Genomic DNA, 144,179 nt, shown 5'->3' with positions numbered 1-144,179 from the left:
GCAGTCTTAGTACAGTTGGAGGGTTATTAGGTGATTGTGAAAGAAGATCCCTAAGTCATCTACTTGTGAAGGACAACAAGACTAGAAGAAGGGTAGGTGTATTGGGCCTAAGGACGTGCATACTTTTAAGGAGTAAAGTAGCAGTCAAGTGGGCTAGCCAACTAGCCCTAGTTCACTGTATTATATAGGATTGTGGCAGTGAAAAGAAGGGTGAACTCTATAACCCCAGACTTGTCATCTTGGAGCAATAATATGGAAAAAAATGGTAGGCCAAAGAGTTTTTCACAAACTGAGTTTTGAACAACTAATCGAAGACCCTAAATGTTGTAGACCTTGAAGGAAAAATGAGGTAGCTAGAGGGAAAATTTTGTTGAGTCGAATTCAGTAACCTAAAGGAGTTGAGTTCATTGATAGAGGCATATTGAGGAGTTATAGAATGGGAGGCAACATGAACTGGAAGATGTGTTTAGGACATGTGGACTGAAAGGGATGTGTGTGTCCACCATTAGCAAGTAGGTCAAGTGTTCTCTTGTTCAAGGTAGATTGGCTGTCAAAGTGTGATTATAAAGGGACATGATCAATGGTACATGAGCTATAGCCTGTTCTATTATAATTTGTAAGATAACAAAGAAGGGTTTGAAATTTTTTTTCATGTGCACTAGTTGATTCCCTGATGTGTGTATATTTTGTTGTGCAAAGTAGATGTGTTGTGGAACTTGAGTGTGTTTGCATCAAATATTCTAAGACCAAACCCAGATTCTCACGTGTTGTGGAAATTCAACATATTCCTTGTTCATCTAAGAACTACTTGTAACTCATCTTAGGCTTCCCATGTCCAATATTAACTCACCCCACTTAAAAGGTTACCAATACAAGGCTCATCACATCCAGCTTTGGCCATAAAACAACTAAGCAACACATTTTACATCCTGACATGCCATAACATGTGACATGTCTTAGAATGCCTTAGCACAATGTGGCATGTGTTAGCATCCCCTACATTTTGTGGCATACTTTGACACTCCCTAGCACACCCTATCACTTCCTGACATGCCTTGGTAGTTTAGCACACCTTATCACTAACTAGCATATAACCTTGTCACTCCCTCCTTAACACACCTAGAACTCATTGACACTCCCTGTCACACACTCTTATTCATTCATTTCCATGAATTTTGACCTAATGCTTCTTTGTGTTTCCTTGAAACTCCCTAACACCCCCGAACACGCATTAGCGCACCCTCGTGCCTGGCACATCTTGGCATGTCGCCCTAACACTCTAGAATTCCTTGGAACTACCTAGCATACCTTATCACTCTCTCCTTAGCACACTTAGAGCTTGTTGACACTCCTGGTCACAAACTCTTATTCATTCATTTCCATGCATTTTGACCTAGTTCTCCCTTGTGTTTCCCTAGCACTCCTTAACACTCCTTGGCACGTGTTGGTACACCCTAGCACCTAGGACATTTTGGCATGTCACCCTGATGTTTTCTTGCTTTCCAAGAAGTGGGCATTTAGATTGAGCTTACCATACATCCATTTTTGGCTTATGTTTTTGTATGGATGACTATCTTTGCTACTTATATATAACTACTTCTTAAATTTCTATGTAGCCTGCTACATCTAGATCAAATACAACCTGTGTTCTATACTTCCTATTCCTACACAAGTTAAGGGTTGCACAAATAACTCAAAACTTAAAAGTAAACTAGGTTTCATTAGGTTTCTTATAGAAAAGGAGCGGATGTTACAGAGGCTAATGTTGGAGTTTGGAGAACATTAGATGTAGGGCATGAGAAGAAAAACCAAGAACCCATTAGGAAAAAGTTTGATTAGAAAATATGATGTCAAAATGGTTACTTTTCTAAGCCTTCCTATTCCATAGTCCCATTTGATGATGTCTCTACTATAGGCATTAGATTTTATTTGGCTTACTATGTATGCTACATTAATATAGCCACTTCTTAAATTCCTCTGCAGCTTGACTACAACACCTAGAACAGAACCTTCTCTGTGACTCGTACTTTCCATTATTGCTAAAGTTCAGGGTTGTGTAAATAAATCTAAGTAAAAAAATGGCTTCATTAAGTTTCATATTGAAAGGAATAAATATTGTGGAGGCCGATGTTGGAGAATAGAGGATATAGATTGTGACGAGAAAATACCATGAATCCAGTATGAAGAATTTGATTAGGGATCATGATGTCATGAACTCTATTTTATAGGCCTAGTGGGTGATGGTGATTTCTGATTATGCCTTTTGTTTTCCAAACTTTATTCCCTTTCCACTGTCCCAACAACAAGCGCACATGCATACATATTCTTAGTTTATTATTGGTACGATATTTTTTTTCTTTAAGAGAATGGGTTTATTGTTATGCTCAATATGATCCAAGAAAAACACTGAATAGATTCTAAACACTTTGTGGGCTAAGGTTCATGAACAACAGAAATACATGATGTCTTATAATGGGAGAGGATACAAGGAAGGATCCTATTAAGGTGATCTCACTTCATGTCCATTGTTCTTTGTTATTTCTTTTTATACACGGAGAAATATTGATCATCATTTTAGATTTTTTATACAATCATTTTGGCTTTTATAAATCTATGACCATTGTGTAGGAATTTACAGGGTAAGTTCCTCAGACAGAACACCAAAGGACACCGCTCACAAACAGATCACAGATCAATACACCAGTACTTTTGACGTGGTTAAAACCCTCAAAGAGGGAAACAGTCCACGGCCTGAGCCAACGCGGCCACTTCAGGCAATTTATTAATAAAAGAATGAAAATTTACATAAGCTTCTCTCATGGACGATTAATGTACAAATGACCCTCCATGCTCTTTAAATAGAAATCTTGGACCAATCGGGTGTTAAGCCACGGATCAAGTGTCGGTAATACCGAGGAGAGAATGAACCGTCAGATCACTACATATCGTGACCGTAGGATTGTAAGTTACAAAATGTACATAGTAAAGAAACACACTTTACCTAACTCTATACTAGACCAAGTTATTCTTAACTATTTCCTATGTGTCAGAATATCCTAACATCCCCCCTTAAGAACAACTTGGGATAGGATTGAAGGATTTACAAATATGACACAATAGGAGAAGGAAGGAGGAACTAGAACCTATCCCCCCTTAGTGACAACTTCCTGAACTCCAACCATAAATTGAAGTTTAGTGAACTTCGCCTCTGTGAGAGCCTTTGTAAAGATGTCTGCAACTTGATCATCTGTTGAACAATATTGCACTTCAAGAACATGGTCGTGGATGAGCTTTCTAATGAAGTGCATGTGCAGTTTAATGTGTTTGTTGCGCTGATGTTGGACTGGATCTTTGCATAGTTGAATGGCACTTTTATTATCACACCAAAGTGTAGTCAGATGTTGCTGCTGAAAGCCGAACTCTGACAAGATCTGACAAAGCCACAAGGCTTCCTTATTAGCTTCTACGGCACCACGATACTCTGCTTCTGCTGAAGAAAGAGAAATGGCACCTTGTTTCTTGCAAGCCCATGTAATAGGTCCTGAACCAAGAGTGAACACATAACCTGCAGTAGACTTCCGATCATAAGGGTCACCAGCCCAATCGGAATCAGTGAAACCAACCAATAGAGGAGCTGCTTCGGCACTGTAATGAATCCCAAACTGAGTTGTACCTTGAACATAACGAAGTATTCTTTTAGCTGCTTTCCAATGACTTTCATGTGGGTTTTGCATAAATCGAGCAACAAGGCCAACAACAAAGGAAAGGTCAGGACGAGTATGGGTTAGATACAAAAGTTTTCCTACAAGTTGACAGTATAAGGTAGCATCAACTTCAGGAGAAGTAAAAGTGACTGAAAGTTTGACTCCAGACTGAAAGGGAGAAGGGGTTGGCTTACAGTCTTCCATGTGAAAATGGCGTAGAATATCACAGGCATACTTGGACTGGGAAAGGGAATTACCTTCCTTGGATTGTAAGACTTGAAGACCAAGAAAATAATGTAAGTGTCCTAAGTCTGTCATTTCAAAATTCCTTTTAAGGCTAGACTTCACATGGTTTATAAGGTTGGGATCACTACCAGTCAAGATAATATCATCAACATAAAGAACAAGAATGATAAGAGACTTGCCCACTTTCTTGGTGTAGACAGTATTGTCAGAATGACACCTAGAAAAGTCATTTTCTAAAAGAAAGTTATCCATTTTGGCATACCAAGCTCGAGGAGCTTGCTTGAGACCATAAAGGGATTTCTTAAGCTGACATACAAGGTTGGAGTCTGTTTGTATAAAGCCAATAGGTTGTTCCATATAGATTTCTTCATGCAAGTCCCCATGCAAGAAGGCAGATTTAACATCCATCTGATGGACTTCCCATTTGAAAGAGGCAGCAAGGGAAAGAACAAGGCGGATAGAGTTCATTTTGGCAACAGGGGAGAAGGTTTCAGTGTAGTCAATGCCTTCAACTTGTGAAAAACCCTTAGCAACAAGACGAGCTTTATGTTTATCAACTTTCCCATCTGGTCCATACTTGGTTCTGTAAACCCATTTGCATCTAACAAGTTTTCATCCCTTTGGTAGAGGAACAAGATCCCATGTATCATTTGCCAATAATGAATGATATTCTTCATTCATAGTTGCTTCCCAATCTAGATGGCCTGAAGCTTCTGCAAAGGTGTCAGGATCATAATTCACTGAAGCTTGAGCCAGTAAAGAAGAGGCTCTATCGAACTGAGAACGTGTACGTCGCTGATCTGTAGGATCACCGGCAAGATCACCTGCTGCATCCCGAGTAGCACAGACCCATTTTGGAAGCTGAGGAGCTGAAGGAGGATCCTGAGAAGGTGGGGGAGGATTGTCATCCTCACTTTCATCATCTGAAGAAGAAATATTTTCAAAAGTAGAAGAGATAGGGAGAGGTGGCACATCCGCCGAACTAGGCTCGTAGGCCGATATATTTTCAGCAAACTTTACATCTCTTCTAATGATAACATTTTTGGACTTAAGTGGAATAAGTCTATATCCTTTGACATCTTCAGAATATCCAACAAAAATACATTTTTCACTCTTAGGTTCTAAAGCTTTATGTTTCTCATCTGGAATATGGGCCCATGCTTCACTTCCAAAAACACGAAAGTGACTTACATCTAGTTTAATTGAGCTCCATGCTTCTTCTGGAGTGATATTCTTTAAAACCTTAGTAGCAATGCGATTTATTATGTAATTTGCACAGTTAATTGCTTCTGCCCAATAATTAAGACTAAGTCCTTTAGATTGAAGCATACAATTAGCCATTTCCTTTAAGGTGCGATTCTTCCTTTCAGCTACACCATTTTGTTGTGGAGTATATGGAACAGTATGTTGCATTTGAATTCCATTCTCAGTGCAAAAGTTGATGAATTTGTTGTTAACATTTTCTCCGCCATTATCAGATCTTAGCTTAAGAATTTGATGTCCAGATTGTTTTTCAACAAAGGCCTTAAAGGCCAAGAACATGTTAAATACTTCACTCTTGAGTTTTAAGAAGTATACCCAAGTGAGTCTAGAGAATTCATCAATGAAAGTTAAGAAATACTTGTAGCCAGAGAATGAAACAACTGGAAGTGGACCACATAAATCACTATGCACGAGCTGTAAAGGGGCTGAGGCGTGCCAAGAGGCACGTTTTTCAAAACTGTCCCGATGATGTTTTCCGAGTACACATCCGAAACAATCACCATCTCTGCAAGATACCATTGGAAGACCTGTCACCATATTTTCTTTACATAGATTCTGAAGAGAGCGATAGTTTAAGTGACCAAATCGCTCATGCCAAAGTTTGCTCACTTCATCGTTATGAGCAACAAATACTGAGGGAAGATTTGATGACCCAAAGTTGTGAAACTTATACAACCTTGTAGAATCATCAGCAATGCCAGTAGCTAAAATCTGTCAAGGATATCTTAGGTCCTTAATTACAACATCGTGAGGTGAAAATTCAACAATTTTACCTTCACCTGAATGAGTTATCTGATATACAGATAGAAGGTTGCAGGATAACGTTGGAACACATAATACATCATTAAACTGACCATTGTCTATATGTACAGTTCCAGTCCCTACAACACTAAGAGATCTATCATCACCAACATATATATTTTTGGTGTTACAATCATTTAAAGAAGAAAACATGGCTTTGTTTTTGGCCATGTGATAAGAAGCTCCAGGATCAATGAGCCACTCATGAGAATGAGAAGAAGAAGATACATTTAGTGCATAGCCAGACCGAGATGCTTGACAACCACATGCAGAAAGTGCCATTCCTGAAGATGAAGTTGAAGTTGAAGAGTGCTCCAAATGGATATTATGCTTCTTCATTGCTACTTCCAAGGGTTCCATCTTCTTAAAGCATTTGGATTCTAAGTGACCATCTTGATTACAAAAGTTGTAATGTCTATCAGTCTTCTTCCCTTTGTTTTTATTTGTCTTATCATTTTGTTGAAATGATTTTTCATTTTGAGGTTGAAATTGCTTAGGACCCTTGTTTGGTTTAGGACCATTCCTTTTAGGATACAACTTCTTAGGATTCTTTGGATTTGGTTGTTGTTGGGCGGCTAACGCTTTCTTAGAAGAGTTTCCAAGATTAAGAAGACCAAGGTGTAAGAGTTTTTCTTGTTCTCTTATTAAAGAATCACAAAAAGAATCAAAGGAAGGGGACTTGTAGTCTTGTCATTGAGAAATGAAGGCTTCTCTTGTAGAATGGAAGGTGGAAACAAACACAGAGTAGGCTGGTCCCAACTTAGTAAGAATGGAATAGATAAGGTTATTATCTTTTTTCTTAACCTTAACACCTTCCAAGAGAAGTCTAAGGGTCTTGAACTTGGACAAAAAATCTTCAATGCAAGAAAAAATATTGGGGTCCAATGTAAGCAACTCATTTTCAAGTTGATGGGCTCTAAGTTCATTTTTGATTCCAAAAACTTTAGTAGTCTGTTTCAATGCTTCATCAGGAGTATCAAGTTCTGCAATATGGAATCTAAGATTTGGAGAAATAGACATCCCTATCAACCCACGTGCTTGATCTTGCCTATTTTTCCATTTAGCTGCCTTATCTTCATCTTTCGGTTTGGTTTCTTAGCCTAAGGCTATTCTGTAGAGACCTTTACTTCTAAGTAAATCCACAATGTAGGACCACCATTGGAAGTAGTTGGTGCTGTCAAGAATAACTTGGCATGGAATTTCCCTTTTAACAGAAACTCAAGCTATAGATGTTGAAACTAAGTGTTCCAATGGAAAGATCTCGAAAAATTAGGCTGTTTAAAAAAAAAACGACTCTGAAAACGGCTTCCGGATGAAGAAGTTATGGCTTTTTGAAGAAAATTTGATGAAGATGCCGACGAAGTGCGGGTATGTGCGGAAATGAAAAATCTGCCCCCACAAAAGGGAGACTTGAACTCAAGACCTCTACTCTCATAAATTAGCTTTGGACCAAGTGAGCTATACAAAAAGTTTGAGAGAGAGAGAGAAGGGGGGGTGGGGGGGGGGGGGAGCTTTGGGTTGCGTGCTTGCTTTGAGAAAGCTCTTTTTCCCTACAAAACAAAAAACACAAAACCAAACACGAACATACAAAAAAAATGAACCTTGTGGCTTGAAGTTAGCTTTAGCCGGAAACTAAATATTTTCCTCAATGTTTCTGATTTTCCGAGATCACACTAAGGTGCAGCGGAAAAGAGCATACGCATGAGAAAAATCCTTCCTTTCTGTTTTTGATTTGCCCAGATCGCACAGAGTCACGGGGAAAAGAGCATACGCAGAAATGAAAGGTTCAGATCCGGTAATAAAAAACGCTAAATAAACCGAAATTAAAATAAACAGAGAGAAAATAATTGTAAACTACAAATAAACACTGTATACCTCCAGATCTTAAAAATGACGTAGCTAGGGCTACTGGAAACCTTTTTGCGTGAAACAAAAGGGGTTCCTCACTGGAACAGATGCTCCCAACACAATAGAGCATTCCTCTCGGCCCGAAAGTAGTTAGAAACAGTAGATCTCGGAAACGACAGTCGGATGCAGTTCTACCGGCTTCAGATTTGGATCACCAATGGACGCGGCCCTCAAATAGCTCTGATACCATGTAGGAATTTACAGGGCAAGTTCCTCAGACAGAACACCAAAGGACACCGCTTACAAACAGATCACAGATCAATACACCAGTACTTTTGACGTGGTTAAAACCCTCAAAGAGGGAAACAGTCCACAGCCTGAGCCAACGCGGCCACTTCAGGCAATTTATTAATAAAAGAATGAAAATTTACATAAGCTTCTCTCATGGACGGTTAACCTACAAATGACCCTCCATGCTCTTTAAATAGAAATCATGGACCAATCGGGTGTTAAGCCATAGATCAAGTGTCGGTAATACCGAGGAGAGAATGAACCGTCGGATCACTACATATCGTGACCGTCGGATTGTAAGTTACAAAATGTACATAGTAAAGAAACACACTTTACCTAACTCTATACTAGACCAAGTTATACTTAACTATTTCCTATGTGTCGGAATATCCTAACACATTGATTATAAAGTGGTTAAATGAAAGTATCAAATTGAGTTTTCTTGGACATTATATCAAAAGGAGCCTTATCTTAATGATTGTATATAGTTGATAAGTTTCTCTCTATGTATGTTGTCAACAATGGGGAAAATGAGTGTGTTATATATTGGATTCTACACATACACATGACCAATATGAAATTCTTTGTTTAGGTTGATGTGCCTTATATGGAAGCATTTTGGAAGTTTCTACCATCTAGTTCAAATTTCAAGTCTCACCTTATATGGGTAAGAAATATTATAATGGACATATCATTCACACTGGGTGGACAACAACTGCCTACTAAGTACATTTTCATTATTTATCATTTTAAAATTAGAATTGAGTCTATGTCAAGGAGGGTTATAAGGTTTTTTTTCCTGGTCAACAATGAATCACAAACTATTGGAAATAACTTTGATATTCCTGGTCCACATCCCCATCGTTTGAATGAAAATCATGTTTAAAATGGTAGCAACATAAGGGATGGTTTGTTTGTAAGAGTTCCATAAGGGAGTGAAGAGGTTGGGTTACAAAAACAGTAGGATTTTATTTGTGTAGGATTGTTGATATTTGGTTTCTTGTGCATGCCAGCATTTCACAAATTTTCTTCACCCCAAGCAATCTTCAAGGACTTCTAACATGGGTGTAGGATTTTTTTCTTAGATGTTTGAACCATCTGGGTACTATGGATTAATAGTTGTGGTTGTGTTTTTGGTTATGTTTACATTTTGTGTGGTAGTGAAATGCAGTTTGTGTCATAAAATTGTTCACTGGAACTCATCTCTTTATTTATTTTTATAATTAATTATTATTTGTAGGTTCTTAGTTGTCCAATCTAAAATACAGATACTTTTTTCTTATGCACTTCAGATCTCAAATTCATGTTTGACTATTGAAATTTCTTTAGTAATTGGTCAAGAAACATATTTTTTGACTATGATATATCGATAAGAAATCCTGATATTACTAATCATTATAAACCCTTACAAATTTTTATAATTGTTCCAAAAGCCTCATCCATAGATTCATTTGTCAAATTTTCTTACTAGTATGGATTCATGATACAAAGGTAGAAATGTGTTAACCTGGGGCAATTATGAGCCGCTGCAATAATTGTTGCATTTGTCATTTGCCTACAGAAATAAGAAACATAATTATGATTAGGATATCCTTGAGATATTGCAAGGATTCCTTTTTCTATGACACTAACTCGATCCTAGCCAAATGGATCCATTGGAAAAACCTGTAATTCTCTTAAGTTTTTACAACTTGATGACACAATTTCCAAGCCCTTGTCTCTAGCAATATCAAGAACCCAAATCCGTAATAGGTGATGACAATTAAAAGCAAGCTAGAACCACTCCATATTTCAGATATTGGCATAGATTGAACTAAAAAAATGTCAAGTTTGAGCACACATAATACAAGGCAGGAATATACATAGGTTTTACTTTCCACATCCCTAAAAAAGTTCTAAGTTCCTTATAGTTGTTAAAAGATTCTTCCAAATATATAAATTTCCGCCAATTGAACTCTTGAAAAAATGAACATGTACCCAACTCCATCAACTAAGGAGCTATTACAAGAAGTCACTTCAATTGTTCTAAATAAAGAGTTTTATTTAGTTTCAAACTCCTTAGAGAAGTGCATCTAGCCACAAGCCTCTCAAGGGCTTCAAAATTCACCTCACTTTTTAGACAAGTAAAATTCATTGAAAGTATAGAAACACAATTTTTTAGAGAATAGTTCAGCCAGTAATCACATTAATCATCCACCTCACTCTCATGTAGGTCCAACTTTTGCATGTTCCTGTAAGGGATTGCGATGATTGTCAGGCTATCACTATTTAAGCCTTCACAATTTGTGAGAGGGAGAGCATGGAAATTGAGGAAGGAATGCATTATGAGATCAAGGCTTTCATCCATGACAATCATGCTCTTAATCCTAAGCTCCCAAAGCCATGTATAGGCTCTACATGTGACCAGGAAAAAGGGGTGAATTTAAGCCCCCTAGTGGAGAGGAACGAGGTTGAAATTCAAGAAATGTGGATTCCCCTTGAAAGTTATGCTTGTTACCCTTGGTGGAGAGGAACGAGGTTGAAATTTGAGAAGTGTGGATTCCCCTTGAGAATTATGCTTGTTATCTTGTGGAAGTGCCTCACCAAGATCATCGACGAGATGAAATAATAGTTTCCATTGAAGACATTCTAGTAGCTCTAGGCCTTACATACCAGTAAAACCATGCACTTGTTCTTTATCGAATTCAAAAACAACACATACTCCAACACCTCATTTGGGAATGAAGATGACGAATCCCCTCTCTTCTTCATCATTCTGACCCCCTTCGCACTGTTGGCCTTCATTTATAGGTCTACAGTTCCATTCATATTCTTTACATCAATAGTCTCATCCCCATTGCCAAAAATTTTAACTATGAAATGACTGGGATTGCCATGTGTAGGTTTGTAATTAATAGGTGGATCTCCTGTAGCTATTGCAGATTTATTCTCCCCAAGCTTTGGAAGCAACCACTGAGGGGAGAGGGGAATGGAGTTTTCAGACCTATGTAGATATCATGTGTTGAGAGACTCCATGTGATGTAGTGTAATCACAAAAAGCTAAGGTTTGTTGTCGACCATGGTCTTCTGAAAGAGAGGTTCGCACAATAGTGGATGCTAAACCCATTGTCCATATAAGTGAGAAGCGAAATTTCCATATCTTTTACTTGAGATCTCATCATGGTTGAGGATGAGACAAAATGACTACCAAAAAATAATTGCTTTGATACCACTGATCCAGATCTTAGGGTTAAAATCTGAGAAACTTGAATGTGGAGAGAGAAGAAGAAAACACCCAAAGAAAGTCTACTGAAATAAAGAAAAATAGTTACAGTTACATTGTGGTAGATCCCTCTATCCTTTTACAAACTGAGACTTGTTATTTATAGCCTCATGAGTTACAATGCCATGGACAAATACAATGGGTGAATTCCACTTCCAATTTAGATCACCCCAAAAGTCATAATTTATATTTATTTATTTATTTTTAATTTAGAAAAAAAAAATAGGGCAAGGGGTTTCTAACAACCACCTCTAAAAGAGTGTTTTATCATGACTTTTCCTTTAGGGGGGGTGTTAAATAACTGCCCCAAAATAATTTTTTCATGGTGGTTTTTTGAAAACCCCCCTAAAATTCATGAGAATTTAAATTTTGGATGCGGTTTTTGAAAACCCCCCACAAAAAACTGCATGGATGGGTAGAAGTGAGAGGTTTGGGCATGGTTTACTAAAATCTATAATCCTAACATTAGAGAATGAGAAGGGTCCTTAGGACCTCATGGAATAATGGCTAGGGGGCATAAATGGAAGGCAATAAGAGAAATTGATAAGGGGAGCCCCCAACAGTTGTCATAAGGGGATTAGGGGCCCTATTATCACAACCCATTAGCCCTTAACCCATAACCACTAAATTACCTATTCCCTTAACCCCTAAGCCATAATCCCTTAACCCCTACACTCATAATCCATTAACCCCTTGATCCCTTAAACCCTAAGCCACTAACCCCTTAATCCATAACCCCTAACTTAGAATCCCTTAACCACCCTTAAAATTTATGAAAATGTAACTTTTGTAGGCAGTTTTGGACAACCCCACCCCTCCAAAAAAGTAATTAGAATTAGACTTTTAGAGGTGGTTGTTAAATAACCACCTCCAATTGTTCAAGTCTCATGAAATTTTGGGGATGGGAATCTTTTGGTGTATTGAATGGGGCAAGGGGACATAAGGGTTGCATGGATGGGTAGAAGTGAGAGTTTTGAGCATGATTTACTGATATCTATAATCATAGCATTAGAGAATGAGAAGGATCCTTAGGACCTCATGCCATAGGGGCCAAGGGGGCTAGAGAAACTGATACGTGAATCCCTAATAGTTGTGATAAGGGGATTAGGGGCCCCTTTTTTTATGACCCATAATAACTAAATTCCCTATCCCCTTAAACCCAAATCCATAATCCCTTAATCCATAAACATAATTCATAAACCATTAACCCCTTGATCCCTTAAACCCTAAGTCACTGACCCCTTAACCCCTAACCCCTAACTTAGAATCCTTGAATCCCCTAAGCCTTAACATTTTATCCTCTTAAACCCTGACCCTTAACCCTTAACCCCTATCCCCTAAACCCCTAAACGCCTAACCCATTAACCTATTGACACATAAATCCCATAACCCTTAAACACTTAACCCTGACCCCTAAGCCCTTAGTGCTTAACCCTTAACCCTTGAAGCCCTTAACCACTAAGCCATTAACCTATAACCCATAATCTTCCTAGACCTCAAACCCCTGACACCTAAACCCCCTAAGCCCTAACCTTTTACCATTTACCCTTGACCCATGACTTCTAAACCCTTAAAGCCCTTAACTCTTAGAACCCCTAAGCCTTTCTAGAAAACCATAAGTGATCCAACACTAATCTTCTTAGACATATTAGGTTTTTGTCTGCTAACTCCTACAAATACAACCTCCAAACACTACTAGGGTCCAAGGAAAAGAGCCACAAGGTCCCCAAATCTGATCTAAATTTTATGGACAATCACATTTCCCCCAAATGTCCTCCACATATTTTCTTTCAAAGGGAAATAATATGGTCTTCTAATGTCCACAACTGCATCTAATTTCATTAGAATAAATTAAGGTTTCAACACTTGCAATTATTTTCAAAGTCTCAATGTTGGATACAGATTCAATTTTACAGTTTGAAATGAACTCCATCAATTCAATCAAAGTTATGAATGAACTCAATCCAAAATTAATAAGAATACTAAAACTCAACTTTAGAACTTGTCATCCCTCGTTCCTCTTGAAGAAGAGTTGTTAATATCATAATCAACAGTTGGGAGAGTAATTTCCCAAGTTGTTGCTCTCAATCACTGATCAATTGAATATCATTTCTCTTCCAACATATAAAAGTGTTAAGTGCATTTGCTAAATTCTTACATAGATTACTTCTACACTTAATCTTGTTTCCATAATTAAGATCAACCAAAATTGATTATGAGCACACAAAATAATATCCTTCTCTTAATTATTCTCCATTGGGCATGACAAAGATTGGTTCAATTTTTTTATGTAACCCTTTGCAACCTTCACTTGACCATTAAAATATGTTTTTTCCCTTCAACTCTGTATTTGAAGTTAGTAATTGTGGTTGACCTTGCCAATAAACAAATTCTTGTGAGATTCCACATAATAAGAAAATAATATTAAATAAGAAAATAAAAAAGCATAAAACTTACCTATGTTATTGAGTCACCAATTTGGTCAGGAATATGTTGTCCTGAATTCAATGGAGTTTGTTTTAGTGAATCCTAATTAGGGCTCAGGGAGCTCTGCTAAAAAATAAATAGTTTGCATGAATACCCTGAAATCAGAAGATGAAAGGTTAAGTTACAAAAACAATGTTTGATTAATTACACATCATGCAAAAATGCAATAATGTTCATATTGACACTGTGCTTTTAAAATCCCAATCTCCAAATATGGCATACATAAAAAAATAAATAGTTTACACATGTAATTTTTACATTTTTTATCAGTTTTGGATCAACTCGACCATTTTCTTTTCCCACCTCTGTGGCAACTTTCAATTCCATTAATTTTTCAATAGTTTGTTTCAATATTCCAAGTTCCTTGTCTTTTTCTCTCAATTTCTCTTTTGTATTATGCAATTTCTTCTTGTAAGCACACTCTTTTCTAAACAATTTAGTTGGAGTGACTCCAAATACAACCCCATGTACATGACCCCTCCTCTCAAGCCCAAAAACTATTACAATGGCATCCTCCTTTGTTGCATATGTAGGATACACTAAATCATTTTGTATTGATTCAATTTGCTTATAGCAATGTCAACATTTCAACAAATTCATGTAAGGAACATTATTAAAAAAAAAAATAAAAATAAAAAAATAAAAAATAGATACAAGAATAATTCATGCATTATGGATGGTTCCACCTCTAGATAATAATATTTTTTTTCTCTATCTAGAATTATGATGTGACCAAAATCATGAAAGATGTGTGTAGCTAAAAAATAGGATAATGAGGGAATTATCTATTTACCGTAACCTTCATGGTAATTTGAGGCCATATAGAGTAGTTTGGTAGGTTATTTGTTTTAGAAAGAGCCTATCCAAAGCATGGTTTGGAATGGAATAGTGAGGCTTAGTAGCTCCATATACATGTATGTATCTTCCATTCTTAATTATATATCTATTACCAATCAACTCCAAGTCAACCATAATTGTGGGGGAGAACCTGGGGCACTCCTTCTCAAAGACAAGTTATAAAGTGGGGAAATAAAGACATTAAAAATCATAGGATAGTAGTGAGTATGGTTCAAATTCTAAATATTTTGGCAAAACACATTGATTGCAAGATACATTCTAGATCCAACCCAAAGGACATGTTAGGTAATGTGTTAAAGAACATACTTAACAATTTGATAGGTAGGAGGACATAAATAATTTAAAACATTAACCAAGGAAATGCTTCTGTAACTTACCTATGCATGGATCAAATTGTTGGAGATGATCTCCAGCTAATTGAAGATTGGTTTGCATTCATAAATACATAGAACACAAGGATCCAATTCTTGTAGAAATGGGTTATGTATTCCTCTCTATATGTTGTGCTCATTAGGACTATGGAATATTCTTAAACTACCAACTTGAAACTCTAATTGGAGTAAAACACTTACCTAAATTCCTTGAATGAATTTGGTGGTATCCCATCACTTCACTAGTGTTCTAGGGATCATTGGTTTCTATATAATCTTAGGCTTTCATTAGTAGCTCATGGTGTCAATCCATTTAGAGAGCTCAAATCAACTTACTTAGTGCAAACTACTTTTGTTATTAACAATAACATTCCTCCATGGATCTCAATAAAGAGGGAGCACATAATATTGGCAATGATTGTTCTAGGTATATGTTTAGAATACCTTGAAAGGCCTTGTTCATGAGCAAGTTAGTCAAAGATAAACATTGTAAACTTTTACAATATTGAACAATTGCTACAAACCCTTCAAGTAGAGGTTACTTATCACATGATCTAATTTTTTGGGATCAATAATACACAAGAATAAACAAGTGACAAGAGAGTAATTTAGTTTATTGTAATAGTAACCAAAGTTACATTTGTCATTTGACAAAGAAGTTAGTACATAAGTGAGCCTAGGCCAACCCCTTAAAAATAGCCATAAGGCCTTCCTCTTTTGCAACTCCTTGACCATAAGGGTCTAATTGAAAAACACATAGTTCCTTTAAATATTTTTAGGTTGAGGTAACCACTTCAAGCCCTTGAACTTGAAGATAATCAATTATTTACGATTTTTTACAATAACAAGTCCATTATACACACTCCTCATCTTAGAGTTGCACAGAGAGGGAGAATACTTGATTGGTGCCAACATTGTAAATGAACAACCTTTCCTACTCATTGGTTGGACCCTCCATCACTAATTGAAGGAGTATATGTTCCCTGAATCAAAGATGATATCTTAACATGAGTTATCTACACTTGAACATACTTGCCATGGATCTCATGGAAAAATATGTAGAGACTCTTTGAATATTAGGAAACATTTTTTCATACTCTACTTAATCTGTAGGTGGTAGTGCTTCGTTTTTTTCCATTTATTGGGAAATATCACCCAAAAAGTCAACTGTTGAAGAATCAATCCTATGCTAAATCACTCCTACCTTCTCATTTTTAAGATCTTTGTGAGCTTTCACCTATGACCCTTAAAGTCAGTGCCCTTTAGCACCTCGAATGGTGGAATAGAAGGTAAACACCATTCCCTTTCACCTTTGTCGAGACCTCTATATGCACCTACAATCTTTAAAACCTCCTTTGACTTAACACGAAATTTTGTTCCTTTTTCACTTCCTTTACATACCCTCCCTTTAGGGGAATCCTCATAGGAAGAGCTTGTGGTTGAAATATTACAACAACAAAATGGGTCACACAATCTCTTTATAGGGTTTCAAGGGAGGGGCAATGGAAAATAACCATCTTATCCCCTATATCCCTTAATACCTTCTCAACAAATAAATGAAATGACAAGTTGATAACTAGACCTAAAGATAGATCTCAAAGTTCAAGGAAAACCCAAATAGAAAGAATCACACCATTGATTACGCATTGATATTGAGTTTTGGTAAAATAAAGGACCTAATTTCAAGATCATGACCTTGTTTTTAGCATTCTCAAATGGAAGGTTTAAAACCCACATTAAAAAGGGGAGATTTGCACCTTAGCCTTTGCAACCTTTGTCCAAGACAAATTTATCTAATGAACTAGCTTGGATATGTTAGGTCTTGATTTCTAGAGTACCCAATCAATGTTTTTGAGGCCAACTCCATAGCTCCAACTAAAATTTAGTCCTATTGAAGAGGAAACTTGAAAAATCCCACTATTTGGAGACATTTTTCCTTCCTTTTAATTGATTTACAACAAACCTCAGTGCCTCTGCTTTCTTATCTTTCTCTTCCAATTTCCAAAAAAAATCATTAATCATATATCATAAACACTTTATATAAGTAAACATTGCAATCATTAACTTATATAACTTATAGAGTATCTTTACCCCTAAACCCATGCAAGAACCCATTGCACTCTAATATGGTTCTAATTGTCTCCTCAAAACACACCTTGCAAACTCTTACAACTCTGGGCTTCTTTTTCGAATTAGTGTAATTGGGGGAGGGGGAGCCGGTCAAATATTATTGTTATTTTTATTTCAAGATGGTGCCAAAGGTATAGGGTTGAATTTTGGTGCCTTCATTTGAAATCAACCATTACCTTCTGATTCTGCATGTGCACAATGTCTGACTATGAGGTAGGGTTTTTCTTCATTTCTTTCATTTTCTTCAGTTTTTCTGTTAGGTGAGGTCGTTGATTTCATGGGACCTCCTTTAGAGCATCCTTTCAACAACAAAAACAGAAAACCCCTCCACCTCGACAACAAGATAGGACTCCTAGCCTACAGAACTCTCTTTCCCTTGCATCATATGAAGCTTGTGGATCAACATACCTAAGAGGTCCTAGTGAGATCCAGAACTGTATGTGGGTCCTTCATTTCTCCACTTGGGTGTTCATTTCTGACCTCCAAAGAGGTACCCAAGTGAAGATCCACCTCCTCGTGCAAAATGCACCTTTGTAGAGGTTCAGTCAGTAATGAAATGGTTGTTGTTCTGTCCATCAACCTTGTGATAATTGTTCATTTTTCTGCTTGCATGTCCTTCAGGTTGTGTAGTAGCAGGAGGCGAAGGCTGAGCCACATTGGGAGCCACCACCACCTATGGGGCGGGCTCTATTTTATTAGTAGGATTTGTGGGTGGTGATGTTGGTTCTTTGTTTTGTCCCCGATTTTACCACTTATCACCTCCATTTTCCCATTTGTATCAAAGAAAGTACTCATTCACCTACCTTTCCATAACCATCAGTGTCCTAGACCCTGACATGAGGTAAATGCATTACATTAGTATCATTTTTATATTTTTGGTTAAGTTTGAGTAATTTTGAGTTATATTCCTAATGAGCTGACTAATCATTATGGGTTAAGTGTGAAGATTTGGAGCAGTATGGACAGGTCAACTAAAGATGAAGGGAATGCTTGTCAACAGTCTTGTTTTGTCATTTTTGTACTCAACAACTCAATCTATGATTTGTACTCAACACCATGGAGGCTTAGTAGACTCTTTCTACAACTTCGTACTTCTAGAGGCTCGAACACCACAACTGAAGATTTTGACTAAGCCTGAGCTCGATGTTTTCCACGATGAAGATTTTCTACATCCTCATTGAAATAGGTCCATGCTAATGTTGGGATTTGTTGGAATATGTTGTGCCAAGGAGAGCGAAATCGTTCAAGAAATCAGATCCCATGTCTAATTTAGTAAATTCACTAAGTTTTCCATGTATGGGTTTATTGTTGTTCTGAATGTGAATCATTGCCTATAAAGGCCAGTATTGTAATGAATTAGATTTAAGAAGGTTTTTATTGCAAACTATTAAGTTATCAAACTATTGTTCATACATTATTATTCGTAATTGAAGACTCTTTTATGGCTATGCTTTGAGTTCGAATCATTCTGAGTTATGGTCTATTGTGAGTTTTTGATTTGAATGTTTAAATATTTCTTTCTTGCAAGTTGTTTAAAGCTTACCTAGGAGTGGCAAGGCTGACCATCATCTGGGAACAAGCTTCAATATTAGTTTGTAGGTGTATCATTGTGTGATAATTTATTACATTTGTTTTCTATTCAGTTCTGGTGTGAGTTTGCCAAGGTTTCTTGTACAAATGTGTGATACATTCTATTTTTTGGATTGATCTTAATCGTTATAACCTTGCATTCATTGATAGACACCTCAATAAAGAATTATGAGTACGTATATCATTATGTGTCATATAGACTGTGTGTAAATCCTCCACACAGAGTTATGCTCTGTTCCTCACAAAACACTAAGTTTGTATTTTGATACAAAGCCATGCTCTGTTCTTTCATTTAAAAGCACATTCATTTATATTTGTGATCAGAACACCTATGATAGGTAAATCAATTGCGTTTTGAAATTACTTAACACGATCTCTGTGTGTTTAATTTGATGTGTCTATCTCTTTAATGAAGTTCATGATAAATGGTATGAGGGTGAGTGTGGATTGCCTTGTGTATAACAGAGAGATTGATTTATGGTATGCGTTTGGATTGTGTTTTCAAACGAATCTAAGTTAGTCACAATAAGAATTGAATTTTCCATTTCCATCATTGAATTGTTTGATTTCTTTCAGGAATTACGATTCAGTTTTCACAGTTTGATTTATTGTAAAGAATTTCTTTAAGAGCATTGATTTGAGTGATTAAATTATCATAGGATAATTTAAATACATTCTCTCATAACAAATTAAGATTGATTTCCATTTTCATTATAGTAGAAAAAAGGTTGATTTCAAGCATTTAACTATGTGATTTATATTTCTAGTGTGATTTGATATTTTATATTGCTTTGAGCCTTTTGAAGACAATCAATTCTAGAATAGACTAGATTTCCATTTTAAATGTAGTAGCCTAAGATTTGATAGCAACAAACCTAGATAATTTTGTCAAAGATTTCATTTCTATAGAGTTGGTTTTTGTAGTTATTTAAAGTGAAGTTTGGAAGGTGTTTCATTTCCAAGTAAAGGCAGTTTGATCTGAATGGATTGAAGATAGCAGATTAGGATTTGATTTTAGAATTATAGCCTCATCATATTTCGTTACAAATAAAATAGGTGATTGATTTCTTTAATAAATAGAAGTTTGAATCTTCGGTTAAGATTTGTAGTTGAGGTGAATTTAATTTAGCCTTCGGTTTCAGTAAGATTGTCTTTCGATTCCAGAGAATTAGAATAAAGAGCATAATGGATTGAGTTAAGTAGAATGATTTCAGATTGCTTATGTTTTCTAAGAATGAGATGAGTTCTTAATTAGTATTGTTTCTTTTCCATCATTCTGTACTTAACGATCAAAGGAAAATCACATACTCTAAATTTAATCTTGAACCAAAGATGTAGTACAACTCATGCTTACGAGTCCTGGTTGACAATTAATATTAAGAGATTTAATCACTAATTAAAACTCCCAACATTTTAGCGCCATTGTCTGGGAGTTGTATTTTGGTTAAGGTAAGATTATTATTACAGAGTTTCAAGGTATTGCAGGCAGTCAGAGGGAGGAGAAAGTACGGTAACACGTGAGTGAAGAGCCATGCATACACTATAGTGGGGTTACTCTAAAGTCTAATCATATTTTCTTATCTTTGAGCTTTTATTTCCTTTTCTTTATGCGTAGAAGTAGAAGTAGACCTGGGGATAGTCAAGGAAGATTTATTGCTAGTTCAAAATTTCCTACAATTTTTGGTCCAAAAAACACACCAATCACTAATCCTATTAATCGGTATGTAGGAATAAAGCAAGAAGAAGGAGGTGTTGACAACAAAGTGGCTTTGGAGAGGGAGATCCTGAATCAAGACGAGGAAACAGTTGAACATATTATTTTTGGAAGTATAGAAGAAATTGTATTAGAATATCTAGAATCAACTAATATCAAGGACCATCCTTCAGTACCTCTTGTTGACCAAGTAATCATAAACAAACCTCTTCAAGAACCTGTAGTAGACATGGCCAACTAGGGAGGAGAGAACAGAAACAATAAGGAACATATGGGAGAAGGAGAAGGTCAATGTCGTAACATATTAGGATGGAACAATGAGGAACGTCAGGGGGAAGGAGAGGGCCCACATCAAAACCTATTTGGAGGAAACCATGAAGGACTGAAGGAAGGACTAGAAGAAGAAGATGAAGAAGAAACCACTTTTGGGTTTCCTATTCTAAATGTAACAAGGAATATCACTATGGAAAACATACCAATGGCATCTCTTCCACTCTTCTACGATAAGTCCTCCGAAGACCCAAATGCCTTCTTATTTGAATTTGACATTATATGTAGGAGTTATAATTATTATGAGGATGCACATAAGCTCAATATATTCCCAACCACCTTGAAAAATGCAACCCTTAGATGGTTTATGAGCCTAGGTGAACATACCATCTACTTCTAGGATGATATGAAGTCCGTCTTGCTCAACAAATACCAAGACTTCTACAAAAGCAGGGATGTGAACGATATTATTAGGATGCAACAATTAGAAGACGAGAACCTAGAAGAATATCTTGAACGTTTCTTTTATAACTTCCATAAATCCCTAGAGGAACATCTAGATGAGAAGACTGTTAGAAGTATCTTTTTAAAGGGGTTGAGGGATGAATGTATCAAGATCCTAAATCTTTTAAGTGGTGGGGATATTTATAAAAATCCTTTTGCTGAAGTGGTTGAACTATGTTGCACTTACTCACAAAGTTAGGCTAAAGTAGGCAAAAAGCTTTGTGACAGTTCCATAGATTATGTGTCAAGAAATCATAAATCTGTACCAAATGCTGTCACTAGGGTGGAATTAGGAAATTTATTGGAAAACTTCAAAACGGATATCCTAAACACTATTGATAACCAGCTTGACACAATAAAACTTAAAAAGAAACAAGAAGATGAGAGGGTTTCCATGGAAATCTTTTGTCCTAAATGCAAAAACAAGCATGTTGAGAGAGAGTGTCCCATTAATGTTATTGAGGTTTGTGGGATCTATGCTTTAGAACATGCAACCGAGAAGTGTCCATCTCTTCCCAGTTTAAAGGCTATCTACAAGGGTAATGCCGAAACAAATGATTCCTCACAAACAAGCAAGAAACCCTCTTGGAGAAGCCCAAATCAAAACATGTTTCAAGATCCTAGTTCTCAAGCCTATGGTCAGAACCAACCTTGGAATTTCTAGCCATCTTATCCTCCTTGGTTTAATCCTCAATCACAAAATACTCCTTGGAATCAGTATTGGAGGGGAAATCCTTATGGAAACACTTTCCAACCCCAAAATAAATCCTATCCTCCATACTCAAACATTCCTAGTACAACCTACAATCCGAACATTCAACCTTATCAGCAGGGGTATAACCCAAATCATTATCAACAACAGTCGCTGCCTCTTCCTCCTTTCCACCACATTTTACTTCCACCATCTAACCCATCATCTTCGCAGGCACCACCATCATTGAACCCGCGTCATCCTACTTTGTTGCCTGTGCAACCCATAGCTAATCCCAACCATAATAAACAACCTCAGCCTGTACAAAATATAGAAGCACAACCTTTTCCTACCTATATGATCACTGCTATCCCAATAAATGAGATTCAACTACGATCTGGGAAAACAATCAATAAGGGAAAATCCACTATCATTATTCAGGAAGAGGCCCCTCAAGGACAAACTAAAAATCACATTCAACAAGAAAGACAAAAACAAAAAGAAGAACCAAATGAACCTCCTTACCTGGAGAGATTACTTGTTAAGAAGGAAGAGATTCCAATCGAATATGTTTTAGAATCAGAATTAAGGATGCTTGTATTAAAATTCTGCTATTACAAGCCATTAGGGACATTCCTATATACACTAAAATCATTAAATATCACTATGTTAAGAAACTGGGAAGGAAATGACACAAGAATAAAAATGTAAAATTCATGAGCAAAATGTCCAGAATGATCTCAGATTTACCATTAAAATATAACGACCCAGGAAATCCCATAGTGACCATCGAAATCAATGGAGTACTTCTATCAAACACCCTTGTAAACTTAGGAGCGGAAATTAATGCTATGACTTTCGAAACCATGACAGATTTACAATTGAAAGGGATCAAACCTACACCTATTATTTTAGAATTGGCAGATAAATCCATTATTAAACCCATGGGAACTTCAAAAGACATAGTAGTCACCATTTCTTCCTGGCAATATCCCATCGATTTCATTGTCATTTCTCCTAAAAATCCAGGACATCCTATAGTCCTAGGACACCCTTGGCTAGCCACTGCAGATGTTGTGATAGGGTGACGAAGTGGAGAAATGGTCATTTCCAATGGGTTATATAATCAAACCTTGTCAATATTTCCTCCTGCTCAAATTGTTGCCAAAGTACCCTTATGGCTAGAGAGTCCTTATGGAGACAAGGATTGCATGTTTCCTTTATTATCATTAGAACAATCTAGAGGACTCCAAGAACAATCGAAAGATCATATTTTGCAACAATTTTTAGCTAATCGCTCTTATATTGAATATCCTATTTCTTTTATCGGTTATTAGCATGTTTTCAGTAATGAGTTTCAGGAAGCTTGTCATCTAGCCATATTTTCCTCATTCACAACAATAGAGGACATCGATGAGCTCACTACTGAACCAATTGAAATCAGTGAAGGAAAAGTTTTGTACATTGGCAATGAACTAAACGAAGGACAGGAGCAACAATTGTTGAGAATGGTTCAAGAGAAATCTGGAGCTTTTTCCTGGGACTATTTGGACATCAAGGGCATACACCCAGATACATGCATCCACCGCATCTACACCAATGAAGAGATGAGACCAATTCGGCAGCCACAAAGATGTATGAACCCAACCTTGAAAGAAATTGTAAAAGACAAGTTGCAGAAGTTATTGGTTGCAAATTTTTTTTATCCTATTTCAGACAGCAGATGGGTGTCACCTTTAGTGGTGGTTCCGAAGAAGAACGGTAAATGGCACATATGTGTTGATTACAGGGAGTTAAACAAAGCTACCCTACGATATTACTTTACGCTACCATTTATCGATCAGGTACTTGACACACTCTCTAGTAAGACGTATTTCTCTTTTCTAGGCGGGTACAATGGGTATAACAAAATTCAAATAGCCAAGGAAGACCAAGAGAAGGCCACTTTCACTTACCCTTGGGGTACCTATGCCTATCGAGTTCTCCCTTTTGGCCTTTGCAATGCCCCAACTACTTTTCAGCGATCTGTCCTAGCCATCTTTTCTAACTTGATCCATGATTGTGTAGAAGTCTATATGGAGACTTCACAGTATATGGAGATGATTTTTCCAAGCTCTAGCAAATCTAAAAAAAGTATTGATTCGATGTCAAGAAGCCAACCTAGCCCTTAGCAGTAGTAAATGAAAAATGATGCAAACTAAGGGGATAGTTTTGGGCCATCATGTTTCATTTGAAGGAATCAAAGTCAATCCAACCAAGATTGAGGTAATCTCACATATTTCAATTCCTAGTTCACAAAAAGAGGTAAGAAGTTTCCTAGGACATGTGGGTTACTATCATCGATTTATTGGAAATTTTACAAGAATTGCAACACCTTTATTTAAATTATTACCAAAATACGCTGAATTTGTTTGGAATAATGATTGTCAACATGCTTTTCAGGTTTTAAAAGATAGGTTGGCCACCACTCCAGTACTAAGGGGAAAAAATTGGTCCTTGCCATTCCACATTTGCACCGATGCTTCAGATACCACACTTGGAGTATTTTTAGGAAAAAGCGAAGATCACTCACCTTACACTATTTATCTTGTTAGCAAGAATATTTCCCCTGCTAAACTAAATTATACAGTTACTGAAAAGGAATTGTTAGCAGTTGTTCATGCCATTATCAAATTTAGACATTACATAACCGGTTATGAGACTTTTGTCCATACCAATCATTCTACCATTAGATTCTTGATGAAAAAACCTATCACTAATGGTAGGATCACTAGATGGCTGCTGCTTTTGCAAGAATTTAATATAACTATGATTGATAGGCCTGGGCGAGACAATTTGGCAGCTGACTTCTTGTCCCGAATGATTGTCACGTGGGGAATTATACCGAGTCCAATACCAGACGATTTTCCAAATGAAGAATTGTTTTTTTATATCTACCATTATTCCCTAGTTTGTAGATGTTTCCAACTACTTGGTGTCGGGGAAGTTTTCTCAGAATTTGTCTACCAGGGAGAACCATGACATCATACAGTGAAGTGCCAACTACTCTTGGATCGATGGAGACTTGTTCTACACTGGACCCGACTTAATCATGAGGAGATGTGTGTGAGAAGATGAGATATTTGATATGTTGAAGGCCTACCACAAGAGCCTTATGGGGGGGAATTTGCAGACAAAAGGACCACATACAAAGTCCTTCGTACCAGGTATTATTGGCCCTCACTTTTCAAAGATGCCAAAAAGTATGTATCTGGTTGTGACACTTGTTAGAGGATGGGGAGGCCGGTTCCTTCATATGAGATACCCCTTCAGACACAAGTATCAATCGAACCTTTTGAGAAATGGGCATTATATTTCATGGGACCTATATCCCCCATGTCAAAGAAGAAAAAGTATATTTTATTTTGCACCGACTATGTTACAAAGTGGGTGGAGGCTAAGGCTTTGTATGCTGCAACCGAGAAAGCGGTAGTGGAATTCCTTTTTGAGGACATCTTCACTATATTTGGAGTACCCCGGGAGATTGTTACTGACCAGGGCACACAGTTCACATCAAAATTGGTCAAGGCTCTCATTGAACAATACCGAATTAAACATCAAAAATCTACTCCTTACCACCCCCAAGACAATGGGCAGGTGGAGTCCACAAACAAAGTGTTAGAATCCATCTTAACCAAGACCATTTAGTTGCATCACAGAGATTGGGATGACAAATTGTTGGAAGCATTATGGGCTTACCGCATCACTTGGAGGAATGGGACAGGGCACAGCCCGTATGAGTTAATTTATGGTAAACAGGTGCTGCTACCTATTGAGTTCCAAGTGAAAACATTTCAGATTACCAGTCAACTTGGGATGAATCTTAATGAAGCCCAAGAACAAAGGTTAATGCAAAATGAGCTGGGAGAAATTAGACATTGTTAGAGCCTAGATTTACCTCAGGCTGAAAAGGCAAGGTTCTAGGTCCACATCAAACCACGCTTAGCCTCGTAGCTAGCCCTACGAGGACAGGAGAGGGCTCTCTCCGGGTCAATCTCAGCAAAAGATAATCAATGGGGCTGGAGATGACTGAAATACAAACTAATTTTAGGCTAGGTATGAAGTGCAAGGATTTGATTTGATTTTTGGGGGTTTTTTGTTGGAAAAAGGGAAAGGCAAATTTGGGTCCGGGGATGAGGCCTAGTTTTTGTAGAGTTCTGATTGGGGCAAGGAAGGCAATCGTTTTGATGCTTTGGATTGAATGAATGGATGGATCAGACTGGTGAGGGGCTAAGGAGGGCAAGAAGGTCTCAAGAGTCCTCCTCAAACAGATGAAAACATGTAAAATTAAACAAAATTTCAAGGCAGAGCACAGCGGTCCAATGAATTCTACCTCAATCACTCATTTATTTAATGTCAGAAGAAAAGAGAAGGGAAAATGATACACATAAACATCAGTGAACTTACAAATACATAGAGAAAAACACCACCAAAACATAGAGCCACATGGATCCCAACAAGTGATGCAAAACCCTGGTCTTTCCTTAACCAAAAATGCAAAAATCAAATGTACAATGGAGTGCCAAGCAATCCCTAGTGTCCAAGCCTGAAAATGACTGAGAAATTACATGATATAGACAAGCCTAACTCCTTCCCATGCCTCTAGGGGTCGAGCTCATCATTCTAGGAGCCGTTTCAACCATATCTAAACAAGGAACTGAAAAATAGGCAATGAAACAACTTGCCTCTATATGCTAGGAAACTGATTCATTCATTTAATTTTTACTTTTTAGTGAATGAATCCTCTAGAACAAGTAAAAATGTGCCAATATTACATCATGGTTATCAAATTACATCATGAAAGATCAAGAGTAACATCAAAAAGCAAAACTGGTCAAAACTGGGCGAATTTCTGGGTTGAACAGTGAAAAATAGGCAAAAATCCTCTATGCGTCGCGCCTGATTCTCTATGCGTCGTGCCACTTTGGAGCTGAATTTGAGGCCCTTAACGAAGTCCAAATTGAGACCAAGATAGCTTGTTGGAAAGCTCTACATATCTACTTTCCAACCCAAGTGGAATTTCTAAATTTGGATGTCATTTCCCCTCCAAAACTTCAATTTCCCAAGACTACTTCCTTTGTGTCAAAATAGGGGCAGTGAGGTCATTTTTTGAGTGTTTTTGGCCTCTTGAGGACTCAAAACCTGCCCAAATTTCTTGGCCATGCACCAACAACCATAATTTATCATGACAAATCTAGAAATGCAATTTTTTTTTGGATTTGGAGCCCTCTAGCAAAAGCGAGCGCCACGTGGCGCGACGCATAGGGAGACAAAACCTGTTTTTTAGTGCAAAAATTTTCAAAATGCCAAAAATTGCTCCAAATTTCTTGAAATTTGGGCTGGACCTTCTCTATCAAGTTTCATGTTGGGATAAAGAGGCTTCGGCCAATATCTGAAGACGATCATGCTCCTTTTGCCTCTTTTGCTTCCTTATTGCCTTCTTTAATTTTTCCTTTAGATTCCTTATTCGTGCCTTGCAAACCTTGTTCCGTGCCATGTAGTGGAAAGCCATGTGTCTGAGCAATGCTTTGTCCCTATTAGCCTTGTCCAGTAGTCCATCTAAGTGGATGTTGACTCTTTCCAGCCAAGACTCCCGATCATCATTAATCTCTTGCTCCAATGAAGTGAATTCAATCCTCCTCCTTTGGGCAGCTTGACGATTCTCCCTGATGTTTTATAATTCCATAATCACCTGCTGATATTCAAGCTGCTTATTCCATTGCTCCAAGTATTTTATATTCCACTTAGCCCTCTCCAAGTCAAGGGACAAGGCTTTGATCTCTGTCTGCTGCTCCTGGATGATATCTCTAAGGTTGGAACTTTGTGAGCCCATATCTGTATCGTCATCCTGAATGAGAATGAAGTCGGTCTCTCGTTCACCTGAAGGCCCCTCATCCTGCATTGGCCTCTTGCCTTTGTCCTGTACCTGTGGTGCTGATGTCGGAAACGAGGCCCCTTCCACACCAGGTGGAGATAACACTCGCTTAGTTGTCGCAAACAACTGCCTAGTACCCTTCTGATAAGTAATGAAAACCAATATAGTAGCAGTGTGTGGATCATGACCTTCATGCTGATGAGAAGGTTCACCTGTCCCATGCCCAACCTCTGAAGGCCCCTATGAAGCTCTGAAGAAGTCACGGGAGATGAAATCATCCCAAGTGATGCCCTGTAATCCAAGCTGATGAACCACCACAATCTTGATGAGAGCAAAATGATAAACATTGTTAAGTTGCTGCTGAGGGGTTTTGTGCTTCACAAGAGTGGTCATCCTCTCTATGTTCCAGCATATAAAATAAGGAATGTTCATCATCCGTACCCAGGTGAAATGCATGAGCAACCTGATGTGATAAGCATATAAATGAGAGAACCGTCCCTCACAGCTGAATTACTTCATGATTAATTTCATTAGTGGAGCATATTCATCTTTAAGATATCGGAATGGAAACACTCTTTTGAGCTGCCTCAAGAAACCAGGTTTAATATATGGCTCATAATGCTGCCGGTCAATATTCTGCCTCTTGTTCCATGGTTCTCCAATGTTTGGTATGCCGGTTGCTAGTGAGATAGATTCTGGTGTAAGTGTGAAGGTGACACCAGTGAAAGTAACCTGATCTCCATGTAAATGCAGTACAAACAAACGAGCCAACTCATGATGAAATTGAACATTAGCAACCTTCTCACAAAACTCATAACATGACTGATGTTGAAAACAGAAGATGGCCAGAGGGAAGGCCTGTAATTCGGTGAGGGTGATTGGTTCTTCTCTGATATGTTTGCCACCTCTATGAGGCCTCTGGGATGCATGTTCCTCCATGGGTGAGTCACTTTGAGTTTCCACTTCATAATCAGATGAATGCTCACATAATTGTTGATAGACAGAATGCCTTGGATAAAACTGAATGCTGATGTATGAAACTGCTTTGGACTACCTTTTGGTGATGTACTTGAGCTCTGGCACCAAGGGGAAAATAGTGAAACAAGGAACTGCAAAGGGAGGGGAAAACAGTGGGGGATTAGGGACTGTTGGGATAAAAGTAATTAGGGAAATATGGGAGAGTTTGGGAATTTATGTATAGGGTTAGGAGTTTTTGTATAGGGTTAAGGGGTTTGAGAATTTGGGAAAGGGAATTTGAGCTTATGGGGATAGGGAAATTTAGGAAATGATGAAAACAAGGGACCAATGGGATGAGGAAGTGAATTTTGGTGACAAAACAATGATTTTGAAACCCTAACAGCAAGTTTTCTTGAGGTAATTTAAGAGGTAGGGTTTGATGTTTTTGTTTAACCATTATCGTCCATAAACCACCATAGCCTAGCACAAAATTAGATAAATCATAGATATGGAGGCTCTACTTGGCAAATCTGTGCAAGTTAATGGCAATTTGGAACGATTCTCAATAGTTTCGGGCCTTTTGCTGTGTGCGCCGCGCAGCTCACCCAATGTACCGCACCTTTCCAGTGCGTCGCGCCCATGCAAATATGCACTGTGTGTTCGCTCCCAGTGCGCTGCGCTAGCCGATTTTCTTCGAATTTCGCTCAATTTATCACTTGTACACAAAAATTACTTTGAGTTGCCTCCTCATTATTCTTGGCATGCAAATGAACTTTCAAAACTTGGAGACATGCTTTATACATTGGCTTTTCAAATTAAATTTGCCAAAAACCCATTTTTATAATATTTTGCAAGTAACTCTTATTTCAACCTCTGTTTTGGACTTTTTCACTACTTTTTCACTTTGTAATGAGCGAAATGACCTGAGCTTGGCTTGCCTTTGCAGGTGTTGGAGCTTCTTAGGCTAAGGAAAGGAACCAAGGTGCAGGTGAATGAATTTACAATAAAGAGAACAAAATTTACATGATTTTGTACAAATAAAGCTAAATACTCTGTTTTTTCCTCAAAACAGAGTTTTGAGGAAAAACACATTTTCGGGTACTTATTAACAAAATTTATTGGCGATAGAACATCCTCATGGCCTGCTGGTGATTATCGGACACTTTGAAGCATTTATTGACAAAACCCTAATGAAACCCTCGACCTACTCGACACTAAAACCCTAAAGACAACTTTTGCAACTTTGATAAAAAGAAGATTGTATATGCTTTCTTTTTATGAACAGACATCAATCAGCAGGTGAATGACATGAGTGAAGTATGGGGACAAGACCCTTCCGTCAGAAAATCGATGCTCCTATTGGAATGCAAATGACTGGACTGAATGAGACACCTAAAAATGAAATGCAACAAAAGAGATTTTGATCGCTGACAGAGGGATGAAAAGACCGACTCTAACATTGGCTCCAATGGGGATGGTAGCTCCTGGGAGGTGCCAAGAACGACATATCTCTAGGAGCGATAGATAGTGCCTTCGTCCATTGGGCTATGGAGTCCATTATTTTGACAAATTAGCTCAAGACACTGGACTTATGTATTGACTAAAACTAGACTGAAACCGACTCAATTATGAAACCAAAATGTCTGAAAAAACTGACTCAATGCAAAAAGAAATGACTCATGACTGACTTAACTAAAACAAGAACTCACAAAACTTGTTTAATGGCAGCAGTCCATCAAGATTCAAGGGTTTCAAATCATGATGACAACCAACTGCCTGTTGATGGAATATGTACAATCATGTGTAGTGTGTCTTCCAATGTAACCAATCAAGCAGATGCCTCCTTGATTGATTCTCCTAATCAGATCTTCTGGTCAACAACAGATACTGGTAACTGGGCATCCAAAAACATAATTGACCATGATCTCCTTCATCACTGAATACTGCGATAATCACCTTCACTATTGACTGCAACAGATTTTCCATTGGATCCTGACAAACATGAAGATTTACCTCCTGATGAGGAAACAAGGTGTCTTTTTCTTTTGATTCTGATCTTCCTTCATAATGTACTTCAGTAAAAGTATGTTCCTGGTCCTCAAAAAATTTTGAACAAGTAGATGAGTAGATCTCCTCTTGGAAAAACATTTCAAAACATGAGGCATATGAAGAAGAATATGAAAGGCAGTCCTGAATGTTCTGATCTTCTGTAGTCTGACTATATTTTTGATCATCTTCATATGATATAATGCCCAGATTATCATGTTCCTCATTACATTCATCAATCATAAGAAAAGAAACTTCAGATGGTTCTTGATACTCAAACATGACATTTCTATCATCTACCAACGATTCATCCAAGGAAACTTTTTCACTTACTTGAACGAAGATCTCATCTTGTTTTTCATAAAGGAAATGAACTACCTCCTCATGAAGATCTAGTTCTGGTGAGATGAGAGCATTTAGGTCTGTAACTTTGTTTTCTTCATTTGACGCAGCCTCAACAATACAACTCTCTTTTATGAGATCTGGAACAACATGTTTATCCTCATCACAATTTATCTCTCGTTCTGATTTATCATCATCACTATCTGAGATTGGAACATCATTTTCCTACGTATCATCCTTTATTTCAACCAGATCTGAAATGAAACTTCTTCTTTCATCATTTTTAGCCATATGGAAATCTTCAACTTGTTGATCTTGATAAGTATCCTCTAAGATTTCTGTATGCTGCTGAAACGAATTTTCATACAATGCTTCCATGATTTCTTCGTCCATCAATTCATTATCTCCGTAAAAATTCTCAAGATCTTCAATGAAACTACTAACGTGTTCACAACAATTCTGCATAAATATTAAGGATGGACAAGATTCTTTATACCTTTCAAAGAATATTGTATGAAAATCTTTTAGACAATAAATGAAAGCAGGTGGAAAACTTTCATAACAAGATCGGGCTTCATCTTCCAGAGTAGCCATAAACATTTTCATCAAACAGTCTTCAAGAAAAACGATCTTTAATTTATGCACATGAATGTGAAATTTCACCAGATGAAGAGCAGCGTCATTACCTTCCACATTTCTGAACATAGGCAAATTCTCAAGCCAATCCACCTTGGGCATTTTATTCCGAAAACCTGGGATGTGATCTCGGCACATAGGAGCGTATCTTCTTGCAACCCGTTCCATCTTGAAAATCTTAAAGCTACTAATCTTCCTGCAGTGGAGTCACCATGAAGCATTAATCTCTGGATTTTTCAGTGAATGAAGTTTCAACCTATCGAATTCTAGACTCATCACCCAAAGTCTAGAACGATCTGATGTACTGGGGGTAATTCACAAGTCAAGTGTCACGTTCACAAGCTAGACCATAGATTGACTGAAGCATCGTTTATCTACTTGCGCTAATGCAAATCAAAAGCGTTTCGAAGGCTACCTGGCATAACTTCAGGCTTCGTCTGTAGCTTATAAAACAAATGACGTCAACAAGCAAACCATTTTTCCCCAGTATGGTCGCCACTATGTTAGAGCCTAGATTTGCCTCAAGCTGAAAAGGCAAGGTTCTAGGTCCACATCAAACCACGCTCAACCTCATAGCTAGCCCTACGAGGACAAGAGAGGGCTCTCTCCGGGTCAATCTCAGCAAAAGATAATCAATGGGGCTGGAGATGACTGAAATACAAACTAATTTTAGGCTAGGTATGAAGTGCAAGGATTTGATTGGATTTTTGGGGGTTTTTTGTTGGAAAAAGGGAAAGGCAAATTTGGGTCTGGGGATGAGGCCTAGTTTTTGCAGAGTTCTGATTGGGGTAAGGAAGGCAATTGTTTTGATGCTTTGGATTGAATGAATGGATGGATCAGACTGGTGAGGGACTAAGGAGGGCAAGAAGGTCTCAAGAGTCCTCCTCAAACAGATGAAAACATGTAAAATTAAACAAAATTTCAAGGCAGAGCACAACAGTCCAATGAATTCTACCTCAACCACTCATTTATTTAATGTTAGAAGAAAATAGAAGGGAAAATGATACACATAAACATCAGTGAACTTACAAATACATAGAGAAAAACACCATCAAAACATAGAGCCACATGGATCCCAACAAGTGCTGCAAAACCCTGGTCTTTCCTTAGCCAAAAATGCAAAAATCAAATGTACAATGGAGTGCCAAGCAATCCCTAGTGTCCAACCCTGAAAATGACTGAGAAATTACATGATATAGACAAGCCTAACTCCTTCCCATGCCTCTAGGGGTCGAGCTCATCATTCTAGGAGCTATTTCAACCATATCTAAACAAGGAACTGAAAAATAGGCAATGAAACAACTTGCCTCTATATGCTAGGAAACTTATTCATTCATTTAATTTTCACTTTTTAGTGAATGAATCATATAGAACAAGTAAAAATGTGCCAATATTACATCATGGTTATCAAATTACATCATGAAAGATCAAGAGTAATATCAAAAAGCAAAACTGGTCAAAACTGGGCAAATTTCTGGGCTGAACAGTGAAAAATAGGCAAAAATCCTCTATGCGTCGCGCTTGATTCTCTATGTGTTGCGCCACTTTGGAGCTGAATTTGAGGCCCTTCCCGAAGTCCAAATGAAGCCCAAGATAGCTTGTTGGAAAGCCCTACCTATCTACTTTCCAACCCAAGTGGAATTTCTGAATTTGGATGTCATTTTCCCCTCCAAAACTTCAATTTCCCAAGACTGCTTCCTGTGTGTCAAAATAGGGGCAGTGAGGTCATTTTTTGAGTGTTTTTGGCCTCTTGAGGACTCAAAACCTGCCCAAATTTCTTGGCCATGCACCAACAACCATAATTTATTATGAAAAATATAGAAATGCAAAAATTTTTTGGATTTGGAGCCCTCTAGCGAAAGCGAGCGTCACATGGCGCGACGAATAGGGAGACAAAACCTGTTTTTTAGTGCAAAAAATTTCAAAATGCCAAAAATTGCTCCAAATTTCTTGAAATTTGGGCTGGACCTTATCTATCAAGTTTCATGCTAGGCTAAAGAGGCTTTGGCCAATATCTGAAGACGATCATGCTTCTTTTGCCTCTTTTGCTTCCTTATTGCCTTCTTTAATTTTGCCTTTAGATTCCTTATTCGTGCCTTGCAAACCTTGTTCCATGCCATGTAGTGGAAAGCCATGTGTCTCAACAATGCTTTGTCCCTATCAACCTTGTCCAGTAGTCCCTCTAAGTGGATGTGGACTCTTTCGAGCCAAGACTCCCGATCATCATTATTCTCTTGCTCCAATGAAGTGAATTCAATCCTCCTCCTTTGGGCAGCTTGACGATTCTCCTTGACGTTTTGTAATTCCATAATCACCTGTTGATCTTCAAGCTTCTTATTCCTTTGCTCCAAGTATTTTATATTCCACTTAGCCCTCTCCAAGTCAAGGGACAAGGCTTTGATCTCTGTCTGCTGCTCCTGGATGATATCTCTAAGGTTGGCACTTTGTGAGCCCATATCTGTATCGTCATCCTGAATGAGAATGAAATCAGTCTCTCGTTCACCTGAAGGCCCCTCATCCTGCATTGGCCTCTTACCTTTGTCCTGTACCTGTGGTGCGGATGTCGGAAACGAGGCCCCTTCCACACCGGGTGGAGATAACACTCACTTAGCTGCCGCAAACAACTGCCTGGTACCCTTCTGATAAGTAATGAAAACCGATATAGTAGCAGTGTGTGGATCATGACCTTCATGCTGATGAGAAGGTTCACCTGTCCCATGCCCAACCTCTGAAGGCCCCTGTGAAGCTCTAAAGAAGTCACGGGAGATGAATTCATCCCAAGTGATGCCCTGTAATCCAAGCTGATGAACCACCACAATCTTGATGAGAGCAAAATGATAAACATTGTTAAGTTGCTGCTGAGGGGTTTTGCACGAGAGTGGTCATCCTCTCTATGTTCCGACATATCAAATAAGGAATGTTCATCATCCATACCCAGGTGAAATGCATGAGCAACATGATGTGATAAGCATATAAACGAGAGAACCGTCCCTCACAGCTGAAATACTTCATGATTAATTTCATTAGTGGAGCATATTCATCTTTAAGATATCAGAATGGAAACACTCTTTTGAGCTGCCTCAAGAAACCGAGTTTAATATATGGCTCATAATGCTGCCGGTCAGTCTTTTGCCTCTTGTTCCATGGTTCTCCAATGTTTGGTATGTCAGTTGCTAGTGAGATAGATTCTGGTGTAAGTGTGAAGGTGACACCAGCGAAAGTAACCTGATCTCCATGTAAGTGCAGTACAAACAGACGAGCCAACTCATGATGAAATTGAACATTAGCAACCTTCTCACAAAACTCATAACATGACTGATGTTGAAAACAGAAGATGGCCAGAGGGCAGGCCTGTAATTCAGTGAGGGTGATTGGTTCTTCTCTGATATGTCTGCCACCTCTATGAGGCCTCCAGGGTGCATGTTCCTCCATGGGTGAGTCACTTTGGGTTTCCACTTTATAATCAGATGAATGCTAAGATGCCATAACTGCTGATAGACAAAATGCCTTGGAGAAAACTGATTGCTGATGTATGAAACTGCTTTGGACTGCCTTTTGGTGATGTACTTGAGCTCTGGCACCAAGGGGAAAACAGTGAAACAAGGAACTGCAAAGGGAGGGGAAAACAGTGAGGGATTAGGGACTGTTGGGATAAAAGTAATTAGGGAAATATGGGAGAGTTTGGGAATTTATGTATAGGGTTAGGAGTTTTTGTATAGGGTTAAGGTTTGAGAATTTGGGAAAGGGAATTTGAGCTTAGGGGATAGGGAAATTTAGGAAATGATGAAAACAAGGGACCAATGGGATGAGGAAGTGAATTTTGGTGACAAAACAGTGATTTTGAAACCCTAACAACAAGTTTGCTTGAGGTAATTTAAGAGGTAGGGTTTGATGTTTTTGTTTAACCATTATCATCCATAAACCACCATAGCCTAGCACAAAATTAGATAAATCATAGATATGGAGGCTCTACCTGGCAAATCTGTGCAATTTAATGGCAATTTGGAACAATTCTTAACAGTTTCAGGCCTTTTGCTATGTGCGTCGCGCAACTCATCCAATGCGCCACGCCTTCCCAGTGCGTCGTGCTCGTGAAAAAATGCACTGTGTGTTCGCTCCCAGTGCGTCGTGCCTCCCCAGTGCACCGCGCCCTCTACCCAGTGCGCTGCGCCGACCAATTTTCTTCCAATTTCGCCCAATTTCTCACTTGTGCACAAAAATTACTTTGAGTTGCCTCCTCTTTGTTCTTGGCATGCAAATGAACTTTCAAAACTTGGAGACATGCTTTATACATTGGATTTTCAAATTAAATTTGCCAAAAACCCATTTTTATAATGTTTTGCAAATAACTCTTATTTCAACCTCTGTTTTGGACTTTTTCATTGCTATTTCACTTTGTAATGAGAGAAATGACCTGAGCTTGGCTTGTCTTTGCAGGTGTTGGAGCTTCTTAGGCTAAGGAAAGGAACCAGGGTGCAAGTGAAGGAATTTACAATGAAGAGAACAAAATTTACATGATTTTGTACAAACAAAGCTAAATACTCTGTTTTTTCCTCAAAATAGAATTTTGAGAAAAAACACATTTTTGGGTACTTATTAACAAAATTTATTGGTGATAGAACATCCTCATGGCCTGCTGGTGATTATCGGACACTCTGAAGCATTTATTGACAAAACCCTAATGAAACCCTAGACCTACTCGACACTAAAACCCTAAAGACAACTTTTGCAACTTTGATGAAAAGAAGATTGTATATGCTTCCTTTTTATGAATAGACATCAATCAGCAGGTGAATGACATGAGTGAATAATGGGGACAAGACCCTTCCGTCAGAAAATCGATGCTCCTAATGGAATGCAAATGACTGGACTGAATGAGACACCTAAAAATGAAATGCAACGAAAGAGATTTTGATCACTGACGGAGGGATGAAAAGACCGACTCTAACAGACATGATGCATTCCATCGAACTATGTTGGTGCAAGATCAAAGAGCTCATTGGCATGATAAGTTTATTAAGAAGAAGATTTTCCATTCAGGAGATTAGGCCTTGCTTTATGACAGTAAATCCAAACAATTTAAAGGAAAATTATCCACTAGGTGGTTAGGTCCCTATGAGGTGGATGAGGTTTTCGACAATGGTTCAGTTCACATTAAAACTATTGATGGTAGTAAGACCTCCTTTATAGTAAATGGCTACCGAATCAAGATTTTATCACCAACTGCTCTCCCGACAACAATTTTTGCAAGAGTTAAGAAGGGATCCAGAGATGGAGTTGGTCCATGAAAATGACCAACCTCTTGGTGGTTCATATGGTTGATTTATTATATATATATATATAGAATAATCAGTGGGCTGTCATATTTTATATATCTTTAGGTGTTTCTCCCCACATCCCATGTAGAATAAAGAATAAATCTTTATTGGGTAGGTTTATTCCTTTAACCAGACTTGACAGATTAATATGGAAAATGAGACTTTTGGAGTCTTCTTTGGACGTTTTTAGACTCTCAAAAATTGAAACTCTCGAGCAGTAACTGATCCAAGCTTGTAAAACGACATGGGACAGTGGTAGCCTAGGGATTCCTTAAGTACACATTTATTGTTTTCCAGCCTTAAGGAAATATCTACGGAAAAGAAGCCCCTTGGAGTTTTCTTTGGGTGGTTCAGACTCTCTAAATATGACAACCTCGAGCAGTGACTATTTTAGGCTCGTTAAAATAATAGAGTAGCAGTAGTTAGGGATATGTTGGGCATAGAATTATTCTTTCCAGGCTCAACAAAATACTTACGGAAAAGAAACCCCCCTAGAGCTTTCTTTCTAGTCATTTCAAGCTCTCTAAATAAGAAATGCCTCAGGCAGTCATCATCCCAATCCTGGTTAAAAATCCATGGGGTGATAAACAGGTTTTACTTATCTTCTAAAAAGAAATAATCAACACATTACATGGCATTGAGTAAAGAAATTTCCAAATTCTGCATTCCACACTCTGTATCTAGAAGTTTTCTGTACTATACTGTGTAAAAATTACAGTCTGCTATTATGGATGTATTCTAGGAACTCCGAACAACATTTTTTGGGAGCATGTTTGGTATTATGTTTCATTTGTATAAGGATTACTTCATAACCAATGTTAATTTCTACTATCAGCCAAGGATGGTCATCTCTAAAACTCAGTAATCTATATGGCACTATGCAAAGAGAGATTTACAAGTTTTGTACTCCACTTCTGTACTTAACTATGTAAAAATTAAAGTTTTGCCATCAAAATTATACTTCCAAAATAGTAGTTGCAGAGCACATTTGCAGCCTCAGTGCCATTCCTATCAACATTATTTTCTGTTCGGTACATTGCTGCTATTACAAAGTTGGGTGATATTCAAACAATTATTATCCTACATCATTATAAGTTGGCTCAGGTATATACTTAAAATTGCTTGAATTTGATCATGAGTAGTTGAAATGAATGCTATATGTTATGCACCTCTAACTGTCCCTACTATGATCATAATCCCATCTTCCTTCTCTACTGTCATCTTATATTCCTATAACTCTATAATCCTTTAATCCTATATTTCCTTCCTATATTCCTTTCCACCTTGCATAATTATATACTCCTTTGTCCTCTCCCCACTACCATCTCATAATATCTCTAAGAAATCATGATGGCTTGTGCAAACTTTCATTTGGCCTCAACACCATCACTCCACATCGTTTACATATGGATCATTACTATCATTGCACCTCAAATTCCCATGCTTCATTCAATTGTAATGATCGACTCCATGTTGTCAATCGGCCAAATTTTGAGGTGTTGGGAGTAGCTTAAATCAAGACTGTGACATTATTGATTAACAAAGGAGAAAATTTTGTTTTAATCTTGCAAGGGCGCATTCGTAACTGAATTGTGGTTCTAGTCGACATGGGGGATGACCGTCATGAGCCCACATTCTGCCAGTTTGTGTGCAGTCCCGAATATCAACAATGCAAAGGAGTTGTGGAGAAGCGAGGATGGATGACATTTTTACAAAAAAATCAGGGGTATAATGATAAGGTTGCTCTATCATTTGCCCAAAATTTTGATGGGGAGCACGTCAATATTAGGGATTTAAGTTTCAAAGTCACTGAAGAATCACTGAGCAAAGTTATAGGGTTTCCCTCAGAGGGTGAACCATTCTTCAAAGGTGGGCAGCTAAATATTCCAAATTGCACCATGTTCTTGAAGACAGAAATCACTCAGTTGGGAAAAAGGTGTATTGCGGAGATGTATAGTAGAGCAGTGGCACCCTCTGATCATGATGTTGTAGTTCTTCCTTACCTGTGAAGGAAGGTATGTTGTTGTCTTTCTTTACCATATTCGTTTGTTGACCTATTTCATTGAATATAACCAAATAAACATCCTGCATTTCCTAAGGTTGAGCTTACACAAGATGGCCAGACATGTATAGTCTGAAAGTAGAAAGCCCAAAACGACATTGTATCATCACAGTCTCATCAGGATTATAATAGTTTCTGAACTTCGAAGCTGAAAGAAATCGTGGGAGCATTTCTTAGTGGAGAACTTCCCTGGGGAAGAGACTCAAGTCAAAGGGCGACAACGATTGGTGGGTTGATCCCTGAGACAGAAGAATGCAACTCCCGTGCCTAACTCCCAGGTAACCCTTGCCTCTCCTACTAATTCTACAGCTCCCACCCATGGAACCCCTCAGGAAGCAGGCCCTTCTTCGAAATATGAGGAGGATGTTATTTCTTTGAAGAACCAAGTAGGCACGAAGAACAAAGGCAAAAGGAATAGGGCTAAGATAAACCGACCTGAGCCGAGCTCTATGGTAGAGGAAAAAATGGTGGAACCCCAGTCGAAGGCTACCAAAGCTCATGAATGCACCAAACCAAAACAAAAGTGCAGGAGAATTCTCTTTCCTACCCAGAAGCCCTCGATTCCTACAATGGAGACCTCTGCTCAAGGCCGTCATAGAACCCACAGTATGACTAGAACCAAACATTCCATATCTAAGGTTACAAGTTCTGAACATGTTGATATTCCATCATCTCCCGATTCCAATGCAAAAAAGTTAGAGTTGTCTTTTGAAAAAGTACCTATGCCCACGTTTGAAGCAGAAATCCCCGTGGATATTGCACATGCCCTGGAAACACTGTCCCCCGTTAGGCCTTCGTTAAGTAGAAGTCCTACTAAAGCAAGCTAGCACATTTCTTCACCAAAGGAAAGCATTAGTAAATCACCTGGGGGCAGTGCATCTTAGCAATCAACAACACCTGCAAAGGCTCCAACTTTTGCTGAGGAGGATAACCTGAAGATTTGACTGGTCAAGCTACAGAAGAAAATTGTTAAGCTCTGAGAACAAGCCAACAAATACAAGGTCTTGTTCCATTATGTAAGAGAAGTCAATAATCAGGTTAGAGACTCTAATCTTAGACTGTATGCCAATAATGATGATCTGAAAAGGAAAAATAGATAGTTATTGCGTTGGAAGACCTTAAGGTTTAGGCCCACTAAGAAGTTAAGTACACAAAGATTGGCTCTACAGTTTAAGAAGTGTTCTACTCCAGTTAAGCATGGGATAGAAGTTTTGGTCAAGACTGCTAGTCTTTGACCAAGGTTCTTTTTTATTTTGCAACCTCTTCTTTTTGGTAGACTGTAGCAGATGCATGAGGACATGCATCCAAATCAGCATGGGGGGATGTTGGTGCTTTGTTTTGTCCCCAATTTTACCACTTATCACCTCCATTTTTGCTCCTTTTTGTCAAAGAAAGTACTCGTTCACCTACCTTTCCATCACCATCACTGTCCTAGACCTTGACATGAGGTAAATGCATTACATTAGTATCATTTTTATATTTTAAGTTTGAGTAAGTTTGTTTTATATTCCTAATGAGCTGACTAATCATTATGGGTTAAGTGTGAAGATTTGGAGCAGTATGGACAGGTCAACTAAAGATGGAGGGAATTCTTGTCAACAATCTTGTTTTGTCATTTTTGTACTCAACAACTCAGTCTATCATATGTACTCAACACCATGGAGGCTTAGTAGACTCTTTCTACGACTTCGTACTTCTAGAGGCTCGAACACCACAGTTGAAGATTTTCACTGAGCCCGAGCTCGATGGTTTCCACAGTGAAGATTTTCTACATCCTCATCAAAATAGGTCCATGCTAATGTTGGGATTTGTTGGAATCTATTGTGCCAAGGAGAGCGAAATCATTCAAGCAATTAGATCTCAAGTCTAATTTAGTAAATTCGTTGAGTTTTCCATGTATGGGTTTATTTTTGTTATGAATTGGAATCATTTCCTATAAAGGCCAGTATTGTAATGAATTAGATTTAAGAAGGTTGTTATTGAAAACTATTGAGTTATCAAACTATTGTTCAAACATTATTATTCGTAATTGAAGACTTTGTTATGGCTATGCTTTGAGCTCGAATCATTCTGAGTTATGGTTTATTGTGAGTTTTTGATTTGAATGTTTTAAATCTTTCTTTCCTGCAAGTCATTTAAAGCTTACCCATGTGTGGAAGGGCCTACCATCATCTGGGAACAAGATTCACTGTTAGTTCGTAGGTGTATCATTGTGTGATAATTTATTACATTTGTTTTCTATTCAGTTCTGGTGTGAGTTCGTTATGTTTTCTTGTACAAATGTGTGAGAAATTCCATTAATTTTGGTTTGATCTTAATCGTTATAACATTGCATTCATTGATAGACACCTCGATTAGGAATTCTAAGTGCGTAGATCATTATGTGTCATATAGGCTGTGTGTAAATCCTCGACATAGAGTTATGCTCTATTCCTCATAAAACGTTGAGTTTGTATTTCGATATAGAGCCATGCGTCGTTCTTTCATTTAAAATCACATTCATTTATATTTTTTATCAGAACACCTATGATAGGTAAATCAATTTCGTTTTGAAATTACTTAACATGATCTCTGTGTGTTTAATTCGATGTGTCTATCTCTTTAATGAAGTTCATGATAAATGTTATGAGGGTGACTGTGGATTGCCCTGTGCATAACAAAGAGATTAATTTATGGTATGAGTTTGGATTGTGTTTTCAAACAAATCTAAGTTAGTCACAATAAGAATTTCATTTTCCATTTCCACCGTTGAGTTGTTTGATTTCTTTCAGGCATTATGATTCAGTTTTCACAGTTTGATTTATTGTAAAGCATTTCTTTAAGAGCATTGATTTGAGTGATTAGATTATCATAGGATAATTTAAATACGTTCTCGCATAACATATTAAGATTGATTTCCATTTACATTATTGTAGAATAAAGGTTGATTTCAAGCATTTAACTATGTGATTTATATTTCCAGTGCGATTCGATCTTTTACATTGCTTTGAGCTGTTTGAAAATGGTCAATTCTAGAATAGACTAGATTTCCATTTTAAATGTAGTAGCCTAAGATTTAATAGCAACAAACCTAGATAATTTTGTCAAAGATTTCATTTCTATAAAGTTGGTTTTTGTAGTTATTTAAAGTGAAGTTTGGAAGGTGTTTCATTTCTAGGTAAAGGCAGTTTGGTCTGAATGGATTGAAGATAGCAGATCAGGATTTGATTTTAGAATTATAGCCTTATCATATTTCGTTACAAATAAAATAGGTGCTTGATTTCTTTAATAAATAGAAGTTTGAATGCTCGCTTGAGATTTGTAGTTGAGGTGAATTTTATTTAACCTCCGGTTTCAGTAAGATTGTCATTTGATTCCAGAGAATTAGAATTAAGAGCAGAATGGATTGAGTTAAGTAGAATTCTTTCAGATTGCTTATGTTTTCGAAGAATGAGATGAATGCCTAATTAATATTGTTTCTTTTCCATCATTTTGTACTTAAATCACATACTCTAAATTTAATCTTGAACCAAAGATGCAGTACAACTCATGCTTACGAGTCCTGGTTGACAATTAATATTAAGAGATTTAATCACTAATTAAAACTCCCAATAGGTGGTGCATCCAAACAAAACAAATACCCTAGAGAATTCTTCCTCCCTCCACTGCTCACACCACACCCCATGAATGACTGAAAACCGTCTCACTGTTTGAGATCCAAGAAACAAAAAAATGGCATCTATGCAACTAAAATACAAATACGAAATGCCAAATATGAAACTTGAGGTTGAGTCCCTATTCCTTCTATTATAGACTCAAGAGATGTGAGCTGCGCAAAGGAAGATGGGAGGAAGTAGAAATAAGGAAATGGAGAGGTATAAAGAAACATTGGAAGAAAGTGAATGGCCATCAAAGACAATGGGACATAGAGTAGCCAATTTAGAACAGATCTTGCTTCGAGATGCAGCAGGGGGAGGGCTTGATGTAATTGCAGATAGAATGCATGAACAACTAGAGGAATTTCTAGAAGATCTGGAAGCAGAGCTTTGAGTGATCCTTTAAGTCCCAAGAGGTCTTCAACACACGAAAGAATTTTCCCTTTTGAAAAAGCTTGTGTAAGGCATGAGTGATCTTACACCTATGTCAATGTCCAGGGCACACAGTTCAGCTAGAAGTATTTGTTGCTATAAAAATAGGGATTCAAGCCTTTTTGCATCCAGATATCAGTGTCACTCAAACGGTCCTCATTGAGATATTTTCCTACAAATGATGTAGAAATATAACATGTCAGAGTCAACTTCCTATGGATGATTGTAGCTGTGAAATTTGTCGCACCAAGAATGGATTCTGTAGCCTTTGCATGTGCATTATTTGCAACAAATTTGACTTTGAAGTGAATACTCGTCGATGGGTGGGCTGTGATACTTGTTCCCACTAGATACACATAGATTGTGTAATCTGTGTTGGACAAATAAGCATAGGTACTACTGGTCTTTTAACCATTTTTTGGGGAGGAGATAAGAGTTTGCAAATCCTGTAGGTTTTCTACTTAGTTTTATTTCTTGTTTTTGTTAAGTTGGTTTTGGAGAAGAGAGTTAAGCTTAGTGTCTTGTAATCATTGACCTAGTGGATATGAAATATATCCAATTGGGACTGAAAATTATGGATTACGATTTTCTTAAATTCCATGGTATTCAGTATCAATCTTATTTGCCAAATTTACAATTTTAGAAATGGTGGAAAAACATTGAAAGTTGAAAAACATTGAAAATTGAAATGATGCTGAAAGATTATATATATTTGTTTTATAAAGTTTGATAAAATTTTCAGTTTCTATGTCAGATAATTTGAAGTTTATCATATTCTAGCTAGATGAGGATTTAAACAAATTCCAGTACTGCCAACGTGTTAATAAATTCTAATACTGTTAATATGCCTACAAAGTACAAAGATTGCTTGTCCCAAACAATCCATCCTATAGTCCCGGGTCCCAAATATGTCTAGAGAACCCCTGCGACATATGACCCAAAATTTGCATATCTACACCAACAGAGATAGAAGCACTGTAACTTGTTTCTCTTTCAAGTAACGTACTCTCTTGTGACCCATGAAAATGAATCATACTGCCACAGTAATGAGTCTTTTTCCCTAGAGAGAAAGTAAAGAGTACAGGATCCAGTTGTGGCTGCATGACTACAAAATCATTGCAGAATCTCTGTTTTAAGCAAACCTCCAGTTCCATAGGCAAAGCCATTGACATTCCAAGATGTATAAGGAACACATATACTGTAAGCACAGTTACTAGAGTACTAAAGTAAATTCCTACAGTGGTACAGTAGCATGATCTCATTTGGAAAAATTCAAAGTGATGTCCCAAGCTATAGATATACCAACTAAATGTTTGTTTACCATTTCCATTGGCTATCTTTGCCTCAAGGAGAGAAGTTTGATCAAGTCCTCCACCACAACCTCTACCAACTCGGATGTATTCATGACTAATTACATTTCCTTGGCCAACAAAAATATCATCACTCAAATTGGTCATCTTTGATGCTTTGCTTACACCTCCTCTTGTGACATAAGATAAGCGATCCAGATGCCCATGGTGAAATCGTACCTTAGGTGGGTTTGCTAGCAACTGCTACCAAATTGTGACATTACTAGCCTCTTGATTTGATATAATTCAAGCCAATTGTGCCTTGCTTCTCATAGAGGTGCATTCTCAGATGAGGAATTGTTGTGGGTTGCACCTCATGGTCTCCAAAATATTTCTGCTATAGATTTCTCATCTTAAAAGCTCCTTCAAGATAGCTGTTTTGATTCATGTCAATTATTTGCAGATCTTCACTATGAGTAAAAATAATAGCAGAGTTTTGATTTTCCAACTTCCCTTCACTAAGGATACCATGTCCCGAAAGTTTGATGTGATATATTTTCTGGTCTAGTTGATCCACAAACTTAACAAGGACTGAGTAATAAAACCACGGGGGCTTATCTTTCTCTCTATCTTTTTCTTCATCAACGTAAGCAATCCGTGGAGATGGGTATGTCAACATAAGGCCCAAGATGTTCTTCACCCGATCATTAGCAGATCTCTTATGTGTACCATACAATTTACATGATACAATATATGTGAATTTAAGGTCTTCCACTGTTTGCAATTGTGCCCATACTGATCTCTGATTATTTTTGTGCTCATCCTGAATAGACCTTTGTACCTTGTAGCCTTCAAAAATTTATTCATCCTTTACCATATCCAAAAATTACTGGAGTTCTATAGCTTCCTGGTAGTACATCAGACCTCTGACTGTCTTGCTCAGAACCTGCCCTTTATTAAATTCCCAGTGCAAAGGCTTTTGCACTTTATCTTTTTGTTCTAAGACATCACCCTCTGTCTCACAACTTGCTTGTCCTAGGAAGTCCTTCCATTCACCTGTGTAGATTCCTAGCAAATCGAAAATAATGGAGACACCATCTCCATTTTCCAGCAAAAGTTTCTTCAATGAGAAAATAACATTCCCCTTGTAGTATGGCACCAGAACACCTTTTAAGTCAGACAACCCAGGAAGGGGTTCCTTAATCCTTACTGTTCTGCTTCGAAGGGTGGTAGAATGTAATTGAATCCCATCCATAACAAAGTAAACCTTGATAAGTATAATGCTTTCTTTTCTCCTGTCAGCCATTTGATCTGGGGATGGTGCTAGTAGAACTTGAGAAGGGAGTGCAACGACTTTGCCCCAGCTAACTGTTAGACCATATTAATGAATAATGGCCCCTTGCATTTCATTCTTTGCTACCTCATATTCAACTCTGTACATAAAAGGGACAAACATATCATTATGTTTCCTCGTTGATCCTTCTTTTGTGCTTGGCCACATTGTTCTAGCACTGGCAATAGAACCAAACCGAAAATAGCTTATTGCTGAGATTAATCTCCCATCCAGCATGAATGGAAGGGGAGAGATTTTTAAACCTGGTATATCATTGTGCCACAATATTGACCCTTCTTCATCTGCAAGTTTGTAGGTCTTCGAATATAACCACGTTGAATCAGGAATATGGTCTGTAATCTGTTCCCCATTACACCCTACATGAAGGCACATTTTACCAGAATCTATTTCTAATCTTGATGAGGAGACAATGTCAAAGAAATTTTCATCGTGGTCCATCTCAGATACCAAAGTATGGAAAGACATAAATGGGGGCAGCCCACGGTATATTGGAACATGGTCAACTACCAAGGAATCTTTCTAATTATTAATAGTAAACACTACAATTTGTCCATTATAGAATTGTACCTCACTGGTGCATTTGGTGACATAGTTTTAAACGAGGGTTTCTGTGGATAAAATAGCTTATGGATAGTATAGTTACATCTTCCATTGTGATTCGTTACACAATGTTCTATTGTCTGCTTTGAATGATTTTCAAATTGATATAGTGTTTTAGTATCACAATTCAGATTAGTAAATGGAATGAGCTCAACGTTAAGGCTTAAATTCAATTGTGGATAATCCTCTTCATCATCCCTTTTTAAAACATGTTCAACCATGTCAGAATTAACATGTCAATTGGATCCCAAGGGAACATCCATCTCCAAACCCTTAGCTGTTATACATATTGTTTTTGAAAAGCATTTTCCCCTTGATTCTGTACTCAGAGCAAAGGCAGGAAATATACTAGATAGATCTCTCTAGCATTAGAGACAATCATGAGAAACTCTCCATTAGTTTCATTCGCACCATCTTTGGTTTCACCAAAGACTGATTTGTAAAGTTCCCATATAATGCTAACATCCCTATTTTTTCCTCGATCAAACACAATGGCTGTCCAACTCCTTTTCTACCTCCGTTCTATTGTATTCAATAGAATTTGTTCATTTGTAGATAAAAAGCCATGATCCATGATAAGCCGAGTTCTATCACCTCCCACAAAATCAGACATTAAAATTGTTTTGTTCTTTGTGCATTCTTCACTGCATGACTTAGGGGTACGTTCTATTACTCTGGAAGTAATACTAGTTGCCTTGTCTATCATACTCAAAATTCTATTGGATGCAAGTACCTTGATAACAATCAGTTCTCCATATGGCAAGTTATTAATCTCTGGTAGCCCAACTTGCTTGTTTTGAGAAATAACACTTTCATTAGGATAAAACCCATGCCTTGTTGCCTTAGGAAAGCTTTGATCATTCAAGTGGAAATCCCTTTGGGTGTATCTTCCTCCAGAATCACTATCCACTGTGTCCTTGCTCCCTTTAGATGTGCCTTTGAGAGCTTCAACTGCATCTGAATTCCCTACTAGTACGGAATCAGCTGCATTCAAGCCTGTCTCTTCAACTGAATGCATTAAATCTTCAGTTCTGCTAGGATCCTCAACTGCATTTTCCTCTTCAGGGTCTCGGGTTTGGGGTTTGCAATTTCTCTCTTCTTTCCTTGCTAATAGTCATGCTGCCATGAGTTTTGCCACTTCTAGGGTAGTTCTAGAATACCGCTCCATCAATTCATGTGTTTTCCTTTGCCGCCATCTCGCTGCTATTAGACCCTCCATATTTTCCATGATACCTTCGATTTCCTCCTCTGGTTCACTTTTCTTTAGGCCCGCAGCTGGCCAAGATGCTCTGATACCACTATAATGTTCCCAGCTGAAATTTTCCCAATTTGCACTTAAAATTTCTAAGTTTTTACCGAGTTTCAATGAGTCTTTTAGTGAACTATTTTGTCAACACTTAGTGAGTAAATTGATGTAGGTGCCCTTTTTAACTTGCAACCAATTTGCAGTTACATAAACATGAAACAGACTTCATTCCAGTGAATAGAACAATATGTAAGACTCAGAAAAATAAGACATACCACTATTATGACTGATATTAAGAAAATTGAAGGGTACACAACCACCATATTATTTTTCTATAAGGGAAAATATATGATGAGAACACAACAAACAACCTGGACGTCATTTCAAAGATCATTGCTGAGCGCTTGAAAAAAACTCTCAGCTCATTCATTTCTCCTCAGCAACACGCTTTTCTGAAGGATCGGCTCATTCTCGACGCAGTCGCACTTGCTCAAGAAGGTCTCTACGCCATTTCCTCCAAAAACTTGGATGCGGCAGCCCTCAAGATTGACCTTTCAAAGGCATTCGACTGTGTCAGTTGGAGTTTCATCCAAGTGCTTCTTGCTAAAATCGGACTCTCGCCGCGAGCCTGTAGTTGGATTATGGCTTGTGTCGAATCTGTACACTACTCTGTCATTATCAACGGTATTCCATCTACCTTTTTCCACGCGGAAAGAGGGCTTCGTCAGGGATGTCCACTATCCCCTCTCCTCTTTATATTGGTAATGAACTCTCTCAGTTCGCATATCAACCTTGCAGTCTCACAGGGGAGATGTAAGCCGGTTATGATTTGTAAGGACATCTCTCTCTCTCACAATTTTTTCGTTGATGACATTCTTATTTTTGCAATGCTATGTAAATCCTCCTGGGCATGCTTGTTCATAATCCTTCAGAAATTCAATGCCGCTACCGGCCTCTTCATCAACAATGACAAAACAAAGCTGTATCATAACAACTCCAATCTGACCAACGCTCTCTGGGTAGCGGCTCGCTTTGGCATCAATTTGGCGCTCCTCTCGGATGGTCTCCCATATCTTGGTTTCCGGCTCAAAGTCAAAAATAACAAATTCGCTGACTGGATATGGCTCATTGACAGGTTCTATAGCAAAATCTCCCGATGGGAACACAGGCTTTTATCCCTGGCTGGCCGATTCGTCCTAGTTCAAGCGGTTCTATCCCAATTAGCAGTATATTGGGGTCATCTTTTTGTACTCCCTGCCAAAGTTCACAAAATCATACAGTCAATCGCTGCTAATTTCCTCTGGGGAGGCCACTCCTATCAATCTAAATTTCACCTTGCAAGAATGGATCTTATCACCACTCCCAAAAAATATGGAGGCTGGGGCCTTATCAACATGCGGCGTTTTGGCAACGCGCTCATCGCAAAATCTATGTACAGGGCCTTCTTCGGGAACAGCCCATGGTCTGCTCTCATCAAACAAAAATATTTGAAGAATCGCAGCTTAGTTTTTTGGCTCAGAAGATCCACTCTTGGGATCTGCCATGGTTCTCCCATCTGGTGCTACTTCCGTAAGAATCAGCGTCTCCTCTTCAGCTTTCTCAAATGGACCTTTTCTTCTGGTTCCTCCGTCTTCATTGCACTCGATCCCACCCTTCACAATCTGGAATCTCATATCCCTCCGCCGCTTCTTACCTTCTTCCACTCCAGGGGCATCTTCACCTGGTCCATGCTCATTGACACATGGTCCTCTCTATCTCCCATCTGGAAATCGGATCATCAGCTTCAGTTACCCCTCCCCCTTCGCCCCCTTTGGTCCTCCGCCACCCAACATTTCTCTCGCCTCAACATCCTCCAACTGGGCACCCACGACTCCCTCATTTGCTCCACGGACTCCTCTACCCACCCCATTACCGTCAATCGACTCTACACCGCCCTCTCTCACAGGCCGCCTCCACCCTCCCTCTTTCCACTCAAGCTATGGAAATCCAAATGCCCTCTCAAATCAATTCTGTTCGGCTGGCTTCTTTTTCACGACAGGAATTTAGTATGGGATGTTCTTCAACATAGAGGGTGGCATGGTCCAAGCCAGTGCTGCCTTTGTCGTTCTCATTTGGAAACGAACATCCACGTGTTCTTCCAATGTTCTGTCTCCACTGCCATTTGGAGTGATCTATCATCGACCTATGGTTTTCCTGTCCTTTCTTTCCCCTCGGTCAAGGAGGCGTTCTCTTGGTGGTCTACACAGCGGCCCTTCTGGCACGCCATCTTCCTCCTCACGCTCTGGCATGTTTGGAAATGGCGATGTTGCTGTGTTTTTCAGGATCATCTTTCTCCTCCTGAGATCATCATATCCTCTATTACCGGCTCACTGCCTCCGGATTAGTTTTCATCTCTCTTCGGCCCCTCTCTACTGACGGCCTTCCTCTGCCGGATCGTCTTCCTCTTGCTTCCTTTATCAACGACTTCCGGCTCATGCTTTCATCTCAGTGAATATTGGTTTCTATGAATGTTAATCACAGTTCTCCATTTTGGTCGGCCGATGATCAAGGACATGTATGTGTATATCTGTATCTATGGTTTCTGAACACTTATTTCCCCATTTTGCTATTTTTCTCATTAGATCGACCATGAAGGAATTGATATGTGATCGATGGAACATTCCGATCCATACTACCATGTAATCATCTAAACAGCTTATATGACCTTAATATAACATATATAGATTTTTCTTCTGGAAAAAACAAACAACCTGGACTTATTTTTCATAATATATCAGTGAAATACCAGTCATACAAGAACACCGATCCAGCCTTAATACATTGATAGCATAGCTTCCCAAATGGCCACGTGCTCGGTGCTTCCATAAACAACTCGTCCCCACTTATCAACATCTATATAACCCCAAAAACTTAATGCCTAGGCTTCACTGAAACGCTGCCCATGATCTAATAATAATGTCCCTTCTACATGCACCTCTGGAACTCATTCTCTGAACCCGAAAATGCTGACACAATGCACAATACCCACCTAATCTTAAGGAGAAAATCCACGGTCAAGAAGGGTGGATTTACTCAACTGAAAACAAAGGAAGAACTTGGCCCATGAACATGCTAACAACCACAATAAACTCACTGATATTCAGTTTGTCTTCACACCCACGCACAAAGACAAAAGAGAGGCCAATGGAGGTTAACCTTGTCCAAAATGTGTGCTACAACCAACAATCAAGCACAACCCTTTCTCTTCAATATATTCAGTCAATGGAATGAGGAATGTTCAAGAAATAGTGCTCAGTTTATATGCCCAAACCCTTCTTCAAAAAAGAGGCAACACACACAATAGATAGAAGGGAAATTTGTTCCTTTGATGTAACTCACACAACAGGGGTATTAACAAGTATTTTGGTTCACTATTATGCATTAAATCATAGCCCCACACCAAAAAGAACACAGCCTCCACACTGGACTGATATCTCGCCCTTTCACTGAGTGAACTTGACCCCACAACAGTGGCTAGGCAATCAACAAACCATACAGAAAATCATGCCAATTAATAAGAGACCCGACCTCCTTATTGGCTAAATAAGACCTTTGCTATAGGCTATAATTTCGTCCTTCTTGAATTCGATGCTTGGGAACTAGAAACAATCTCCAGATCTGCCTCCCCAACCTTGAGCTCGACCCTTCTAGCAAGACAATGATACTCGGCCCTTTGATGGCAATTTTTTTTTTTTTTTATAATTTAATTTTAAGCCACAATATTCAGTTGCTAAGCCTACCATGCCATCTAAATTCTCTATTTTCTACATTTTGGCGTTGTCATGCTTATAAACCCATGTATCGAGTCTTACGCATCTTGGCCCAACTGAAAGAGTTATAAAAATATTGTTTAGAAATGTCAATTGAATCTATTACTTGCCTGTGTGGTTATAAGACAAGGCGGCTGAACCCTTATTTTGAAAAAATTTCACTTCATTGCCATATTTAGAATTTTTGAAGCTTGTTGTACTTTTACAGAGATAGATATATTTTCTTTTGTGTGACATCCTTCCCTAAATATTCATGCATGCCATTTGTGGATTTGTTATAAATGCTAAAGATTTTATGCAGCAGGCTCTTGGATACAATGTGTAGAGGATGAAAGACGGGTGAAGGATGTGTTTCATCACATGCCCCCGTATTCACCACGTTCCGCTACATTCCATGATTAAATTTGAAATTAGATGAATTTCAAGAAAGGACGAACAAATTCGCCCATTAAATTCGGTTGAATAGAACAAATCTCGTTTCATGTAGAAGTGGAACTAAATTTACTTTAGAATTTAAAAAAAATCGTGTATTACTCATAACTAAAGGAATACCCTATTCAACTTTATGGTTTACGGTATTACAAATTTTAAGTTTTTTCACACGGTATGGCTCACCAAAACATGTAGGGTCATCAAAGAGTGTCATCTTCTCTGGCCAACCGGGTTGACTTGCTCATTACGCTCTTGCGTATTGGGTGCCTCTGACCATGCCCATGCTCTACCGCGAATTTGCAGTACTGTATCTTTGCTGAGTATGTTAAATTAAATAAAAAAACTTCTATGATATATAAATTAACATAAAATACAAATACTTTTTTATTAAGGTTCTAAATTAATAGAAAGTACAATAGTACTTTTAGCTTTTAAGTTAGTTTAACTTTATATATATTAAACTTGAAGTTATATCCATTATAATTATAAAATTTTGGAATTTATTTTTATAATTATAAAAATTATATGAGGTAAAATTATTTATATATATATATATATTTTAAATATACATATTTGAATTAAATGGCGAATTTTATCAATGATATTGATTAGCCAATTTTTTTTCAAACTTTATTGTTATCGATTTTGAATATGAACACGAATTAGGTGACTTAGCTTGTCCCAGATTGAGATAGGAAATCCCTCATGAAGGGTTTTGATGGTGTTTGGAGGATATTTCATGGAAGTGAGGACTCCATGGGCAGAAAACTATATTGGAATTCTGAAGAATTATTGGAAAGTTTGAAGATTGGAGCTGCTGATGAGGCTGCAATTTGCAAAGTGTGATGCAACATTTATTTCAAGGTTTGGTTTCTCCAACACATGGCAATTTTTTTTGTTATATAAATTCTTTTGATGCACAATATTCAGTTGGTAAGCCTACTATGCCATCTAAATTCTCTTTTTTTTTTTCCTTACATTTTGGCTTTGTCATGCTTATAAACCCATGTAGCAAGTCTTATGCATCTTGTCCCAACCGAAGGAGTTATAATAATATTGTTTAGAAATGTCAATTGAATCTACTCCTTGCTTGTGTGATTATAAGACAAGGTGGGCTGAACCTTGTAGTAAAACACCACCTTTTGAACTGAAATGCTAAATAGAACCTTTATTTTGAAGAAATTGCGCTTCACTATGATATTTAGGTTTTTTGAAGCTTGTTGTACTTTTACGAGGATAGAGATATTTTATTTTGTGTGACATCCTTCCCTCCAAATATTCATGCATACCATTGTGGGTTTGTTATAAATGCTAAAGATTTTATGCAACAGGCTCTTGGATACAAAAATTCATATAATGTATCGGGGAATCAACGACCAACTCTCCTTCTTATTCACGGTTTCAGAGCAGACACCCTCTTGGGATGGGATACCCAAATTTGTGAGCTCGGGAAGCACTTTGATCTCCTCATCCCGAACCTCCTATTCTTCGGGAACTCCACCACCACCAGCTCTGAGCACACTGAGCTCTTTCAAGCAGAGTGCATGAAGAGTATGGTGGAATATCTTGGGGTGCAGAGTGTGATCATGGTGGGGCACAACTACGGTGGCTTCGTTTCCTTCTGGATGGCGCACAAATACCCTAATCTCATCCAACACCTAATTATCATCAGCTCAACAATTTGCATGACGTCGTCGACAAACAATATTCTTCTCAAAGAGTTGGGCTCCGACGACATTAAAGACGTTCTGATTCCCAACAATTCTGGAGACATGAGAAAAGGCATGAATATTACATTTTACAAGATGCCATGGCTTCCAACTTGTATATATGAGGACCTCCTTCAGGTATTGTTTGGTTGTTTCCTTTGGAACGAAATGTTAAGTTATTCTGTTTAATTTGTTAAGTTATTTTGTTTAATTTGAATTTGAATGCTTGGTAGACCATGGGAGGAAACAAAGAGAAGAGACTAGAGCTCTTGAATGCTATTATCATTGGTTCAAATAATTCGCACTTATTGCCCACAGTAAAGCAAGTTTGTTTCTTTACGATACATTGGATATAATGGTGTACAATTAGTATGTGCTCCATGATTGTAGATTTCAGAAATATTATGAAATCATATGAAAAATTTCTTTATGATACATTGGATTTAATGGTGTACAATTAGTATGTGCTCCATGATTGTAGATTTAAGAAATATTATGAAATTGGATGGACAAAATTTTAGGGACAGAGGTAGAAGGGAGGTTAATCGTTTGAATTAGTTGTTGTATTGGAATTCCAAAATTCCTACCCTTTCCAGATATCGTAAATGCTAGAATATCCCAATAAATACCAGTGAGGTTAAATAGTTAACCTCTATGTTGTCTGAACTAAGTCAATTGTTTAACCTAGGTGTTATATGTGGCATTTCAAAATTGTTATCCTTATCCAAATTGTAATGCTAGGAATATCCCAACAGACAACAATGAGGTTAAACAGTTAAGCTCACTGTAGTGTAATTATTTTAAAAATCTGCAATCAAAATAAATTTTCAGCATTCCAAAATATTAAATAAGAATACACTAATGTATCCATTTGTTTCAAATATTAAATAATGATACATTAATGTATCCATTTGTTTCAAATTATTGATGTTTGTAATTTGATGGAAACTCAAGGTTTTTTCATTTCCATGAAATCAAACAAGACGCTCTAATAGTTTTGGGAGAGAAGGATCGAACCTTGGATGCTCTTGGATGCTAATGGAAGACTTTGCAACAAAATTTTCTCAAGAGAATTTAACCTCTTTTTAGTTACATGGAGACAGAACAACACAATTACATCAAAGGTGTCTCTCTGCAAGCTTGGGATGGGCAAACATATTCGACTCCTTCAGTGTATCTTTGCACCTTTAGGGGAAATTGCTAGTCCTATTCTCTATAAATCTTTTTGTTATTCCCTTATATCTATTGTATAAAGGTACAGGGGGAATGCAGTGTATTTTTGTATTGTGTATTTTTTTTGAGGTTTTTGTCTTGACACCCCTTTGCTAGTTGAAGTGTTTGTGGGAGGACATAGTTATCATTGAGAGGTAGAGAGTGATTTGTTTGTATCCATGCAATTGCATCTTTGGATACTTGTGCTTGGTGTGGATTTGGAAGTGTTTGAATGCCCCTTGAATATTTTGTTGGTGTAACAAATATTAGCCAAACTTTGTGCTTACAATTTTAACATATGTTTAGTGGTTACATTTCAGGATCATTGTATTTTAACATCTTGAATTAATTAATAACGAGAAGCACTCCCAATTAGGATTCAAGCATGTAGCTCATTATTTATAATTGCATCATATGTACTCATTTCTTTTTCTTTTTAACACACAAATCAGTGTTTTAGAGGAAATTTTTATGTTGCCATAACAAATTTACATGATTTGCAAGGTGAAAAATCTATCTTTAGTGTAATTGCATATTTTAGCTTTGATAGTTATAGGTCATTTATACGCTATAAATGTCTTCAATGTTTTACTTCTAATTGAGTGTTCAACTAAACATATTGAATATTTGACACACAACTAATTTTTCCTCCACCCACTTTTCATAACTTCCATAACCATTAAGTAGGGATATGTAACTTTGATGCTATTGTGTTTGTTAGTTAAATATTTTCCAATAGTTTACAAAGTTTTATAATTTATTAAAAGCTGTAGAATTTACAATTTATAAAGTTTCAAGGTCTAATTCTTTAAAGGGTGCTAGATCAATGGAAGTGCACTTCCTTTACAAGAAGGATGTTGGTGGTTTGATTCCATCATGCCTTGATATTCATATGGAATGGCAACTATTAGCTTTTGGTGATAGAGGCTCTTTTGACCATCACCATGAGCTTATGGTGACATTTTTTTACCTTCACCAAAATATGAAATGGTGACGGTCAACGAATGCCACCATATATGCATCAATAGTGACGTTCAATTTTTAGTGACTGAGACTCTTTTAACCATCACCAATGAGTTTATGGTGACATTTTTTGACCCTCACTAAAATATGAAATGGAGACGGTCAACAAATGTCAACATATATATGCATTAATAGTGACGGCCATGGAAAATCCATCACAATAAATCATTTTTGTTCATATAAAATGGTGACGGTCACCATCCGTCATTATAATCATTATTCATGACGAATCTTGAATGTCACCACAACACCTATACTTTTGGTGACGCCATCTTTGGTGACGTTTAATTTTTTGGTGACAGAGGTTAATGTCTGGCACCATTTTTCATATGAAATGGTGACTGCCACTATCCGTCATTATAAATCAATATTGGTGACAGACATTGAATGTCACCAAAACACCTATATTTTTGGTGATGCCACCTTTGGTGACGTTCAATTTTTGGTGATGAAGGCTCGTTTAACCCTCACCAATGAGCTTATGGTGACATTTTTCGACCGTCACCAATGACTTTTTTTTCTTGTTCCTAATGGGGTATTCTTCATATGGAAATGACTCTTTTGACTTCTTGACCCTCAAAAAAATCCTAGAAGCACTCAATGGGTGCTTTACCTCTAAATAAAATACCTTGAGCATGAAACCCATGCTAAAAATACCAATAATCATTTTTCTTTCTTTTTACAATTTACAAGAATCAAAAGTACATTTCATATTTATGAAGACTGAACCTAGTTACACATTTCAACACTCCCTTTTTGTTATAGCTCTGATACCACTTGTTATAGATCTAACCCGGAAATATTATAGATCTGATATGAAAATATAAGATAATGCAAATAAACCCAGAAATAATATGAAATGACTCTTTATTGATCGAACCCTTAAGCTAGGGCAACACCATACATTCACTCCTTAAGGAAGGAGAACACTCCACAAGCCATATGCCTGTTCATACAATAATCCTTGACACTTTTCCTTGACATGGAGTCTCTAGCCTCTATATAGGCCTCATACATACAATACCATGGGTCATTACCATGGTTCCCTCATACCATCAACTAATACCATGGGCCCATTACATTATTACTAACTACTTGTGGTCCCTTACATGATATGGGTTAACTACCTTATTTATTACTATGGCCCATTCCATTATTACATTATTACCTTGGGTACCTCCCTTGGTACCCCATATTATCCCCCCTAGATATATAACATTCCACCCCCCTTAGCATGTTTCGTCCCCGAAACATGGGAAGAACACAAATAATAAGATCTACTCAAAAGAGTAGTCCATTGGTACCATGCACATGCATCTAGCCATCCAAGAGAGAGGTGAACCCTCGGTTTCGTTGGTGCCTCGCTCACTTGAGATGGAAGTTGACTGTGGTAGCTCTTCTGTGTTGATGTGTAGTAGGTGGATCTTCGCTCCTCTCTATCTGTCCTGCGGGGGTTGTTGTCCATGTGGCTAATTGGTTGCCATCTTGATGGTTGTCTTGCGGGGTGATGTGGGTGATGATATGTTGAAGTTTTAACCCAATGTGTCTTTTTCTTTAATTCACCTTGCTGTGGTGCCTGTTGTGGTGTCTTCTTTTCCAATATGACTTCAACCACTAAGCCCTCATCTGATGTACCTGTAACCTTTTCTGCTTCAGCCTCTGTTTGTGTTTGATTGTCGATCATCAAAGGCTCATCATCTGATATGTCAGTCCCTGGAACATCTTCTGCTTCAGCCTCCATGTACTCTACATGTTTATTAATGGAAATATCCTGTAATGTAATTTTCTTCTTTTTATACCAGAGCTTCAGGAATTTCTTCTGCACATTAATATTGATAGTACCCGCAGATTCCATCCAAGGATATTCCAAAACAACATCCATATTATCCATCTCTGAAGTATAAAAATCACCATGCAACACATACTTATCCATAGAAATCTTCAAATCCTTATACACTAGAACATCCTCATTATCCACTTGTGTGTTTTCAATGTGTTTTGCTGGAATTTGAAATTTTTTTGCCAAATTAACATTGATGAAATTATGCTTTCAACTAGGATTTATAAAAACAATGATCTTCTCTTTTTGAATCAATCCATGAACCTGCAATAAGGAGATACCAGCAGAAAATAACCCTTTAGGTTCATTGGTTTCCTTCTTTAAAATAACATCTTTGCTAGGTTGTGTGTCTGTCTGTGTGAGCTTATCCACAAGATTAGCTTTACGGTCAAAGTGGTCCATAAGATCTTTTGTGAATGTGTCCCAAGTCAAGGGCCTTCGATAGCAACGTTGATGCCATTGCCACCATTGCCGTCTTTCATTGTCCAAGTACAGTTTTCCCACACTCAACTGAGTCTCATCATCCATGATGTAATTCAATCTAAAATATTTCTCCATTTTTGCTAGCCATTTGGCTGGATGAGAGCCATAAAATTTATACAAGTCCCTGAAATTCTGCCCTAGGTCCGCCATCACAAAAAAATGGGCGAAAATTTGAAATGGTCACAATTCCATCAATATTGCTCAGAATTCGTATTGTGACCTGTTTTCGGAAATGGAACAACCATTCTGCATCTACCCATGTGATAGAAATCCTGATCCAGACAATGGAATTTCATATCTGCGCTGCTACTCTCTCGCCATCACCACAATTTTTGCAAAAAGAGCTGATTTTAAATCAGCGATATTTCCCTCATCCGGACTCCGATTCGACTGATTTTTTTTTTTTGAAATTGGGTATTTTTTCACAAAGAATTCAGATTTGCAATTAGATTTTGCAGATCTTGTTCTAGGACGTCCAGATCTGTGCCGCAAATTCGCTGCCCCGAAAAATTGTCTACAACACCACTGATTTTTAGATCAGTGATATCTCCTTCATCCAGATTCTGATTCAATCGATTTTTTTTTTGAAATCGGGTATTTTTTCACATAGAATCCAGATCTGTAATTAGATTTTGCAGATCTTGTACCAAAATGTACAGATATGATCTGTAAAATCGCCGCCCCTGAAATCCTGCAAAAAAAAGTAATAAAAATAAAAAATAACTAAAAAAAATAAAAAATAAAAAATCCTCCACTTTTTTTGCCCAAGAAAGTTCTCTGATACCACTTGTTATAGATCTAACCTGGAAATACTATAGATCTGATATGAAAATACAAGATAATGCAAATAAACCCAGAAATAATATGAAATGATTCTTTATTGATCAAACCCTTAAGGTAGGGCAACACCATACATTCACTCCTTAAGGAAGGAGAACACTCCACAAGCCATATGCCTGTTCATACAATAATCCTTGACAATATTCCTTGACATGGAGTCTCTAGCCTCTATATAGGCCTCATACATACAATACCATGGGTCATTACCATGGTTCCCTCATACCATCAAACTAATACCATGGACCCATTACCTTATTACTAACTACTTGTGTTCCCTTACATGATATGGGTTAACCACCTTATTTATTACTATGGCCCATCCCATTATTACATTATTACCTTGGGTACCTCCCTTGGTACCCCATATTATCCCCCCTAGATATATAACACTTTTAACTAGGGAGGTATTCATAAATGGTACATGGACATTATCAAACTAAAGGGATCTCATAAGAAGAGTTAGATTGGCAAGCCACCTCATAAGCTATCAGTTCAGCTTATCTCTTTGCATCATACCAACCAACATTGTCACATAGCAAAGCCTTGACTAATAGCTCTATCTCTCCACAAGATTAGAGCACAATGCTAGCAATACCAGTGACTGATAGGCACCATCATTTTTATGTCCCTATAATACTAGTGTATTCCCCTTATTATCATTGTTATTGTATCCCCTTATTGTTATTGTTGTGCCCATGTATCCCCCATGTTATTATTGTTGTGCCCCCATAGAAGCCCACTATTGTTATTTTGTCACTGCGACAAACACCCTCCAAATTTTGCCTACACTTGAATTTTGGAGCCTACTATCGATCTTGTGATCATTCGTTCTATAGTCACTTATTGGTCAATTGATGATTTTTGAGCTCCCTTCTTGGATTGGAAGTGCCGAAGTCACTTACTCACACATGCTCAATTCGTAACAAGGGCATGAGCACATTATTTTACAAAATCTTGAAAAAGCATAAAACATTCCATAAATACTATTACTGTGTGATGTCCAATCCATGTCGACAGTCAGTGTGCACTGACAATGATAATTTCTCACATTCTAGCTGCGTTTGTACTTCCATTCGGTGAGTTTTACAAATTGTTGCTTTCACACACCTTTGTTCTCGCGAGTGTAGTTTTCATGTTTTCGATTGTCACTTTCACTTGCTTTCACTTTAATTAGTGTCATTTTCATGTCATATTTTCTTTGGTATGTGTTACTTTCATTGTCATTCACATATCGCAAGATTCATTCACACTTTAGCAATTGTTGTCTTTTCACATGTTAGCTGTCACACAATGTATGCATGCTTATTATGGTGGTTTCAAGGGGTTATATTTGTGTGAATGAGTTGGTCTAACCATGTAAACATAAATCATACTCATTCCCAAAGTTTTAAGCATTGTCGCACAAGTGTCGTCACGGTCGTTGCAAAGTGTACCTTTAGTGTCGCACTTGTTGTAAAGTCATCACAAAGTTGTTGCATTGAGGGAAATATGTTGTTAACATGTTCCAGATGATCTATGTTGTTGTGTCATCAAAATGTTTCAAGTGTGTGATCACAATCAACTCATATCACTGTTCACAATAGTCTCTTCGGTCCCATACTTAGCCAAATTTTGGAAAATTCCCAACAACCTAGCCTCATCTAGCCCTCCTGAACTGCGCATTGTGTATTCTTAGCCTTCAAGAAGTGACCTTGTCTCTTGGCACTCTAAAATGTGCAGTATTTTCTTCCTAGAACTATGCATTTCACAACCTAAATTCTCAAGCCCAGCTCCTGAGTCCCAGAACTGCACAATCTTTCTCTCCAACCAAGCCAGCACTGTGCATTGCACAGTCTCAATCCTCAAGCCTTAGTATTGAGCTCCTAAACTAAAAAATTGTGAAATCATCTAGCCTCTTGTCCTTCCAATAATGTGCATTTCACTTATTCAGTGCTCAAGCCCAAGCCTTATCCTCCAAAACTATGCAATCATTCCCTCCATCCATGCTTGAATTGTGCATTACGCAGTCTCAGACCTCAAGCCAAATCCTCGAGCTCTTAAGTTACACAACTGTGCAATCACCAAATCTGTTTTGCCTCCTAGAACTACACAGTTGAATGAAACATTACACAACCCCTTATCCTATCTCACTAAGGTCCCAAACTGTGCAATATTTTCCCACCAACATGAACTGCACATTGTGCAGTCTCAAGGCTAAAGCTTCACCCATGACATCCTGAGCTATGCAATTGTGCAGGTACTAAGCCTCTTTCCCAGCCTATCATCCTATTTTGACTTAGTTAGTGGATCAATATACACCATCTTAGATTAGGGGTTTATCAGACTGATGTTGTCTTGTGATGAGTGGATTGCAAATGTGGATACTCTATCATGCTATGGCAAGATGATGAAGAGGGAGATGGAGAAGGAGGACATGCTAGAAGACACATATGGAGCTGAAGAGATAAGATTATCATTAGGTAAGAAGTGGAAGGAACAATAGACTATAACAGAAGATCAAGATCAAGATCACATGAAAGACTCCTCATCTTCAAGTCATAAGGAGGAGGAATACTAAGAACATGTACCATATTTTCAAGAAGGACAACTTAGCACTATCACATCATTATGTAGTCCATGTCATCAGTGTCATGTCATGTCCTGTTACAAGTCATCATATTCCACATCATTATTGTGGATTATGTAATTGCCTATTCAAAATGTATTGTAAAGTGGAAGTCCAAAGGACAAATTCAGAATATGAAGAGTTATGTAAAGTCAAAAAGTCATGGGAATTCAAACCGTCATGAGGGTAGTCAAAGAGTCACAAGGAAGGTGAAGCATCACCTCTTGGTTATATATACACCCTCATTGTAAGATCAAAGCACTTTCCACCTTGGTTCCTCCCGCAAGGCATTAGAGAGACAAACTAGTTCTTTTGAGGAGCAAGGAGTGGCTCCAATGCTCCACTACTGGAGCTAGTGATGTCCATTATATACACGTGTCTTAGGAATTTTACTTAATAATAGAAGCCTTCATGGGCGACACATTATTCATGGATGGATTATGAATATTTGTAAGACTATTCTATGGATGTTTGTATTTCATGTTTGCTTACATTTATGATAAAGTAGTTGGACTATTACGATTATTTTAGTACTTATATTATTGAGAATGTGATGTAATGGTTGTTATTTCTGCCCCATCCTTGTGGACTACTCCAAAAGATACTAGACAAATCTTTCTCATTCATTGGTTGTACTGACCATCACATATTTTGTGGACTATTTTGCTGGATATTAGAAATATCCTTATTGTTCACATGTGTTTCTACTTGGCTGGTACTATTACCTCTCACTTAGAGGCTCACTTTACTATTTTCCTCCGAAGAAAAACAATTTTTACACACTTACAACCGAACACTCGCTAGGCACACTTACTTGCTTTTCGAAGGTATGCACGTGTTCCTCTCTCTTGTTGACAGTAAGAGCCAAGGAAAATCTATAAGAATACATGACAAATGAGCCGATACTATGTATGGGGCTTCTATTCCAAACTATGTGAGTTCTAATTGGGACTTCACATTGGGGATACCCCTTGGTTGATAGATTTTCAACACCATCAACATGTTATTATTGTGCCCTTACATTATTATTGTTATGTAAGCTCTCATTATATTTTGACCCCTTATACTCCTATATATACCAAGGAGATATTATCATTTGTATCATCTAAGAAATTTTCATTTATATAATGTAAAGGAGGTTCACCCCTCGAAGAGGATACTTTTTAAGTCAATGATCTATCTATTTACGTGATGGTTGCATAACATTTGGTATCAAAGCTTTAGAATTCTAGGGTTTCACTTATTCAAACACGTCGTCTTGGAATTTTTGCTATAATTCTTTTTCTACGAGGCTTCAGAAGCTAAAATTAAAACCACTTTAAGACCAAATATTGGTGAACTTATTGTATGAATTTCAGATCTTGATTTTCTATATTTTTGGAAATATGATCCAAGGAAGTTAGGATTTTTGCAGGTTCTCAAACATGTGAACTAGGGAAAATCATCATAAATTTCTTTGTGAGTATCATATTTGAATTTCATAAAAAGTGATTGAAATCACACGGACTGTAGTTGTTTGTGTATTATTTTCAAGGCCGAAAGTTGAAATAGTGACACGTGGTACTCCATACAAGTTTGCTCTACTGAACTAGTCTATAATCAGGTCATCGTGGGAGATTGGGCATAAATTGTGGGGTTGGAAAGAAGACTCAGAGGATAATATAGGACAAAATTTTAGACCTTGGAGATCTGAAATTATAGGGATACAAAATCTTCAATATCGAGCTCCTAAAAAACAAGAAAAATGTGTGTATTTTTTCAAATTTTCCATAACTTTTGTTTCAAAAATTAGTTTGAAGTAATTCCAAGGGAATAATGAAGCATATATATCATTGTTTGATTCCAAAATTCCTCGAAACAAAAAAATGGATACACCTAGTAAGCAACCAAATATCTCTTCTATGGCGCATGAAGAAGATGACGAAACACAACATGATATATCAAAATTACAAGACCAAGTGTAACAATTTTTTCTCTCGCAAAAAGTAACCAAAAACGAATTGGAATCTAATATGGATGGTTTAGAGGAAAACATAAAAGGAAGCATGAAGGTTTTTAAAGTACACATGGATGTGCTGAATGTCAAGTTGGAAAGCTTGACAAAGTTGTTGCAAGAAAATCTTCTCAGTGGTAATAAGGTAATCCATGAAAATCACGATGAGGACAAAATGAATATGAATTATGATTTTAGAGACTCCAATATGGGGTTTAAGAACCACCACATTCCAAATATAGATATGAGGAAGTTTGATGACAAGGATATAGTAACATGAATACTACCGATGGAGCAATATTTTGATCTCCATGATGTGCAACATTCACAAAAGGTACGCATAACATCTTTATATTCAGAACCCAATCATTTTGTATGGTATCAATGGCTTTGTTCTCGTAAACCACTTGTCACTTGGTCAATTTTTAAGGGAACATGATAACACATTATTAGGATACAAAGAGAAACACATTATTTATTCAATTGATAAATCTCAAACAAAAGGGTTCAATGGAAGATCACATTGAGGACTTCCAAAAATTGAATATCAAGGTAACTGATATTCCAAAGGAGCATAGGATTTATGTCTTCATAGGGACTTTGAAGGATAATATCCAACATGAAGTTCGCCTTTGGGAACCTGATTCATTAGAGAAGGCATTCAAGGTGGAAACAAAAGTTGAAAGAAAAATTATGGCAACAAGGAAGTCTACCACTCACAACTATAAATATGGAAGTGTTGTTGCTCCTAGCCTTTCACAACCTACAAGGTTGACACCACAAAAATGAGGAAAAAAGAGAAAAAGGACTTTGTTAGAGTTGTGATAGAAAATACACTAAAGGTCATAAGTGTGTTGAGAAGAAATTATTCTACATAAAATGTGAAAAGGAGGAAGAAAAGGAACAAGAAACATCAAAATAGGAGGACATACATCAAGAACCAACCCCAGAGAAAGAAGAAATGAATCTGACCATATCTTGTAAGGCATTGGCAAGAATTACCACCCCTCAAAATCTCAAGATAGAGGATATATCAAGAAGAGAAAGGTAATAGTGCTTATTAATTCAAGTAGTACCCACGATTTTATTTATTGTAAGATAACCAAGGAATTGAATTGCTTCCTATATCCAACACCAAAGTGTCAAGTGGTGGTTGCAAATGGAGGAAATATAATTTTATCTAGAAAGTGCCATAATATCAAGATAACCATGGGGGAATATGTATTGAATAGTCCAATGCTTTCCATTCCAATGGGTGGTGATGATGTTGTACTAGGAGTCCAATGGTTGCAATCTTTGGGGATGATAACTTTTAATTTTCAAGAAAATTTCTTGAAAATTTTATGGGAAGGAAAGGAATTTGTATTAAGGGGTATCGTAGGGAAACCATGAAAGGCAATCAATTCTAATGGCATTACAAAGCTTCTGAAGAAATAATAACGGGGCATAATTGCATAGTTATGCTCACTAGAGGTTTAAACATCGAAATCATATATTTCTCCAGATCTCCAAAAAGTCTTGGAAAATCATTCCAAGGTATTTGAGACTCCTAAAGGCCTCCCACCTATTTGTGATCATGATCATGCTATTCATTTGATTCTAGGAAGTGTTCCTGCAAACATCAGACCTTACAAATATCCCTATGCCTAAAAGAGTGAAATTGAACATATGGTTGCAGAAATGCTAGATGTTGGTATAATTCAACCTACTCAAAATTCTTTCTCTACTCTAGTAGTATTGGTGCACAATAAGAATGGATCATGGTGTATGTGTCTGGATTATATGGAGCTCAACAAGCTCACTATTAAAGATAAATTTTTTATTCTTGTCATTGATGAATTATTGGATGAATTACATGGATCAATTTACTTCACCAAGTTGGATGTTCATTCAGGATATCATCAAATTAGAATTAAGATTGAAGACATTCCGAAAACAACATTCAAAACTCATAAGGATCATTATGAATTTTTGGTCATGCCTTTTGGCCTTACTAACCATCCACATTTCATGGTTTGATGAATTCCATTTTCAAACCCTTCCTTAGGAAAATTGTGTTAGATTTTTTTGATGATATACTAATCTACAACAAGTCTTGGAAGGGTCATGTCAACATGTTGACCAGGTGCTCAAACTATTGGAGGAGAAACAATTATATGCAAAAACATCCAAATGTTTCTTTGGAACATAGGAGGTGGAATATTTGGGTCGTATTATATCTCATGAGGTTGTTAAGGTAGACCCTAACAAAATTAAAGCCATTAAGGAATGGAAAATATCCACAACCATAAAGCATCTTCGAGGATTCCTCTAGTTGATAAGGTATTATCGCAAGTTTGTTAAGAATTACGGGATAATATCAACACCTCTAACAACATTATCAAATAAAGATGCATTTTCGTGGACTTCAAAAGCAACTAACACCTTTGAACATATTAAAGAAGCAATGTGCGAGAAATTGGTCTTAGCTATGCCAAACTTAAAAAAAAACCTTTATTGTGGAATGTGATGCCTCAGGAAATGGAATGGGTGTTGTTTTAATGCAAGAAGGAAGACCCATTACTTTTTAAAGTCGTCCAATCAAAGGAAAGTATTTACAAAAACTTATTTATAAAAGGAAACATTGGCAATACTACATGAACTAAAGCAATGGATACCTTACCTAATGGGAAGACACTTCAAGGTAAAAAAAGATTATGATAGTCTTAAATACTTTTTGGAACAAATATTATCTTCAAAAGAGCAGTAAAAATGGGTCACAAAGATGTTGGGTTATGACTTTGAAATCATCTACAAAAAAGGTAAGAAAAATGTTGTTGCAGATGCACTCTCAAGAAATGATGAGGATGTGGAAGCATTGCTTTGTGCCATTTCTATTACCCAACCTGATTGGATAACCAAAGAAAGGGAGGAATAGAAGAATGACGAAGAGGTGTGGACACTCATTCAAAAGTTGCACCAAGATCCTAGTACATCTGATGCATTTAGCTGGAAAATTTATTCATTATGGTACAAATATTTCTTATATCTTTGTAAGAATTCCTAACTCAAGCAAAAGATTATTTTGGAATTGCACACCTCCCCCTTAGGAGAACACTCAATATTTTAAAAAACTTACCATAGGGTCAAGAAGGAATTTTTTTTTATGACCTTAAATATGATATTTAGAAGTTTGTGGAAAAATTTCTGGTTTGCCAAAAAAATAAAGTTGAGACAATGAATACCACGAGTCTATTACAACCTTTAACCATTCCAAGTCATTGTTAGGAGCAGGTCTTAATGGATTTTATCACAGGTTTACCCATGTCTGAAGGAAAGAGTGTCATCATGGTGGTAGTTGATAGACTTACCAAGTATGCACACTTTTGTGCATTATCTCATCCTTTGAAATCTAGTACATTTGCTACTGCATTTATGGAAACAATTCAAAATCTACATGGAAACCCAAAGATTATTGTAAGTGATAGAGAAACCATTTTCATTGGAAAATTTTGGGTGAAATTATTTTCTTGTCTTCATACTCAATTAGCTCATAGCTCACCTTATCATCCTAAATATGATGGGAAAAATGAGATAGTGAACAAATATTTGGAAGGATATCTTCGTTGCTTTGTTTCTCATAAAAAAACACAAGGTTCAAGTGGTTACCTCTAGTTGAATGGTGGTATAACACTTCCTTCCACACTACAACATAAATGACCCCATTTATGGCACTTTATGGATATCATCCACCATCCATCACATCATATTTAAGAGAAAATTCTAAAGTTCAAGTAGTGGAAGATCACATTGAGCATCAACAACAAGTTCTCCAACTCTTAAATGATAACCTCACTCTGGTGCAAAATTGAATAAACCAACTGGATATTTAGCATTGCAGTGAAAGAAGTTTTGATGTAGGCGACTAGGTATTTTTACGGCTACAACCATACAAACAAATGTCCCTCAAGCAACCTAAAAAGGATGATAAATTATCACCCAAGTACTATGGTCCTTACAAGTTGTTGCAAAATATTGGTACTATGGTATACAAATTGGAGTTACCTGCATCTTTCTGAGTACACTTAGTTTTCCATGTTTCATGCTTAAAGAATGTTATCTGTGACAAGCTCCCTATTCAAACATTGTTGCCAAAACTTGAAGAAGAAGGAAAAATGTGATGTTCCCTTTTCTAGTCTTCCTTATGGCAAGGTCGGGATGGAATTTCATAGTTGGGGGTAAATAGGTCACAGGTGTAGATTAGCATCATTGATAGGCTTAGGAGGATTTTGGAGGCGTTTTTAGGAGTTTTATGGAGTCAAATGGCATTCGCTTGGTATATTCCATCATCCGCACAGTTTTCCTTTCATTTCGTTGCATTCTGACAACTTTAAAAAAATGGAGTTATTAATAGGTTTAACTCAATTAATTACGCTTAAGGTGGCATTTTTGGAGGAATATTTGACAAAAAACATTAGTGTAATAGCCTGTTGGAACCACAAAGAGAAGATATATAGGATGGGATAGTTAGAAGTGATTTTCAGTAGCTTGAGGAGGCATGGTGGCCCATTTACCATTTCCCACATTAAAAAGAATATTTTAATTAAGGGAAATGTGCTCATTGATTAAAATAATAATAAAATAGGAGCTTCTAGAGGTGTCCATCAGATCTATAAAAAGAGGAGGAGGAGGCCATTAGAGGACATGTTGGAGTTGATATTTCTTCTTGTATGAGAGGTTGAGAACCTGATTCTCTACTTCATTGGTAGCCCCAGGATGGAAACCCTCGGGTGATTTTGGTGAGAGTGGACAAAAAGCCACATCTCCTTGGTGGATTCAGCCAGAATTCACAGGTGCAATGATTGATTTTAGTTCAGTTTTTGGAGGGCCAACACAACATGGGAGCAGATTCTTGAGGCCAATTTCCCATCTCATCTAGTCTATTATATTAGCATGTAAACCCCAGTTATATTATAATAAATATGAGATTATTCTCTGCTTATCACGTTATGGAATTGCATGCATTCTATCTGTTATATTTTACATGGCAATATTATGTTAATTGAATGGTTATTTTATGAATAATTTTTGGATTTATGCAAAATTAGCAAAATGTCTCGTTTGGGATATTACGAAAAATCATATTTGATCCTGAAGCAGTCACTGAAACAAGAACCCAACAACTACGAAATCGATTAATTTCAAAGTATCTCATTAAGTGGAAGAACTTACCCACTAAAGATTCCACATGAGAGGACGATAATTTTATATAGAAGCATCCGAAACTACTCAAGTTTTGAGGACTACACTTTTTTGGGGCATGTTATATCCCTACAATACTAGTGTATTTTCCTTATTTTTATGGTTATTGTAGCCACTTATTGTTATTGTTGTGCCCATGTATCCCCCATGTTATTTTTGTACCCCCATATAAGCCCACTATTGTTATTATTGTAACCTTACATTATTATTGTTATGTAGACTTTGATTATATTGTGACCCCTTAAACTCTTATATATACCAAGGAGGTATTATCATTTGTATCATCCAAGAATTGTTCATTTATGTAATGTAAAGGAGGTTTCCCCCTCAAAGAGGATAATTTTTAAGTCATTGATCTATCTATTTGTGAGTTGGCTTCATAACAATCACCATTGCCTCTCAAGGCACATGCCCCACTTGAGTGTTCATAGAGTATGTCCTTTTAGGAAAATTCCTATCTTGGAATAACACATCCTCAAGGAATTTTCTCTTCGACTACTCTTATCTTGGATTCCTTATCTCATCCTCAAAGAGCATCGAAAACCAGATGCTTATTCAATCCTCCATTCTTTCTTCACAAAGTGAAGACAAGAATGATGTGTCTATCTCTCCCACTCAACTAGTGAGGACATATCAACCAAGCCAAGCTTGTATCTCAAATACACAAGCTTCTTATTAGGAAGAAATTTTGTCAAGATGTCAGCTACCTGCTTGTTGGTGGATATATATTGTAGTTGCAATACTCCATCTTGCACCAGCTTTCTTATGTAGTGATACTTGTTATTTATGTGCTTTGTCTTTCCATGGAACATTGGATCTTTAGAAAACCTTATACGAATGGTGTTGTCACAATGTATCACTAAATCTGTGACCATAGGGATTGTCATCATGTCAAACCTTTTTAGAATTTCAATCACATATTTTCCTTGACCTAGATATATCTCATCAAGTCCTTACCAAATTTCCATTTCCAAATAATAGTGCATTAAACCTAGATCCTTCATATAAAATTTATATGCCAATTGCTTCTTGCACTCTTGAATATGACCTTTTATGTCTACCATGAGAAGATCATCCAGATATAGAAGAATTATTATGGGCTTATCCTTCACAACCTTGATATAGAGATTCAAATTAGCAGAACGCTTTGAGAAGCCAAATCTTTGAAAGTATGTATCCATCCTTGCATACCACACCCTTGGTGCTTTCTTAAGGCCATAACGTGCCTTCTTCAATCTACAAATATAAGCCTCTTTATCTTTTACTTCAAATCCCAAGGGGTGTTCTATATAGACTTCTTCATCGATAGTACCATTCATGAATGTTTTCTTGAGATCCATTTAATGGATGTTCCATCCCATCGATGTTGCCAACGAGACCAACGAACATATAGTTGTATACCTTGCTATACATGCAAATGTCTCTTCATAATCAATGCCTTCTTATTGGGAGAAGACCCTAAACACAAATCTTGCCTTATATTTATAAATACTTCCATCTGCTACGTTTTTAATCTTGTAGATCCATTTGGAAGTTACCACATATTTTTCTTCACACCTTGGTACGGTCTCCAAAACTCCATTCTTCATTATTGATTGTTGTTCTTCATTCATGGAATATTTCCATTCTTGATGTTTGACAACTTCTTCAAAAGTGTATAGTTCTTCTTCAATTAATTTTTTCATATAGCCTACATACCTTGAATATCTTTTGGGCTTCTTACTTTGCCTGAACATGCCTTTGGAAATTCCATGTCCTTCCGCATCTAGAAGAGTAGACTTCAACCAATTGGGTCTATTTCTTCTTTCAACAATGATCACTTTTGTACAGGTTCACTGGGACCTTATTCTTCATGATTTGAATCCTCTTCCTCCCTAGTGCATTCTTCTTCAAATATTGGAATTTCTTCATCATTAGAGTCAATCAGGGGGTCCTTTGATTTATTGAATGTAATACTTTCATCAAAGATCACATCTCGACTCACTTCTATTCAGTGTCATTCCTTTATGTACATCCTATATGCCTTTGACGTGTTTCTATAGACAACAAATACCTTTATGCTTGTAGGATGCAACTTATTTAGTCTTATCTTTTGGAATGTGAATATAGACATGACAACCAAATATTCAAATATGATCTACACTCAGTTTCTTCCTTGTGAATGCTTCCTCATGAGTCATGTTGTCTAGTGATCTGTGAGGACTTCGATTTTGAATATACAAAACTGTTTTAGTTTCCTCACCCGACAAAAAATTAGGTAAGTCTTTATCGTGTAACATGGCTCTAACACTTCCCTTAATTGATCAATTCTTTCGTTCAACAAATCCATTTTGTTCAAGATTATATGGGACTATCAAATCCCTCTCAATCCCAGCCTCCTTACAGAAATCTATGATTTGCTTTTATGTATACTCTTCTCCATTTTCCGATCTTAGTACCTTTATCCTTCTTTCTATAAGGTTCTCTACATCAGCTTTGAATTATTGAAATTTGTCGATTACTTCATCCTTGGAATTCAAAAAATAGATCCAAGGTTTCCTTGAGTGGTCATTAATGAATGTTACATTATATATGACCTCTAAGATACTTTGTATACATAGGACCACAAAATTCACAACGAATGAGATCCATGACTTGAAATTGAAGTACGGCTTCCAAGTGGTATCTTAACATTTTTACTTAATTCAGAACCCTTGCATACTCCTTCATGATCCTCCTTGAGTTCAGGGATCTCATTAACCATTGAATTTATAGTTGGTAAGAATTTGTAGTGAAGGTGTCCAAACCTTTGATGCCAAATTTCAAATGGACTTACTTTAATATGAACTAATTCTTGAGAGAGAGGGGTCAAAAATTTGTAGAGTCTTCCTCCCCAAAACCCAATGATATTTTCATTTTTGATGTTAGAGATTTTATCCCAAACTAAAAACTTTCCATATATAAAAGAGACTCTATCTCCCTTATATTCTAAACATGAAATAGAAAGTAGATTATTTTACAAGCCTGAAACAAATAGGATGTTGTTGAGATGAATATTTCCTCCATTCTCTAGCTGCAGTGATGTTGATCCAATTCCTCTTACACGATATCTCTTCTTGTCACCAAGTTCAAAATAGTAGGAAAATTTTCCTCTTGATAAGTTATTTAGTTTCTTGTGCTCACCTATCATATGTCTTGATGCTCCACTGTTAATTACCAAAATATTCTCATCTTCAAATGTGCCTGTAAGTTCTGAGAATAGTCTTTCATTCTTTGTAGGAGTCCTGGTCATACTATTCTTGATGGATAATAGGGGATTCCACAATGCCTTGATAACTTGCTTCTACCATAAAACACTGCTTCAAATATTTCTTCAAGGATGTAGTGATCTTCATCATGCCCTTAGCCAACCTTAGCTTTGATACCATGTTGAGAAATCTATAGGGTTATAGTTAGGATGATTTCTCTTAAACTTGATAATTACTTGTGATGTATTTTTAATTTTTCTTATTTATTAGATTCTTCTCTTATTATTATGTTATTCTTATCATCAAACATCTACCAAAACAAGAATATCAGCAATACACAAGAACATAAGATATAAGCTGCAAGCCAGGGCCAAAACCTCTCCATTTGAGAAGAAAACCCACAAATCTCTTCTCTTCTTATAGATTCTTCAAATGACGAATTCTATGACCTCTAGACCAAGACCTATACCCTTCCAAGACTAAGTACGACCTTCTTGATGATGTGCTTCCTTTGTCCAAGTCAAACCCAGTCAAATCTCTTCCAACTGCACAACTTCAACCCACAACAACAAAATTTCAGCCTCTACTACAGGTTTGAAATTTTCAGCCCCTGCAAGAGTTGTTGCCTCCACACGTGTGAGAAAATATAGGGCTTCCAAGGATTCCTTTGAACTTCACTTGGGTTTATACTTCTTATATGGATTGAAGATGACCTAATAGACCTTCCTTTTTCCTTATTTCTGTAATTTCTCCAAGTTCAATCTTGCAGCAATAAAACCCTAGCCTCCTTCCTTTGCACTTGTGAAAAGAGAAAGAGAAATAACCCAATACTTTATCCTTATTGCTTCTTCCTTCTTTGCTAGCCTTCTTTTGCTTCTCCTTCTCTTAGATGATGAGAAGAGTGAGTTTCCATAGGAGGTCGAGTTCTGTCCTATATATAGGCTTCCAAGCAGGACGATGTACCATTTTTAGGCCGACTTCTTAGCTGTTAGTCTGACTTGGTCTTGGAGGGTATTTTGGCTCTTTTAAATATAGAAATAATTATTTTTTCATGTTACAATGTGCCAATGGGGTCTTCTTCATATGACAATCACTCTTTTGACTTCTTGGGCCTAGGACAAACCCTAGAAACTGTTATGAAACCAACTCACAAAAAGATAGAAATGAAAGATAAACACCTTAGAATTTAGCCTCTTCGAGGGGGCAACCTCCTTTACATTACACAAATGAACAATTCTTGGATGATACAAATGACAAGACCTCCTTTCTATATATAGGAGTCTAAGGGGTCATAATATAATTAGAGCCGACATAACAATAATAATGTAAGGGCACAATAATAACAATAGTGGGCTTCTATAGGGCACAATAATAACAATATGGGGACTACATGGGCACAACAATATGATAAGGGGGTTGTACTAATAACAATAAGGGGTTACACTAGTAGTATAGGGACCTAACATGCCCCTCTACTTCAAAAAGTGTTATCCTCAATGCTTGAGTAGTTCTTGACCTCTAAATAAAAGACCTTAAGCATGAAACCCATGTTAAAAATAACAATAACAATTTTTATTTGTTTTTACAATTTAAAAAAATCAAAAGTACAATTCATATTTATGAAGATGGAACCTAGTTACGTGTTTCAACACAAACATCACTGGAATCACTGCCTAAATATCAATGAAATCACTACCCAAACATCACTGGAATCACTCCAAAAATGTCACTGGAATCACTCCAAAAACATTGTTGTCATATGGGAACAAGTATCACTGCCATATAGGAACAAGTATCTCTGCCATATAGGAACACGTATCATAGCCATTCACCATTGTCAAGAGAAAAAATATCACTTCCAAGTATCATTTCTATTCATAAGTGTTGTTTTCATATGTCTCAGTTCATACATCAATGTCGTATATAGAAAATTAGGGCATGAAAACCTCTATCGTAGGGCTGCTCAAGTAGGCCTATCATACTTCTTAAATTACGTACAAAACAGGGCTTGAAGATCATGTAGACGATACCCTAGCAACAAAAGGTTAGGGCTACGAGGGCCACAACAAAATATGCCAAAGGGACCAAATATAGAATCTACTTGACTTCAGTGGAACAAAACTAGAAAAAGGTTGCATATAACCATGGTGAAAGACCATAGCTAGGACAAGGATAGGCCATGTATAATCACTAAGAAGGTTGCAAGTAGGGAAAGAAAAGACCACATATAATCATAAGAGTAGGGCCACAATTAATAGGAAAATAATAGGAAAAAAATGAACTCCTCAAAAAGCCGTAGATAGAAGCCTCAACAAGCCACAAATAGAACCCAAAATAGGCCATAGATAGATGCCACAAATGCTGCATTAAATTCCACATCATGTACACTTTAATTATGTTTATTTACATTACTATTATTTCTCTTGCTCTTTTTATGAGGCTAATAGGTACATTAGATGGATGTAAGGATCTAGTCCTTAATATCGAGATTGAGGAGGATTCAGGGTCATCCCATGATTAAAGTGGTGCTTGAAAATGGACAAGAGCTTAGACCTTGAAGGAAGGATTGTAGTCTCCCAGGTTAATTATTATGACTAAAGAGGCTTCCTTTCAGAGGGAGTATATTGTGATATTGAATGCAATAGTCTGATGAGATGCTGGGAGTAATATGTCTTTCATGCAAGGACAATTCTAGATGAAAAACATGTAGAAATGTCATATGCTTCCGCGATATTAAGTTCAACAATGATAAGAAATATGCTCTTAGAGGGAGAGGAGAGTGATAAGATCTTAACACATGTTTCCATAAGTACTACTATATGGTATATGTGAAGTTGGCTTCCTCCATGATGTAATTAACGAAGAATCATACTTGGGGCTACCTCAGGGCTTTGAGGTGTATGAGTAGGAGACTCATGATTACAGACTAAAGAAAGCCCCATATGCACTCAAGCAAGTCCCCTGGTCTTGGCATACATGGATTAATAAACATATGATGTGGACTCCAACCTATCTTCAAAGTTGAAGGTCTGTCTTTGATATTTGGTTTTATACACTAATAATTTATTTCTGATAGGATTAGATCATCTCATCATTAAGAACTAGAGGGAGTTGACCTTTGAGCCTAAGGTGATCCACTTCTTGAGATTAGAATTATAACAGAGAGATGATGAGGACTTCCTTGTCTAGGGAAGTATGTTGTCATAGACTTGGCATGATGGATTACATTGAAGCAATTGAGAGACTCCTCTTCAGATTCAGTTTTGGTGGATACCACGATGAAGAGGAAACCAGGTGGATCCTTGTTTTGGAGCATGTACCTAGAGCCAAAGTGATGCCAAGTGAACCAGGGTACTGTAATCAGGAAAAACACATTGATGTTGTTGAAATATGGCAACAAGAATATTCCAATTTAATTTTTACTTGAATTAAATTGTGAATTAAAATCAAATTTAGTCTTAACAGCTACTTGGAAATAATTAATTAATTTATTTTAAATTAATTAGTTGGAGAAATTCAAGTTAGAAGTCTTTCTGAAGTCATGCAAGAGTTATCCCTTAAATTAAGGAGATAAGATTGAGTTATATTTGAGTTGTAATTAGTTAACTCAGTTTACTGAGTTAATTCCAGTTAAATTAGTTCCAAACTGTTTGAGGAACTAATAGTGAGTTAACAGTCAGTTGATGCATTAATGCACTCAACTAATGCTACTCCAGTTAACTGAAGATTCCCTCATCAAAAACTCATGCATGTCTATTCTGAGAAAGACCCAGTTGAGATTAATGTTCAAGGACAATGTACTATCAGTTGCATGTATTTTCTCATGGAGAAAACTCATTCATGAAGTCAAGGATTTATCCTTGAGGACTGTGTAGTTTTGAAGGCATTGGTTTTCCACTTGGTAAAAGGCTAATCATCCACAAGGAACACCGCAAGGAAATAGGAGCTTGGAGGGCAAAGAGGAAGGCTGGAGAGAAGCCAAGATTGCCTGTGAGCATTTGTGAGGATTGTACTGAGAGTTGGCTAGATGTGAGAGCTAAGGCTTTGTATAATTCCTATGTATTTCCACCATGTATGATAATACAATAGTGTGGGGTTTATAGCCGAGGCTTTCCCCAAAGTATTTCATGTGTATTGTGCCATTGATTCTTCTTCTCTTGGTTATATTGTTCAACTCGATCTTTAAGCTTCTGCAAATTGATAGTAGAAGTAGGTTATAGTATTATGCTTTGGTTTATATTGCATTATCGGGTTAACCTATCACAGATTTTCTACATGGTATCGGAGCTATGAACAATATACTAAGAAGAGAATTCGAAGTTTGAAGTTCAGGGTTGCAGGTGAAAATCGAATTCATATCACACTTCAAGGTTGGCCAATGGCGTTCTATGGCTTGAGACTCGAGTATGCCTTGGAAGGTAGCTCGAATTACATAGCATGGAAAGACATAATGGAGGCTGTATTAGAAGACAATGGCTTGAAGGAATTCATTGATCAAGAAATCCCAAAGTCAGCTTCAACTAATGCACAAGAGTTGGCTAAGTGGAAGAAGTGCATGGCGAAGGCGAGACGGATCATCCTTGAGGGAGTTCGAGACCATATTGTCTCGAGTCTCCATGGGAAGGATACTCCATTTGCAATGTGGAATAAATTGAAGGACCTCTACCAGAACAGTAGCGACCAGAGGAAATTGGTGCTCAAGGATAAGCTTCGAAGAATCAAGATGGAGAAGGGCGATACTATTTCCACATATCTGAACAAGCTCACCACCTGCAGAGATGAGCTTGGCAGTGTGGGAATAACTACTACTGATGATGATATGGTGAGCCTCGCTCTCCTTGGCCTTCCAAAGAGTTGGAATAGCTACCAGGACTCTGTGAATGGAAGGGAGAAACTGTCAGATTGGGAACGACTGTGGTCAGATCTTATGCAAGAGGAGATTAGGAGGAGCACACGAGACAGTTCTTCATCCAAGAATTATGATGAAGAAGGGGAAGGATTCTCATTTCAAATCGAATTATTCTCATGGAGGGAAGAAGGGTGACATGTCTAAAGTAAGATGTTTTAGTTGTCACAAGATGGGACATTATGTGACTAATTTCCCATCGAAGAAGTCCAAGAAGGGATCCTCAGAAGGATCGAAAGGTGAGGCATTAGCCTCTCAGTTCAAAATGGACTTTACCCTCATCACATGCATGGTGTCATCAATGATGGGTTTTGTCTGGTATCTTGACAGTGGAGCCTCATTCCACATGACCGGTGATAAAAATTTATTTAGTGCCTTAGAGGAGAAAGACCTCAAGATGTGCATAGAGATGGGTGACAATGAAAGGTATAGTGTTTCAGGAGTGGGCACGATTGCTTTTAAGAGGGATCATGGAGCTCCTCTCACCTTGACAGATGTGATGTATGTGCCTGGACTGAAGAAGAACTTGGTATCAGTCATGATGTTGGAGGACAAAGGCTATGATGTTGTCTTAAGTAAAGGAAAGGCGTTCCTAAGACACATAGCCATGGGTCAGACCAAGAGGATAGGGATTCAGGTGAAGAATCTCTATAAACTAGAGGTAGATGATTGTGCAACATTGAGTACAAAAGCATAATTGGTGCAAAGCCAAGAAATTGGCAAGTTGTGGCACAGGCGGTTGGGCCATTTGCATCATGGGGCTTTGAAGATAATGCAGCAGATATCTACAAGACTTCCCAAAGGCAAACTTGAGCAAGTTGACACATGCAAAGGTTGTACCTTGGGAAAGTACACCAAGTATTCCTTTCATTATCGAGATAGTCGAGCAGAGGCTATCTTAGAGTTAGTTCATATTGATTTGTGTGGACCATTCTCGACAGCATCCACAACGAAGCAAAGTTAGTGTGTGATTTTCATTGATGACTATTCTCGTAAATGCTAGATTTATTTCATGCAAAAGAAGGACCAAACCTTCAAAAAGTTTTGTGAGTTCAAAGCTTTGGTCGAGAAAGAATCGGGGAAGAATATCAAGGCCTTAAGAAGTGACAACAGTGGACAATATGTCTCTCAAGAGTTTAAGGAATTCTATGCAGCGAAAGGAATTAAATGAGAGTTTTCGGAACCTCATAACCCACAGCAGAATGGAGTGGTTGAGAGGAAGAGCAGAACTATTGTAGGTGCAGCACAGGCAATGTTGCATGACCAAGACCTACCACTTCACTTATGGGCTAAGGCATGCAACACAGTGGTCTATTTGCAGAATAGAAGCCCGCATCGCATACTTGGGATGAAGACACCGGAGGAAGCTTTCTCCCATAAGAGACTAGATGTGGGTCACTTCAGGATCTTTGGCTCATTGGTATATTTCCATGTGACAAAGGATGCACGGAAGAAGCTTGAGTCGACAGCAAAGTTGGGGATATTTGTGGGGTACACCGATACACCTCACAACTATCGGGTGTACTTGCCTACCAGTCGAAGAGCAGTGGTTTACAAAGATCTCAAGTTTGATGAGCAAAAGGCCATGCAAGTTTCCCTTGAGAGGGAGCTCCAATTAAAGGTTGTGAAGGAACTGTTGGTTTCTTAGGAGGAGGAGCCTCAGACTGATGTGGAGCAGTTGCATGCAGAGGTTCTAGGAGTGGAGACATCCACTCAAGCAGAGTCTTCTAGAGATGGATGGAAGCGCACAAAAGAAGCTGACAGATTGTTGGAGGATGCGAGAGAGAATTTGGGAGCACCATATTCTCAGCGCAGACAGAGGAGGTCACCTGAGAGGTACACTAGATACATGGCCCTTGCTAGGGAATGTGTTGAGACTGAGCCATCTTCCTTTGAGGAAGCAATGCAACAACTGATTTGGGTTGATGCTATGGTGGAGGAGTATGACTCCATAGTTCATAACAATGTTTGGGACGTGGTTCCAAGACCGGAGAACAAGTCAGTTGTGAGTTCCCGTTGGCTTTACAATGAAAGCAAGCTGCTGATGGTAGTGTGGAGAAGCATAAGGCAAGATTTATTTCCCTTGGCTTTTCACAGGTCGAGAGGATCATGTTGTTGTAGTATATTTCAACAGAGGAGCAATATGCTGACATTTTGACAAAGGCATTGTCAAAGTGTAAATTCGAGTTCCATAGAGACAGGATTGGGGTGGCAGATAATCCCTTTATTGTTGAGCGGGAATGTTGAAATATGGCAACAAGAATATTCCAATTTAATTTGTCCTTGAATTAAATTGTAAATTAAAATCGAATTTAGTCTTAACAGTTACTTAGAAATAATTAATTAAGTTATTTTAAATTAATTAGTTGGAGAAATTCAAGTTAGAAGTCTTTCTAAAGTCATGCAAGAGCTATCCCTTAAATTAAGGAGATAAGATTGAGTTATACTTGAGTTGTAATTAGTTAACTCAATTTACTGAGTTAAGTCCAGTTAAATTAGTTCCAAACTATTTGAGGAACTAATAGTGAGTTAACAGTCAGTTGATGCATTAATGCACTCAACTAGTGCTACTCCAATTAACTGAAGATTCCCTCATCAGAAACTCGTGCATGTCTATTCTGAGAAAGGCCCAGTTGAGATTAATGTTCAAGGAAAGTGTACTATCAATTGCATGTGTTTTCTCATTGAGAAAACTCATGCATGCAATCAAGGATTTATCCTTGAGGATTGCACAATTTTGAAGGCATTTGTTTTCCACTTGGTAAAAGGCTAATCATCCGCAAGGAACAACGCAAGGAAATAGGAGCTTGGAGGGCAGAGAGGAAGGCTAGAGAGAAGCCAAGATTTCCTGTGAGCATCTGTGAGGATTGTACTGAGAGCTGGCTAGATGTGAGAGCTAAGGCTTTGTATAATTCCTATGTATTTCCACCATGTATGATAATACAATAGTGTGGGGTTTTTAGTTGAGGCTTTCCCTAAAGTATTTTCATGTGTATTGTGCCATTGATTCTTCTTCTCTTGGTTATATTGTTCAACTCGATCTTTAAGCTTCTGCAAATTGATAGTAGAAGTAGGTTATAGTATTATGCTTTGGTTTATATTGCATTATCGAGTTAACCTATCACAGATTTTCTACAGAGGTGTTGCTTCAGTATGGTCTTTCCATGATTCCCTGGATAAGCAAGTAGCAGAATTCCATTGCACTTCATCCAGTAGTGGTTGATTATATTGTGAGAAATGTGGCTTTAAAAGCTATCCAAATAATTTTCATGGTGCCACTAATGGAGTGATGAGAATCTAACACATAGGGAGTGATGAGGCTCTAGCATAGAGGGAGCAGTGAGGCTCCGACAATGGCTTGTTTTCGAATTGAAGTAGTGAGGCTTCAGTAGATGAGCAAGTTGCATACATTCTCACTAAGCCATTGAAGTTCATATCCTTCAGAGAGGTGCTTGGAGTGCAGAAGAATGTATCCCTCCCCAAGAAGGAACATTGCTAATTGAGAACATTGAGCATATTCCTTCCCCCATCTTTATGACTAGCCATGGGCTTGTTGAAGGGGGTTGTAGAGCTAGACTCCTGGGTGTGAGGGTACTCCTTGAAGCCATGGACCTGGTTGAGTACATGCCCCAATATGAATCCTACCCTCAAGTCAAATTCGTGTCTTTATTGACCAAGGTCCATGGTGAGGTGGTTAAGATTGTTGGGATTGCCTCCCATCTTGGCCACATGGGAGAGGAGACTCAGGTGTGTGTAATATTTACTTAATGGCAGATGCGCCTACCATGGACTTTGTTATGGTAAATTGATCTCTTGTAAGTATTGGATGTAGGTGTTCTACCACTTGATCGTTGATGATCAATTTGGGTGAGGGTCATTTAGTGGACATAGGGTGTGTGATATTTACCAAGGTCATTTATGACTGCCATATGGTGTGTGATCTCCCCTATTGTTGTGTGGATCATTCTACTTTTTTTATAGGTCAAGTCATGATTATTAAACTAAGATGAGATACACTTCATGAGGTCATGGAGCTTGATCAAAGACCAATAGGGTGCATGTGGTCTTTACCAAGGTCAAATGCAACTTCCATGGCCTTAGATTCTTCTTCTTCTATGAGACGAGATGAGATGGGATGAGCTTCCCTCATGTTGAGACATGTACATCCAAGATGAGACAGATGGTGAAGCCAGAAATTCCTCCCTAGCTGAGAGGGAGTGTTGAAATTTAGGGAAACTATGGGACGCATTTCCCCAAGAGAATCTAAATTACCCTAAGAATCCCATCTTGCCCCAAGGAAGAATTCAAATTGGTTAAAGGAAAAAATATTATTTTGGTATTATTTTGGCACTCTTCTCACCATTATTTAATGTGACATAAACCAATTTTGGGGAAGAGAATTTGAATTTGATTGAAGGAAATTATTATTATTATTATTATTACGCTCAAGTTGGCTACCCCAAAGGACGTGACTCTTCGCATGGAGAAGCAACTATAAATTGGAATTTGTCCTCCTCCATTTGGCACATTGAACACAGAATTTTGTGGCATCTTTGTGGCCTAATGTGGCCTCCTTATGTGGCATCTTCTACGGCTTAATATGGCCTAGTTTTTGTGACCTAATGTGTCTAAGTTTGGTGGCTATATATGTACTTGTGCAACCTCTCTGTGGTATTTTATACGACCCTAATGGTTGTATCTCTGCGATCTAATGGTGGAACTTATGTGTCCTACTTCTATTTATATGTGGCCTCTCTTCTATTGATTATATGCGACCTACTTTTGTTCTATTATGTCCTTTCTTTGAGGCATCTTATGTGGCCTACTTATGTTCTATTGCAACCTTTCTCTGTGGAATCTTGTGCGAACTACTTCTATTCTTATGAGACCTCTTTGAGGAAATATTCTCTAGCCTATATCACCTCATCTTTGTGACTTAATTGTGACATATGTCATGACCTAACTGCAGTAATATCTGCGGCCTTCTATGTCAGTATATGTAACCTTCTTTCCCTAATTATATGCAACCTCTCTTTGTGGATATGGGGTCTATTCTAGCGTGGTTAAATGCAGTTTCTTTGACATATTTTGGTGCAACCCTAATGGACCTAACCCTTTGTAGTTAGAGTGTTATTTGTGTGCCCTTCAAAGAAGCCTTTATGAGATCTGTTAAAAAAACATTGCAGACTACTTGAGCAACCTTTATGTACCCTAATCTTCCATGTTCAATAATGATTCATAATAGTGATTTTTGTGATGTATGGAAATAGTTCTTGAGATATATGGTAGTGAATCTTGAAAATAATGCATGGCAGTGACACTTGATCTTGTAATAGTTAAGAATGACAGTGATGAATGATAGTCATGCATGGATATGATATTTTCTCTTATAACAATGATGATGATACTGATGAAGGTCAAGATTGATGGCAATAATTACCTATGCTTATGACAATAACATATGGCAGTGATACCTTTGGTTATGATAGTATATATGAGTGTTGTAAGGCAATGATATTTATGCCGCAATCACTTGACAATGATATGACCATAACACATAACAATGATTCATGCTTCTATGACAATAACATGTAAGCTATTTAGATATATGTTATCTACAACAATATGGAGGCAGCCCTATCAGGGGTATTGTGGAAAATATTGTATAATCCAAGATTAACCTTACATGGCCTAATATGATTGATGTTGATTAAAGGAAGAAGAAGAATTGATTCTAGGTTTTTCCCTTGTTGGGTTTTTCCCTGGTATCTAACCTAAATACTAGTGTCTATTTTGTGTATGATTTCTTCTAATGTTACCTATTGTTCCATTGAAATGTTGATATTATTGTTCTCTCTATATAATTGCTTATGATGACATGGGGTGAATGTAATGTAAATTATTGAAAAAATTTTAAATGTGATTATCTATAACATAGAACAATGTAGCCCTAAAATTAACATGGTATCCTGCCCAAGCAGGGTGTGATCCCTAGGTGATTTTGATGACTTAGATGCCCCGTTATGGTTTCTTAAGCCACAGGCCAAGCCTGAAGTCAAACTCATACAACTTGACAAAAAAAAATCAATTTAAACAGATTTTGGATAAAAATTACCAAAAAATATACTCCTAAATAAAAAATTAATGTAATGTAAATTGTTGATTTTTTTTAAAATGTGATTATCTACTTTCGAGAATAATCTAACCCTAAAATTAACATTGTATGCTTCCCAGGCTAGGTGCGATCCCTATATGACTTTGACAGCTTAAATGCCCCTGGGGTGCAATTTCTCAAGCCACGGGTCACCTCAAGTCAAACTCAGACAACTTCACAAAAAAAAACATGCAGATTTCAATAGATTTTGAACAAAATTACCAAAAAATATACTCATAAATAAAAAATTTAAACATTTATACTATGCTTAAAAATATTATTTAATAATGTTTAGCTAAATAATTTTATTTCATGGAGTAATTAATTAATTTATTATCCCATTTATAATATAGCTTGAATAATAGACTTGATTACTAGTGTAATATAATAATGTGATTATCTTTGATAATAATCATTATAAAAATTATTCTATTCACATTCAATTTAAAATAGGTTTTTAATATAATGGTATATCAATCATTTTTTATATTCACATAATTAGAGTAGTCATATAAATTAAATGATTGGTAAACATTTATAAACATCAATCCATAATAAGCATAAAAAGGCACTTCATTACACATCTTATGATGTTAAAATTAAAAACTAGTTAAATTCTATATATATATATATATATATATTGTTGTTGTTAATTATAAAAAATAATAATATACAAGTTACACATATATGTAGTCAATTAAGTGTATTTGAGGTAGTTGGGAGAGTTTAATGATAACTTCCTCACTTAAATTTAAGTTTCATTGTGACATTATGCTCTATTGAGAACAACCTTTGTACAAATCATTAATACTTAATAGTAACGGATAAAGCTATACATCAATGAAAAAGACACATTCATTCTCATGAATTCCACTTTATAAAAAATTTAATTAAATAAAAGTATCAAAACTGATTTATGGTTACATTCACCTCTTTTTCCCAATTTGTTTTACATGTAATAAATATAAGAACAATGGTTTGAATTGAAGTTTCGCAGATCATTACGATCCAAATCCCCTGGATTGCAAACAATGTAACGCCACAAATAAAATTTACATCCATGAGAACTGATAAACAGTTATTCTCGGAGTAAAGTGTACTCACCATTATACTTAAATGAAACACAAAACTTAATATCAGGCCAAACGGAAGACTAATTAAATAGTGCCATATATGTTTACATACACAACTTTTTGAAAGCCTTTCCGGCGATTTTTTCCGGTGAAAATCCGGCAGTGATTTATCGGAATCCAAGTTTGATAGCTAATTTCTGCACAATGAAAGCGTCCCAGGGGTTTTCCAGGGTGCTGAATCCGAATATGCAGTTAAAAACCCATTTTAACTGCAAAAAATCATGATTTCATCTCAATTTCTTCCGCCGGATTCCGTCACCGGAATCTCAAAAAGTCGCATTATAGACAACTCCTTTTCCTAATCCAATGGCCACACCTGATTGGAAATCAAAATACAAGTTCGGAAATCAATAACAAAACACCTTCATCAAACTATAAATTATTATAAATCTCATAACATCTCAAAAATTTTTATATGCAAAGTAAGAAATGGAAATTTGAAGAGCTTATGATATCCAGTTTACCCATGACAAAATTTGAAGAGCTTATGGTATGCAGTTTACCGATGAGAGCTGACTGTACACTGTTGAGGATGATTTGCATGCTAACAAGATGGCCAATTTGGAAACATCCTCTTGTACCTTAGTGTTGTTTGTAAACAAATAACCTAAGGAATTACCTGGTTGAAACAAGAAATCCAAGTGGTATAGACAACTCCCAGTTGTTGATGTTCAAGCTGTAAGCTATTCAGACACCATATAATTTAAATGCAACCTCTTATTTTGTAATAGCTAACTGAACCATTATAATTTCCATTGACTTGAAAAATGGCGATCGTTTTATCTTTTCATTAAAACATGAAAAGTGATTACTTGTGTGAAAAACTATACAGGCCTGGAATGGAGTTATGTGGCCCCTCTCAAGAGATATCTGGTCTGGAATAGCAAATTGTGATTGGAATTAAACTCTGCAACCCTTGTCAAGCCAATTTCTGGCTTGACAGAGCATGGTGTGATTATTTCATTTTATATACCTATTTCATACTGAACACTGGTTGGATTCATATGTGGATTGCTACCTCGGTTGACAGTAATTTACATGGCTTTCGACTCCAACCAAAACGATGGGTATGCATACTACTGGTAGGAACTGTGAAGAAGGAAAAACACCAGCAAACAAAATGCAAATGTAACAATATTGTATGGCTGTTAAAAATACATTATTTTTTTTTTTTCCGAAGGTGGCAAAACCTATCAAACTCAGGTGTCAAACCAACAGTGAGGACAGCCATCTCTGGCTGCTATCCGCGAATGTTGGTGTGACTCATCACTGTTATCAAGGAAAACCACGCCACCTGTAATAACCCGCTGGTGGTCCGTAAGGGAGCAGGCTTTCACTCCTGCCAGATGCCTCTGGGTCTTGGGCCGTTAACCTGTTTCCTTACGTCCGAGGAAGACGAGCTCTTAGCCAAGCAGAAGCAGTTTTACGGCATACTCCAGGCCGAATGTTAAAAATACATTATTATTATTCATATATATTTTTATTATTTTTTTACACTAATATAATTATATTCAAAATTCAATAATTAAACTAAGTTGCCTGAAAAACTGACTATACAGCCTTCTTTCTAGACAAACTCCCATATAATTTTGTTTTTTAAATCCTAATTAAACAGTGTGAAATCCTAATTAAACAGAGTGTGAAATAAAGTTTTCTTAACGTCGTTTAGACAAACTTCTAGATTATTCTCCGATGTAACGAAAAAATCTCAGAACGAATCTTTTTTTTATAATGAAATCATGTTCTCATTATTGTTACTACCTAAATAGAATCTAACAATATTTCATGTTTCTATAATTTATTTGTTTATCTCATCATACTTCGATAAGAGATGATTGGCTCATACCAATGCATAATCTAACAATATTTCGTGTTCTTATAATTTATTTGTTTATCTCATCATACTTCGATAAGAGATAATTAGCTCGTACCAATGCATATATTGCATTATTTTATAATTTATTGGTTTATTTCATAATACTTTGATAAGAGATAATTTTCTCATACTAATGCATATATTGCTAATCTTTTTTTTTTTTTTTACATTTATCCAAAGTTTAATATTATCAATTGAAATTTATTAATTTTAAATAATTATTATTTTCATTTATGTAAGATATTATTGGTTCAAATATTTCCCATCTTCTTTTGTAATGATGGCAATAGAGGATTTTAATGTACTCCGTCATTAATTTAATTAACACAACACTGTACAACCCAACCTTCACTTTATACTTTGTAGTTTGTGGGGGCTAGAATCGCTATTCTTCGTGTAAGGTTTGATTCTGACACTTGATGACCCCATCAGTGTCTCAATCATGTGTAGGCCTGGAATTTGACAACTTATAGGATGTGTTTTGTTTTCTAGAATGCATTTGATAGATGGTGGAAATTTTTCCATGTCAAACCTGACGTGTCTTATGGATCGACAACCTATCATTTTGACATCCAGATTTAACCTGTCAAATCTATGGTACCTATATTAAGTTGGAAGTGTCAGCAACCACCAAAAAATGTAAGGCCAGGGATTTAAATAGACAGGACCAATGCGACAATGCAACTTGTGTGGGCATCTACATCTGATTGACCATTAATGAACTGAAAATACACACATGACGAATCTTAGGGTGATCAAATGGCTAAGTGTAGAAACTAATGGACTAACAAAGTTACATTCTACTTCCAAGATACTTGGATGTACAATTATGACACCTTAAATGTTTCCCTTCAGTGCAAAATTCTTTCTAACTATTCATGAACTGTGTGATCTTCATCTCCAAATATATATATATCAAGTGGGAGTTGATGTGAATCCAGGACTAACACGAGATGCATTGCCACCGGTAGCAATTACTCACCATAACCCCTACACCAAGGTGGGCCTTGTAGTGGAAGATGATATTTGGAATCAGAAATTGGTCCTCACAACAAACAATGAGCTCCTTTTGTGACATATTGTTGTTTCTCTTATGCTAGTGCTTTATTTGTCTGTGAAATGCGAGTTTTTAGGAGTACTGACCCACATTGACAACCTCTTAGAGGGCCCTTATAAAGCAGGTGTATCCACAACAAAATGAGTCTTTCTCAAAAAAGCATGCATGGATGTCTCATATTGATGCAACAAATACAGAGCCAACAATAGAGGTAGTTTATGGTCTAGGGGACTGGGGGATTTCAGTGATGCAGAATGTCAATAAATGCCTCTATGTAATTCGTAATGAGCAAGCAGGCCACACAATAGTCTATATCTCATGGGTATCGGAAGCACAAACCTATTTCTTAATACCTGTGGGATTATTAGTGGAAGAATGCCTTACCATTATTAAATTTTTAACTAGTAGGATTATATATGTAAAAAATGTGATGGGTTTGGACATGTTTTGTTTTGGAAAAGCATAGAGTGAAGTACTGGATAACAATATTGGATAGCCTTCCCTTGCCGCCATTGAGAAGAGGTTTTTAAAATTGGGAATGAACAAGAGATATGTTCTAATAAGTGACATGGTTGCAACTGAGATTTTAATAGGAAATTGAGGGTGTTGGTGTCTATTAGAGGTCATACTTTTCATTAGAGATTCGAATGAAATAAAAGATTCAAACGAGGGTAGACATTCTATGAAAGGAAGGAAGAGTGAAGGGAGCCATCAACTTTGAAGTGGGCATAAATTCAAAAACACACTTCTGCACATCCTTGAGCCCCTCTTGAACTACGCATTGCATAGTCTCGAACCTCTAGTTGTGACCTTGATGCTTGGCACTACATAATGCACAATTCTTTTCTCCCATGAGTGTTGTACTGCATAGTTTATGTGCCTAAACCTCAACCTTAACCTCCATAATTGTGCGGTCATGTCCTCCAACCCAACTTAAAATATGCACTTCACATCCTCAAGCCTCAATATCAACTCTCGAGTCCTTGAAATGCACAGTAGCCCAACCTAACTTTACTCCCAGAACTGCACACTTAGCTATCCTAGTGTCAATTCCATCAGCCTGTCCCACTAGCTCTGGAAACTGTGTAGTCTTGTCCTAAACCATATCCCTAACAAAGTGATACTGAACATCAACGTGCTTTGTCTTTGAATGATAAGTAGGTTCTTTGCCAAGAAAATTTCACTTTGGTTGTCATAGTATATCCTTATAGCTAACCCCATACTTGAACAAAATATCTACAACCAAACTGCTTCCTTGCTTTCATGAGTGGCTGCCACGTATTCAGCCTCTATAGTTGAAAGTTCCACTACAAATTGTCTCTTGCTCACCCAACTGACTACACATCCAAATAGGTTAAACACATACCCACTTGTAGATATTCTCAGATCTAGGTCTCCAGCCCAATCTACATCTACAAAGCCACGAATGTCTAAAACTTTGTCCAATCCTAGTCTTCCTTGGTAGCACAAACCATAATCACTATTGCCACACAAATACCTGAAAACCTGCTTCACTGTTGTCCAATGCTCCATCAATGGTTTTGACATAAACCTGCTCAATGCTCCCATTGCATGTGAAATTTCTGATATACTACAGACCATTGCATACATCAAGCTACCGACTGCACTTGCGTATGGAACACGGGCAATGTCCTCTTCCTCTTCTTATGTCTTGGGACACTGTTTAGTAGATAAATTTTCACCTACAAGAATAGGAACCTTCACCAGTTTACTATTTTGCATATTAAACCTCTACAGTATTGTCTCTACATACTTCCTTTGGTTTAACCATAGCTTCCTCTTTTCCTGATCTCGTTTATTTTCCATGCCCAAAATATAGTTTGTGGCACCAAGATCCTTCATTTCAAATTTGGAGAACAATTGGGTCTTCAAATCCTAGATAATTTCTTTGTCATTCCCAATCAATAACATACCATCCACATACAAGACCAGGTAAATAAAATGGTCACCAATTAATTTAAAATGCATATAATGATCCGTTGTGCTTCTAATGAGGGCCAAGTTCCCGTATATAGGTATCAAATTTTTGATACGACATCCTTGGTGACTATTATAACCCATACAAAGATTTTTTTTAACATGCATGTCAATTCTTTCTTTATCTTCACCACAAAGCCTTCAAGTTGCTTCACTAGATCTCTTCTTCCAAATCACCATGAAGAAATGTTGTCTTCACATCCATATTTTCTACCTCAAAATCAAAAGCAACAACAACAGATAAAAGTGATCTAATAGAAGCTATCTTGGAATTATGAGAAAAAATATCACCAAAATCAATTCTCGGCAATTGGGAATAACCTTTTGTTACCAACCGATCTTTGTATTTCTCCACCTTTCATTCTTCACTCATCTTCTTCTTAAACACCCATTTTCTTCCAATGGGTTTCCTTCCAGGTGATAACTCCACCAGATCCTAAGCCTCATTTTTGTCCAAAGATGCCTTTTCATAAATTAATGCCTCTTTCCAAAGTTTTCCATCCTCTGAATCTATTGCATCATTGACAGTTTTGGGATCATCATCAGTGATAAATAAAGAAAAAATTGAACAAAAAGCAGATGGACTATACCTTTCTGGCTTCCTTATTTCTCGAACCGAAATTCTCACAGTTAGAATCTGTGGCTCTTCATCTTCTGATTCTTATTCTGTTGTAGACTCTAATTCTTCCTCCTTTAGCTCAAACTCTATCTTCTCAGGTTCCTTTGGTAGGACTTCATGTTTAATAACATATTTCACCTCTTTAAACACCACATATCAGTTGTACACAACCTTCCTTGTTTCTAGGTTCTAAATCTTATAACCTTTTAAACCATCCTTATACCCAATAAACATGCACCTTTCAGATTTACTATCCAACTTGGTTCTTTTATCCTTTGGAACATGTACATATGAATCACAGCCAAATACCATTAGATTTGAAAGAGAGGGTTTCTTACAAGTCCATACCTCATGTGGAGTCTTTTCCTCCAATGCTAATGAAGGTGATCTATTAACTAGGTAACATGTAGTCTCCATCATCTCTACCCAGAATTCATGTCCTAACCCAACACCACTGAGCATGCTTCTTGCCTTTTCCATCGTCGTCCTATTCATTAATTTTGCAACTCCATTTTGTTGAGGTGTGTATGGATTAGTCTTTTGTCATGCTATACCACACTTCTTACATAAAATTTCAAATTCCTTCTTTCAAAACTCTCCACCATTATCTGTCCTCAACACCTTTATCTTTTTCTTTGTCTAGTTTTGTACTAGAGCCTTAAATTATTTAAACCTGTCAAAGACTACATATTTCTTCCTAAATAAATATATCCATGTATTCCTTGAGAATTCATTTATAAATTATACATAGTACACAGACTTACCCAGTGATGGAAACGACACAGGTCCAAACAAATCACTGTGCATAAGCTCTAATATCCCTTTCGCTGTCTTAGCACTAGAGGGGAAACTGACCCTATTCTTCTTCAAATATACATAATGTTCACATAAATCGAAAATCAGAGAGAAACTAGACATACCTTCTACCATACCATTACCATGAAGTATTCGAAGGCCCTTCTCTCTAATATGTCTAGGCCTTTGATTCCATAACATGGTCTTTTCACTAGAGACCACTAGATTTTCTACTCCACTTTCAGGAACCACAGAACTGTTGCACTCATCAATAAAAATATTATCCAAAATCTTGTACATAGTTCCAATCAGAACTCCCGTCATCAATACAAGTGATCTTCGAACCATATTGCATGTATCTTTCTCGAACACTATTTTTACACCTACATCATCCATCTTGCTTATAGAAATCAGATTTCTGGCATACGTAGGAATATGCAGAACACCTGAAAGTGTTCTAATCCTCCCACCTTGCAACTTTAGCTTGAATTTTCTACGTTTGATGATTCTAGCCTTGCTATCATCCCATAAGAAGACATCATCACCCCATCATATTTCTCATACTCATAGATCCACAACCTATGGCGAGTGAAGTGAAAGGATGCACCTGAGTCAATCAACCATGCCTCATGATCTACATGTGTACTTGAAGAAGAAGACACATACAAATCCCCACCTTCATCTGAGGTTGTTTTCACCTCTATAGAAGGAGAATCATCAAATCCCTTTCCTTTCTAACGAGCTTTAGATCTACAGTCCTTTTTGAACTTTCCTTCCTTATCGCATTCCCAATACACCTTTACAGGTTTTCTTAGAGATTTAGATCTCCCTCTAGATTTAGATCTTCGACTCAGGCACTTATTTTTGTTTCTATTCTAGGATCATCCTCGTACAGACAAGGCATCTCCATTCTGACCCTCCATATTTTTCCGTCTCATCTCCTCCGACAACAAGGATGAAACTATTTCATCAAAGTTCAAGGTAGTTATATTGCTACCTATTGCAACAATGAGACTATCCCATGAATCTGGTAGATAACACAACAAAATAATGCACTAATTTTCATCTAGAATTTTAATATCAACATATAACAATTGTCTTACCATAATATTAAAGGCATTTAGATGCTCTGTCATTGAGTCTCCATCCTTCATCCTTAGGTTAAACAACTTTTTCCATAGGAATTTTTTTTTCGCCAGAGACTTAGATTGGTACAAATTCCATAACTTGTCCCACAAAACCTTCACCGTAGCTTCCCATGAAACATTAAACAATACTGAATCTGAGATAAACAACCATATTGTTCTCTTTTCTTTCCGATCCAACTTCGCCTAGACTTCATCTGACATTGTCGTTGGTTTAATACTCTGATCTACCGTAATCCACTAATCTTTATCTAGTAGCAGATCCTTCATCTCAAGTTTCCACAACTCAAAACTCTGACCATTAAATTTATCGATATCTATCTTTCCACTGCTCGCCATATTCTTTCATAGCAAGAATCAATCTTGCAGATCTCCCACTGAACAGGGTCTACCACAGGCCCAAGCGAAACCCCTCAGCAACAAAGGCGTCCCCTTGAAGCCAAAACAACACTGATACCAAATATAGGTTTTAACCCTGTACATAAATGACCTACAGATGAATTATAAAAACTAAAAATAATAAGTGATGAGAATATAAAACAAATACAGAGAGATTTTCCCATGGATCCCAAAATCGAGGCTACTAGATTGATTTTTTATTATGTTCCTTTCAAAGCTACAATATGTGTGTGTGTGTGTGTGTGTTGAAGTATACATAAACCTCAATCCATTAACCTTGGATTAGAACATAACCGTATTTCCCTTGATCGGATCTACAAAATACCATGGGAAGAAAACCATCATGCCCAAAACCATGTGCAATGCACAAAACCATAGGTAGGTTCACCCATCTAATATAAGGTCCAAAAAAATTTCCCGAGGCACTGCCCCAGACCCCATGCAGGGGGGCCACTGCCGCCCTAAAACCCCCCCTAAAGGGGGAGTTGTGCCCCCCCTGTTACCACCCTGTTGTTCCTGACATAATGAACAGGGAAGGCTAACACCCCCCGCCGTTCAACTAATCATGGAAAGAATATAACACACAACCAACATTCTCCCACTTGTTATTTTATTTTCCACACAGGGGGTTAGAGGAGAGCTTAGTCATTTGTCTAGCCATGTAATGCCCATTGTTTCTCTACACCAAGAAAACTTCTTAGTACTCATAGACTTTTTCAATGCATCTGCAACATTCTTTAAAGTGTCCACCTTTACCAACAACACCTTTTTGTCCTCAACCATATTCCTCACAAAGTGATACTAATCAACAATGTAATTTGTCTTTGAATGATAAGAAGGGTTATTTGCAAAGAAAATTTCACTTTGGCTGGCACAACCTATCCTTATAGCTCGTTGTACTAACCCCATACTTGAACACAATCTCTGCAACCAAACTGCTTCCTTGCTTGCATGAGTGGTTTCCATGTATTTTTCCTCTGTATTTGAAAGTGCCAATACAAATTATCTCTTTCTCATTCAACTAACTGCTCCTTCAAATAGGTTAAATACATACCCACTTGTAGATCTTCTCCGATCCGAATCTCTAGCCCATTCTACATCAACAAAGCCACGGATGTCTAAAAATTTGTCCAATCCTGGTCTTCCTTGGTAGCACAAACCATAATCATTAATGCCATGCAAATACCTGAAAACCTGTTGCACTGTTGTCCAATGCTCCTTCCCTGGTTTTGACATAAACCTGCTCAATACTCCCATTGCATGAGAAATGTCTGAACTACTACAAACCATTATATACATCAGGCTACCGATTGCACTTGTGTATGGAACATGGTACCTGTCCTCTTCCTCTTCTTATGTCTTAGGAAACTATTCAACATGTAACTTTACACCTACAGGAATAGGAACCTTCACCGGTTTATTGTCTTACATATTAAACTTCTGCAGTATTGTCTCGACATACTTCCTCTGGTCTAACCAAAGCTTCCCCTGGTTTAATTTCCATGCCCAAAATATAGTTTGCAACACCAAGATCCTTCATGTCAAATCCGGAGGACAATTGGGTCTTCAAATCCTAGATAATGTCTTTATCATTTCCAATCAGCAACATAACATCCACATACAAGACCTGATAAATAACATGATCACCAAATTTAATTTAAAATACACACAGTGATCCTCTTTGCTTCTTGTGAAGCCAAGTCCCTGTATATATGTATCAAATTTCTGATACCACATTCTTGGTGATTGTTTTAACCCATACAGATACTTTTTTAACATGTATACTAGTTCCTTCTTTCCCTTCACCACAAAGCCTTAAGGTTGCTTCATGTAAATATCTTTTTCGAGAGACTCGTGAAGAAATGTTATCTTCACATCCATCTGTTCTACCTAAAAATCAAAAGAATGAGCAACAAATAAAAGTAATATAATAGAAGCTATCTTGGCAACAAGAGAAAAAATATAACCAAAATTAATTCCCGACAACTGGGAATAATATTTTGCTACCAACCGAGCTTTCTATTTCTTAACTTTGCCTTATGCATGCATCTTCTTCTTAAACACCCTTTTTCTTCTAATGGGTTTCCTTCTAGCCAACATCTCCACCAGATCCCAAGACTCATTTTTGTCTAAAGATGTCATTTTATCAACCATGGCCTATTTCTGTATTTTTCCATCCTCTGAATCTACTTCCTCCCTGGCAGTTCTAGGATCATCATCAATAATAGATAAAGAAAAATTTGAACAGAAAGCAGACGGACTATATCTTTCTGGCTGCCTTCTTTTTTGAACTAATCTTCTCACAGCTAGATTTTGTGGCTCTTCATCTTCTGATTCTTGTTCTGTTGTAGAGTCGGATTCTTCCTCCTTTAGATCAAACTCTCTCTTCTTAGGTTCCTTTGGTAGGACTTCATGTTTAATAACATATTTCACCTCTCTAAACACCACATCTCAGTTATACACAACCTTCCTTGTTCCTAGGTTCCAAAGCTTATAACCTTTTAAGATTTGGATGTGAAAGAGAGGGTTTCTTACCAATCCATACCTCATGTGGAGTCTTATCTTCCAACGATGATGAAGGTGATATATTAACCGGGTAACATGCAGTCTCCACTGCATCTACCCAAAATTCATATCCTAACCTGACACCATTGAGAATGCTTCTTTCCTTTTCTATCAACATCCTGTTCATTTTTTTTGCAACTTCGTTTTGCTGAGGTGTGTATGGAGCAGTATTCTACCATGCTATACCACACTTCTTAGAAATCTCTTTAAATTCCTTCTTGCAAAACTCTCCACCATTATCTTTCCTCCACACCTTTATATTTTTATCTGTCTGGTTATACACCAAAGCCTTAAATTGTTTAAACCTGTCAAAGACTTCATATTTCTTATTGAAGAAATATATCCATGTATTCCTTGAGAATTCATATATAAATGATACAAATTACCTAGTGATGCAACCAAAATAGGTCCAAACACATCACTGTGCATAAGATCTAATATCTGTTTCGCCCTCTTAGCACCATAGGGGAAACTCACTCGATTTTGTTGCCCATATACACAATATTGTTCATATAAATCGAAATCCAGAGAGAAACTAGACATACCATTACCATGAAGTATTCGAAGGCCCTTCTCTCTAATATGTCTAAGCCTTTGATGCCATAGCATGGTATTTTCACTAGTGACTAGTACATTTTATGCTCCATTTTCAGGAACCACAAAACTATTGCATTCATCAATAAAAATACTACCCAGAAGCTTGTACATAATTCCAATATAAAATCCCCACATCAATACAGGTGCCCCCCGAACCATCTTGTAGGTATTCTTCTCTAACACTATTTTTACACCTACATCATCCATATTGCTTATAGAAATTAGATTTCTAGCCAATGCAGGAATATGTAGAACACTCGAAAGCGTTCTAGTCCTCCCACCTTGCAACTTCAGCTTGACTTGTCCACGCCTGATAATTCTAGCCTTCCTATCATCCCCTAAAGACATTACCAACATCATATTTCTCATACTCGCAGAACCACTCCCTATAGAGAGTGAAGTGAAAGGATGCACCTGATTCAAACGACCATTCCTCATGATGTATATGTGTACTTTAAAAAGAAGCCAAGTACACATCCCCACATTCATCTGAGGTGGTTTTCATATCTGCATAAGGAGCATCATCATATCCCTTTCATTTCTCAGGAGCTTTAATCTATAATGCTTTTTGGAGTGCCCTTCCTTTCCGCATTTCTAGCACACCTTTACAGGTTTTCCTAGAGATTTAGATTTCCCTCTAGATTTAAATCTTCCACTCGAGGACTTATTTTTGTTTCTATTCTAGGACTGTCCTCATACAGATAGGGCATATCCATTCCGACCGTCAATATTTTCCGTCTCATCTCCTACGAAAGCAAGGATGAGACTATTTCATCAAACTTCAATGTAGTTGTATTGCTACCTATTGCAACAACCATATTGTCACATGAATCTGGTAGAGAACACAAAAAACAGATGCACTAATCTTCATCTGAAATTTTAATATCAACATATAACAACTAGGTTACCACATTATTAATTTATAATTTATGACCCTCATACAGGTTGGATTCCTAACGCCTTAACGACATGGTCTGTGTCTACAACAATCTCTGATTGTGGGTGAGGCAAATTCAAAAGACACTTGATGTGGAGACCATCTCATTGGATGAGATTAACACCACTACTACATAGAGGGTTGAGGCCAAGAAGCCTATCATGAAATCGACCCCTGATTGGCTAAAGAAGGAGGCAGCGGAGGAGGTAGCTATTGCAGGGGAGAAAGCATCACTTTGAATGAATTGGAAAAATTTTGTTTTTGTTTGACACGATCAACATCATTATCAAACAAGGAAAGATAATAAACATATGCATATGTCCTACGAGCTTCACTTATTTCTACCAAATCCATGGTTTTTTCACTAGCATTTATGCCAAAAGAACTAATGGTTTTGTCGCTAGCATTTATGCCAAAAGAACCAATGGTTTTGTCGCTAGCATTTACGCTAAAAGAAGCATGAAAGAATCAACTTTCCATTGTACATGTGATGGCATTTCATAAAATTAGGGTGAATTATGTGAAGAGGCCATATTTTCCATTGAAAGAGAATCCTCCTAACGATTTTGGTAGAAAATTGCATAATAATGTCATGTTGATATTTTTAACTTTGTAAACTTTTTTGAATACTCAATTTATTTATAATTCACTTAAAAAATTGAAAGAATTATTTAATACTCTTAAGTGGCTAGTTTTTACTCTATCAAATGATTAATGAGTTTATCATAAAAAGATAACCACATGTAATTAACAAGTGTTGTATTGCAGGTCATTTTAGTCCCTGTAACTCTGGAAAAAAATTATGTAATTAAGAAGTGTTGGCTGTAATTGTTGTTCCAAAAGTTGAAATTTTTGAATTATATACTGTATTAAGAAATATAAAATAGAAGAATGAGTTAACATTCATTGCAATGCTTTACTGGATTTTTTAATGAATTGCAAGGAGCTTCATATTTCATATTAAAATCAGTGTTCATTGCATTAACTCAACTTCTTATCTGTGGGCCACCTCTGGTGTGTCCATTGTCAGGGAAAAAGGAACTAAAAAGTAGGCTCAAATGTTAATACTTTAATCCCGAAAGAGTTGCTTTAATCAGAGTTTTTAAATAATTTTTTTATGCCAATCACCAATAGGCGGAGAGCACATTACTTGGGCATGTCTGCCTTTTAGCAGATTGCATAATAACGTGTATGTAGGCAAGTTAGAAAGTAAGAGAAAGCTTTCCCATATCGCCTTAGGAATGTAACAAAGAAGGATGCCTTTGCACAACAAACAACCCATTTTAAACATCATCATTAGTCGTTTCGGTAGTTTATTTGGCCAATGCTGATTTTGCAGTAGATGGGTAGGAGGATTCATACACACATATCATACTTGCCCTTTTTTAATAATAAGAATTTGCAAGGCATAATAGACAGCGGATTGATGGTTTCATTTTCGGCCGTCAAGGCACTCCCAAATTTGCCTAGATGATAAATTATTCATGCGAGGTTCCAATATAGACCAACCTAAGAAATTTCGTTGTCAAATTCCATATCTCTCATGAACGTATGCCAATAAGAATTTCCAATACGTGTGCTACAGTGTTAATACTTGTGCCATATTGTTAATACTTGCCCTTTTTCTCCTCAATCTTACTTATTTTCAAAACTAAAATCTGAAATTTTTCTTTTAATTTCAACACTTATTTATTTAAAATATTTCTCATATAAACAAATAAATATGTATAAAATTAGTTTTCAAAACATATTTATCTAGCGTCCCTAAGAATAGAAGCATGTGTAGATACAGTTATTTATTTGTATTTAGACAAGTACTACCCTTAAAATCCTATGCCATCTAAATAATGAATAAACTATGAAAATGTGTTGCACGTTATGCTAGCCAACTTGCACCTATTTTCTCTAATTTTTTGCCTGAGTGGCTCTGCATAAGCGAGCCAGGGCTTCAAAATGAAAGAGGGAGGTCCTAATATTCCTTAGTCCTTAGTTAATGAAAGAGGATCTCGTCGACACCTTATAAAAGAAAAGATCAGACGAGATTTTATTAAGGTAGGTCGTTAGCTAAGTTAATGAAAATGATTGAAGGGTGAAAAGGGGTTGTGAAAGAGAAGAGGGTATGTTCCAGTGACCCAGTCGATATAGGGGACTCAAATGGCCTCTTAATCATTTAATCTGTAGATAAAGTACAAACCATACATTTTCAAACCTAAGGCAAATCAGATAGAATTTCCACAAATTATATGGTATTTGAATCAAATCATTACATTTTCATATCTTTTGTTTGATAGGGAGGAACTTGGTAACTATGCTTTACACCCAATTGACACTTTTGTGCCATTAGGTTGAGGTTTTTTTATTTGATCTAGGACCAATCAGTCTTTGATAAATGCTAACATCTCAACATCCTTTCAGGCTAGCACTAAATCATATTCATGCTACCCTTGTTGCTTCTGGCCTAGTTTCCTTTGCCTTTCCTTGAATGAATATAATTCAACATATAAAAACAGGAGGGAAGGTGCCAAAGTAAATTTCATGTTGTACCAAATTCCTATGAAATTGGCAAAAATAAATAAATAAATACTAAATTGTTAACAACAAACTCATGACGAATGACAATAGTAACAAGGTTAAAACTAACAAAAAGCCAAAAACTAAAATTTGAAAAGAAATTAAAAAGTTATAAGGAAAGAGAAAAAAAAAAAAAAAACAAGTCTCTTTGTTTGCAATGACACAAAGGCAGAAAACCATGACCATGAAAGAAAAAAATTAAATCAGAAACTGATTGAATTTTTTTTGCTATAGTAACAAGGTTAAAACTAACAAAAAGCAAAAAACTAAAATTTGAAAAGAAATTAAAAAATTATAAGGAAAAAAAAAAAAAAATCTCTTTGTTTACAATGACACAAAAGCAGAAAACCATGACCATGGAAGAAAAAAATTAAATCAGAAACTGATTGAATTTTTTTTGTTTATTTTAAGAATTTAAAAAGGGAACGATTTCTCACCCAAACTTGGGGACCAACCTCTTGGTTTTGAACTCGTTTCCTACGTTCCTTAACTCAATCACCCACTAGTATTTTCCATTATCATTTTGATGCACCAAATCTATCATCTAATAGCCATAGATCAATTTGATTATTTTATGTGTGTTTACATAGAAGTTTTGGATAAACATGTTTTATTGCACATCACAAAGAAGAGTGGGGATTGGGATAATTAGCAAAGGCTAAGGATTATAACAAATCAGGCAAAGCCTATATAGCAAATTTGGTTACTCGATCATGAAAATAGGAGGGAATAATGAAAACTCTCATTAAACAATCGTACATCTTGATTAGAAATTACATAGACATCTTCGAAACCATGCCTTTAATAACCATATGGATGGTATTTAATTTACTCTACAATGGGTGATGTCGTGAAGAGGTAAGAAGAAATCAGTGTATATTTAACATATTTTGAAAAATGAGTGTGAAAAGAAATGAAATTTTGAAAATATTGTTTAATGGCATGTATTACTAATGTTGGAATATTCAACAACACTAAGAAGGTTAGGAATGAATCAATATTGGGCACTTTTTAATATTTTAATCATATCATGTAAAAATTAAATAGTTAACAACACCATTCAACAATGCACAACATCAAAAGGCAATTCACGAGATTTTTAGGTGGAAAACCTTCTGAGAGAAAAAAACATTGAACGATTTTAATATAAGTCATAAATATTACATCATCAGGAAGCTCCAACTTCCAATATTCTTCAAAAATGACTGGAAGGAGGTTCCAACTCCATGTTTTTATCAGCTCCAACTAAAAGTATGCGCCAACACCCTAATTTACCAACTCCAACCTGCTAGTTTTATAAGCTCCAACTGAAAGGAATCTCCAACACCCTAATTTACTAGCTCCAATGGGAAGGAAGCTCTAACCCCTTGGTTTAATCAACTCCAACAGAAAGGATGCTCCAACACTCTGATTTACCAACTTCAACTGGAAGGAGGCGCAAACCCCATGGTTTTATCAGCTCCAACTAAAAAGATGCTCCAACACTCTAATTTACCAACCTCAACTAGAAGGAGGCTCCAAACCCCTAGTTTTAACAACTCCAACTTAAAGAATGCTCCAACACCCTAATTTACCAACTCCAACTGGAATGAGGCTCCAATTCCCTTGTTTTATCATCTCCAACTAAAAGGGTGCTCCAACACCCTAATTTACCAACTCCAACCCCTTGGTTTTATTAGCTCTAACTAGAAGGAGGCTTCAACCCTCTAGTTTTATCAACTCCAGTTGAAAGGATGCTCAACTGGGAATTGTCTATACCGCTTGGATTTCTTGTTGCAGCCAGGTAATTCCTCAAAAACTTTAAACTTTAAGACCACCTTTGTAGTCAAGACTGATGCAATAGAAGCCCCAGCATCTATTGAAGAGCACCCTTACATTCCCTTGAATTGTTGGATGCAGTGTGAGGGTGGCCAACCAACTTGGAGCCCAGAATCCCCGTGGAGCCAAATTTTCTATACTTGTCTCAACGGCCTATTCCTCTATTATAGGAATTGTGATTTTGGTGCTTCTGTTGCTTTTCCGCAGTGATTTGGGTTATTTGTTTACAAAGAGCACTGTAGTGCAAGAGGCTGTTGCCAAATTGGCCATCTTGTTAGCATGCACAATCATCCTCAACAGTGTACAACCGGTTCTCATCGGTAAACTGCATATCACAAGCTCTTCAAATTCCCATTTCTTATGAGTTTTTCTCAGATGTTATGAGATTTATAATCTTAGTTTTTTAATGAATTTATAATATGCAGTTTATAGATGAGAACAGGCTGTACACTTTTGAGGATGATTGTGCATGCTAACAAGATGGCCAATTTGGCAACAGCCTCTTGCACGGCTCTAACTTAAGATTATAAATTCATTAAAAAACTAAGATTATAAATCTCATAACATCTGAGAAAAAATCATAAGAAATGGGAATTTGAAGAGCTTGTGATATGCAGTTTACCGACGAGAACGGGCGGTACACTGTTGAGGATGATTGTGCATGCTAACAAGATGGCCAATTTGGCAACAGCCTCTTGCACTGCAGTGCTCTTTGTAAACAAATAACCCAAATCACTGCGGAAAAGCAGCAGAATCACCAAAATGGCAATTCCTATAATAGAGGAATAGGCCGTTGAGACAAGTATAGAAAATTTGGCTCCACGGGGATTCTGGGCTCCAAGTTGGTTGGCCACCCTCACGGGGATTCTTCAACAGATGCTGGGGCTTCTATTGCATCAGTCTTGACTACAAAGGTGGTCTTAAAGTTTAAAGTTTTTGAGGAATTACCTGGTTGCAACAAGAAATCCAAGCGGTATAGACAATTCCCAGTCGTTGATGTTCAAGCTGTAAGGTATTCAGACACAATATAGTTTAACATGAATGCAACCTCTTATTCTGTAATAGCTAAATCGACCACTATAATTTCATTGACTTGACAAATTGCGATTGCTTTATCTTTTCATTAAAACATGAAAGTAATTACTTGTGTTGCCAAAAACTGTACTGCAGGCTTGGAATGGAGCTCTGTGGTTCCACTCAAGCAATGTGTGGCTTGGCATAGCAAACTGTGATTGGAATTGAACTTTGCGACCCTTCTCAAGCCAATCTGTGGCTTGACAGAGCAGATTGTGATTGTTTCATTTTGTATACCTATTTCATACTGAACACTGGTTGGATTCATATGTGGATTGCTACCTCCGCTGACACTAATCTACATGCCCACTTCATGGTGGACAGTGTACCTCTGATTCATAGCGTAGATTACTCCATCTTTTTTCACAATTAATGTTAATGGTTTTCTCTGTATCATATAAAAATGAAATAGAGATATATAAAGCCAATTTGCTTACCAAATAGTGAGGGAATTAACAAGAACTTCAGTGTTCTTTACTTGTCCTGTCAGCAGAACCAAAATTCTGTAATACCAAATCTCCAAGCTGTTGATAACAATGGAAAACCTTAGAAATCCCAATTCATAATGGATAATGGTTTGGCAGTGGGTAAACAGGGATATCCGCAGATAAGCTAGTCATATAAATACGTTATTCAAAGCTCAAAAGTACTTACCATAGCATGACACCAGATGCAACAGATAGTTTGAGACATGGCCAAATTTCACAAAAAGCTTCCCTTGAAAATCCAGTCGATGTGAGTGGGCACCCTCCACAGGTAACATACAGGAATTGGATAATAACAGGTATCCACCCTGTTAAGCTCCATTAATTTTTTAACAACTGCTGCGTACAATTATGGAAGTAAACTGCAGTCTTTCCTTAATTTCTGGAAACCAATTGCAGTAATTTCTTTAAATTAAGGAAATCAACTGCGGTTAATAAATTTATTGTTGGGAGCTACTGAAGTGGTCCATTACTCCATCTGGAGTTCTCTACCTTGATCGGTGGAACACTGACACATAGCCATCAGCGACTTGATGGAAGCGCTATAAATTTATCTGTTTGGTCCCCAAACTTGTATCTCAATTCCCTTCAGTTTTTACACCATCTAGCTGAGAGAACAGAGCTTGAAAGTGCCTTCAGATTTTCTGTGATCTTTTCTTTTTGCTTGGATTGAAGCTCGAGCGCAAGTGGACTGTGGAAACGTAATAGAAAGGTTTGACTGCAGCAAGAGCGTTATCAATAACTGGAAGTAATTTATTTTTACTGGGCATTAAACCTTCATTCCAGTTTTATGATTCTTTAAGTTTTTATTCGGCATATAGAATCACTGTTAAATCCTAGCAATTGGTATCGGAGCTGAACATGTATCTCTGCTTGGTGTGTTCTGCTTACCAAGATTATGTTGTTATAACGAAAATCACAGTCCATGCTCCGAAAGATTTGTTTTCTCAAATTCGAATTCAGTCGCTTTTAAACGAAAGGATAATGATCTTTTTTTTTGGTTAATACCTGTCGTATTTCTCATAGATAACACTTCGAGTTACAAAGTTACAAGCGCTCTGTGATTGAATTCAATCTGTCGGTTTTAAAGCTCGCAGATTCATTCTGCATTTTCTGTTTTCGAAAACGTTCGCGGCATCTTTTCGATTTTGTGTTTGCTATTCGAAATTTGCTTTGCCAAAATGGCCACGTGCGAAGATGTGATTGTTGTTTCTAAACCAAATGTGCCTGTTGATTCTCACATTGTGGAGATCCCTGCGGATGTTCTGGATGGGAGCCCTTCTGAAATTCCCTCACCACCTTCTCCTGCGAAGCACCCACAGCATCCATTATAAAAAAAATCGCAGGATAATGAAAATGAAACAAACCACCGTATTGTTGCGTCCAGGCATCAAAGTCTGCCAAACCATAACCCTACGGTTATATCTGATTCTGAAAAGTTCTAATGACGCATACAATGACAAATACGATATTTTCTTTAAGATAAAAGTAATAAGTATGTGGAATATAATTTAAGTTTTTATTTTATTGAATATAGTAGTGAATGGGTTTTGAGGATGGCAATTGACTAAGTAGATTCTCTTTAATATCTCACTTAAAATTAGAGATAAAAAATGGATTAGATTCTTGAAAATGAAATGGGACATTATTCATTTATTTTTAGAATCGGAAAGTTAAATCACATTTATATTCATTTTCAAGTAAATTTATTAATTAATTATTGAAAATAATTTATTTTTATTTTTTTTAATATTTTGATTTATATTATTTCATTTAAATAATATCACAACAAATTAATAAATATGTTTTTTAATGGATGCTTATGAGAAGTTCATTTATTAAAAAAAAAAATGGGAATGAAATGTAAAGGAACATATTATTAGGACCACATGTATGTTCTTAATCCTATAGCTTCTATGTAAACATCACACACACTTGCCAATTTGGATATGGTGAAAATGTGGCAATGGGAGGTAAAGGAATACATTATTAAGAACACATTCACATTCATATTTTTTTTAGGAGTTTGATTAGTGCGGTAATTGTTTCCGTTTTCCATATATATATATATTTTTGTTTATGCAATTTTATAATGGGTAATGTCTAGTGATCCATATAATTTTAATTAATTAGAGAATAGCCATAGCATCCTTAATTAAAAAAAAAAATTATATATTATGATTGGTTAGATCACATAAAGATTATTTAAACATTAAATTGTAATTAATTAGACTAAATATGATAAATTTTATCCCACAAGAATTTTTATTATATTTATGTAATTAATTAGGATAAAATTTCATAACCTACCCATAGGAGTTATGAATTAATAAGTTTTATCATAAAGTTCAGAATTATAAAAAATTGAATCTGTTTGAATTGAAAATTTAGCCCACAGTCAATTTTTATGTCATTAGATTCAATTTTGAGCATGATTTACATTGGTAAAACATGAAATTTTATCTAAGCCTCAATTTTAACATAAGCATGTGATTTTTAATTTTGATGCAGTTGTACAACCTGCAAATTTCTCTGAAATTCGTTGTGACATTCCCGAACTTAAGGGAGATAACTATAAGGTTTGGAAGGAGAGGATTCTCCTTCATTTGGGGTGGATGGACATAGATTATGCTATTAGGAAAGATGAACCACAGGCACTCACTAATACTAGCACTGCAACGAACATCATGCTTTATGAACGATGGGAGCGATCCAATCGTCTAAGCATAATGTTCATTAAGACTAAAATTTCAGCTGGTATTCGTGGTTCCGTTGATCAGCATGAAAAGGTCTGAGACTTGTTGAAGGCCATTGATGATCAATTCGTCACTTCAGACAAGGCACTAGCAAGCACCCTAATCATGAAGTTCTCATCCCTAGGGCTCACCAGTGTGAAAGGTGTGCGCGAACACATCATGCCGATGAGGGACACTGTGGCTCAATTGAAGAAACTCGAGGTTGATATATTGGAGTCCTTCATAGTGCACTACATCCTGAACACCCTTCCGCACCAATATGGACCTTTCAAAATCTCATACAACACACATAAGGATAAATGGTCAATTAATGAACTCATGACCATGTGTGTTCAAGAGGAAGAGAGACTGGTGATGGAACTGGGAGAGAGTGCAATGCTGGCAACGCGTGGAAAGGGCAAATCTCAAGCCAATCGGAAAGGGAAAGGTAAAGTACCTCCCCAAGCCGATATCAAGAAGGATTCCAAGTGTTTCTTCTGTAAAAAGAAGGGACACATGAAGAAGGAATGCGCCAAATTTCAGAAATGGCTTGCGGACAAAGGTAATTTAATCTCATTTGTTTGTTATGAATCTAATATGGTTAACGTTAATATTAACACATGGTGGATTGATTCTGGATCAACAATTCACATTTCGAATTCCTTGCAGGGTTTGCAAAACCTAAGGAAGCCAGTGGGAAGTGAGCAAAGCATCTTATAAGGAAAAAAGATGAGCTTGCATGTGGAAGCTATAGGAACATGTTATTTAACTTTAAGTAATGGCTTTGTTTTAGAATTAGAAAAGACCTTTTATGTTCCAAGTTTTTCTAGAAACTTGATTTCAGTTTCAAGGCTTGTACCTTTTGGATATTCCTTAAATTTTTCAGAAAAATCTTTCAGTCTATTCTATAAATCTGATTATGTTGGGAATGGTATTTTGTCTGATGGTCTTTACTGCATTAATTTACAAAACAATGTCACTTATGATTCAATGCATGTTCACACTGGCACTAAAATATGTGTTATTAATGAAGATTCCTCTAAATTATGGCACCAGAGACTAGGTCATATCTCCATAGAAAGAATTAAAAGATTGGTAAATAAAGGGGTACTTAATACTCTGGATTTTACTGATTTTGAGACTTGTGTGGACTGCATAAAGGGAAAGCAGACCAACAAGTCAAAGAAAGGTGCCAATAGGAGTTCGGACATATTAGAGATCATACATACTAATATATGTAGTCCAGACATGGACTCACATGGTCAGAGATACTCCATCTCCTTTATAGATGATTACTCACGATATATGTATCTCTACATGCTTCATAAAAAGAGAGAAGCATTAGATGCCTTTAAGATCTTTAAGGCTGAAGTAGAGAAACAATGCGGCAAGCAAATTAAGATCGTGAGATCAGATAGAGGTGGAGAATATTATGGTAGATACACAGAAGATGGACAAGCAACTGGGCCATTTGCTAAATTTCTTCAAGAGCATGGGATTGTTGCCCAATACACCATCACTGGTTCACCCGACCATAATGGTGTAGCAGAAAGAAGAAATCGAACATTATTGGACATGGTGCGGAGTATGCTTAGCAGCTCCAATCTTCCTAAATCCTTGTGGATTGAAGCACTTAAGACGACAGTGTATATATTAAACCAAGTTCCAACCAAGGCGGTTCCTAAAATGCCATTTGAATTATGGAAAGGTTGGAAACCGAGTTTGCGACATATGCGCGTTTGGGGATGCCTGTCTGAAGTGAGAATTTATAATCCACAAGAGAAGAAGCTGGACCCAAGGACCATTAGTGGGTATTTCATTGGATACGCTGAAAGGTCTAAAGGTTACAGATTTTATTTTCCATCTCACAGCACTAGGATTGTGGAATCAAGAAATGCAAAGTTTCTTGAAAATGACTTGATCAGTGGGAGCGATCAAACCAGAAACATAGTTTTTGAGAAGGATCATTTAGAATCTCAACCTTCCATTTCAAGTGATAGATTGGTTATTGTTCATGGCACCCCTCAAGTACAAACTGGCGCTGAACAACCAATTGTTGAAGTTCCACAAGCTGTTGACGATATTCCAGTAGATCAAGGAGTTCAAGAGTTGCCAAGAACTTTTGAACAACAAGTTGAACCACATACTTCTCAGGAAGATGATGGTACAACATTAAGAAGATCTACTAGACCAAAGAGATCAGCAATTCCTAATGATTATGTTGTGTATCTACAAGAATCTGACTACAACATTGGAGCCGAAAATGATCCCGAGTCATTTTCACAAGCCATGAGTTGCAAAGAATCAGAACTATGGTACAATGCCATGAAGGAAGAGATGAATTCCATAAAGAGTAACGAAGTCTGGGATCTTGTTGAGTTGCCTAATGGTGCAAAAGCCATTGGATGTAAATGGGTCTTTAAGACAAAGAAAGACTCATTGGGCAACATTGAGAGATACAAGGCAAGACTTGTTGCTAAGGGATTCACTCAGAAAGAAGGAATCGAGTACACGGAGACTTTTTCTCTTGTATCTAAGAAAGATTCTTTGCGCGTTATTATGGCATTAGTAGCCCATTTTGACTTGGAGTTGCAACAAATGGATGTGAAAATGGATTTTCTTAATGGAGATCTAAAGGAGGAGGTTTACATGAAACAACCTGAAGGATCCCCCTCTAGTGATGGTGAGCAATTGGTTTGCAAGCTCAAGAAGTCATTATATGGTTTAAAACAAGCATCCCGCCAATGGTATTTGAAATTCCATAATGTAATTTTTTCTTTTGGTTTTGTAGAAAACATTATGGATCAATGTATATACCTGAAAGTTAGTGGGAGTAAAATTTGTTTTCTTGTTTTATATGTGGATGACATTTTGCTAGCAACCAATGATAAGGGTTTGCTACATGAGGTGAAACAATTCCTCTCTAAAAATTTTGATATGAAGGATATGGGTGAGGCATCTTATGTCATTGGCATTAAGATCCATAGAGACAGATTTCGAGACATCTTGGATCTGTCACATGAAACCTATATTAATAAAATTTTAGAGAGATTTCGGATGAAGGATTGTTCACCAAGTGTAGCTCCCATTGTGAAGGGTGATAGGTTCAATTTGAACCAATGCCCGAAGAACGACCTTGAAAGGGAACAAATGAATAACATTCCATATGCTTCTGCTGTCGGAAGCCTAATGTATGCTCAAGTCTGCACAAGACCTAACATTGCATTTGTTGTGGGAATGTTGGGACGATATCAGAGTGATCCAGGTTTAGACCACTGGAGAGCTGCAAAGAAAGTAATGAGGTACCTTTAAGGAACCAAAGACTACATGCTTATGTATAGACGGACGGACAACTTGGAAGTAATTGGCTACTCAGATTCTGACTTTGCTGGATGTGTTGATTCACGCAAATCAACATCAAGTTACATTTTTATGATGGCCGGTGGAGCTGTATCATGGAGGAGTGCCAAGCAGACCTTGATTGCCACTTCCACTATGGAAGCCGAGTTCGTCTCCTGTTTTGAGGCTACTTTACATGGTGTATGGCTTAAGAGTTTCATTTATGGGCTTAGAATTATGGATTCTATATCTAAGCCATTGATAATATATTGTGATAATTCAGCTGTTGTTTTTATGGCTAACAACAACGAAAGTGGGAGTCGAAATAAACACATCGACATTAAGTATTTAGCTATAAGGGAACGTGTTAAAGAAAAGAAAGTGGTCATTGAGCACGTCAGCACTGAGTTGATGATAGCTGATCCTTTGACTAAGGGCATGCCACCGTTTAAATTCAAGGATCATGTAATGAATATGGGACTTGGTTCCATTATGTAGTTTCTCATTGTATGGACAATGTTATTTTAATGAAATTCTTAATTATTGTGATGTTTTTTCTCATATTTATGTGCACTTTAAGTTGATTTGAGAAATTGTTGCCACATAAATTATAATAAGAATAAATACATAGTAATACATGGAAGATAATACTCGTCATTAGAGGACTTATCGCCATGATTCGTGTATCTATTACTTAATACAGATTATCAATGGGTTTTAAGTTGAGACATTAAGTTTGGAAGTATGGACCAAGTGGGAGAATGTTAAGCTCCATTAATTTTTTAACAACTGCTGCCTACAATTATGGAAGTAAACTGCAGTCTTTTCTTAATTTTTGGAAACCAACTGCAGTAATTTCCTTAAATTAAGGAAATCAACTGCAGTTAATAAATTTATTGTTGGGAGCTACTGAAGTGGTCCATTACTCCATCTGGAGTTCTCTACCTTGATCTGTGGAACACCTAACACATAGCCATCAGAAGCTTGATGGAAGCTTGGCTATAAATTTATCTGTTTGGTCCCCAAGCTTGTATCTCAATTCCCTTCAGTTTTTACACCATCTAGCTGAGAGAACAGAGCTTGGAAGTGCCTTCAGATTTTCTGTGTTCTTTTCTTTTTGCTTGGATTGAAGCTGGAGTGCAAGTGGACTGTGGAAGCGTAATAGAAAGGTTTGACTGCAGCAAGAGCGTTATCAATGGCTGGAGGTAATTTATTTTTACTGGGCATTAAACCTTCATTCCAGTTTTATGATTCTTTAAGTTTTTATTCCGCATATAGAATCACTGTTAAATCCTAACACACCACCCAATGTCTAATGAGGCAAGTGGCCTGTTGAGACCCATATTCCACTTCAAAACAAAGAACCAATTTAACAGAACGAAGACTACTGTTCCAACTGCAGCTGACCATGCTATGATACTGTTCTTTCTCTGTGAAATTAAATATCTTTGAATGGCAAAATAGAATGGAAATGAAAAATGAAGAGGAATGCACCACAGTGCTACTCTCCCAGATAGTTGAGAGACATCCTCAGACTGTCCCAGGAGCCTGAGAATAGGGGTTGTAAACAAAAACACGGGAAGAAGAAGAACTGTGAATCCCAGGAGCCCAATCCAAGAGCGTTGGAGATATATTCCGAGCATATGGTGTTTATTTCCGCCAACAGCTTGCCCACAAAGAGTCCCAAGCGTATTCCCCATTCCAATCTGTTAAAGCAAGATTAAAGTATAAAACATTACATTTCACAACACTTTCTCCTACAACCCCGTTTACTGCACAAATTATATACATGATTCTAAATTGCAGTCAAAGGCAAAGGTACATTTTACAAAACAAGTGAAACACTTTTTTTATCATGTCTTCTGGTTTTTAAAGTATAAAACATTACATTTCACAACACTTTCTCCTACAACCCCGTTTACTGCACAAATTATATACATGATTCTAAATTGCAGTCAAAGGCAAAGTTACATTTTACAAAACAAGTGAAACACTTTTTTTATCATGTCTTCTGGTTTTATATGTTTTGTGTAAGCCTAGCTTAATCTTTACGGTCTTCAACTTCTCTTTCCATAAAATTTTAAACTTAGAAGTTGATAAAAACTTAAAATGTATAGATCAGATTAGAAGTCAATAAAGACTTGGACAATCATACTCATCAAGATTCCAGAATCGAACCCTATAATGAGACCAACCATCAAAGAAAACGCTGCAAGTTCCACATCACCAATGTGCCCAACAAATGCCTGTGTAATCACAGTTAATCCTGAGGTTGCTACTCGACTGACGATAGCCGCGGCTGCAATGCCCCATATGGCTTTCAACTCCAACCAAAACAATCCTCTGCTTGTAGCTGCCGACAAATCATCCTCGCTGCTTCTATCGGTTTCATTTTGGACGAGAGGACTACAGAGCTGCCCTTCTTCCATAATGGAGCACTATATGTCCACACAAATGACTTGCGTGCTAAAATCCCTCTGCAACACTACGTTAAATAATGTTATTCAATGCTGCAGTAGGGAAACTCAAAATCAGTGGACCGTCTATATCCATCCAATTTGCAGCAAGAACGGGATAAATCTCTAGAGACCTTACTGTAATTTTACCAAAACAGTAACGTAATAATTATTACCACATCACCATAACACGAGAACACAAGCGGGTTTTAAGACAATATTTAAGATAATTTTTGAGTAAATCATTTTAATTTGAGATAAAAGAAAATGTGTGTATTGTCTTAAGTATTGTATTTACACTGATGTCTCAAATTAACATATCTTAAAAAATTATCTCTATAATGACAATATATAACACAAGCATTTTTGTCTCTTCAAGACAATTTCATATTTGTCTCTCTGGAGACAATAGTTGGGATTAAAGACATATTGTCTTTAAAGAGACAATGTCTTTGATTCTAACTATTGTCTTTCTAGAGACAATAAAAAATTACATTCAAAGATAATACAACATCACTTTTGTTTCTTTAGAGGCAATATAAAATAATGAATGTAGAAAAATATCTCACCATTGAAATAAACCAATATTAAAAGTATTTAATTAAAAACAAACTACAATGTCATTGATTAATTCATATTAGGACAGAGTGGAATCGAACCATCAACCTCTTGCTTAGTGCTCTTCTATTGAGCTAGCACCATTTAAAGAATTATGTGAGAGTTATGGTAGTCCTTGAAATTGCATATATAAACGTTGATTTTAAAAAAATGCAGGTGCTCTTCCATTGAGTTAATGCCCTTTGAAGAATTGTGTGAGAGTTATGGTAGTCCTTGCAATTGCATATATAGGCATTAATTTTAAAAAAATGTTCGACACATAATGGCATAATCTTTGTAAAATCTAAAATCATGCAGCCCCTATTTTTAACTTGATAAAAATAACTCAATTGAGTTAACTCAATGTCACACCCATGTAGCATGACTTACACAACAAGCTAACTAACAATTGCACCAAGAGGAAATAATGGTGTAATCTTTGTAAAATCTAAAATCATGCAGCCCCTATTTTTAATTTGATAAAAATTACTCAATGGAGTTAGCTCAATGTCACACCCATGTAGCATGACTCACACAACAAACTAACTAGCAATTGCACCAAGAGGTGCAAAGGATCGCAGATAGGAGTAGGGGAATATGGAAAGAAAGTTGAAAAAAATAAACATTTTGATCATTAAGCGTTAGGAACCACTCTAGTCCTTTCAATCAAATAGGTTGTCTTTTATATTTTTTCCAAGACTAACAGCAATCAGTTTTAAAACTAATTCTATTTTTGTAGTTGTGTTTTTTTAAGATTCACAATAAAAATGGTAATAAAAATAATAGCTATTAAAAACAATTTTGTTAAACAAAATAATAAAACAATTAAAATAAAAATAAAATATCAATAACTTGCAATTTTGATTAATTTTATTTCATTTATAATTACAATACAATTTTGAATTAAATAGTTAAAATAAAAATACATCCAAATTAAAATCACAACAACTGAAATTATATCAAAATCACTCTCAAAATAAATTTAATAAAATCACTTTACAAAGTAGTCACAAATCTCAGTAAATTGAAAATGATACTTTTGAATGGAATGGTTGAAAACACAATAGCTAGATTTACATTAAAGTTGGACCCAAAATAATAAAACAATAAAAACCCTTGCAACACAAATATGCCAATAACTTTGCAATTTTGAAAGATTTTAAATCTCATAATTTCAATATATCTTTTGCTAGATAAAAAAATATATATATACTAAATTTGCCCCAGCGGAAGCAAACTCACCCACCCAGGTAGATTCAATATCCTCAAGATGAATTATTTGTGCCTTCAACCCTCACAAATAGGTTTTTATATGTGAATGTGAATAATAATAAATTAAAATTAAAATATATGAACCAACCAAGAATTAAAAGAATCAAATCAACAAATATCAATCACATTTAACAAACACAATGCTAAAGCTTCTTTCCTCTCCAAACATCTTAGTGGAATATATAAAAACTAATTGAAATTAAGGAAAAATGGTGATGAATGGGTTCATGGGTAAATAACAAAAGTTCAAGGCCATGTTACACCCCCCTCAAGACAACGATCTAGATTATTTTATATTAATCCCCACATTCAAATGGTGTGCATAGATAGATATTCATCCACGTAGATGACAAAGCCAGATTTCTAGGTTTGTATACCTGTTTTTTTAGCAGTTCAACCATTTCTGCCTGTTTTTTAAGACAAAAAGATCCATTAATAATTAGTACATAGATTTTATGATAACAAAACAACCAATTACCTAAAGAAAGCAGTACATCCTGTGGATCTTTATATCAATTATAGGTTTGTCCACAATACCTAGTTTTTTCGCAATAACTTGATCTCTTCTTTGAGTTCTGTTACTTAAGCTTCCAGCTCAATAGTATATGCTTGCAAACAAGGAAAATTTTTAAAGGATTAATATTCCTAGATAAAAATCTAGCAGCAAATACTAGGTTTGACAAACTGAGGGTTTTGTCAGAATGTTTTCCCAAACATAGTTGGGTCGTTAAAATAGAGACAAACATCACAAAATTGATATCAATCAGCGAAACACAACGGTGATAGAAAAATCTTTTCATAATGCTTCTCCAACATTAGTTTATCGATCAAAACTAACATTCTTACAAAATAAGACAAACAGATTCCTATGCTCAGTCAAGAGATCAAGGATAATTTACTTACCTTAAGTTTAGAAGGGTTGACCTTTGAGGACAAGATGACAAGGCTTATTCAAAACCAAGCACGTGAGGTATCTTACCTTCATTACAAGGTTTGGCACAATGTTACCCTCTAGCTCAGTTAAGACCTTTCAGACAAGCACACAACCAAAACTCTCTTTCCTACAACTTTGTTGCTTCCTTCTGGAGTGTCTAGGTGACCAGGAATACCATTAGGAGGGTTGGGATAATCTTACCTTCTACCTCAGGTAAGACATAGATGATTGGGCAGGAAGACCCCTCTCTCCTACAACTTTGTTGCGTCCTTTTTGGAGCACCCCAGGTCACTAGGACAATTATGAGAAAAATCAAAGGCAAACAAACCATGATATCAAAGATTTGTAAGCCGCAAGCATGGACCTCCCAACCCATAGTAAAATGATGAGGACCTACAAGCACAGAGTGAACCATTAGTTTTGCGATCTCAAAATCCAACCAAAAATAGGTAGTTCACTTGTGCAAGCAATTCATTATAAATGGCTTATACTTTACTCTTCAATCCTAATAACTTCCCTAATACATAGGTAGGTACCTTAAGCTAGAGAATGGATCTTAACGTAAGCTTATATGTAGTTAAAAGTACATTGTATAAACTATAATGTTGTAGGCTTTTAATCGATCCAACAAATAAAAATCTATAACATTAAGGACAGAATTACTCTTTCATGACCCTAAGATTAAAACATATGATACTTACTCTTTCATGAACCTAAGATTAAAACAAATGACACAAATGCTATTTTTACCCCTAATTTAGGTAAACCACAAAATATCATTTTTAGCAGAAAATTCATAAATTATGTGAAGAAAGACAAAGTTCAGATTTCTATAGAAGATTCAGTGTCTCGGCAATTCAAAATTTGACAAATAAAAACTATGCTTCTCATTTTTTACCAACATAGATATTCAATTACAATGAATCAGAGCATAACCTACAGTGCACACACAATTCTTGAGTACCTGTCTCACAGGGAAAATTGTAGAATACATCACAGGAGAGCTTGTGCATGGACACAATTTCAAAAAATATAAACAATCACCTGGAACAAGTGCACGATAGTTTTTTCATTGACAAAAAAAAACTTAGTACTGGGATTCTGGAAACTCCTCGCACATAACAAATAATAGAAAATAAGAAAATAAATATATTGCTTAACTTATCTTTTAGGAAATAATAAGGTTTGTAATTGAGTTTGAGTTTGAGTTAGATTTGTAATCTAATGCACCGAAAAAATCCAAGAGCAATTTTGAAGGGCGGGTTATGGTCCCAGAGCCAACAATTTGGGCCAAGCGAAATCAATTATAGGATCAAAGACTGAATGCAGGGCTCACATAGATCAGACCCATACTCTCTAACTTGTATTGTAAGGTGAAATCACTGGTACAGAAAAGGCTAGTTTTATATTAGTACTTTTGGATTACATGATTTTGTCTCATGTCAAGAAGCATACAAAAGGTCTCAGAATTGGAACCATAATCTTAACTGTGTGTACTCTTGAGCATACATCCAGGGTAATGTTTATTGAGGGAAATGGGGCAAGTTTAAGATGAAATTGGAAAGAACGTTTCTATGCAATAATTCATGCTAAAGCATTGTACAAAGACATCTCCACTCATTCATTTTACGATCCATACATACCATAAACATGTAATAATCAAAATGTTTTATTGATCATTTGACCTAGAAACATAGTAGAAAGTGAAGTACTAGCTAAATGTCATAGAGGACACCTTGTATACAATACTTGCCTACCCTCAACACAAAGGTTCAAGGCAGCAAAACAAAAATCCCTAATATAGGCATGATGATCCTTTATTTTTGGTGTCTCCTTTTGCACTAATGGTGAAGAAAATATATCATTTGAATTTGTTTCTTTAAAATGAGAAAGAGGGTTGGCTGATGATGACCCCGAGAGATTCAATTAAGGGTCGAATCTTGGGGCTCATGTAAGGGCAGGTACCCACATACATATTGCAGGGATAATGTTCAAGACATAATTTTGCTCACTCTGAAGTCTACAATCTTTACTTACTTGTTTATCAGCAAATAGGAGGGCTTTATATCTCTATGCACAATTTTGTGACGATGCAAATATCTCAAGCCCTCCAAGACCTGCCTCGCCACATTCAACAAGAACCTCTAAGACATCATCTTGGATTTCCTCTACTTCAATGACCCTTCGTCCATGTACACTCCAAAACGAAGTAATTTTCTTCTCCCTTCTCGAAAATTTGGTATCATTTCACTATATATGGGGATTTTGTCTTCTTTAGGATTTCCATCTCTCAAATTATCTGTCACCTCACGGTCTGTTGCGATTTTAATGAATGACCTTCAGAGCTTAAAGGGCAGAAGTCTTTTTTTATCGGACCTGGTACACATTTTTCCCCACTTCCATGGTCGAGAATCTGAATTCGCTCCATGTGAGATTTGACACGTCGCTGGAACCAACTGCACTCTGTGGAGGCAGAGGAAGTCGATAAAGTTGAGTCTTTTGGCATGCAGGGATGGGGATATTCAGCTGCGGACCCAACATTTTGTTCATTCAATTAATGAATGAATGATTATGGCTGGATCGAATTGATGAGACTCTAAAAATCACAAGGCAAAATAGGAGGCGAAAAGGCCCAAAGTAGAATCACCCCAGCTAGACCCATATGAATTAGAACTCCAGATTTCAAACTTTGAACTATGGTCAATTGGACAAAATCATCCATGTCTTCTCTTTACTCTTCCTCCCCTTCATCTTCGAAAGCGTGCCTCTCAGGGTCAAACAGGATGTCTCGGCCTCATCGGGACTCGAAACCTCACCATTCAAGAATGATGTTTGTTTTCTCGCATATTATTCACATACCTTCGATCCAATAATCCAAAGACTAGGGGTGACATATCTAGTTTGGGAAATAATCCCTTCTCAAGTATTGTGGGAGCCGGAACTGCAAGTATCATCGCAGGCAGTTCTTCCAAGGTGTTGGGAGGAGATAAGAGGTGTGGAGAGGAACGATGTCGAAGAAACACATATCGAAACCCCAAAACCGGAACCGAGCGAGAAAATTCCAGAGGAAATGCCAAGCGATCAAGGTCTATGTGTCAAATTTTAATTTGTTGAAGGAGGACGAAAATAACACTCTGCAATTGGCCAAGGTGAACAACATCTACTCACCCGCAGCATGCAGAGAAAACGCCTCTCGGCATAATAAAACACAATAATTTACAAACTATTTAATCTAGTCATACAAAAAAAAGTTACTATAATTATCACAAGCATTTAATATATTGCCACAACTATTGAATGGTTTATGTTTAGCATGTTTCCACTCTTCATATATTCCAACAATATGGATTTTTTCAAGGAATTTTTCACATCAACTAAAGATAAGGTACAAAGAAATTGGCATGAGACCAATGTAGTGTGAACCACAAGTGACATGTGCTTGTTTCCAATTGCGGTGTAATCTTTCTTTGTGTTATTACTAACCCCTCTTAGGATTTACATTCACCATTTGAATGCAACTCCAAGTATCATCAATTATCAAACTCCTATATTGTTCATTTTCACTCATTGGAATTGTTGGTGTGATTGGCGCTCTTTGGTCAAAAGCCATCATTATTCTCATGCAACCTCTCCCCCACACAATCTTTAATCATATTTATAATGGGTTTGTTTGGTTCTAGCTCAAGATTCACATAATCATAACAGAAAGATACATCAGATTTGAAGTGCATGGTTATTCATTTCACTCTTGTTCATGATAGAATAGATTTCTACATGAATACCACTTTGTGATGTCCCCAAATCCATGTTGAAGCACAATACCACATATTTCTGTTATGATTTCATAATACATTCTATCCCAATATGTAATGAAATATGTATGCAATATGATAGGCCATGGAGGCTTCACAGTTTTTACCAATATCTTATCATGATCATTCATAAAGGGGGATTTTAAAATTGTGAAAAATAGAGTCAATATATTGTAAGTATTGGGGAACTGATGTGGGGTGGGGGATTTATAAGTATTAGGGGGTATGAAAAAGGGGTATTTGGTAAAAGTAGGGGTTATATATATATATATATATATATATATATATATATATATATATATATATATATATATATAAAGGAGGGTTTAATAATAGGATTTGGGATGTGATACAAGATTAAACAATACAAAATTGTGATATTAGGAATTTTATGGGGGGGGGGTTTAAAATTGTTAAAAATAGAGTCAAAATATTTTATGTATTGGGGCACTGATGTGGGGTGGGGGGTATATAGCTATTGGGGGGTATGAAAAATGGGTATTTGGTAAAAGTAGGGGTTATTTTTATTAGAAAGATGTATTTTAAGGGGGGTTCAATAATAGGATTTGGGATGTGATATAGGGTTAAACAATACAAAATTGTGATATCAAGAATTTCATTAACAATTACAGCATCTTCAACAACAAAATCCATAAATTACATAGAATATAATAAATGAACCATAACACTTATCTAATGAACAAATGTCGTTTATTGGATATGTACAGAGGATGTTCCTCCCAACCATAGGATTTTCAACCCTAGTTCTCACAGTAGCAAGCCACCTACTTATTGGGGCTATGAGCCCACAGGGACGAATGACTCTCTGATTTCCTAAGATCCCTCACACAATCCTATGCCCAACAAATGTCAACATACATAATCCTACAACATTTTCAACTTCATATCTCTCTTCCCTAACCTATGCCATGCCAGGGATGGAATCCTCTTCTCTTCTTTGTAATCCCTTAGGAAATTCCCACTTCCTCTAGGGCTACAATGCAAACTATCTAGGAATATCAATGTTTGGTAACTAGAAATTATGATTGTTTATGGAGCCTCAACTGCCATAAACCCATCCTTAGGATTCCAGACAATAACATAATAGATTTATATAGTAGGCATCACAACTCACTATCACACGTCAAATGGTGCTAGTTTGATATATGCTCATTATGAACTCCCTAAATGGCCAAAGAGTTAACTACTTCCAAAAACAATGAATTGGTAGAATGATGGTCCAATGTTATCACTCAGTATCGACACATTGATCAAATCTCTCTTTTATCATTTTTGTGGATTAATATTTGTCTCTAAAGATTCGAAGGAATTATTGACAAAAACGAGTTGCTACTTTATTTATCTTCTTTGTGGATTAATGTGTATTCTTATAGACTTGGATAAGATTATGATTATATTTGTGACTCATTTATGAATACGTTATGTTGGGGTACATTGCACACAATAGTTCATCGTGACTTTATTATGACCTACACTTTGGCCATCATCAACCCCTTTTCATACAGTAATAGGGACATATATGACCACATTTTATTTTCCACTAGACATTCCCTATTATTTGGATTTTTTTCTGTTTTTAGCAACGGGACTACCTAGGACGGTATGTGGCAATGACTAGATTTTGATTCGCAATGACTATATAAATTAAATGGTTGGTAAATGTCTTTAGGCATCAATCATAATAAGCATTAAAACAAATTTTTAATGTAATGATATACTAATCATTTTTTACATTTATATAAGTAGCACAACCATATAAATTAAATGCAAAATTTTGTTCATGTCACTTAGTGAGAATTGAAGCTAGGTGGGAGGCTTTGAGTCCTTCCTACCAACCACCTTGATAAGCCCAATTGACTTATTTTAAATTATTATTATTATCATTATTATAAAAGAAAATAACATATATAGATTTTAAAAACATGGAAAAATATTCTTAACCATAGAGATTTACACCATTTTATCATGAATATTCTCAATTGTAAATAGATTTTGTTACAATGATATGGGTCATACCATGTCTTATCAATACTTCATGCTCAAAAAACCATAACTCACTTCATATGACATATTGATGTGACCTTTTTTTCAAATTATTAATTTAATTAAAAAGTAAAAAATAGCATAACTACTTTGAAAATAAATCTCAATTTTATTTTATTTTATTTTTTCACGGGGGCGGGGCCCCACTGAAGAAGCTATATATTGTCGAATACATTCTATACATAGTACATACATCACTGGCGATGGCCCAAATACGCTGCAGCGCAGCTCCGCGGGACTCAATACTGGCCGGGGGGCGTATAAACCGACCACCTCGACCATTACATCATGCACTCACATTGGCCATCATCAACCCCTTTTCATACATTATTAGGTACATATATGACCACATTTTATTTCCCACTAGACATTCCCTATTATTTGGATTTTTTTCTATTTTTAGCAACAAGACTACCTAGGACGGTATGTGGCAATGACTAGATTTTGATTCGCAATGACTATATAAATTAAATGGTTGGTAAATGTCTTTAGGCATCAATCATAATAAGCATTAAGACAAATTTTTAATGTAATGATATACTAATCATTTTTTACATTTATATAAGTAGCACAACCATATAAATTAAAATGCAAAATTTTGTTCATGTCACTTAGTGAGAATTGAAGCTAGGTGGGAGGCTTTGAGTCCTTCCTACCAACCACCTTGATAAGTCCAATTGACTTATTTTAAATTATTATTATTATCATTATTATAAAAGAAAATAACATATATAGATTTTAAAAACATGGAAAAATATTCTTAACCATAGAGATTTACACCATTTTATCATGAATATTCATAATTGTAAATAGATTTTGTTACAATGATATGGGTCATACCATGTCTTATCAATACTTCATGCTCAAAAAACCATAACTCACTTCATATGACATATTGATGTGACCTTTTTTTTAAATTATTAATTTAATTAAAAAGTAAAAAATAGCATAACTACTTTGAAAATAAATCTCAATTTTATTTTATTTTATTTTTTCAGGGGGGCGGGACCCCACTGAAGAAGCTATATATTGTCAAATACATTCTGTACATAGTACATACATCACTGGCCATGGCCCAAATACGCTGCAGCGCAGCTCCGCGGGACTCGATACTAGCCAGGGGGCGTATAAACCGACCACCCCGATCATTACATCATGCACTCACTTTGGCCATCATCAACCCCTTTTCATACATTATTAGGGACATATATGACCACATTTTATTTCCCACTAGACATTCCCTATTATTTGGATTTTTTTCTATTTTTAGCAAGGGGACTACCTAGGACGGTATGTGGCAATGACTAGATTTTGATTCGCAATGACTATATAAATTAAATGGTTGGTAAATGTCTTTAGGCATCAATCATAATAAGCATTAAGACAAATTTTTAATGTAATAATATACTAATCATTTTTTACATTTATATAAGTAGCACAACCATATAAATTAAATGCAAAATTTTGTTCATGTCACTTAGTGAGAATTGAAGCTAGGTGGGAGGCTTTGAGTCCTTCCTACCAACCACCTTGATAAGCCCAATTGACTTATTTTAAATTATTATTATTATCATTATTATAAAAGAAAATAACATATATAGATTTTAAAAACATGGAAAAATATTCTTTACCATAGAGATTTACACCATTTTATCATGAATATTCTTAATTGTAAATAGATTTTGTTACAACGATATGGGTCATACCATGTCTTATCAATACTTCATGCTCAAAAAACCATAACTCACTTCATATGACATATTGATGTGACTTTTTTTTTTTTAATTTAATTAAAAAGTAAAAAATAGCATAACTACTTTGAAAATAAATCTCAATTTTATTTTATTTTTTCACCGTGGGCGGGGCCCCGCTGAAGAAGCTATATATTGTCAAATACATTCTGTACATAGTACATACATCACTGGCCATGGCCCAAATACGTTGCAGCGTAGCTCAACAAGACTTGATACTAGTCGGGGGGCGTATAAACCGACCACCCCGATCATTACATCATGCACTCACTTTGGCCATCATCAACCCCTTTTCATACATTATTAGGGACATATATGACCACATTTTATTTCCCACTAGACATTCCCTATTATTTGGATTTTTTTCTATTTTTAGCAAGGGGACTACCTAGGACGGTATGTGGCAATGACTAGATTTTGATTCGCAATGACTATATAAATTAAATGGTTGGTAAATGTCTTTAGGCATCAATCATAATAAGCATTAAGACAAATTTTTAATGTAATAATATACTAATCATTTTTTACATTTATATAAGTAGCACAACCATATAAATTAAATGCAAAATTTTGTTCATGTCACTTAGTGAGAATTGAAGCTAGGTGGGAGGCTTTGAGTCCTTCCTACCAACCACCTTGATAAGCCCAATTGACTTATTTTAAGTTATTATTATTATCATTATTATAAAAGAAAATAACATATATAGATTTTAAAAACATGGAAAAATATTCTTAACCATAGAGATTTACACCATTTTATCATGAATATTCTTAATTGTAAATAGATTTTGTTACAATGATATGGGTCATACCATGTCTTATCAATACTTCATGCTCAAAAAACCATAACTCACTTCATATGACATATTGATGTGACTTTTTTTTTAATTTAATTAATTTAATTAAGAAGTAAAAAATAGCATAACTACTTTGAAAATAAATCTCAATTTTATTTTATTTTTTCACCGTGGGCGGGGCCCCGCTGAAGAAGCTATATATTGTCAAATACATTCTGTACATAGTACATACATCACTGGCCATGGCCCAAATACGCTGCAGCGCAGCTCAGCAGGACTTGATACTGGCCTAGGGGCATATAAACCGACCACCCCGATCATTACATCATGCACTCACTTTGGCCATCATCAACCCCTTTTCATACATTATTAGGGACATATATGACCACATTTTATTTCCCACTAGACATTCCCTATTATTTGGATTTTTTTCTATTTTTAGCAAGGGGACTACCTAGGACGGTATGTGGCAATGACTAGATTTTGATTCGCAATGACTATATAAATTAAATGGTTGGTAAATGTCTTTAGGCATCAATCATAATAAGCATTAAGACAAATTTTTAATGTAATAATATACTAATCATTTTTTACATTTATATAAGTAGCACAACCATATAAATTAAATGCAAAATTTTGTTCATGTCACTTAGTGAGAATTGAAGCTAGGTGGGAGGCTTTGAGTCCTTCCTACCAACCACCTTGATAAGCCCAATTGACTTATTTTAAATTATTATTATTATCATTATTATTATAAAAGAAAATAACATATATAGATTTTAAAAACATGGAAAAATATTCTTAACCATAGAGATTTACACCATTTTATCATGAATATTCTTAATTGTAAATAGATTTTGTTACAATGATATGGGTCATACCATGTCTTATCAATACTTCATGCTCAAAAAACCATAACTCACTTCATATGACATATTGATGTGACTTTTTTTTTTTAATTTAATTAATTTAATTAAAAAGTAAAGATAGCATAACTACTTTGAAAATAAATCTCAATTTTATTTTATTTTTTCACCGGGGCAGGGCCCCGCTGAAGAAGCTATATATTGTCAAATACATTATGTACATAGTACATACATCACTGGCCATGGCCCAAATACGCTGCAGCGCAGCTCAGCAGGACTCGATACTGGCCTGGGGGCGTATAAACCGACCACCCCAATCATTACATCATGCACTCACTTTGGCCATCATCAACCCCTTTTCATACATTATTAGGGACATATATGACCACATTTTATTTCCCACTAGACATTCCCTATTATTTGGATTTTTTTTCTATTTTTAGCAAGGGGACTACCTAGGACGGTATGTGGCAATGACTAGATTTTGATTCGCAATGACTATATAAATTAAATGGTTGGTAAATGTCTTTAGGCATCAATCATAATAAGCATTAAGACAAATTTTTAATGTAATAATATACTAATCATTTTTTACATTTATATAAGTAGCACATCCATATAAATTAAATGCAATATTTTGTTCATGTCACTTAGTGAGAATTGAAGCTAGGTGGGAGGCTTTGAGTCCTTCCTACCAACCACCTTGATAAGCCTAATTGACCTATTTTAAATTATTATTATTATCATTATTATAAAAGAAATAACATATATAGATTTTAAAAACATGGAAAAATATTCTTAACCATGGAGATTTACACCACTTTATTATGAATATTTTTAATTGTAAATAGATTTTGTTACAATGATATGGGTCATACCATGTCTTATCAATACTTCATGCTCAAAAAACCATAACTCACTTCATATGACATATTGATGTGACATTTTCTTAAAATTAATTAATTTAATTAAAAAGTAAAAAATATCATAACTACTTTGAAAATAAATCTCAATTTTTTTTTTATTTTTTTTTTCAGGGGAGCGGGGCCCGCTGAAGAAGCTATATATTGTCAAATACATTCTGTACATAGTACATACATCACTGGTCATGGCCCAGCTCCGCAGGACTCGATACTGGCGGGGGGCGTATAAACCGACCGCCCCGACCATTACATCATGCACTCACGTGAAACTCTCAATTTTTTTATTTGTATATATTATTATGAATATTCTAAAATATTTCATAAAAGTTAAATCTTACTATCGAATTAAATTAAAATTAAAATTCTAAAAATTATGTTTTCATTATAAACATTCGTATTAACAAAAAAAAATACATTTAAAATAATATTTTTCCACCAAATTTCTAAGTAAATCATTAAACTTCCCCACATAAAACATCCTGTTACTAATTTGTTCCTCTTCTATTCGTCCACTGAAGAGGATTTTGAGGACATTGTTGTCACTAGATGATTGATCTGCATCACCTGAAAATCAGGGAAATAAAAATATACTTAATACTAACCGATGAGGTCATGCAGCAATGAATGGAATAGACACATTTATTCTCATGGCTTCAACTCTCTATAAAAAGTTTAATTAAGGAAACTTATCAAAAGTGATTTATGTTTAACAGTACTAGAAAAAAACTTACCTCTTTTTCCCAATTGGTTTTCCAGGTAATAAATACGAGGACAATGGTTTGCATTGCAGTTCCGCATATCATTCCGATCCAAATCCCCTGCAACCAGCATTATAAGCAGTATAATGCTACAAATAAAATCTACATCCATGAAAACTGATAAACAGGTATTCTAGTAATAAAGTGTACTCACCATTATACTTAAATCAAAAACAAAACCTAATATCAGGCCAAATGGAAGACCAATGAAATAGTAGCATATAATGTTTACATAAGCAACAATGTACTGTTTTCCTAGACCAACCGCCACACCTGATTGGAAATAAAAACGAAAGTTCATTAAAAAAAGACTTCATCTCTACCCTAAGATTATAAATTCATTAAAAATCTAAGATTATAAATGTCATAACATCTGAGAAAAAATCGTAAGAAATGGGAATTTGAAGAGGTTGTGATATGCAGTTTACCGATGAGAACCGGCTGTACACTGTTGAGGATGATTGTGCATGCTAACAAGATGGCCAATTTGGCAACAGCCTCTTGCACTGCAGTGCTCTTTGTAAACAAATAACCCAAATCACTGCGGAAAAGCAGCAGAAGCACCAAAATGACAATTCCTATAATAGAGGAATAGGCCGTTGAGAGAAGTATAGAAAATTTGGCTCCACGGGGATTCTGGGCTCCAAGTTGGTTGGCCACCCTCACACTGCATCCAACAGTTCAAGGGAATGTAAGGGTGCTCTTCAACAGATGCTGGGGCTTCTATTGCATCAGTCTTGACTACAAAGGTGCTCTTAAAGTTTAAAGTTTTTGAGGAATTACCTGGTTGCAACAAGAAATCCAAGCGGTATAGACAATTCCCAGTCGTTGATGTTCAAGCTGTAAGGTATTCAGACACCATATAGTTTAACATGAATGCAACCTCTTATTCTGTAATAGCTAAATCGACCACTATAATTTCATTGACTTGACAAATTGCGATTGTTTTATCTTTTCATTAAAATATGAAAAGTAATTACTTGTGTTGCCAAAAACTGTACTGCAGGCTTGGAATGGAGCTCTGTGGCTCCACTCAAGCGATGTGTGGCTTGGCATAGCAAACTGCGATTGGAATTGAATTCTGCGGCCCCTGTGAAGCCAATCTGTGGCTTGACAGAGCAGATTGTGAATGTTTCATTTTGTATACCTATTTCATACTGAACACTGGTTGGATTCATATGTGGATTGCTACCTCCGCTGACACTAATCTACATGCCCACTTCATAGTGGACAGTGTACCTCTGATTCATAGCGTAGATTACTCCATCTTTTTCACAATTAATGTTAATGGTTTTTTCTGTATCATATAAAAATGAAATAGAGATATTTAAAGCCCATTTGCTTACCAAATAGTGAGGGAATTAACAAGAACTTCAGTGTTCTTTACTTGTCCTGTCAGCAGAACCAAAATTCTGTAATACCAAATCTCCAAGCTGTTGATAACAATGGAAAACCTTAGAAATCCCAATGCATAATGGGTAATGGTTTTGCAGTGGGTAAATAGGGATATCCTCAGATAAGCTAGTCATATAAATACGTTATTCAAAGCTCAAAAGTACTTACCATAGCATGACACCAGATGCAACAGATAGTTTTAGAAATGGCCAAATTTCACAAAAAGCTTCCCTTGAAAATCCAATCCATGTGAGTGGGCACCCTCCACAGGTAACATACAGGAATTGGATAATAGCAGGTATCCACCACCCAATGTCTAGTGAGGCTAGTGCCCCGTTGAGGCCCATATTCCACTTCAAAACAAAGAGCCAATTTAACAGAACGGAGACTACTGTTCCAACTGCAGCTGACCATGCTATGATACTGTTCTTTCTCTGTGAAATTAAATATCTCTGAATGGCAAAATAGAATGGAAATGAAAAATGAAGAGGAATGCACCACAGTGCTACTCTCCCTGATAGTTGAGAGACATCCTCAGACTGTCCCAGGAGCCTGAGAATAGGGGTTGTAAACAGAAACAGGGGAAGAAGAAGCACTGAGAATCCCAGGAGTACAATCCAAGAGCGTTGGAGATATATTCCGAGCATATGGTGTTTATTTGCCCCAACAGCTTGCCCACAAAGAGTCCCAAGCGCATTCCCCATTCCAATCTGTTAAAGCAAGATTAAATATAAAACATTACATTTCACAAGATTTTCTAAATTATATACATGATTCTAAATTGCAGTCAAAGACAAAGGTACATTTTACAAAACAAGTGAACCTCTGTTTTTTATCATGTCTTCTGGTTTTATATGTTTTGTGTAAGCCTAGCTTAATCTTTACAGTTGGGTCCAGTCTTCAACTTCTCTTTTCATAAAATTTTAAACTTAGAAGTTGATAGAAACTTAAAATGTAAAGATCAGATTAGAAGTCAATAAAGACTTGGACAATCATACTCACCAAGATTCCAGAATCGAACCCTATAATGAGACCAACCACCAAAGAAAACGCTGCAAGTTCCAAATCACCAATGTGCCCAACGAATGCCTGTGTAATCACAGTTAATCCGGAGGTTGCTACTCGACTGACGATAGCCGCCGCTGCAATGCCCCATATGGCTTTCGACTCCAACCAAAACGATCCTCTGCTGGTAGCTGCCGACAAATCCTCGCTGCTTCTATCGGTTTCATTTTGGACGAGAGGACTACAGAGCTGCCCTTCTTCCATAATAAAGGACTATATGTCCACACAAATGACTTTATTCAATGCTGCAGTAAGGAAACTCAAAATTAGTTGAGGGTGTATATCTATCCAATTTGCAATAAGAAGAGGATAAAACTCTAGAGCCCTTACATAATTTATCTGGAAGCCTAATCTATGCAGTATTGCTGTATTGATAATGAGTCCCCATCCAACTTGCGATAAGAATAGGATAAAACTGTAGAGCCCTTACAGAATTTATACAGCAATGTAATCAAACGAAGGAGAATGAATTCCACCAAACTCCTCACGTTTCTGCAACTTCCAACAACCAGTTAGGCGGCAGTCAATTTCTTCTTAAGTTCATGGAATGGGGCTCCTCGGTCAGTGAGAAAGCACCTGGGACCATGTAGTGGCAGACACCTTCATTCGATAAAATAAAATAGGAATGCTGACGCTCAAATTCCTGTGTATACAAACCATAACTTATCTGGCGGGGGACAGACGCCGCCTGTACGCACACCGCATTTTAGTGGCTGAATTTTTAATTCGAAGAAAGAATTGATGACAATATTTTACTCTTACAACTTTCAATGTTATTCTTATTTTAAGTCTAACTAGTTCGAGGAATTGCTTGGAAAATTATGGAAATTTTCGTTTTTATAGTTGTTAAACTTCAAAATTTTAGATGTTTTAGACGTTTTGATGGTGCTGAATCTATTTCCACCATTAAAAACACTGTTTCTACAGGATTTTATGAAAATTTTTTGCTCAAATTCAGACCACTTTTCACTGTTCGAATAATTCCTCCGCCTGAATAAACGACTCCTATTTTATTCACCACCAAAATACCATGTTAATATAAATTAATATAACCACATTAAAAATATTTTGAACAAAAAGCTTATTGATTTCTGAATTTTCACAGTTTCCTCCAAATTAAACGTTCCTCTCGTTTTACAGTGATAAGTCACTCACCTCGCTGTTTAAGCATGCATATATTTGAGAATCTAATGTTGATATGGTCATGGATTCGAACCTCGCGGTGGGCGTCCAAACTTTATTTTCCCAATTTCATCTCTGAATTTTCGTTTTTCCCTCGAAATTGAGCATTTCATTTGTCATGCACCTCGCTCTTTAAACCTGCATATATTTGAAAATCTTTGGAATGTTGTTGTGGTCGTGGGTTCGAGTCCCACGTTTGGCGTTCAAACTTTATTTTCCCTCCTATTGGGTTTTGTCTTTTCTTTTTGGGTTTTGTATATTTTCAAACTAATTTTTAAATTAGATTTATAGATTTTAAAGTAGTAATTAATTTCATAAAACAATTTTTTTTAACATTTTTAATTTGATTATTTTTTTTAATTTCATTTTATATTTACTATTAATGTATATATAAGGAGTACTATTAATGTATATATAAAGAGTACTGCGAATTTTTAGAGATTTTTTAGAGATTTATGTGACATTGCTATGCATGATGGTTCATGGCAAAGATGTTGGGGTCTCAAATTTCCCGGCAGCTCCTATTTCCCGGACGTACGTTTTCATCTTCGGAGGTCTGACAACAAACAGGAGCTGCCGCCACCACTGTCCTGCAGGAGTGATACTTACCATTTTAGATGTTTAATAACTTATAAAATTAAGAAGAGTTTTTTTCATGTAGAAATCACACAGGAGCGTGAATTTAGAAGTTATAAAATTTTCTATTAAAATCAATATTATAATTTAGAGTAAAAATGGTTATTGTAATTATATAATTTTTTTATTAAAATTTATATTGTAATTTAAGATAAAAAAATTTATTATTTTTATATAGAAAATATTAAAAAAAGAAAATTAGTAGGATCAATTATTTAGTATTCTAAGTAATTAAAACGGATAATAATGCCATGAAAAAATGAAAATTGTATTAATATAAGTTTATTTTAATTATTACTTCAATAGAATAATAATGTGTCTATAAGAGAATTTCTATCTATAGCACATTTATTTGGTTTTTTTAGTATAAGTTTTAATTAACTCATTTTTACATATTTATTTGATTATTTTAACATAAGTTTTCATTACTTCATTTTTAAAACAATTATATGGAAAAATATAATTAGAGATGAACATCTATACTTATTTTATAAATATGGAGATAACATTATTATTATTATCATTATTATTATTATTATTAGTTTTGAATGTGTGACCTTTTAGGATGAGACACATGCTCTTAACCATTTGGCCCGCTCAAGCTGTGTTCATATATGTAATGATCTATTGTTTTTAGAATAAACAAATAATATAAAAACATTAATTAAATTTAAAATTTTGAGTAATTTAGATAGTTAGTAAGTTTGGGAAAAAAATAATATTATATTAAAAATATTCTAGAGTTCTATTAAAAATGAGTATACCACAAATTGAGATATCCTTAAAATGAAGGATATCGACAATGCAAATCTAAATTTTGTAATTCTTAGCCTCAAAAACTTACAAGTCTTTTGCAAATATATATATATATAAAATTAATCAAAAACCTTAAGAATACCCATACATTTAATTTCACATGGCTTCAAGCTCTACAATGATGAGCTCTTGCCCATAATTTTTGTGTTTGGGCTTATGATAAAGATTCTGGACTTTAAACATTACTGTAGTTCGTGGGGAACTTGCCATTTTATTATGGAGGAAACTTGTCATCTTATTTTTGAAAAAAATATGATGTCTTTTTCTTGGTTTTTTTGTTCCAACATGAATTTCAATTATATATTTTTTAATATAATTAAAGAATATGATATAATTGCTCATTTGCTCAATCATATCAAAAATTCCTAAAATAAGAAATACTATATAGTAATTTTTTTATGGAAGGTTAAACTCATATTTACTTTTTTTATTATTTAAAGAGCAATTTCTAAATATGTAATGCTCCAATACAATTATAATACTTGACCTTTCATTAAAAAAAAATTAAAACCATGATTAGTGTTGGGTACATGTTAGAGAGGCTAACTTATTAGCAAAGGTTCCTTACTCATTTACAAGGCATTCCCCCTTAAAACTCTAAAAGTTGGTACAAATATGTTATAGCCATATTAACCTTTTAGACTTCGACAATAATTGGCAAATGAAGGTTTAAGCATTTCGACGAAGACACCATAATAAATAAAAATAACATAAACTTAATCAAAATTTCATTTTTTTATAAGAAAAAAGTCTTCACTTTTATGAAAAAAATATTTTAATAAAATGGCATATTGCATTAAATCAGGTAATCGGTTAAATATTTTCTTAAAATAAGGATTTTTTTTTAAAGAAACGAGGTTTCAAAGAAATTTGATTTGGAAAAAGGCATACCAATAGAGATTAACCTAAACTTGGGAGAATGGAAGCATAGACAAATTTTGGATTATGAACAAATTCTTTTTAAATGTCAACACTTTCACAACTATGGTCAATTTGCAAGGGACTGTTCTAAAGTTGGGCAAAAACTTGTGGATATCTTAGTTCCCCAGTTGGAATAGTGGCAAAAGCAAAAGAAAGGTCTGAAAGGGAAAGGAGCCTCTCAAAAAACTCAAGGAACTACAGGTAATATCATAGCTCCTTCCTCTAACCCTTTTAACATTCTCATCTCCCCACATGAGGTGGAAGAAACTTCCATCCTGCAAGAAGAAGACATAAGAAATGAAAAGGAAATGGAAATCGATGGAACTGAGGATGGTGAAATAGTAATGGAATGTAGTCCAACCAAAGGAATCAAGTTCATTGCCTCCCCTTCAAGGGTGGCCATGGCATTAGAACCCCCGAGCGACCTTCCAAGAAATGTTAGTGAAGAAATAGGTAGAGTCATTACTCGGCATATGACTCATAACTTAACTTGGGTAGACGATTGCAACAGTCACAAAATTGAGAGCTCCAAAAGAAAAGGCAGATCGAAACAAAAATTTCTAAGTGAAAAGGAAGTTGAGTTGAATAAAAGACTGGGAAGTCAACCAGTTATTATAGAAATACTGAAAGGGAAGGTAGTAAAAAATAAGGTAGGAAAGGATGGTGGGCTTGGTCAAGTCACATCTTCTGAATGAAATTAATTTCTTGGAATATAAGGGGACTAGGTAACCTCGCAAAAAACCTAGTTGTGCGAGATATAATAAGACAAGAATCTTTGATGGTTGTTTTTCTCCAAGAAACAAAACTGGACGAGACAGAAAGCTGCCGAATTATTTTGGAAAGAGTGCTTCGAGATTTTTTAATAATCTAGAGGAGCTTCTGGAGGTCTGGGTATTTTTTAGTCAAATATGCATTTTGCACTAGTGGAAAAACTAAAAACGAAATCTTGGGTGATGACACTCTTAGAGGTAAGAGAAACTGGAGGACGAATACCCTTTATAAATATTTATGCTCTAGTGCTATATAGTGAAAAGGTGGAATTCTGGGACTCTTTGGATATTCTAAAGGAAAGGAATATGCATCTTAATTGTGTGATTGGAGGTGACTTCAATACCATTTTAAATAATGCAGAAAAAAGACGAGGAACTATAGTGAGGGATCCGTTCAAAGATCGAATGGAAGACTTAATAGACAGTTGGGATTTTCTGGATGTTATTCCAAAGGTAGGGAAATACACTTGGTCAAATAGATGAACTAGTCCTCAATACATTGCAACTCGCTTCGATTCTTTTCTGATTCATAGTTGCTGGTTTTTTATAGGTAGTGACAGTTCTTCATCTATTGAATCCCAAGGAGATTATGATCATCGAACTATTATGATCAAAATGGAGAAGGTGGAAAACCTTGGGCCTCTGCCTTTCAAGTTCAACACAGATTGGGGGCTATCGGAAGAGGTGGGGGATTTGGTGGTAAGGGCATGGAAGACCATTGTTCAGGGCTCCCCAAACTTTGTATGGGAATCCAAGCTAAAGAATGTGAAATGGGAACTCAAGAAATATCTAAAGGATAACTATCAACCTCTAGGAAAAAAAAGGAGAGACAAAGTTCAAGAACTTGAGGAACATTACAAATTGATGGAAGAAGCCCCAATTGAGGAAAAGCACATTCATCATGAAGAGGAACTCTCTAGCCAGATATTTGCCATAAGGTGTCAAGAAGAAAATATTTGGAGGTTAAAATCCCGTAGCCTATGGTTAAAAACTGGGGACTCCAATGCTACCTTCTTTCATAAGCAAGCCAAGATAAGGGAGGCACGAAATAGAATTAAATAAATAGAGCATGTTGGGAAGCCAAACGTTTTCTCCTTCGAGGGCATCAAGGAGGAGGCCCCAATCTTCTTCAAATATCTCCTCAGTAAAGATCATATTCCTCTCGATCGAGCTAAGGACTTCCTCCGTCCTTTACCTCAGGTGATCTCTCTTGCAACCAATCTTCTCCTACTAGATGAAATTAAGGATGAGAATGTTTAAAGAGTGGTTTGGTCCTTGGAACTTGAAAAAGCTCCTGGGCTTGTCTAGTTCTCTATTTGTTTTTATCGAGTATATTGGAATACTATTAAAAAGGATCCCTTGATAATGCTAAGCCACGACAAGAATCAAAAAGAAAATTGGTGGAAACACTAATTATTCATTTCTTGCTCTAATCCCCAAGGAAGCCAACCCAACCAACTTCTCCAGGCCTGTCTAGTTCTCTATTTTTTTTTATCGATTATATTGGAATACTATTAAAAAGGATCCCTTGAGAATGCTAAGCCACGACAGAATCAAAAAGAAAATTGGTGGAAACACTAATTATTCATTTCTTGCTCTAATCCCCAAGGAAGCCAACCCAACCAACTTCTCCAAATTTCATCCCATTTCGCTCTACAACTCTTCTTACAAAATCCTAACCAAAATCATTACCAACAGAGTCAAACCTTTACTCTCTTCCTTTATCTCTGAGAACCAAGGGGGATTTATGCAGCACAGATATATCTTTGATAACATAATTTTGGTCCAGGAAGCTATTCATTCGAGAAAGGATGTGAGAGAAGTTGGATTCATATTTATTAAGTTGGACATGGCCAACACTTTTGATTGGGTACTTCCTTTTCCTTGTTTTGGAAAAAATAGGTTTCAATGGACCAACCTCCTTCTTTGCTACTTCTAGAGGACTTCGACAAGGGTGTCTATTGTCAACTTTGCTCTACATAATAATGGCTAAAACCTTGAGCAAAAATATTGAGGTAGCAAGGTTGGATGGTTCTCTTCCAGGCCTAAGCATTGCTAGAAATGTTCGGGAAGTCAACCACTCCCAGTTCACAGATGACACTCTCCTTCTTGGTGGTGCCTCCTTAGTTATTGCCTCAATATTCAAGAGTATCTTGGATTTATACCTTCTTTTGTTTGGAGGTTTGATCAATAAAAAGAAATGTCAATTTATTGGTTGGAATTGCTCTGGGGTTATTTTGACTGAAATTTCCATATTGCTAGGGTTCCCAATTTATATTGACAGAAACTCCTTTTCCTATCTTGGGATTCCAATATCCTTTAAGTAGGAGTCTAGGGAAGACTAGGATTCTGTTGTGCAAAAAATCAAAAAAAGGATTCAATATTGGGGAGCAAGGTGGCTAAATCTAGCAAGGAGGGTCATTCTGATCAAATCGGTTCTCTCCTCCCTTCCAGTGTATCTGGGGTCAGGTTTGTTAGCTCCAAAGAACATAATTCATAGATTAAGTAGTATAATCCGAAAATTCCTCTAGCAGGGAGGCAAAAATAATGAAAACAAATTCCATCTTGTCAACTGGAAAATGGTAAGGAAGCCAAGGAATATGGGGGGATTAGCAATCAAAGACCTCGAATTCATGAATCTAGCTCTTGGTGCCAAACTGGTTTGGAGGTTACTCTCAAATTCAAATGAATGGTGGAAAAAGGCCTTTACAAGGAAATACTTCCACAAAAATCGTCTCCTCAGACATGAAGGAGAAGTTTGAGAAGGGAAAGGTACCAAAATTTGGAAGCTTTGCAAAACAACGACCCCGCTTTTGTTGAATCATCTAGGTTGGCAACCGGCTAATGGGAAGCGTATTCATATGTGGAAATATCGCTCTCCCCTCTCTGATATATTAGCTGATGACCAAGGGTTTATGGATCTTGAAAATTGGATGATGGAACATGGTTTTACTCATCTAGCTGACATTTCCAGTTGGGATGAACAAGGAAATTGGAACGGGTGGAGAACATTGAATCTTCCCAAGCATTTGTTGCATCATTGACATTCAATACTATGCCATCTGAAAGGGTTTGCACCTATTGCTACCAGCAAATTGGATAAACAAATTTGGCTTGGAGGGAAATTTAAAAAGTATACAGTCAAAGAGGGATATGCTATGCTCAGTAAGAAACTTCCCTCTCCATCTCCAACATGAATATGGGAAAATATTTGGAACAAGGATGGTCTCCCAAAGGTCAACATCTTCTGTTGGGAGCTGGTCCATGAGAAAATTTTGACAACTGAGAACCTCAGGAAAAGAAACATCCATGGGCCTTCTCATTGCGTGCTTTGTGGCAAGGCGGAGGAATCCATCAAGCATCTCTTTTTCTTTTGCCCCTTCTTAGTGGATACTTGGAAATTTGCTCTCATGCATTTTTTTCATCTATCTTTTATTCTTGATGAGTGGAATGTGATGTTTAATCTATGGCGATCTCAATATCCTTTTCCTAAGAAATCTAGCTCCCTCTTTATGCGATGTTGGATGGAATTTCCAAAATTCCTTTGTTGGTCGATTTGACTTTGCCGAAATCAAGTGATCTTCCAAGATAAATGGCGCTCCCCAGAATCTGTTGCCATGAAATGAATGCAACTCCTATTTGAGGTGATATCCTCTCGAGGATATGATGAAGAGGAAATAAAGGATCTATCTGCAGAAGAAAAAGATTAGCTCAAAATTTCTAAAAACTCAAAGTCTACCTCCAATAAAAAAAAGAATAATAAAGTCCCTCCATTCTATATTAGACTGTCCAGGGAAAATTTTGAAGAATGGCAAAGGAATATAGGGAAAGTTCAGCGCTTTTTCGATGGTGCTTCGAAAGGTAACCCTGGGGAGGCAGGAGCGGGAGGGGTGATATTTAACCTCGAAGAAAAACATGAAACAAAGTAAGCATGGGGACTTGGGAAAACCTCAAATAACCAATCTGAAGCTCTCTCTCTTTGGCAAGATCTGAAGATAAGCATCTCCAAAGGCATAAACAAATTGATTATTGTTGGTGATTCAAAATGCTTAAACCTTCATTTGTCAATTATTGTCCAAGTCTAAAAGGTTAATATGGATATAATGTATTTGTACCAACTTTTAGAGTTTTAAAGGGGAATGCCTTGTAAATGAGTAAGGAACATTTGCTAATAATTTAGCCTCTCTAACATGTACCCAACAATAATCACTGTTTATTTTTTTTAATGAAAGGTCGAGTATTATAATTGTATTGGAGCATTATATATTTAGAAATCACTCTTTAAATCAATTAAAAAAGTAAACATGAGTTTAACCTTCCATAAAAATATTACTATATAGTATTTCTTATTTTAGGAATTTTTGATATAATCAAGCAAACGAGCAATTATATCATATTCTTTAATTATATTAAAAAAGATATAATTGAATTCATGTTGAACTAAGAAACCAAGAAAAAGACATCATATTTTTTTCAAAACTAAAATGACAAGTTTCCTCCATAATGAAATGGCAAGTTCCCTCCACCAAGTATAGTAATGTTTAAAGTTGAGAATCTTAATCATAAGCCCAAACGCAAAAGCTATGGGCAAGAGTTCATCATTGTAGAGCTTGAACCCATGTAAAATCAAATGTATGGGCATTCTTAAGGTTTTTGATTGATTTATTTTTCAAAAATAAAAATAAAATATACTATTATTTATATATATTTGCAAAAGACTTATAGGATCTTTGAGGCTAAGAATTACAAAATTTAGATTTGTATTATTGATATCCTTCATTTTAAGGATATCTCAATCTGTTGTTTGCTCATTTTTAATAGAACTTTAGAATATTTTTAATATAATGTTATTTTTTTCCCAAACTTACTAGCTATGTAAATTATTCAAATCTTTAAATTTAATGAATGCTTTTATATTATTTGTTTATTCTAAAAACAATAGATCATTACATATATGAAATTAATATCTCCATATTTATAAAATAAGTATAGATGTTCATCTCTAATTATATTTTTCCATATAATTGTTTTAAAAATGAGGTAATGAAAACTTATATTAAAACAATCAAATAAAGGATGAGTTAATAAAAACTTATACTAAAAACAACAAATAAATGTTTTATAAATAGAAATTCTCTTATAGACACATTATTATTATTCTATTGAAGTAATAATTAAAATAAACTTATATTAATACAATTTTCATTTTTCATCACAATCTTACCATAGTTTTAAAAACCTGGGATGTTGAATAATTGATGTTACCAATTTTTTTTTCCTAATTTTCATTTTTTAATATTTTCTATATAAAAATAATAAAAAACTTTATCTTAAATTACAATATAAACTTTAATAAAAAAATTATATAATTACAATGACCATTTTTAGTTTAAATTACCATATTGATTTTAATAAAAAAAATAATTATAACTTATTAAACATGTAAAATAGTAATATTAATAAAATGAATAAAAATATTAAAACAAAACACATCTTGATATAATGCCATTTCTTTCATTTCATAAAAATTTAGAAAAATACAACTATATACAGTTACATCACAAGTAAGTGGCCAAATTTCAAAAAGATTATAAAATTTTAATTAAAAAAATAACAAAATATTGAAATACACCGATAAACTTTTCCCACAGAAAGTATTCTCTCTTCCTCATTTATCATTTATGACTTCCACCATATGCGAGGAAATTCCATATATCATACAGATTTTACATCAACATACAAATGGTAAACTACATAGCATGACCAACCAGCATATATCAACAAACGCAAGGTCCTACAGAATTAATCCATTGGCTCTAGTTGTTAGTAGAGACGCATGGACACAGAATCCATATGCCAGAAATTCAAACTCTGGACTTTGACAACTGTGGTGTCATTTCCGAACAGAAATAGTTTGGCAGCTCCATTTAGTGCATGTGTGGGATATGCACGGTCTTCCCCCTTATGCATAGCTCTCCACAATCGAATGGTCAACCTGAAAAAAATTAGAACCAGACCGTGGACATTTCCTTTAATTCTCAAAATCCATGGTTACCTTAAAAAAATGATTTTTTTTTTTTTCTCCAAACAAATAAACGACTTACCAGAGTTCCAACCGAGATGCTCTTTTCGTCTGCCAGAATTGGGACGGAACTCCCATGCATCCCCAATATGAGTTCGGATGCTAGCGAGGATCTGCATTTTGCCGAAAATGAAAAGAGACAATCATGGACAGCATAAACGTTTTCAATATCAATTCCCCTGACCATTCCAAAATTATAAGAAGAGGATTTGAACCCTCACAGAATTATTTTCAGAAACCACCAATTAAGAAAAAAGATAAAACAACGAGGCCATAGCATAGATGTGTCCAATTTCGGGCATTCATGAAGTGTTTTCGTGGGCGCGCTAAAATTTGAAATTTGAAATATCAAATTGAATGCAGCACACTGTACGTATCACTCCGGCAGGACAGTGGTGGTGACGGTTCCTGTTCGTTGTCAGACCTCCCGGAGATGAAAACGTACCTCAGGGAAATTGGAGCTGCCAGAAAATTTGAGACCCCATCATCTTTGCCATGAGCCATCATCCATAGCAATGTCACATCCATCTCCAAAAAGTCTTATTATAGACTACTCTAATATATAATAATAGAAATGATATTAAAAAAATAATATTACAATAAAAATATTATTTATATTAATATAAATATTGTTATTGATATTGATTTAAATATCAAATATAAATATTTATTAATTTATTCAGTAAAGAAGTAATTAATTAATTTAATAATTAAATTTTAAGTTAAATATCATAAATCTTTAAATCAGTCTAGTATCTAAACACCAGATCTATCAAGTGTCGAGAGGGATCAAACCTCTCGAGGTGCAAATAGGTTTGCACCTCGAGAGGTTTGATCCCTCTCGGCGCTTGATAGATCCGATGTTAAGATGAACCTAGGCTGGTTTTAGTTGTGTGCGGTGATACAAAATTTGTTGAACATCTAATCATTTTGATCATTTTCAATATGTTAAATATGTCTAAGATTAATATGGTCAATTTAATTTAAAATTTGCTTAGTTACCTCAGTTTGTTGAGATGAGAGACACTGTTAGTAACTTGAATGATGAAATACAAATTTTGAGCGAAAAGTGTCATTGTAACAATTTTGATAGATAGAAAATGTGAATACTAAGAATATAGTCAATTACAAACAATCTTCATTGCAATCAATCTAAAACTATTTTCTTCTATTGTTCCTATTGTCACACCTATTAGTTTTTTCCATTTTCTCATATCAATCATATGAAAAGAGTAGTTGGAATCATAGACCAATCAAATATTTAACTTGACCTACTGTAGTAAACAACATACCTTGTCTCTGTTGCTCTCCAATATTAATAGTAGTTTTCTCCAAAGTCAATCATTATGACTTATGGAGTGTTAAATCCCAAATAATTTTCAATGGTAGTTACTTTCTATTACTGCATTTGAATGCAAAGTAATTAACAATGTTGATGATGGAAAATGGAAATAATAAGAATGTACCCAATTATAAATAGTTTATAGTTTCAAGAAGCAAACATTTGGGGTAAGCAAACATTTTATTTAGGATGAAAATTCAAGTATTGTATTTATGGTTGCATAATTTTTATGTGCTTACATTGAGAGAGTGTGTGCGTGTTTTTGGGTTAAGAAGGAGAGACAAGGGGAAATAGAGATATAGATGAAGGGAGGGCCGGAAGAAGAGAGAGGCAAATACAGGGAGGGAGGAAGATATGTATATATATATGTGTGGGTGTATGTGTGTGGAGAGAAATGTTAGAGAGAGAGAAGGGGAAGAGAGAGAGAGGGAGGGGAAAGGAAGGCAGGGAGAGAGAGATAGATAGATATATAGAGAGTGTGTGTATGTTTAGGGGTTGAGATAGAGAGATAGAGGAGAGACAATGGGAGATAGAGATATGGATGGAGGAGGTAAAGATGTGATTACACTGAAATCAATGCACACTATTAATCTAATTACATTGAAATTAATGTACATCATACATCTTGTTGCATCAAACCAGAAATCGAAATCTACACTAAAATCAATGCATCTAGTGCAAATAATCAAATAGGATTAGAAATCAACATCTATACTGAAATCAATGCATCTAGTACAAGAAATCAAATAGGATTAGAAATCAATATCTACATTGAAACCAATGCATCTAATGCAAGCAATCAAATATGAGTAGAAATCAACATCTACATTGAAATCAATGCATATAGTGCAAGGTATTAAATATGATTAGAAATCGACATCTACACTGAAATCAATGCATCTAGTGCAAGCGATTAAATAGGATTAGAAATCAATATCTACACTGAAACCATTGCATCATGTTCAAGTAATTAAATAGGAGTAGAAATCAATATTTACATTGAAACCAATGCATCTAATGCAAGCAATCAAATATGAGTAGAAATCAACATCTACGCTGAAATAAATGCATCTAGTGTAAGGTATTAAATATGATTAGAAATCAACATCTACACTTAAATTAATGCATCTAGTGCAAGTGATCAAATAGGATTAGAAGTCAATATCTACACTGAAACCAATGCATCTTGTGCAAGCAATCAAATAGGAGTAGAAATCAACATCAACATTGAAATCAATGCATCTAATGTAAGGTATTCAATAGAATTATAAATAGACATCTACATTGAAATCAATGCATATAGTGCATGTGATCAAATAGGATTAGAAATCAACAACTACATTGAAATAAATATATCTATTTTAGTGAAAATCTAAAATATTCATGACTTTCTAGATCTAACTTCTATGTCTATATTTGTCTCTGTGAGACTCTTTCTTCTTCCCTCTCTCTCTACCTTCCATTCTGTGTCTATCTACCTCCCCCTCTCCTTCTCTCTCTTCCCCTCCCTCTCTCCCCCATCTCACTCTATCTGCCTCTCCCTAAGTTTCTCTATCTTTCTCTTCTTTCCTCTCTCCCCCTGCCATCTATATTTATACCTCCCTCCATCTCTCCTTATTTGTCTCTCTATCTCAACCCCCTAAACATATGTCACTCTCTCTCTCTCTCTCCCTATATCTATCTATCTATCTATCCATCTATCTCTCCCTCTCCCTTTCCCTCTCTATCTCTTCCCCTTCTCTCTCTCTCTCTCTCTCTCTCTCTCTCTCTCTCTACCCCCTCAATCTATATCTCTATCTCCCATCTATCCCTCTTCCTCTCTCCCTATCTTTTAATCTCTCTTCTACCCCCTCCCCCGCCGCATCTATATCTCTATCTCCCATTGTCTCTCCTTCTCACCCCCAAAACATACTCTCTCTCTCACTCACACACACACACACACACACACACACACACACACACTGAATCTCCATCTCTCCCTTGTCACTCCCTCTCCACCTGTCTCTCTCTATGTCTTTCTTCCCCTTCCAACTCCATCTCTTTCTACCCCTCTCTCTCTCCTCTCTCTCAAGTCCTCTCTCTTTTCCCTTCCTCTCTCTCCCATTCTCTCCCACCTCCCTTCGTCTCTACCCCTATCATACATACTCTCTCTCTCTCCACCATCCAACTCTGTCACAATCTCCCTCCCTCTCTCCTTCTCTCTCTCCCCCTCTCTCCCCCCTCCATATCTATGTCTCCCTATCTATCTCTTCCCCTTCTTTCCCTATTTTTATCCTCTCATTTTCTCTCTCTTCTCTCACCTCCTCTCTCCCTCAGTCCATCTTCATCTCTCCCTTGTCAATCCCTCTCTTCCCCCCTCCAAATCCATCTCTCCCTCTCCCTCTCTCCCTCTCCTCTCGCTCTTCCTTTCTCTCTCTCACTATGACTCTCACCTCTATGTCTCTCTCCCACACTTTATTCCCCCTTCCATCTCACTCTCTTTCTTAAATATGATCCCATTGTATTGTATTTAAGAAAGTATCTAAATTAATAAAAAAACATAATTGGTTGTAAAATATTAAACCTATATTTTGGATCAATCATGTTAAAGAAAATACAATAATAAAAAAATTAAAAGAATCACACACTATCTTTCCTCTATCATTGTTAATCACTTTGCTTTCTCACTTCGCTTGGATCCTTGGTTAAGATGCATCTATCCTAGTTCATTATAATATCATTTATCTTATATAAATCTCACATATGTATATATAAAAGTATTCTCATTTTTTTATTTATTAAAACCTCCATTTAATCTCTATGAAAATATTGCTAGTAATCGTCAGGATGGAGGGTTTAAATATACCTCAAAAGTAGTTATAACATTTTTGCTCTTAGATTTAATTAAAAGATGTTATAAAATTAAATTAAAATAAAATATTTGTAAAATATTTTTATTTTTTGGGCATGTGGTATTGATAAGACATGGTATTGTAACAATTAAAATCCTAGATCCATAACATAATAATCAAAAGTCTAGATGGCCCATGGTATTATAATTTTCTTCCCTCCTCTCCCTCTCTATCTTTCTCTTGTGGGTATTGGCCCATGGTATTGTAAAAAAACCTACTTAGAAGTTAATAATATCCATGATTAAGTTTTTATCTGCTTATTAATTAAATTTATAGATGGAACACATCTATATTAATTGTTACAAATAAATTGATTACATAAAATATAATATTACAATATTATATGTTACCCAATATCTATAACCACCCCCACATAATAAATAGTAGCTAGGCGTGGGGAGAAATACTAATTAAAATGTAATATTATTAAATTTTACCTAATATTTCAGGTCACACCCCACCCTAAATATTACATTCTACTCAATATTTCCCCTCACTCCTACTAATTTTATTGAGCACCTTCCATTATATTGAGTTTACCTTCCTACAACCAAAAACCTGAAATTTACATGATTATTATTATTACAGTATTACAGAAATCACACAACCGAAAACTTGAATGCCACGAAATATAAATTTACCGGGTTATTATTATTACAGAAATCACACAACAGAAAACCTAAACGCCACGAAATATAAATTTACTGGGTTATTATTATTACAAAAATCACACAACAGGAAACCTAAACACCACAAAATATAAATTTACCAAGTTATTATTATTACAAAAATTACACAATAGAAAACCTAAACGCCACGAAATTTACCTGGTTATTATTACATGATATGCCCAATTGAATCATCCCCTTCCTTTACCTAATTTTCTTTATTATTCGATAAATAAGCTAATCGATCTCTTTTTAAATTGTATTTTTTATTTTAAAGTAATGTTACACATATCTTCAGCATATACAATATATATTAGCCGACACATATATAGTAATGTTACACATATCTTTAGCATATACTACATATATTAGTTGACACATATTTTTTTTTAATGTAACGTTACATTATGTGACAACATCTCCTTCATAGTTTTTAATATTTTTTTTAATGTAACATTACATTACGTGACAACATCTCCCTCATATTTTTTTAATATTTTTTAATGTAACGTTACGTTATGTGACGACATCTCCCTCATATATTGGGTTGTAAAGCACCTCTCGACACAATAAATATGGTTGATTTTCATAATAAGACAATATTTGTTGCAATGCGACGTTGGACCATGCTCGACCATGGTTGAAGCCTTAGATTCATAAACCTAAGGGATTGGTATTATAAACCCAGGGGAATAATAAACTCGAGGAACTAATACTAAAACCCCAAAGAATAATAAGAGAACCTTTGGTTGACCATGGTTGAGTATGCTTGGCCATGATTGATTTTCAAATCGAGAAAACCTTTGTCACAATGTGACATTAGACCATGGTTGACGATGTTTGAGACAATCCTTGCCACAATATGACGTTGGACCATGGTTGACCATGATTGATTTTCATATCGAAACAATATTTGTCCCAATGCGATGTTGGACCATGGTTGACCATGGTTGATTGTCATATTGAGACAATCATTGTCAAAATGCGATGTTCGACCATGGTTGACCATGGTCAAGTATGATTTATATTATAAACCCCAAGGATTGATATTATAAACCCAAGTGAATAATAAGCCCCATGGATTGATATTATAAACTCAAGGGGATAACAAACCATAGAGATTTATATTATAAAGCCAAAGGAATAATAAACCTAAGGGATTAATACTAAAACCACAAGGGAATAATATTAAACCTAAGGGACTAATATTATAAACCTAAGGTATATAAACCCTAAGATAAATATTATAAACACTAAAATAAACATGGTTGACCATGGTTGATTTTCATATTGAGACAATCCTTGTCACAATGCAACGTTGGAGCATAGTTGACCATGCTTAACCATGGTTGATTTTCATATTAGCACAATATTTGTGACAATGCAATGTTCGACCATGGTTGACCATGATTGACCATGGATGACCATGTTTGAATTTATAAAACATGGTTGACCAAGGTTGATCATGATTGGCCATGGTTGACCATGATTATCATATTGAGACAATCTTTGTCATAATGCAACGTTAGAGCATGGTTGAGACAATGGTTGATTTTCATGTTGAAACAATCTTTGTCACAATGTGACATTGGACCATGGTTGACCATGATTAACCATAGTTGGTGACGATTGATAAAACATGGTTGACCATGGTTGAATAATATTAAACCCAAGGGACCAATATTATAAACCCAAGGTATATA

The 144,179-nt window shown here is 36.2% G+C and overlaps 3 protein-coding genes, 1 long non-coding RNA gene and 2 pseudogenes across 5 annotated transcripts; 3 read left to right on the top strand and 3 right to left on the bottom strand.

The window, feature by feature from the left end:
• Positions 1-9,509: 9,509 nt before the first annotated feature.
• On the bottom strand, positions 9,510-10,907 carry LOC149170315 (protein TRANSPORT INHIBITOR RESPONSE 1 pseudogene; annotated as a pseudogene).
• Positions 10,908-38,565: 27,658 nt separating this feature from the next.
• Positions 38,566-41,084, top strand: LOC149170314 (uncharacterized). Its single transcript, XR_016259880.1, has 2 exons — positions 38,566-39,258; positions 40,847-41,084. It is a non-coding gene; the product is annotated as an uncharacterized LOC149170314 (long non-coding RNA).
• A 2,067-nt stretch (positions 41,085-43,151) lies between these two features.
• Positions 43,152-43,873, top strand: LOC149170313 (OBERON-like protein pseudogene; annotated as a pseudogene).
• Positions 43,874-53,424: 9,551 nt separating this feature from the next.
• Positions 53,425-101,367, top strand: LOC149170312 (uncharacterized). The gene is made up of 5 exons (XM_089425513.1): positions 53,425-53,949; positions 54,045-54,137; positions 100,807-100,810; positions 101,016-101,165; positions 101,288-101,367. Exons 1-5 carry the CDS (start codon positions 53,425-53,427, stop codon positions 101,365-101,367), a joined length of 852 nt encoding a protein of 283 aa, XP_089281639.1.
• Positions 101,368-101,423: 56 nt separating this feature from the next.
• On the bottom strand, positions 101,424-110,907 carry LOC149170311 (protein DETOXIFICATION 27-like). The gene is made up of 6 exons (XM_089425512.1): positions 110,626-110,907; positions 109,779-110,184; positions 102,574-102,712; positions 102,357-102,443; positions 101,794-101,850; positions 101,424-101,712 (listed from the first exon to the last, which is right to left on the bottom strand). The coding sequence occupies exons 1-6, from the start codon at positions 110,905-110,907 to the stop codon at positions 101,424-101,426; spliced, it is 1,260 nt and encodes a 419-aa protein (XP_089281638.1).
• A 13,393-nt stretch (positions 110,908-124,300) lies between these two features.
• Positions 124,301-127,782, bottom strand: LOC149170310 (protein DETOXIFICATION 27-like). Of its 2 annotated transcripts, none has more exons than XM_089427291.1 (9): positions 127,499-127,782; positions 127,106-127,413; positions 126,272-126,813; positions 126,055-126,141; positions 125,492-125,548; positions 125,137-125,375; positions 124,863-124,981; positions 124,682-124,768; positions 124,301-124,514 (listed from the first exon to the last, which is right to left on the bottom strand). In XM_089427291.1, exons 2-9 carry the CDS (start codon positions 127,370-127,372, stop codon positions 124,452-124,454), a joined length of 1,461 nt encoding a protein of 486 aa, XP_089283417.1. In that variant the 5' UTR covers positions 127,373-127,413; positions 127,499-127,782; the 3' UTR covers positions 124,301-124,451. The 2 variants fall into 2 exon arrangements, with proteins under 2 accessions (XP_089283417.1, XP_089283418.1); XM_089427292.1 differs by having other exon boundaries at positions 127,599-127,782.
• Positions 127,783-144,179: the final 16,397 nt, after the last annotated feature.

Source organism: Pinus tabuliformis, chromosome 4_2 (genome assembly GCF_031772625.1).
Source record: "Pinus tabuliformis cultivar Carrire ecotype Pingquan chromosome 4_2, CPIR1, whole genome shotgun sequence".
Classification (NCBI taxonomy): Eukaryota; Viridiplantae; Streptophyta; class Pinopsida; order Pinales; family Pinaceae; genus Pinus; species Pinus tabuliformis.
The sequence above is the reverse complement of the archived record's forward strand: the minus strand, read 5'-3'. Positions and strand labels throughout refer to the sequence as shown.

Coding starts and splice junctions, on each gene's coding strand:
- LOC149170311 (XM_089425512.1), bottom strand. CDS start 110,907: ATGGAAGAAGGGCAGCTCTGTAGTCCTCTCGTCCAAAATGAAACCGAT. Junction 102,444..102,573: donor GCATCTGGTGTCATGCTATG/GTAAGTACTTTT, acceptor TGTTATCAACAG/CTTGGAGATTTGGTATTACA. Junction 101,851..102,356: donor GTTAATTCCCTCACTATTTG/GTAAGCAAATTG, acceptor AATACCTTACAG/CTTGAACATCAACGACTGGG.
- LOC149170310 (XM_089427291.1), bottom strand. CDS start 127,372: ATGGAAGAAGGGCAGCTCTGTAGTCCTCTCGTCCAAAATGAAACCGAT. Junction 125,376..125,491: donor GGATTTCTTGTTGCAACCAG/GTAATTCCTCAA, acceptor TGTTGGATGCAG/TGTGAGGGTGGCCAACCAAC. Junction 124,769..124,862: donor TTTTTGATTTAAGTATAATG/GTGAGTACACTT, acceptor TGCTGGTTGCAG/GGGATTTGGATCGGAATGAT.
- LOC149170312 (XM_089425513.1), top strand. CDS start 53,425: ATGCAACAGGCTCTTGGATACAAAAATTCATATAATGTATCGGGGAAT. Junction 53,950..54,044: donor TATATGAGGACCTCCTTCAG/GTATTGTTTGGT, acceptor AATGCTTGGTAG/ACCATGGGAGGAAACAAAGA. Junction 101,166..101,287: donor TGTACAACCGGTTCTCATCG/GTAAACTGCATA, acceptor AGATGAGAACAG/GCTGTACACTTTTGAGGATG.